The 141293-nt window shown below is 56.6% G+C and overlaps 1 protein-coding gene across 1 annotated transcript; it reads left to right on the top strand.

Moving 5' to 3' along the window:
* Window positions 1–29832: 29832 nt before the first annotated feature.
* On the top strand, window positions 29833–126643 carry AJAP1 (adherens junctions associated protein 1). Its single transcript, XM_066265187.1, has 6 exons — window positions 29833–30596; window positions 77241–78046; window positions 113842–113929; window positions 116129–116371; window positions 118085–118216; window positions 125455–126643. Exons 1-5 carry the CDS (start codon window positions 30568–30570, stop codon window positions 118155–118157), a joined length of 1239 nt encoding a protein of 412 aa, XP_066121284.1. The 5' UTR covers window positions 29833–30567; the 3' UTR covers window positions 118158–118216; window positions 125455–126643.
* The last annotated feature ends 14650 nt before the right edge of the window (window positions 126644–141293 follow it).

The raw sequence follows: 141293 nt of genomic DNA, 5'->3' as shown, positions 1-141293 counted from the left end.
GTGCAGGGCCTCGGGCTTCCTTCCATCTCAGAGCTTGTGACCGGTGATGACTGTGGCCAGCCCGCCACCCCCACCACTGGACGTCTACTGCCTGAGCTAGGCCCAGTTGCTCGAGGCGCATCTATCCTGACCAGTGCCCCCGGCTCAGAGGACGTGGGTGATGTGGGGTCCATGACACATGGTAGAAGGGAAACCTTGAATGGACCCAGATTTATGTGAAAGAGAAGGTGCCCCCTGGAGGTGTTCACTGGCCTTGCTGAGGAACTCGGAGCCGGTCCTCACAGCTCGTCCCGCGTGGCCTGGCTCCATGGCCTGAGCTCTGTAATTCACCCCTCACCATGCGCCAACTATGCAGGTCCCTTTGTGGCCCCTCGGCCAGTAGTAGTCCTGGCATTTCCCCTCCCAGAGGGGGGTGCTAGGTCCCCAGAGATGGGGTAGTGGGCACCCCGAGGCTCCCCCTTCTCGGGGGGGGTGTCAGTCTCCCAGGCCCAACTCCAGCCCGGGCAGATGGGCATGGAGCCGACTCCGAGAACATGGGCACACACGTGTGCTCAGTGCAGGCTTCCGAGGGCAGGATCACATTTCACACATAGACGTCACCTGGCGTCTCCCCAGTGGCTCACATACGTGTTCTCACCTCGCCCCAGATGGGTGTGGGAGCATGTGCATGCATGTGAATGCATGTGCGTCCATGTGTGGGCGTGCCACAGCCCCGCGGCGGGGACATGGCGAGTTGCCAGTGCCCCGCGTCTCTTTCCCTTTCACGGTGGGCGGGCGGGTGCCAGCCCCTCGGAGGAGAAGCTGGCTGTGCTCCAGAGCAGCCGGGACCCTGGGGAATTTGCGGAGACGCTCGTGGAGAGCCGCACTTCAGCTAACAGAGTCCTCAGGCTGCTTAATAGAATCACAGTGTTTGCAAATAAACTCCTATTCTAGTTGCCCCAGGAGACTATGTGTACAAAGAAACTTTGCAGTGCGTCTTTGCGGCTTCGGGAACGACGGCAACGTCTCCGTCTCTGCCAGGCGGTGGAGCACAGATCAGCCAGTGCCCACTTCCCGCTTCCGAGAGCCCACAGGCCGACACCCGGGGACACGCTGCAAGACCCCCCCCCCTCAGCCAGTGCCTGCACGTTGGCACACAGAATTTATGTTTTGCCTCACACCTTTGGATTTTCCAGCTGATCCCTGGTAATTTACTGAGTATTTACTTACAAAATAGTAGGTGTGAAATACCTACTATGTACATACTAGATGTAGCTAGTATTTAAACACATAAATTGTAACTACCTAGTATATATTTAAACTCCTAGACTTCAATGCCTAGTGTTGAAATTGTGCCTTTTTTACCCACCTGTCCATCAAACCGCATGTTACCCAGCAAGCTGCACACGACTAGGTGACACGTGAAAAGCAGGGCACAGGTGGGGGCCCGGCAAGCCGCTAGGCTCCTGAGAATGCCCTTCCTTCCCCGGGCAGTTACCTGAGCCGGGGCCCCAGACAGGAGCCAGGATGCATCATACAGAAGGCCCGGCCAGCTGTGCGGCCTTGAACTTGAACTTGGTACCTTCCCGACAAACCCCGCCTCCTCAGACTCTTCATTCTCCTGTGGGCATTGTCTCCGCTTTGTTCGTGTCTTTGCTCGCTTTTTTGTCACCCGGGCCCACCTCGCAGGGTCCCATTGTTTCCCGCAATCTCCTCTTCGCCAGAGTGGGGCGGCACCCGACCAGGTCTTAAAAGCCCACGTATCAGCCGGCAAAACACCGTTCCCTCCAAAGCCTGCGATGACGACTCTCTCTGCCTGGCTCATGGCAGACCCCACATGGAGCACTGCGCGCAGACAAGGGAGGCGGTCGGCGGAAGGAGAAAGACCACAGTGGGCACGGGGGAATGAGGTGGGTCGGGCTGTGGAACGGACACTAAACCTCGGGTGAAGAGAACGGACACCTTCCCTGTGAGCCCTCAGAAAAGAATGTTTCAATTTTAACAGCACCTGTGTGGCGACAGTCGTCTGAGGACTGCGTGGACCAGGTCTGTTCGCTTAGCAAATTTCACTTTTAAGGACCTCTTGCGTATGAGTTTCTTGGCCCGTTGTAGGGACCCAGACGACGTCGGGGGGAGCCCTTTCTCCCCACAACCCCCCCCCCCGGGGCCCCTGGTCTTTTCACTGCCTCTATAGTTTCGTCTTTTCCAGAATGTCACAACCCCAAAGCATGTGGCCTTTTCAGACTGGCTGCTGTCACTCAGCGATGCACATGGAAGTTCTCTCCGTGCCTATCCATGGCCTCACCGCTCATTTCTGTTTTAGAGCCGAGTAATAGATTCCATTGTCTGCCTGGGCCACCATTTATTCAACCCACTTACCTCCTGAAGGGCCTCTTGGTTGCAGCTAAGTATCAACAGTTATGACAAAAGCTGCTATCAACATCTGTGTGCAGGTTTTTGTGTGGACATAGTTTTCAGCCCATTTGCGTAAATGCCAAGGAGCGTGGCTGCTGGGTTGTATGGTGAGGGCACATTCAGTTTGGTGAGAAGCCGCGTGAGTGCCTTGCGGAGTGGCGGCACCATGCTGCATTCCCACTGGCCGCAGGTGACGTTTCTGCTGCTCTCTGTCCATGCCAGCACTTGGGGTTGTCAGAGTTCTGGAATGTGGCCGTTCTAACAGGTGTGCAGTGGTGTCTCCTTGTGTTCGTTTGCGTTTCCCTGACGGCGAAGGATGTGAGCATCGTCTTGTGAGCTTATTAGCTATCAGGGTGTCTGTCTTCTTTGATGAGGTGTCTGTCCAGGTCTTCGACCCATATGTGTATTGGGGTGTTTGTTTTCTTGTTGTTGAGTTCTAATAGTTTTTTGTGTATGTTGGGGTCACAGTCCTTTATCAGCTGTGTCACTGGGGGTATCTTCACAACATGAGGAGACCCTATGATGGAGAATCACAGATCTGAAAGGCCTCCGTCCTGGTCCAGGGGCTGAACAGGCCACTGGGAAGGAAGAAATGTGATGTTAATGATGTAGGTCCCCTGTGACTCAAGCGGGCGCCCAAGGACCGCTCAGTGAAATTGAGGACATATGTAGCTGGGGTAGGTCCTTGTGCACCTACCGGTCTTTACACAAGATCTCAAGGCTAGAGGAGCCCCAGGCATGATGAGGTAATAACTCACGCCCAGGAAGGGGCTGACGCGCAGGTGCCTTGCCAAGCTCTGGGTTAAGTGGGTTCCAGGAATTCTTCCTGCTTCTCATCAGCCGCAACCTGTCTGGCACCTGGTCAATTCCATCCTCGCCGCTAAAAACTAACCTTCTCAAGGTTGCCAAGGACTTCCGCTGGGCTGCGTGGAAGGCGCTCATCTGCCCACGTGAGAGCTCTCAGTGGCCGTGAGCACAGCCAGCCGGCCTCCCTTCCTCCTTGAGACTTCCTTCTCTGCCTGCCTGCCTTCCCCCTGGCGGGCTCCTCCGGCCCACAGCACCCATGCCTTCCTCTGATCTCAGTGACTTCCCTCCCAGAGGCCCCTTTCCTTTCATTACTGCCCCTCCAGGTCCAGCTGTGGTGGGCGCGGATTGTCCCTGGGGGAAAAGCCACATTAAAAATTAAAGTCTGTCTGTCCCACCGAGGCATGGGGAGGAACGGACCCTCGGCAACCCTGATGCGTTTCCGTTCCCCTCCTTGGAGCTCCGAGCTCCTGCAGAGAGAGGAAGTGAACAGTTACTTTGTTCTTCTCGCTGGAAAGGCAAGATGCAAACACGTCTCCTGAGCACCCGCTTCCCGCAGTAGGTTTTTGTGGGAAGTGTCAGCAAACTCAAGACGGGCGCGGGAGGCACAGACGCAGGGCGGGGAGGCACCCCACTCGGTCCTCCCCGTGTGCCGGCTCTGCCCAGACCTCCTGCCCACTGCACGGCCAGCCAGGCCAGGAGCGCAGGCACAGCAGGGAGGGGAGTGGCTCTTGGTTCTTCCTCCCCTCTAGGAATAAAGCGTGATCTGCTGGAAACAATGTTTTAGGAAAAGCAAGCGTGAGCGGTAGAACCAGACGGTGCTGCTGCGTGCAAGCTCCATCCAGCGCTGTCCCCTTGGGAAAGTGGTTTAACTGCTCGGAGTCACTTCCTGAGCTGAAACACGCGGGTAACGTGGTTCCCGTCGAGGTGTAAACATTGGATCCGAAGGTGACAGCCCGTGTGCTCACACAGACACACTCAACGATGTTGGCCTTGCCTCCTTTCCCAGGGGAGGCCAAGAAGCGGCCATCACGTCCAGCCGTACCCTCAGAGAAGGGGCCCGGGCTGTCTGCAGCAGGAAAGGAGCCACTTCCTTCTCCATCAATAGGAACTCCTGTTCATGCGCTTTGCTAATCTAAGTGGGAGGGACATATGGCATGTTAGTATCTTCCACAAAAATTATACATATATATTTATATTTTTCCCAATCAGTTCAGCTGAAGCATTGAAACATCTCTCTCATGTTAAATATTACTCTCAAAATACAGCCTTCGCGGGTCACGCTGGCCAGAGAGGGTCCAGCCGTCCGTGACTCTCTTCAGGGGTGTTTCCGCAGGGACCTGCGTTTCGGTTCTGTTGGCTGTGTCCCTGTCCTTCTCCTGGAGCCAGGAGCTCCTTGCAGGAGGGTCTCACTGGGTCACCGTTTGGGCCCAGGAGGGCGCCTGGGTGCGGGGTGTCCGGCTCTGGGCTCCTCGTGTTTCTGGGAAAACACACATGCTCCTCGCTCCTGCCCGGCCTGACGTGCGGCTTCCGTTATTTTGGAGACGGTGTCAATCAGGAATCCTTTAGTCACAAAACCACCGAAACCTCAGTTCAAACTGGCCAGCACCCCGCAGGGCAGCCACGAGCTGTCCTGACCCCACAGCCCCGAGGAGGGAAAACCTCAGCACACAGCATCTCGGGGACCCTTTCCAGCCAGCAGCCACTGCAGCAGAGCACCTGTACCCGGAGACTTAAAATAACAAAGGTTTACTGTTCCACAGTCCTGGCTGCGAGAGGCTCGGGATGGTCCGAAGTGGAGGTGTCACAGGGTCGCGCTCCCTCTGGTGGCCACACGGGCGAGGGTCCTGCCTGGTCTCTTCCGGCTTCCGGCGGACCCAGCAATCCTTGGCTCATGGCCACATCACTGCAGTCTCTGTGCGTCTCTGAGTGTCCCCTCCTCTCCTTATAGGGACACTAGCCGCATTGGACTTACTGGATTCCATCTGCAAAGACCTCCCATTCTGAGGTGCAGATGGGCCTGAATTTTGGGGAGGACACAGTCCCACCCACCACAGCCTCCCAGGCCTGATTTCACATAGTTGGTCCTCACTGCCTTCAGGAAGTTTCATTCTGAGGCTGACCATCCCCCTGGTGTATGGCCAGGAGCCACCATCGTGGTCATTCACATGCAGGTTCCCATTGGATTCGGACAGTCGGTAAAGAAACAACGGAGCCAAGAACTGGTGGACCATTACCTTTTTAATTCTAGCTCGCACCCAGTGGGCAAGAAAATACACACAGTGGGAAAACACTTTCCTTTCCATTCAGGGCTCCCAAAGCCACTGGCTCATCTGAGTTTCCTAGAATCAAAGGTTTCTACCTTACCAGCCTTATTTACCTCTGTTCCCCATCTCCTTCTCTCTGCACAAACTGGCTTCTCCTTCAGCACTCCACCATCTCGGCGGCTTCTCCTCTCCTCCAAGTGGCCTTTCTCTGCTCTCCTCCAGCGTGGGCTCCTCTGCCCCATTTTATAGTGTAGAAGTCAAAAGCTTTAATCCAATATACAAACAAGGAAGTCTCTGATACAAAGTCAGTTATCTGAGGCATAATGGGATTCCTCATGAGAGTGCACCACCCCACATCATGCGACAGTCAAGGGTGTGGGGGAAAGCTCAGTTTTGTAAAGATCTTAGTATAAATATTAAAAGGGTGGGAAAGGCTTAGTCTTAAATCTAAGCCTTAGGCTTTAAGGACCCTGCCTGCTTACAGCCTGTCCCCCACACCCGATTCAAACTATAAGCGAGCAAACATATACATCATATTTGTAAACTTATTTGACCAACAGTATTTCTCATCCGCTGGGTGCAAGCTAGAATTAAATGTAATGGCCCGTCAGTTCTTGGCTCCGTTGTTTCATTACCGTCTGTCCGAATCCAATGTGAACCAGCACAGGCCAGGCAGCTGTGATGGTGACCGTAGCTACTGGCCTTACACAAGTGGATGTCCTTGCTTAGCCCACCCCCTGGGAGACACCGGAGTCTGGCCCCCTTCCCACCTAGAAAATGGCCAGGCCACCGACATGGGCTGGCTTCAGCCCTGTGCACTCCCATGGTGGATCCGGTGGTCAAGGGGTGGGGGTGGCTGACTGGCTGGAGCCGGTCAACCACAGGGGGTAAGACTTCCTGCAGAAAATGTGGGTGCCCTCCACCTAAAGAGGGGAGTGGACTGTAGACGACACAATACAGGTGCCACTCAGACGAGGATGACAGCCCTCAGGAGTGGATGCTGAAGCCCTGTGGAGCACCCCCTCCCCACGCTGCAGACTGGCTTCAGCCCAGCGGTCATCAAACGGGCTGAAACACGCCCAAGAATTTACACTGCAATTCCAGAAGCCCAGACAAAAAAAAAAAAACCCACTTCAGACACCAGGGGGCCCCTCTCCTCACCCCCAGCGGCTAATCAGGGCGGCTTTGTCTTCAGATGGGCTTCCTGGTAGCTGTCTTATTATCCACTTGACTTTGTTCCCTCACGTCTGAACGGTCTTCCCTTTGTTTTCCAATAAAGGAAACACAAGGTGAGAGGCTGTCCTTGCACCAGCAGTCAATTAGAAGAGAAAGCCCTGGGGGTGGATGGTGGGGGCCAGCATAGACCTGGGGGGGGGGGAGGCCTGGGAGTGTGGGGAGGAGAGGCCTCAGGTCAGTGCTGATCCCTGTGACCAGGACCTGTGGGGGAGGACAGCGGCCAGCAGCCTATCAGGACCCAGAAGAACAGCCTAGCCTAAACCCTTGGGAGCAGGCAGCCCCTCCCCACCCACCCCCTCCCCCACCCGGCCTCCAGGTGGATTTGCCTCAGGCCCCTTTCTTGGCAATTTGGGGTGCAGCAGAGCCAGCAGGGTCCTGGGGCCCAAGATACACAGACGTATGTCAGCTCTACATGTGGGCTGCCTGTTTAGGACAGGGCCTACACATGTACACACTGGCCACTCTATAGTCATGCACTGAGCATGCACACACACACGTACACACCGGCCACTCTACTGCCACACCTACAGGCACCTGCAGAAGGACAGGGCCACAACCTGCTCCCCGTGTTCCTCCCTCATGGGATGAGGGGAGCAGAGCATGCCCAGGCCCTGTGGACTGCATTCCTTTAACTGGGTCCTGTGTGGGCTCAGCGTGGCCTGAGGAAGGCACCCCCCCCACCAACGTGCCCTGCAGGGAGGCACTTGCCAGTCTCACTCCCTGAGCACACGGGCAACAGGCCCAGGGGGAGAGGACCCCATGGGGGGCACAGGGGTGGTGAGGGGCCTTCACGCAGCCCAGATCCATGCACCAAGGCACCTGCCGTGGGAGCCCCTGGAGGGGCTGGGGTTGTGTCCGTAGGAGAAGAGGGGAAGGGGCCTGGAGGCACCAGCCCCAGAACAGGGTCTTCCACAATGGCTAGAATGTAGGGCAGTGGGGGCCTGTAGGGTGGGCAGGAAGCATGGGCATTGGGGATAGAGAGGACAGCGAGAGTAAAGGCCAAAGTAACAAACAACTTGGCACGTGGCCACATGGCGGGAACGCACGGTGGTGAAGCGGCAGGTCCGATGCACCGTGTGACGCTTGTGGAGGAAGGGAAGGGTGGACGTGGCCATGGCGGGCTCTGCATGCTGAAGAGGGGCTCGGCCTCCATTGCTCAGGCACTAGGGAGCCAGAGCAGAGCTAGAGAGAGAGCAGTGCCATGTTTAGACTGGGTCTGTGGGAGGCAGGGAGACCAGGCAGTGGTCAGGGAAGAGCTGATGAGCCCTGAGCCTGGGCCGGGGATAGAAGTGGGGACAAGGGAAACAGGACGGCATCCTCAGAGGAGCCACCGCACCTCGGGGGGCCAGCAGGGAAGGGGAGGAGATGGTGATACTATGCTGTGTAGAAGGTGTGGCTGTAGAGTGGCCGGTGTGTATGTGTGCGTGTGTGCACGCTCAGTGCATGACTATAGAGTGGCCAGTGTATACGTGTGTGTGTGCACGCTCAGTGCATGACTATAGAGTGGCCAGTGTGTACATGTGTGTGTGTGCACGCTCAGCACTGTGGCTCATTCATTCATCCCACACTCAGGCTCTGGGCACTTATTCTCAACTTCACACAGCTCCAGGCACCTGGGAAGCACGGACACGGGACATAGAGCCGAGAAGGTCTCTGTGCCAGCAGACCCAGCCATCGTGAGTTCTGGTCACACCCTGGGCTGGCCCCATCCAGATGCTAAAGAGGCACCTCTCCCTTCTGGGCAGGGGAGACGCCAGCCTGAGGAATGTTGGCATCTGTGCCAAGCCATGGAGCCAGGTGACAGAGGTTCAGCATGTTCCTGGCACAGGGGATGCTGGATTGCACCGGAGAAGTGGGTGGGGTGGGGATATGGGTTACGCTATCCTGAGAGGGGGAGGCTGAGCACCTTGGTGGGGTGGCGGACCCTCCCAGGGGGCTGGCCTCAAGTGTAGACTCGGACCTGGGTTGTCCCCAGATGATGGTGCAAACTCCCTGAGCCTCGTTCTGGGTCCCCCTGCTTGTCCTGCTCACCCAGGGCTGTGCCCAGGAGACAGGGCTGCTGGCCGAGGGGTCAGCTGTGTCCAGAAACAGAGCCACCCTAACCCCTGCCCGCCCAGACCCCCTGTCAGAAACTGAGGCCAACACATGTGGGTTAGGGAGGTTCATGTTCCCTTGGAAAGAGTGTTCCCCACCCCCCTGCCCGCCACACCTGGCTGCGCAGGAAGCCATCAGGAGGCTGTTTTGATTGGCTCATTTTAGTGGGCTCATTATTTTTACAGGGAACAATTTCTAACAATTTCCCTTGTCACTCAAGGTGGTTGCTACTCGCTGAGCTTCTCGGGCCGTTATAAATACATTGTCAGACACGTTCCAGCGCACATTCAGGTAAAAATAGCCTCTCACGTTTGCACTGTGGGGCACAGATGTTCACGGCTTCCCATCGTCCTTCCCTGTAGGGCTGAGGGTCGGGGGGCAGGAGGTGTGAGCCCTCATTCTCTGTCCCTGTGGTGGTCACGGAGGTTCACGCAAGAGTCGTGGGTTAGTGACGTCAAGCCACCGAGATGGGTGGGGTTCTGACGTGGCCAGCAGCACGGCGCTGACAGGCACCTGCATTAGAATCTCCTGGTGACTCCCCAACGGGCAATTCCCACAGGTCGGCCTGCTGGCTTTGGGCTCCGGGGATGGGGCCAGAGGAACATCCCCAGCTGGTTGAGAAGCCCAGTGAAGGCCGAGGCCTGAGCAGGAGGTGCCCAGGAGGCAGAGCCGGAAGAGCCACCCTCAAAAGTCCAGTTCTAGCACCTTCTAGCTGGCTGCTGTGGGCGGCCTCATTTTTCTGAGCCTCTGTTTTATTGTCTATAAAATGGACATAAATAAGGCTCACCATGAAGGATGGTTTCCCATTCCATTTGCCGAACAGCCCTTCATGGATGCTCCAAATCATGCAGTATTTCTAACTGATTACGGTGAGGGCAGCCCACCAACTTGGGTCTTTTCCAGCTGCGTGGCCGAAGGCAAGTTAGCCATTATGCTGAGGCTCCCTTCTCTGGCATGTTCCAGTTTGTGTCGAGTGCTGAGGTGAGTGCCTGGGACAACAGGGGTAGTGAACAAAGGGGGCACGGGGCTGACCTTCACAGGGTAACTAGTGCCTGTGTGCCAAGGGCCACAGGGAGGGGTTGGGGTGGGGACACATGCATGGGGGTGCGGACAAGGCTCCCTCTTGGATCGTCAGGGAAAAAGACAAAATTCCGGGAGGTGAGACAGCCCCAAGTCTTTGTCTGAAGAAGGGAGATCACAGGCAGTTTAAAGCAGACAGGGGAAGACAGGTCGAATGCCTGGCAGACAGATAGGGTACCTGGTACCTAGGTGGGACACCTGGCAGACAGATGAGACACCTAGTACCTAGGTGGGACACCTGGCAGACAGATAGGACACCTGGTACCTAGATAGAACACCTGGAAGACAGATAGGATACCTGGTACCTAGGTAGGATACCTGGAAGACAGACAGGACACCTGGTACCTAGGTAGGACACCTGGAAGACAGATAGGACACCTGGTACCTAGGTAGGACACCTGGAAGACAGATAGAACACCTGGTACCTAGGTAGGACACCTGGAAGACAGATAGGACACCTGGTACCTAGGTAAGACACCTGGCAGACAGATAGAACACCTGGTACCTAGGTTGGAGACCTGGTACCTAGGTAGGACACCTGGCAGACAGACAGGACACCTGGTACCTAGGTAAGACACCTGGAAGACAGACAGGACACCTGGTACCTAGGTAGGACACCTGGAAGACAGACAGGACACCTGGTACCTAGGTAAGACACCTGGAAGACAGACAGGACACCTGGTACCTAGGTAGGACACCTGGAAGACAGACAGGACACCTGGTACCTAGGTGGGACACCTGACAGACAAGACACCTGGTACCTAGGTGGGACACCTGGCAGACAGGACACCTGGTACCTAGGTAGGACACCTGGAAGACAGACAGGACACCTGGTACCTAGGTAGGACACCTGGAAGACAGACAGGACACCTGGTACCTAGGTAGGACACCTGGAAGACAGACAGGACACCTGGTACCTAGGTGGGACACCTGGCAGACAAGACACCTGGTACCTAGGTAGGACACCCGGTAAAGCAGAGCAAGTACTCCATGGGGATGGAATTCCACCCTGGGAGGAGCCTGTTTTCCCCACCCTCAAACATCCCTGACTGTGCTCTCCTTTAATAAGTGCCGCTGTATGCCCAACACAGTGTTGAGACCTTTCCAGCTCGTGACATCCCTCAACAGTGCTGGCACTCCATTCCACAGATGGATGGCCAGCATTCGGGATGTTGGAAGGCGGACCTCCCTCGTCACTGTGCGCAGCTCATCCCCGAGTGAGCTGGGGTCCGGACACAGGTCCCTCCAGTTCAGATGAGAAGAATGGCTACCTGTGGAGAGATGGCATTAACGACAAAGGGCAAAAGAACTTTCCAGAGTGAAGGCAAACATTCCATATGCACACGTCACAGCATATTGAATGGTCCACCCAAGATGTGTGCCTTCCACTGTGCTTTAAATGATGCCTTGATTAAAAAGGACAACAACGTCGACCTCGGGCTGCCCACCGCCAGGTTAAAATAAGCTTCCAGCCGACGGTAAGGGTTGAAAACCTCCGTGCAAGACGGGCTTGAAGGGTGTGCGGGCTGATCGTTCAATCTGTCATCCAAACTGGGACACGTTTCACCATGAAATAAGAGCACTAAAAATAAAGTGATAGTTTCCCAAGTACTTTGTGAGTGATAAGTAGGTTTTTTAATATATGGGTTAGACTCATTGGAATTTTTCTGAGGAGCTAGAATGTTTCTGAGGAATAAACGTCTTTCAACAGGAACCTTCACGTGTAAACTGTTCCGTGAACTTGCTAGTGCCCTCCTTCCAAGTTGCATTTGTTGCTGTTGTTGCTGTTGCTGCACTTGACACTGTGGACACCTTAGACACCGACTCCGCTCTCTTAGTTCCTAGCGTTTTTAATTGAGACAAGATGTTCTCCCTGCAGGTGCCGGGGGTCCCTGCTACGCTTGGAGCAGATTCCGCTCTGCAGATGATAAGTTCACAGTTATTTTCTTCCCCCACATCGAAAGATGTAAGTATTTCACCCCGAGTGCATTTACAGAGGCTGAGCTGTTGTCTCTGCTCTGAGAAGCTTTCTTTGACAAAGGCGCCTACAAAAGAAAACACACGAAATAAGTCGTCTTTATTTTGAAGCCGTTTCTGTGTGTGATGTTCTTGAGCGTTTCACTCTAAATTTAGATGGAGGCAAAGTGGTGGATCTTTTCACGGTGTTCCTTTTGAGCACAGGATAGAAATTTGTTTAATTAAATGCAGGGCTTCGTGAAAAGGTGCTTTCTGCTCGTTGAGGTACTCCAAAGCCCAAGATACAATTTCTAAACGAAGTCCTATGTGCCACCGGAACCAGCACCGTTCCGTTTGTCCCCTCCCTCCCTTGCTTGTCCTGGGACAGTATCTTCGTCTTTTTGCTTGCAAGCTTTGTCACCAATAATTGCCACTTTCTCAAAGTTCCCCCAAAGCTGAGGATGTTGGTTATTGTGGCTCGGAATAATTTGAGGCCACGGAAGTATTTGAGGCAATCAGAAGTCAGGAGATTTGTTTACAAAAGGGTTCAATGCCATTGTAGGACACTCGGATCGACATAGAAAGAAGCCTTTCAAAAGCACAAACATCACTGGCATCTTATTAAAGGTGAGCCACAGAGAAAGTGCGTGTTGCCGCGATGAAAGGGGTCTCTTCATTCAATAACTGCTTGTCACGAAATGTTGCAACACACTCTAATTGAATGACTACCAGGCATTTGTCAATTTTGACTACCATTTCTATGATTGGATGGTTAGATTGTCTCCATTGTTAGACACAGTTTTGAACAGGTGTGACCCCCACCTCCAACCCATTTTCTAATGTACTGGTATGTCTGCCTGCTCCGTAAGTTCCCTCCTGTAAGTACATCGTTTTTAACCTGGAACTTTTATCAACTACGCAGGCACATTACCACTGCAATGAAACAGGGAAAGTTTCTATTCTTCAATGTGGAACTTTTTTTCAACTAAATTTGCCATAATGCTCACAATCGTCCCAGGTGTTTTTGTCTCTGACAGAATGAAATGCTAACGCTATATTTTTAGTTCATCGGTTGGATTTTAAAAACATCGAGCTGTTCTTGGAATTCCCTGATTTCCTACCGTGAGGTCTCCGATGTTATCGTGTGACACTGGCTTCCTTTACCAGCTTGCAAAATCCTCTTCGGCTGGTGGTCCCTTGAGCATCCCAGGGCTGTCCCCTTCACACAGGCACAGGAAAACTTAGCATCTGAGTTGAGCAAACAGAGTTTGCATGCAGAGCAGCGACTCCAAATGAGAAAAACCATGCCTTGTTAGAACGACGGGCAGGAGCCCTCCTGCAGCCCCACGCAGTAAGTCCTTGTCTTGAGACAACATCTTCTTCCCATGAGGACGGGCGCTGGATGTAGATGCGTGGTCAGTGTCCTCTCTGGGGGCCGAGGGCTGGTGGACAACGTGAGCGAGCCCTGGGAGGAAACTACCACTCCAGCAGAATTCCAGTGACCAAGGGAAGTTCAGTAATAGCTTTTTAAAAATTATTATTAAATGTGTACTTTCATTATTTTAGCTCATTGCTTCCAGAAGGGTCTATTACAAAGTTCAAAGAAGCATTAACAAACCATGAAGTAAATACTCAGTTGCCCATTTGCCCCTACAGTAAGGCGAGGGTCACCCCGTGTCCGGAGCAAGCCAGCCGCTGCCAGTCTGTGTGTTCCTGGGCAGGGCTGCTCACCTCTGTCCCCACCAGGTTTCACGCATGAGGGCTTATTATGACCCACTGATCCCACCGATGGCCGCCTGGCGGCTTTGAGGTCTTCCAGGTAGTGGCATGGGCCACGGCACAGCTGGCTGTCCACTAAGGTTGGCTGGGGCCGATGTGGAGCAGTAACGTGGCCAGAGGAAGTAGCTTTCACTGCCAGCCCTGTCTGAGCCAGACCCACGGGTTGTCCTCAGTGGGAGGGAGGAGAGACGGACGCTGGCCGTGAACAGTGTGGAGATCGAGCCTACCTGGTCGTCACTGGGGCTCTTCCAGCTGAAACCGTGAGGCCAGTTAAGATAACTCACTCACGCATCTCCTACGTGGTGGGCACAGAAGCCAGGGGCCTGTCTTGATGTGAACGTCACCATAAGGATCAGTCTGACAACGAAAAAATCTGGTGCAAATGTTTGCTGAGGGGCCAGGACGATGGGGGTGGACTGGGACCAAGGTCATTGCTATAGACTGAATGTCCGTGTCCCCCAAATTCTTATGCCAAAACCCTAACCCCCAGTGGGATGGAACCAGGAGGTGGGGGCCCCTGGGAAGTGATTGGACCGTGAGCCCTCCTGAATGGGATTAGTACCCCGGGGAGCTCCCTTACCCCTTCCACCAGGTGAGGACTCAGCCAGAGGGCACTGTCCGTGGACCAGGAAGAGGGTCCTTAGCAGGCATCAGGCGCCTTGGTCTCAGACACCCCCTGCTCTCCCTGACGGATTCCTCAGCACTCGCCCAGGCCTGGGGCAGCTGCCACCCTCCACGTGTGGCCCTCGGTCCTCCCCTGCAACCAGTATCTCTGCCTGTCCCCTCATCTCTCTCGAGACCCGGCTCTGGTTGCCAGTGGGGCAGAACCCAGCGACAGGAAGATGTTGGCAGGTTCGGGCTGGGCTCCCTCCTGTGTTCCTGCCACCCAGCGAGCGCATAGCCAGCTGGCAGAGGCTGGAGCCCCACCTGGACCGGGATCCCTCTGCCACTCTGAGACAGGTCACTTTCCCGTCCTTGTCCCCAGAGTGCCACCCGCGGGCTCTCCCCCTCGCTCACCCTGGACCGGGATCAATACCTCCCCGAGCCGTCCACGCAGACATGGGCTGAGAGCATTCAGGGCAATTTGTCCGAATTATCAACAGGAAGCCGTCCAGACAGACCCATTGCAGTTAATGACGAGCTTGAATGCCAGGCGCTTCTGTGACAGAAAGTGGTACACAGGGGGCGAGCCCACAGCCCTCCCTCCGTGCTGTTGGGTCTGTAAGGGAGCTAATACCCTGCGCGTCTTCTGGGAACCTGCCACCCCCTCCCTGGCGCTCGCTGATCCTGCTGTTATTGAGCACCCACGATGCGCCCACCCGACCAAGCTGCTCAGGCAGTGTCCCCTGGGCCTGCTCACGGGGCCCGGGAGGGGCCACAGGGCTGGGACCGACCCCCGGTAACCAATCTGCTTTGGGCACTCTTTCAGTGAGTCTGGGGGACGGATGGCAGGGGTGGCTGGCCTGGACACAGCGTCTTCAACCTCACCTTTCCCTCGGGGCCGCAGGTCCTGGGCAGCCCCGCGCTGGTTTCCTCCAGGTGAGCTCGAGGCACCTGGAGCTTGCTCTGTGGGGACAGGAGGCGAGCAAGCCTGCAGACAAGTCAGAGTCCTTGGCTGGGCAGGGGTACTGGCCAGCTTGGAGGCCCGGACAGGCCGGACATGGAAAACGCTGCCCCCAGACAGCAGCTCTGACCTCTCTAATGAACTAATGCAGAGTCTGAGGCATCCCAGTGTAAGCAGAGCTGGGGGGGGGGGATTGGCCAGGCAAGAGTCGCTGTCTGGGGCCATGGCAGGCTCCGTAGAAACAGGGCCAGGCCAGAATGGACCTGCACCCCAACGCTGAGTGGGGAGCCTCCCTGTTTGCCGAGCGACCAACCCCCAGGGCCTCCTCAGAGCCTCCTTGCTGCACTTCACAGCAACAGACAGGGTTTTTTATTGTGCCACTCTAAATTAAAATCTCTTTATTTTGTGGAATTGTCAGCTCCTGGAGGAAATAAAACAGTTCATCGCTTCATCATTTAAATATAACATTTGAAGGCAGGCGGGGATGTGCAGAGGAGGGAAAGGGACCCCACTGGAAATGATTACCCCCCCACCCAGACTGCCAGCGTGGGTAAGTACCCTGGGCACAGGCAGGGCCACGGGCACAGGCAGGGCTCCCACGAGGGACTAGCGGTCTCTTAGCCAGTGGGGGCGGGGGTCCCAGTCATCTCGGGCACTGTGACAGCTACCTAGGACGGCAGCTCAAGCAGCAGACATGTACCGCTTGCTTACTGCCCTGCAGGATGGGCAGTCAAGGTCAAGGTGCCAGCAGGTTTGGTGTCTGGTGAGGCCCCTCCTACCTGCAGACGCTGTCTCCTCTCTGTCCTCACATGCCAGGGAGACATCATACCTCCCTTTTTTTTTTTTTTTTTTTTTTTTTTTTGCAAAACAGAGAGACAGAAACAGAGACAAGAAGGGGGAGAGATGAAAAGTATGAACTTGTGGTTGCAGCACTTTTGTTGTTCATTGATTGCTTCTCATATGCATGCCTTTGACAGGGGTCCTCCAGCCAAACCAGTGACCTCTTGCTCAAGCCAGCGACCTTGGACTCGAGCCAGTGACCTTGGGCTTCAAGCCAGTGACCTTTGGGCTTAAGCCAGAGACCATGGGGTCATGTCGATGACTCCATGCTCAAGCCAGCCACTCTGCACTCAAACTGGTGAGACCGCGCTCTAGCCAGCGACCTTGGGATTTAGAACCTGGGACCCCAGTGTCCCAGGTCAATGCCTTATCCATTGCGCCACCACCTGGTCAGGCTTTCTGTCTCTTCTTATAAGGGCACTAATCCCATTTATGAGTGCTCCACTCTCAGCACCTCCCAAAGACCTCACCTCCTGATGCCATCACCTTGGGGGTTAGGGCTTTAACTTAGGACTTTGGGGAACACATTCAGTCATAGCAGTTGGTCATCGGGGCAGCCATTGTAGGAATGTCATCCTGTAAACCACAACAGCAAGAAACTACTGTCTTGTCAGACTCGCCCGCAAACATTTGGCCCATGCCTCCAGGAGCCCAGGGCTGCTGCTGAGGGCCCCCTGGCAGGAGGAGCGGACCAGGTGACTGGTGCCGACAATGTCCATGTCCTCAAGCAGATTACAAGATTGCAGTCCAGAGGGACGGAGCCTGATGCTTAGCAAAATGCTTGTGCGTAACGTGCTTCCGGAACGAATCTGTCATGATTAACAACCTTCAGAGGGGCTGTCTGCTTGTTGGAGCATCCATAGAAGTGATGTCCTTTCATTTGTCCCAGGCTCCTAGGATGACCCAGGAGAGCAAGTCTGTTAGGTGACTCGGGGCGGGAAGGGTTTCCTTCTAGATAGAAACAGTCTTAGAAGCATGCTCCAGCCATCTCCCGAGTGCCCACGCTGCCCACCTGCCCACTTACCCAACCGTTTGTCTCCCAACCTCTCCATCTCCTCAATCCACAGCTACTCAGGGCCCTTGGTGAGTCAGGTGAGGAGTGGCCCCTCTATGTTGCCGCTGTGTGACCCCCTGAAATGCCCGGTGAAAGGGGAAAAGCTTCCCCAAGATGTGCGGACGTTGCTTTGTTCACAAGCACCAAGCCCAAGGGGTGGCTTGGGTGCTTCCGGCTGAGCCCGGATGGGCTTCCCAACGTGGTCCCTGGGTGCGGCCGGGACCAGTTACAAGGACGGCCCATTCCTGTTCTGCCCTATTCTGGAGGAAGCGACGGTCCTGCAGGAGGAGCCGAAGATGAGGGTGATGACGACGCGGGTGAGGATGAAGGGAGAAAACAGAGGAGGAAGGTGGGGAGGGATAGACGTGTGGGTGCCGTGGGCACACAGGTAGGATGTTTCATCCCACAGGGATGCTGGGAAAACTTCTTGGGGGGTGGGGAGGTGACACTGAACTACATCCTAAAGGGCCAGGGCAGGCCAGCCAAGGGGCAGGAATGCCAAGAGGAGGCTCTTCCCAAGAGGGACCACCAGTCAACGCAGAGGCCTGAGGACAAGGGGGACGGTGCAGAGCTCTGGGTGCTCAGGGCAAGGAGGCACTGCCGGGTGGGTAGCGGGGTGGTGCGTGCTGAGGGCCATGCCCGGAGGGGAATGCAGGCTCAGGCCCTAACCCGCCTTGCCAGCTGGGCCAAGGGTCTGTATCGTATTGGTGGCCGTTGTTGAATTTTAAGCCAGGAGGTGACATCACCGTGGCCGTCACTCACCGTGATTTACTGGATACCGACTACGCGCCAAACAGCATTCCAAGGGCTGGGCTCATGATGACTCAGAGAATACTTAGAACCCACCCCCCACCCCCAGAGGTGGAAACTATAATTACCATCCTTTGACAGGAGCTCAGAAAGGGTCAGTAACTTGCCTAAGGACACACAGCCAAAATTTCTGATGCAAAGCTAGGGTTTGAGCCCATGCAGTCTGGCCAGAGCCTGACTTTGGCCCCACTTCTCTGCTGGGCACAGATCTGGTTTATCCTTGTTTGCTGATGGAAGCCCGGGCTCCAGGGAAGGTGGTGGGTGCCAGGGGGTCAAAGTGGGCTGCCATGACTTTCAGAAGTGTTGACGCCGAAGGCTCCACTTCCTGCGGCGTGCAGAGATCGTTTGCCTCTGCTATCTGTGTCCAGACCCCCACTTAACAGACACATGCCTTCTCATGGACTTCCTTGCTCCATTAGTCATGCTCGGTAGCAACCAGAGGTTTTTCCATCAAGCGTCTGAAAGCTCCATTTTCAAAGGCTGCTGCTCCCTGGTACACATGAATAGCCAGTCTCCTTAGAAAGCATTCCGCTTTGAAGTTCTGGATCAAAGGACGCGCAGCCCGGTGACCAGAGGACGGTAATGACGGTAACAATGTCACAGTCCTCGTCCTGGGCAGCGCTTTTGTTTTTGAAGTTGGGGGAGGGCTAATTAGTCCTCTCTTCCTGGTGCTCAAACCCCAATCTGTGCCCTTCCTCAGGAAATGCTGCCAGGTGGAGGGAGGCGGCCCATGCAGACATCGGGCTCTGGCGAGGTCTACCTCCCTCTGTGGGCTTTCTCCTTCTGCCCTGGGCCTTCGGGAGGTCCAGAAGAAGTGCTTTAGTGCCACATGGTAGGGGCCCCTGAGACCACCATGGATTTCAACATGTTAAGAATCCAGGACACATTCCACAGCAGCTAGGGGATCACGTGTTCTTGCTGCTCCGCTGGCCCCGGGAGGTGGCCGCCTCTGCTCCACCCCAAATGAAGGGAAACCCCTGCCCATGGGCCAGGTCAGTAAGAGAGCCTCAGACGATGGTGTCACCAACGCCCGGGTGGAGGAAAGGGTCGGGAGGGGAGCGGAACGCCGTCCCCATCATGTAGGATGTCCTTCCTGCCCAGTTGTCCTCCGCCTTTAGCTAACTCTTCCTCCATGGCTCCCGGGAGCACGGGCGCTGCCAGGCAAGCTGTGCCGGTGAGGGCAGTCACAGGACGTGCGGCAGTGGTTGTCCTTGTCAGCTGCAGGGAGACGAGTCGTCCTGGAGAAGAGAAGGCACAGAGCCTTGGCGGCGTGACCTCCAGGCAAGAGATGCCCCGTGCATGCCCACCAGAGGAAGGACCCGGAAAGAACAGGAGTGTCCACACTACATCCCCCAAGGGTCGACCCGTCCTGGTCTGTGCCCATGGTGGGGGGCTAGGAGAGTCCCATGGGCCCCAAAGAAAATGATCCCAGGGGTTGCCCCACACCCTCACGGGTCAGAGGTGCTAAGTTAGGCAAGAAAAGACAGTCCAGTGCACTGGCTGTTTGGCTAAGTGGTAGAGCATCAGTCCAGCATGTGAGAGTCCTGGTTCGATTCCTGGCCAGGGCACACAGGAGAAGCGCCCATCTGCTTCTCCATCCCTCCCCCTCTCCTTCCTCTCTGTCTTTCTCTTTCCCTCCTGCAGCCAAGGCTCCATTGGAGCAAAGTTGGCCCGGGTGCTGAGGATGGCTCTGTGGCCTCCACCTCAGGTACTAGAATGACTCCAGCCGCCACCGAACAACACCCCAGATGGGCAGAGCATTGCCCCCTGGTGGGCATGCCGGGTGGATCCTAGTTGGGCGCATGCGGGAGTCTGTCTGACTGCCTTCCCGCTTTTAACTTCGGAAAAAAAAAAAAAAAGTCCAGTAGAGTCTACAGCGGGGCCATGCTGGGGAGCTGCGTTCACTGGCTTTTTTTGTGTGTCTGTTTTCATTAATAAGATGAGTGACTTTTATTTTTTAAATTGAAGTTATTAGGATGACACTGGTTAACAGAAATATAAGGTTTCAGGTGCCCAATCCGATGACACGTCTCTGTACGCGGTATTGTGTGTTCACCCCTCCGAGTCAAGTCCTTGTCCACCACCATTGACCCCCCCCATGTTCTCCTGACCCTGCGGGGAGCAGCAGTAGCAGAGTACGCCTGCCGTCTGAGGACTCGGTGAGCACCCAAGTGGTCAGTCCGGCCAAGTGGGTGGCCAGAGGCTGCAGAGGTGCTGGGCTTCTGATTTCTAGAGGCTCAGGCAAGGCTCCCGGCCGGGTCTCTTCTGAAATGCTCCATCCTTATCGACGGGGCCGCACTGGGGACCTCCATGTGAGCAAGGGGCCAGGGCCCCACCTGCAGATGAGGCTCCTGTGGGCGGTGTCACTCTTACCCAGAACTTGATGAACGCTGAGTCTCCCCTCGTGACCCGCCACCCCCACAGGGCCTCCTCCCTTTATTTATGACCATGGTGGTTGCTGTCCTTGGTCATTTGTATTCTTTCTTTATTGTCATCAATGTCAGAAACTCACACGAGTCCGCCCCTCCCCACCCCGAGCACTGGAACGAGAAGGATGACTTCGCATGCCCAGACTCCTCCGGGGTCGTAGCCTGCCATTCCTCCCCTGGAGGCAGTCGCAGCCTACATACGTGCACACGTGAGAACGCAGTGTTTGTAATCCCAAACGCGATGCTTTAGCTTCGTGGGGACTCTCATGTCGTGTGTCCTCTTCTGGCATTTCCCGTTCTCCACGAGCCCTGATGCCCGAGGAGGTTGGTTCTTCAAATATTTATTGGCCGCATGCATTTCTTCTTCTCTGAAGTGTCTTTTCTTGTATCTCTGTTCGTGCTCCACACGTCATCGACCCTGGCAGCTGCTGGTGAGAACTTTCACGAGTGCACACGTGCTGACCCTGAAGCGCTTTCAGCCATACATGATGGGGGTGTCTTCTCCCCATTCCCGTGAGGATCTTCTGAGGAACGGAAGTCTTCAGTTGTAATGAAGGCACACGTGTCGGTCTTCGCTTTTCTGTGAGAGCTGCGTGTGTCTTGTCTGAGACGCTTTGCCTTTCTCCACAACAGGACCGCAGGGTCTATCCGGTGTGGCCATGTTTGCATTTGGTGTTTCTGCTTTGGCGCCTCTGGCCCATTGCCGTCCCAGCTCTGACCAGTGGCTCCCTCTCCTTCCCTCTGTGCCTGGCAGGCTGGACCCTGGTCTGTTCTGTCTGTCTTCAGCCCTGAACAGAAGTTCGTACATGGGAAAGGGTTAAGCCAATGCTCATTTTTGAGTCCCTGACTACCAGGGCTTCCAGAGGAACAGACAGGGACAGACAGACAGACAGACAGGAAGGGAAAGAGATAAGCTTCAACTCATGATTGTGGCACCTCAGTTGTTCATTGATTGCTTTCTCATATGTGCCCTGACTAGGGGAGCTCCAGCCAAGCCAGTGACTGTTTGCTAAAGCCAGTGACCTTGGGCTCAAGCTGGATGAGCCCACGCTCAGCTTGATGACCTTGGGGTTTCAAACCTGGGTCCCCAACACCCCAGGTTGACACTCGATCCATTGCGCCACAACCTGGTCAAGCTGATTTTTCTTCTTCCTCTTCTCCTTCTCCTTCTTCTTTTTAGGTGAGAGGAGGGGAAATAGTGAGACAAACCCCCGCATGCACTCCAACTTGAATCCACCTGGCAACCCCATCTGAGGATGATACTCAAATACTGAGTTATTTTTAGCACCTGAGGCTGACACTAGAACCAATCAAGCCACTGGCTGGGGGAGGGGAAGAGGGAGAGAAGGGGGAGAGGGAGGGAAGGAAGGAGAGGGTGCCCTGACCAGAAATTGAACCTGGGACATCTATATGCCAGGTCAATGCTATTCACTGAGCCACCGGCCAGGGATAGCATTGGGATTACTTTTAAAAAGAATAAAAGAAAAAGAAAAAAGAAAACCAACAAAAACGTGCCCCTCTGACTCCCATAAGCCTCCTTTTGTGGGCTGCAAATGTCCATGCTGATTTGGGGGCTGTCTTCCTGGGTGAGTAGGAGGGGCAGGGAGGAGGGTCTCATGCTGGTGCACCTCAGAAAGCACCCTGGATGGGTCTCTGTGTCCTGTCTCTTGGAGGAAAGGAGCTCCTGCTGCCCGTCTGGGACGCCGTGGGCTGGACGGAGCTTGTGAGCACCTGCTGTGGCCACCACCAATCCCCACCCAGTCTCCCGACAGCCTCCCCGTTGGCTCCGGCAACAAAGGAGAACTCGGAGCATCAGACAGCAAGCCCGAAGCCAGCAGTGCCTGTCTCCCGGGAAACTCGTGTCACCTCCTCACTCAGTGACATTTCCTACAACACTGGAACCACAAAGGGACGACAAGTTTCCTGGAGCTCCCCCTCCCCCACCCCCTACCAAGGCAGAAGGCACACAGCTTGAGGGGTGACGCTGCCCCTTGGTGAGGAAGGCTTAGGTCGGGATGTACCTGCAGTGCAGGACGGGAAGACTTCATTTAAAACCGTCGGCTCCGCTGCCGTTGAACGCTTCAATTCCAGATTGATCTTGGCCTTCTCTTCAATTATAACAGCCTAGCGGAGGTAGGAAAACTCCTCCCTAGAAGGTTGAGACCCCTGTGGAAACCGAGGCCTGCACCTGAGTCTTTCCAGCCTGGCAGGGGAGTGCTTGGCCACTCTGTCAAGTTCATTCACAGTTGGCTGAGAATTATAGAACACTGCCATCCAGTGTAGCTTGCCCCAGTGAGAGATTTACGTTCCTTGCCTAACGGGGAGTCCGCAGGTAGGCAGGTGAGTCGTGGTCCGCATGGACGTCCACGTTGTCTTCAGGGGCCCTGACAGCTCCTGTACTTTGCCCTGGTGTTCACCTTCCTGCCTCACACTCATCACCTCATGGTTACAATATGGCTGCTCCAACCCCTGCATCCTGCCTGCATTCCAGGCAAGGAATAAGGCCAACAACGAAGGTGAAAGGTATGTGCTGAAGGGTCAACCCTGCCTGAAGAACTTGCTGGAAGTCCCATCCACCCATTTCTGCTCCCGTCTCCTTGGCCAGAACTGAGTCACGGGCCGGCCACCCTAGGTACAAGGGACGCTGGAACGTATGAACTTTGGGCGGGGCACAGTTGTCACCCCCTCCACCACCGAAGTTCTGTGAGTAAAGAAGAAAGGAAGGCTGGATAGGAGGTGGAACTTCAGCCACATTCCCTAGTTTCCTAGAGGACTCAGTAAAAAACGGACGCTTCATAGAAGCGCAATTGCGAAGGTAAAATGAAGGGCCCGCGTTGATGAGCAGAGACAGGCTATCCTGTATGTGGATCAACGTGGCCCAGGACAACCACGGGCAGAGTCTGCACACTGCTGCTCTGAACCCATGCTGCCTGCCAGGGGCTGTGCTTTCAACACACTCAGGGGGCGGGGGGCGAAATGGGGTGAGCAGGGGCTTTCTCTGGCGTCCTCCGTGTGCTACACTAAAGAAAGCTGAGGCGTTGGCCAGGCCCGGGCTGGATCAGCCAGGCATCCCTTCCCCTCTGTGACGGATCCCGGACATGGCCTTGAACCCTGTACACAAATGCAGTGGTCAGGCCTGAGTCCCAGCAGCCTGCTGAATGTGACAATATTGAAATCCCTTCACACCAGCTGGAACCAGTGCCCGCCACTGCCCACCTGGCTTCAGGTCCTCGCCCAGAAGCCTGGCCTGGCTCTGCGGCTGTGGCCACACTCCGTCTTGGTGCCCGAACTGCCATGGTAATCAAGAGTCTATGCATTAAGTTCGGGTAGGATGACATCGCCCGCCTCTCTGCGTTGTTTCCAGGGATTCAGCGAGATCGCAGATGTCTAGGAACACACCAGGTGGTGGATGCTTACAGACCAGGGTGGATTTCAGACCACACTGGATGAGCCAGCTGGGTATCTGCCCTGCTCCAGGGGCACTAGACCAGTGACATGTCTTCCTCTCTCCGTGGTGTGTTCCGGAAGCCTCTTCAAGCTCGGGGATAACAGCTCAGAGAAGACATTGTTAGAGGAAGTGGCTTTTCTGCTCAATTACTCTCTAGATTGGCTGTGAGCAGTCAAGATGCCACCTAAGCGGCTGTTTGAGGAAGATGGGCTCTGACAATTCCTGGCTGAGAAAGGAGGCCAGGGAAGGATCTGCTGGTTTTTTATTTCGGTTTGTTAAGAATGGATTTCTCAGTAGATCCTGAGCACCAACAGAACTTCTAAAAATGATGGGGATGGGGATGGGGATGATTGTGGTGTTGATGGTGATGACGGTGAAAATGACAATGATGGTGGTGATGATGGTTCCTGTGATAATGACAATGATGGTGGTGGTGATGATGGAGATGGTGGTGATGATGATGATGTGATGATAGTGATGATGGTGATGATGTGATGATGGTGATGCTCATGATGATGACGGTGATAATTTATTTTGACTAATCACAGCTCTCCCCTCCAGAGAGAAATACAACCCTCAAAGATACATTATCTGACCATCTTTCTTGTTAGCGTTAAGCCAATTCCCTCCACCACCCGGTTGCTGTTGAGAGGTAAGAAAGTGGAGAGATCAGAATCATACTGACCTTGATATTCAAGGATCCACCTAGAGCTCAGAGGCAGCAATAGGTATGGAAACTCAGCATGCTTGGCAGACAACATACTTCCTTCATGGGGTTTTGATATGGTCAAGTTTAGAGGCTCAGTGAGAGCCAGGTACAAACAATCTTCTTGAATTGTTGATACCTACAGGTAAGTAAAGAAGATTATGTGGGTGTTCAAAGTGTCTCCTGCCCTTCCTTGTGTGAGGTTTATACTTTCCACCCCACTGATGTCAGCCTGACCCTGTCACTTGCTTTGGATGGTTGAAATGGGCATTAAAGTGACATGTGCTCCTTCCCAGCAGAACTCTAAGGGCCGTGGGAGGTCTTATCAAAACTCCTTGCCTTGTGCTATGTGATGGGGATGTCCACCTAAGAGCGGCTCTGTCAGGTGGGGTCCCAGAATGCAATGGCGTGCCGCAGGGCGGGGGGCAGCTACTGGTGGTTAAGAGCACAAGCGAGAATTCAAGCTGCGCTGGAGTCGGCCACCCAGCCCTGGGGGCTATCTGTTGATACAATGTAATCCTGCCTTTGCTGACCGATGTGGTTTATAAATTGATTGGGAAGAGACATCCATAGTGGAAACTCACTGGTGTCCAACTTTGTCTTTTCTGCCTGGAGCCAAGGGTCTCTGGATCAGCCGATAGCAGCAACTACTCCCGGGTCAGACCCTTCCCTGAGCTCCTCCCGGGAGATACTGGTCCCCAGGGAGCCTCATCCACTCACTGCACATGCTCGGGGCTCAGTCGGCAAGCTGGGCCATCCTCTCCCTTCTCCCACTCAGCCGGAGTCAGGCCTTCTGGTGTCAGCGGGCCTGTTCCTCATCCCTAGCATTATTTGTACGACTACTTCCTGCCCCCTCTTGCCTTCCTCGCCCCTAATACCCAGATAATCAGCCTAGAGCCCCACGTGAGGCCTGCGTGCCGGCTGGCCCCCGTTCCTGCACCTTCTCCTCTCCCGAGGCGGAGTTTTCAGGACTCTGAGGGAGGAAATCTTCTTTCCAAGTCAGTCACCTTGTCCCAGCTCTTTGCCTGGGCTCCCCCACCAGTGGTCTTCCTTCCTTCTACCTGCCCCACAACAGAGACAAGCCTGTTCATCGCTCGCTGAGTGACCTTTAACGCAACCACCACACTGCCTCGTACCGGAACCACTCACAGCACTAGATAGTCCCGGCCATAGTCACGGGAAGATGGAAGGACTCACCTGGGCCCCGCAGCCAGCCCACCCCCGGGTCAGTCACCCAGCCCCTGACCTCCCTCTGGCTCCATGCCTGGACCTCCTGACCCCACCGTGCCGAGGAAGGGCTGCCTTCAAACGGTGTCACTTTACCGTGCAAAGCAAGTGAGTCCTTCTCCATGGGAATAGAAGAGGAAGAGCTGCGGGAACAGAGAATCCCTACAGGCCCCGAGACGTGGGATTTTCTCCATGCCAGGCCGGGTCACGTTGTCAGCCAGCTTCTAGAGAGAGACGGCGCTGCCCACAGCCAGCCTGGGACTCCCTTCTTCTCTCTCTGAATCACTCCTGTATTTGAGTGAGACTTGACATGTTCTCTTCCCAGCCCTGGGCTGAGGGTCATGGTCCTGTGAGTCCGTGTGCGTGTGCGTGTGTGCGTGTGCGTGTGCGCGTGTGCGTGTGTGCGTGTGCGCGTGTGCGTGTGCGCGTGTGCGTGTGCGCGTGTGCGTGTGCGCGTGTGCGTGTGTGCGTGTGTGTGTGCATGTGTGCGTGTGCGTGTGTGCGTGTGTGTGTGTGCGTGTGTGCGTGTGCGTGTGTGCGTGTGTGTGTGCGTGTGCGTGTGTGCGTGTGCGTGTGTGCGTGTGTGTGTGCATGTGTGTTTGGGGGGAGTGGTCTAAGCGGCTCTCTGCGGCCTCTGCCCCTGATGCCTGGCCCTTGCACCCAGCCGGGGTGGCTGCTGGGCTGCCTCACCCAGGGCCGCCTCCGGTGCAGGGGAGAAACTACAAGATCTGAGCACCTAACCTGCTGGGAGAAGGAAGGAAAAGGGGCCTGGAGTTCCCACCTTCCCCACCTCCCATCACTTCATGCAAGTATTAGTGTGTGTGTGGGGGGAAGCTAGCCAGACCAGGGGACAGGGAAGATCAGAGGGCGACTGACCACTTTAAAGAGACGTACAATAATTTCAATCAGCATTTTCCCTTTTATTTAAAATCACAAACTTAGCTACTTAATCAAATGTCATGCTTAAGACACACTTGCCTCCACGGGAGAAGAATGAACAATGGCAGTTCAATTTGGCTTTGGCTGGGATTTAAAAATAGTCAGGTCTGAGAAGGCCATTAGGTAAATGGTCTAGAGAGCCTCAAAGTGGGTGGACCTCCTGCAGGAGTCAGACCACCGCTTGGTTGGGAATACAGGGCAGGGCCCGGGTGAGGGTGTTCCTGGGGGGCCAGGGCACAGATTTCTCCCAGTGAGGGGTAACAGGGCCGGGCACGAGGTGGTGGGGACATCTGAAAACTTCTCTTTTTCACCCGCTGTTGACATGTGTGTGTGTGTGTGTATGTGTGTGCAACAGAGATAGAGAGAGAGTGTGAGTTGTGTGTGCTGTGTTCTGGATGACATGCTCACCCTCCCAATTCTGGCCCCAAATTCGAGATGCTTGTCAAGGCACAGGGAAAGCAGTTACACTAACAGTGAAATATAAGCCGGGCTTCATTATTTTCCAGCAGGTAAAAAAAAAAAAAGACAATGTTTCCATCAAGACAAAAAATAAGAACAAAATAACAAGAGGAGGGCGGTCTCTGGTCTCTGTGGACGGATTGGACAGGAGCTATCCACGCTCCAGAGCAGGAAGACAGGAGTGTGCCCCAGCTGGAACCACGCTTGGCCCGCAGGCCGCCTGGGTGTGGGAGGGGCCTCCTTAAGAAGCCAGCTGTGTGCACACACTTGGGGGCGCATCTGCTATTGTCCTTTTGTCGACTGTCACAGCTTAGCTCCAGCTGTGTTTTCAGAGGATGCTCCTTTTGGCTGTGTCCTGAGCCCCAGCTTCCTACCTGGGGTCTTGGGACCCCCACGGCAGGTGGATAGAACTCAAGGGTGTTCTTTACACTTGGCTGGGGGTCAAAATCACATCTTTAGTTTTGCAAACTGTAACGGAAACCTAACATTCCCTTCTACTAGAACATGGAGGGGACAGGCAGCAGTGGCCGACAGGACCTCTGACTGTCAGCTGTCATCTTGTCACATCCCTGAGATGGAGGGTGTCGCAAAATAGGACCGCTGCCCATCTCAACACTCACGTTATGATGTTTTTTTGTTTGTTTGTTTGTTTTGGTTTGCCGAGTCATTAATGTAGTAATAAAATAAAAAGCATGTATTGCTATCTCAAAAATCAGTTTTATTAACATTTTAATCATGCATTGGCTTCCTAATAATTCTGTGCACTTTAGTGCATGCATTAGGAAGAGTTCTGAGATGGTGTCCGCAGGGGGGCACAAGGCGACCCCAGGGGGTCCGTGGAACAGAGAGGGTCAGGAAGCCCTGGGCCATGTGGCCCTGCGGCCTCCTCCAGGGTTATTCTGGCGGCTGTGGGAGGGCCTCCCTGCTGCAGCACTCCCGCTCGGTCCCGCTAGGTGGCAGCCGCGTGGGCATCCTACTCTCCTGGGCCCTGCCTGTTGTTCCAGGACCTCCCTGTTTTCCTAAGAGGGAACTGTCCTCCAGCTGGTCAGTGAGAGGCCTCCAGGGGATGATGACCCAGGACTAACCAGGGGCAGGTGAGGTGCCGACTCAGACGGGTGCTTCTTTGGACCACAACAGTGGCACGATGTGAGAGCCCCTCTCATTTCGTCCCCGTTAGAATCTCCGTGTGGAAGGGAAAACAAACCAAGCCAAGCCAAGCACGTTTTTTATAGAAAATGAAAGTGAGAGTCAGAGAGGTTACATAATACGCCCAGGACCCCAAGGTTAGCAACCAGGGGCTTCTGGCCTGTCCGTGTGGACACTTGGGTCCTTCCCACCGCACATCCCTGTCTCCGGCCTCTCTCCTCTGGTGTCTTCCCAGGAGACTCGCTGCCCGTTCGTCCCCCAGGGTGGGCACAGCAGACTCCTGTAGGCCTCAAAGTCCTGGAGGTCCAGGGGTGAAGGGCCTGCCTGGGCGGCCACAGTGCCAGCCATGCTGGGCTGGCACCCTCAGGTCCCAGCTGCCCCTCCCAGTGTGTGTGTGGGGGATTCCAGAGCATAGCTGGGTGGTGCACAGGCAGAGATCAAGCCACCTGTTAGTTAACCCCACCTCCCCTTCTCTGACCCCAAGTCCACACCTGCCTGGTAAGAGCTTCCCTGGAACAGGTTTTAAGGCCCAGGTTTGCACTCCCCCACCCCTGCACGGAGGTTTGAAAGCGGGACTTTGAGGATTTTCAAGGAGTCAGCAGGTCAGCCATCAGGGTGAGTTTTGTCCCTTCTCTTGGGGAACTGGGGTTCCCCATCAGGAGTCTTTCCTCTACTGGTCACTGTCTTGCAAATACAGCCTGACCAGGTTGGCTAGGGGAAGTATTGGGATGAGGAAAGGGCCCAGCCAGTGGTGCCTGGTGGAGAATCTGGAGGCCAAGTCCTGGAACTAACTGCTGAAATCCCTCCCGAGTCTGGGCCTCTGGCCTCGGGCAGTTGGGCAGGGGCTGCCCTGCACTCAGCCCAGGACTGTTGATGCTTCGGGATTCCTGGCTGGACTGGATTGGGGCAAAAGGTGCTCTGCTCTGAGCAGGAATGTAAGCAGTGCCTTCTTCCCTCGGTGCCTGGGGCGGGGGTCTAGGCGGCAGGAAAAGAAAGAATCCTGGTCGCGGACCCCCCCCCCCCCAGACCGGTGCGTGGCCCCTTCGCGCAGCTCCACCTGGAGGAAACTTTTCCCGCAGCCCCTCTCCATGCGCCCCCGAGTGCTCCCTTCGAAACGCCCCCTCCCCAAATCAGCTTTCTGGGTCTACTGGACGCACCCGTAACCGGGTCGGAACCTCGAACTGCTTCGCATGCCATCCAGTTACCGTGGCAACACCATCTCGGCGGTCCAATCGGAGCCCACGGCCTGTCTCGGGCCTTTCCCAAGGTGGGGACCCGGACGAGCTGGGGATAAGGAGGGGCCTGCCTGGGCTCCGCCTGGGGTCGCCTGGGCTAGGCACAGCCCTGCGCGGGGAGTCGAGCCCCCGCGAGGCGGGGCGGAGAACGCAGCCGGGCCCGGACAGGGGGCTCGGGCTCCAGTTCGAGGGGCGGGGAAGCGGGTGACGTGAGCCCGGCCAGGCAGGCGGAGTTGGGACCCGTTCGGGGAGGCGGAGGACAGTGCGCGGAGAGGCAGACGAGCAGAGGGAGGCAACCCTGCGGTGGGCGCGGTGGGCGCGGGCGGCGGGGCCTCGGGATCCCCGCGCGCCTCCTCGGCGCCGCGCCGCCGCCGCGCGTCCCCACGCCCCGCGCTCCACGGCGCCCTCGCCCCGCGCGCCTCCCGTGCCCGCCTCCTGCCCGCCTCCGGCGCCGCGACCGTCTGCAGAACGAGCGCTCAGACGGAGCCCCCGGCCAACTTGAGCGCTGCCGACCGGCGAAGGAGCCCCCAGCAGAGCCCCCTGACTTGGGAGCGCGCGGAGACGACCCGCGTCCTCCCGCATCACCGCTCCCCCCCCCCCCCATCCCGGGACTGCGCCGCCCCCTCGGCGCGTGGCTCCGACTGGAGGCTAGAGACACGCACTGTTCGCGGCGGCGCTGCCTGGCCTCCGTCCTCTCTGCCCCGGAGGGCGAAGCCGCTGCTCCTCCGACCCTCGCTGCGCGGCCGCAGCACGGAAGTGTGCCCCTCCCGGGCGGCCGCCCCCTTCTCCGCGGGCTCGCCGCTGCCTTCGCCGAGTCTCTCCCAGAGGGGCCGTGAGCCCCGCACCCCGGCCGGAGGATGTGCGCCCCCGCGGGCCGCCCAGCCTGAGCCATGCTCCCCAACGGCGGCGGCGCGCCGGCCGGCATGGAGCCCCGCGCGGCCGCGCTCTGACTCGCTCTGCGCCCCGCGGCCGGCGGCAGGCGGCCGGCGGCGGACCGAGAGCCGGAGACAGGCTCCGCGGGACGGAAGCGAGCGGGATCGGGCGCCGCGCAGATGGCCAGGGCGAGCAAGGTCTGAGGCTTCGCTCCCCGAAACGTGACCATGTGGATTCAACAGCTTTTAGGACTCAGGTGAGCGACCCGGCCAGCGCCCGGGGTCGGGTGGGTGCGTGGGTGCCGGGCTGAGCGGAAGGGCGCTCTCCTCAGTGTTGCAAATAAAGAGACCCCTTCCCCGCTCTCCGTGAGCGGACTACGGGGTGCACCCGGAGCCGGGTCGGGGCGCCAGTCCGGAGCTCCTAGCCCAGCGGCTCGGCAGGGAGCGGCCCGCTCTTCTCTCCGTGCGTCCGGGGTCTGGGCAGGGTAGCCCGCGGCTCACGGCGTCAGCAGCGCAGTGTCCTGGCTGGCCGCCTCGGCGCGCCTCCTCCCCGGGGCCTGGAGCGAAGCGCCGGCCGCTGGGCGCGGCGGGCCGTGAACCCGGCGGGCCGTGGACCCGGGGAGGGGGCCGGAGCTGCTGGGGAAAGCCAGAGCTCCCCGCTCCGGGCGAGAGCTTGGCAGGCGGAGTTGAGTAAAGCAAAAACCAAACAGCTTCTCAACGCGTCTCTCCTCTTCCTCCGTGCTCCGTGGTCGAGCAGGCGCCTCCTGGGCTTCCAGCTGCCTATCCAGCTGTTTGCCGGTGACCTCCAGGCCCGACGGGTGCACGCAGCTGGCGGGCAGATGGGGCTGGAGACGCTGGGGTTCTGGGGGAGCGCGAGCGGGCCCCTGCCCCCATCCACATACTGAAACACCCACGGGAGCGCTCCGGGCCATGTCTGTGTCTCGGACTTCAGGGCGAACTGGAACGAGGTTTCCAGCCTGGAGCCCGTGATTTTTGGGGGTGGGTACCTAGGAAGACCTTTTTCCGCAAACTTTGCCCGTCTAGGCTGGCGCTCGGGCTTCAACCCCTGCCTAGGGCGGCTTAGGGCTCAGCACGGACACAGTTGTCCCCTTGAGGGGCAGAGTGCCTCAGAGCCGTCACCCTCCTGCTTGGGGCTGGGGCTGGGGGCTCCGCGGAGCTGGGCGTTTGGGTCCCAGGTTGCCACCGAGAGCCGGGAGGAGGTAGGCGGAGGTGGAGAGAGCCGGCGTGCGGTTCCTGAGTCCGTCCACTGGGATGCACTGCGCTCCCGCGTTGGGGAGGAAAGGGCCGGTGAAGCCCAGCCGGCTGCCTGAGCCGCCCCCACCGCCACCCGGTCAAAGGGGGCGGGGCGGAGTGAGCCCCAGGGAGGATCAAGTGCGCGTCCTGATTTTGAGAAATCCGGACGGGCGGAGCTCTGCAAGCATTTTCCAGCTACCCTTGATAGATGAGATGGTTCTCCACTCCTGGGGTAAAGACTGTTTACAACATCTAGAGGAAATTGTCCAATGTTATGATTGACCTTTTTTCTTTTTTTTTTTTTTCTGGAAAGCGACATTCCCTCTCCCAGAGGCTGGGTCTTTGCCGGCGTGGGCTTCCAAAGGTTAATGGCGAGGCGGCTGGGGTTTGTGGGCACTGGCCCGGGCCTGCATCTACCTATACGTGTGCTTGGACTAGATGAGGTTCTGGACGCAGACAAAATGGAGCAGAAGGCTTTGCCCGTGACCCTTCCAGGCACCTTACCCTCTGCCTTCGGGTCTCAGCCAGAACCCAGGGCCTTGGGAACGATCCGGTGCCCCCCCACAAGACCTCTGAGCACCTCCGGAACTGCTAGCTGCTAGGCCCTTGATTACTGACTGCTGGCAAGTTATATGAACCGACATTTTTTTTTCCTTTTGGTAACTAAGTTGCTAGATTGAGAGATGAGCACATTTTGACAAGGGGAGAGGAGAGTAAATACCAGGGCAAGAAGGCTCTCTGTGGGCTCAGAATCCACTAGTGCACTTCCTATAGAGTGCCCCTCCCCCCAGTGAGCTCTGCTTGGGGTTAGGAAATAGTTCGGCTGGTGATTTTGAAGTCTGACCTTTTGTTTTTTTCCCTTCTGTTAGCACAGGAGATTTTCTGCCAGTGGGTCTCTAAGGATGAACTGTCACCTGCTGGGGAGGAAGGCAGATAGGAGAGAGTCCTGTTGTGTGTTAGAGCAGTGGCCCGGGCCAGGAGAAGGGTCCTGTGTTCGAAGGGTCTGCGTGCCCTGCCTTATGCCGGGCACCAGTGGGCACAAGAGAGCCCTGCAGGGACTGGATGTTGGAGACCTGAAATGCACTTCTTTCTTGAAGTCAGGCCGTCACCTCTGCTTGGTCTGTGGCTCTCAGGTGAGCCCTGGGCCTCCTGCTGGCTGGCGTGCAGCCTGACTGTGACTGTGACTGTGACTGTGACGTGATGGGTAGACACCCGTCTGGGAGCCTAAGTAATGCAAGAGGACTCTGACTGTTACCTGAGTGAGGGGCTCTCAGCTCCGGCTTCTGAGACAAAGTCTGGGCTTGCTGTTCTGCTTCTGTTTTTGAGAGGAGATATGTTAAGGAGCCTCCTCTTCCTAGGAGGGGAAACATGCAGTCTTTTTTTAAAAAAAATTTTTTGAGCTGTTTTTGTGCCTTTTTTTGGTGGGGGTGGTTGTGGCCAAGCTCTGGCGACCCTTCCTTCCATCACCACAGATCCAGGTATCTCCTGAGGGTGGCCAGCTGCCGCCCCGCTGCCCTGATTGGAGCTGGACCTCACTGAGCACCAGGAGCAGCTGGGGTAGGGGGTGGGGGGTGCTTGCTCAGCAGGCAGCCCAGCTCTGAGTTAGGTTCCCTGGTGAGGCTGCACGTCCCTGTCTCCGCTGCTTTGGCCGGGGCTCTGCATGAGCCGGGCTTTCGTGGGGCGTCCTCAGTGGCTAGCCAAAGTTGTGGCTGCTTCCTAGGCCCTGTCCCCTTGAGTCGCTGTGTCTGTTCTCTTACCCTAAGGTTCCGCGTTGGCCCCTTCGGTCTGGGAGGCCCTGGGGTGTGGCTGTGATGGGGGGGGGCAGGGTGTGTGACCACATGATGTCACACGCTCTCCTTCCACGGGGGCACTTCGCAGTTCCCAGAGCACGCTGTGCCACATTTCAGCCTCGCCGCATGGACCCAGCGGGGCAGCTATCACCAGCCTTGCCCGTGATGTCCTCCAGCCGCTGGGGTTGTACGTGGGCATTAGAGGACAGCCAGATGCTCTGTCAACAGACCTGGCCCTCCTGGTGAATCCTGCTCACGCCTGTGTCCAGCGGCTGCTTCCGAATGTATTGCAGCTGGAATCCATGGAGCATCGTGGATGTGATTCTCATCAGGGGCAATGAGGCGGGGACGTGTCGCCATTTTAGGAGGCAGCTCAAATCCTTCTCCCACGTGGGCGCACCCCCTAACTCTCACACCGCCCCCAGCCCTGGGGGATCCACGGTCCGTGTGGAGGAGGGGGTGGCAGGATCCTCCCAGGCTGTTCCTTCTGTGGATTTATTTTAATCACCTGCTTCCTTTTCCTTCCGTGCATCCAGCTCACATACTGAGACAGCTCTGGGTCTCCCAGAGACTTCTGTCCGTCTTCTGGTCCCTAGGCAGGGGCCAGCTTGTTTCCTGCTGCTTCCTGCCTCCTCCTGGCTGCGTTCACCCTGTCCTGGCCCTGATGACCTGGGCACCGTCAAGGTGTTTGGCGGAAGTGGGCTGAGGACAGTGTGTCTCCATCCTTACCTGCCTCGGGCTCCTTGTGGGCAGACCACAGCGTGCCCGGAGCACGTGGATGAAGCCGCGCCTGGGGTCACGATGACCTGGGTGAATGCCAGACCCTGGCCGGACACGCCGGCACTGTGGAGCCTCCCAGAGCCCGGAGCCTCTATCTGGGGTTATGTAAGAGTCATCTGCCTTCCGTGTGCACCTGCCCAGTTTTCTTCAAAGGGTTACAAGTCAGTAGAGACCAAACTGATGTAAAGATTAGCTTGCGAAGCCAAATATATCCTTGATCTAGATTCTCCTGTCTGTAGTCTGGCTCGAGAGGGTTTCTCCTGCCTGATGCCAGTCAGACATGAGGGGGGAGAAAGGAGCAGGGCCTTGCTGGAGCCCACAGACCACATGGCCCCGACTGGACTCACTGCCTCTCAGACCCCTTCTAGGAATTCTAGAGCAGGTGAGTCAGGAGGCCGGGCGTGGGGACTGGCAGTTATGTAACTCAGAGGAGCTCTCGGTTAATAGAAAGTCAGAGGCTGCGGCATGCCTGTCAGAGGAGCTCTGGGGTCCCTCAGGTGGGGGCTCTGGCCCCCCTACTGTTCGTCCATGTCTGGGCTGGATCAGATCTGCCATCCGGAGAAGATCTGGCTGCTCCAACCCACTGGTTGGGGACAGCTCTCTGTACCCCAGCACTCAGCTGGGGACAGTACTGCTTCAGTGCCAGCCCTAGAGCCCCATACAGGAGAATGCAATGAGGTCTCTATCCCCGACCACTGCTGGAGGGGGTGGCAGGGATGAGGCAGCTGCCAAACTGCCTCCCAGAAGCCTTTGGGTGCGCTGAGGTAATTGGGACACCGAGGCCCTGGGACGTGGCTCCGGGATCTGTGCCTGGATCCAGGTTCTCTCTGTTTGGAAAGAGCCCTAGGAACAGTGAGAAGCCGGAAACCCACCACCCACCTGCGGGGTCCTCATAGTTGATAGACATTTCTAATAGGACCCAGAAAGAGCCGGGCTTGGAGGGCTGATTTGTTAGCACAGGACAGGGTCCTGCCGTGGGACCAACAGGGGACCAGGGGCAGGGGGTAGGGCTCGTGCTTCTATTTCCACTCAGTGTGTGCACTCTCCAAAAGGTATCACTTCATTGCTTTACCTCCTCCTGCCCAGAGAAAGGCTGGTGGCAGCCACGCTGGGTCCATCTGCGCTGTGACCTCCCCAGCCTGCCATTCCCTCTGCTTGTTCTGTCCACTCACTGGGACGTCCGCCAATTGTGGCACTTTCTCTCAGTGGCCAGCCAAGGAGGGTTGTCCTGGCAAGGCATGCTGCCTCTCTGCCCTCCCATTCCCCCCCTTCTCCAGCCCCGAGTGGGCAGTTGTCTGGGCTGTGCGGTTGCTGAGGAAAGTCATGCTCAGCCATGTGTGACCTCGGGGACAGTAGTGCCAGGACATTGGAGCTGGCCGTGTGTGTGTTTGCTGGGGGGTCTCAGGACCCTGCATGTAGGTATCAGCTTTGCAGTGGAGAGAAGCCCTGGTCCCTGAGCGGGGACTGCATCTCACACTTCACCCCCCCCCCCACTTATGAAGAGTACCTGGGGCGTAGTGGACACCCACGATATGTCTGTGATGAGTACGTGTGTCTGCATGGCCCTGTGCCCTTGCTTTACCAAGTCTTGTCCTTGTGGTCACTCGTCCCTCGTTTCATGCTGAGACGTAGGGAAGGAATGCCCAGCTAGGGCTAGTCTTAAGCAGAGGCCCTGTTCAGACTCAGATAGATAGATCACTTCTTCAACCTGGTGGTTTTCCTGGTACTCACAATTCCACCATTAGAGATTCATTCCTTTGGCTTGAGGGTTATCATTGGAACGCAGACATGTTCAGGAAAAATGATGCAGTTGAACCCTTTGAGTCGTTATGAGTTCAGTAGGAGCTAGAGCACCCAATGTTTAAGTGTCTTGAAGGAAAGGTGGGCGTAACTGGGGAGAGAACGTGAAGGCAGGAGGCACACGTCTGTCAGTGGGATGGGGGGAGCCAGGATACCACCAGGGGAGAACAGGCACACTTGGGGGGGGGGCTTGGGGCCAATGGTAGACTTACTGGCCTTACAGTGACGCTGAGATCTCCCCTCCTCCTTGGCTTTCTTGGGGATTGAGACTTAATGAGGACCAGGTCACGGTTAGCTAGAGACAAAGCCCACGTATTTGAAAGAGGAGAGTAAAGGATTTGTAGTGTGGGATGATTCCACAGTTGGGGAGTTCTGTCTAAGTTGCGTGGTGACCGCTTTGAGCTCTGAGAAAGCTCCCACTCTACCTCCCCTGACTCAGGTCGGCCAGGCTCCATCGGTTCCTTCTCAGACCCCGAGAGGAGGCAGACTGACGGGTGTGGGGGCGACTGAATCGCAAGCAGACCACGTGGCTCCTCTTGGCCCAGACAGTCCATTGGCGCAACTTCCTCCCGTGGACGTGTGCCGGCTGTGCTGCAAGTTCCAGTGGACAGACGGGGAAGGGGTCATTTAAACGCCAGGGGCTTCAGGAGCAAGCGCTCAGTGGTGGACCTCCAGCGTCTGGGGCCCCGCAGGGCATTTTCGGGACCCCTTTCCTGGGATCCGCGGTTTAGGTTGCAGGAAGGGAAGGTCCCAGTGGGGACGTTCCGGCGGCCCCAGGGAAGCGCGGTGGAGAAACCAACGCTCTCAGATCGGTTTATGAAGCTGACATCACCCTGAAGTCAAAACCAAACCAAGATCGTCCGAAGAGAGAAACCTGGAAGCCAGTATCACTTGTGAAAATGGACCCCCCGACCAAATCCTTAAAAATAATCTTTTCCCCATTGATTTGAGAGAGAGCAAGAGAGGAAGGGAGAGAGAGAGAGAGAGAGAGAGAGAGAGAGAGAAAAGAAGAAAGAGAGACAGACAGACAGAGAGAGAGAGAGAGAAGCATCTACTCGTTGTTCCATTGGGTTGTCCCATTTAGTTGTGCACTCATTGGTTGCTTCTCTTATGTGCCCTGACCGGATTCACACCTGTGTGTGACCTCTGTGTGCTGGATGACACTTTATTCACTGAGTCACCTGGCCAGCCCCCCCCCCCCAAATTCTTAAGAAAATATTAGCGAGTACACTTCGGCTGTATGTAAAAAGAAGCATATGCCGTGGTCGAGTGGGCTTTCTTCTACGAAGGCAAAAATGATACACTATTTGAAAATCAGTCAACGCCATCTACCATAGCAAAAGGCTGCCGGTGAAAAAGCACACGACTGTGCGTGTCTGGTAAATTCAACACCCATCCGTGAGGACTCTCAGAAATATCGGAATGGAGGTGCCACCTACTCAACTTTGAAAAGGATGTCCACCGAAGCCTTCGACCGACCCAGATGTTGTGCTGAGAAACTGGAAGCTCTCTTCTGAGACCGGGCACGGGGCCAGGATGGGCCCTCGGACTCACTGCGGTCACTCAGGACCCTCCTGTCATTTTCAACCACTGAGATAACAGGCAGGAAAGGAAAGGAAAGACCTGAGAAAGGAAGAGAAAACCTGTCTGGGTTTGCTGACATGGGCCCGTGATATGACTATTCACATGGAACATCTCACGTTATCTGTATAAAGCCCCAGAACTACTAACCCGTGAGTTCAACAAGGTCGCAGGATACAAGATAAATGTACAAGGATACATTTTATTTATTTATTTATATTTGTGTGTCTCTACCAACAATGAACACATGGAGGCCGCAAGGAAACATTTTGGTATAAATGTAACAAAATACGTTATGCCGACAATGTGTATGGTGAGGATTTTGAAATCAAGGCAACAAAACACTTTATGCTCACAATGTATGGTGAGGATTTTGGAATAAATGCAAACAAAACACGTTATGCCGACAACGTGTGTGGTGAGGATACCCAGACCGATGAGAGACATCTAGGCGGTCGGAATAAAGTGAGCAGCCAGCTGTACCTTGTTCACAGAGGAGAAGGTTCAACGCAGTTAAGGTTGCCGGTTCTCCTCAAACTGATGGAGCGGTTTGACACTTTTTAAAAGTCCCAGCGATGTATTTGCGCCCATAGATGAGATTATTTTTAAAATTGATATAAAAAGAAACTAGAATGGCTAAAAACAGCTTAAAAAAAAAGAAAAAGAAAGAATTCTCACAGGAGAGGCATCAGTCTCTCTCAGCACAAGACTTATTCTATAGCTATGGTAATTAAGATGGGATGGTGTCCACGTAAGGACGGACGCGTAGATCAATGACATGGAACAGAGAATCCAGAAATCGTCTCCCACAAATATGCCCCGCAGAGTTTTGGCAGAGGTGCCAATTCAGGGGAGGACAGATAGCCTTCTCGAAAAACGGTCTTGGAAAGACGGGAGATCCAAATTCACAGCGAAGAAAAAAAGAGGAACTTCAACCTAAGTCTCGCACCTGATAGAAAATTAACTCAAACTGCATTACAGAATGAAATGTACAATGTCAAACAGTCACACTCTTAGGAGAAAAAAAATAAGAGGAACGTTTTCAAGATACGAGACGAGGCAAAGAATTCTTACACGTGACAGTCAAATGAGAATTCTTTGAAAGAAAAAAACCCATAAAGTCGACCTCATCGAAAATTTAAAATTTGCTCTTTGAAAGACTTTTTTTTTTTTTTTAAAGAGAATAGAAAGACAAGCTACAGGGTGAGAGAGCATGTTTGCAGAATACCTGTTGGACATTGAGCTCGTATCTAAAATGCATAAAGACCTCTCCAAGCTCAACAGTCAAAACGAGGTAGTCAACCCTCCATATTAGCTTTAAAAAAAAATTGAGCAGTCTAGTTAGAAACAGGTAAAAGCCTCGAAGGGACATTTCACCAAAGAGGATATTTAGACGAAAAAACAAAAGGCATGTGGAGAGGTGTTGAACGCCAGGAACTATTAAAGAAATGCAGGTTCAGACCACAGTGAGACGTGACTCTCCACCCATCTGAATGGCGGAAATATTCAGTACAAAACAACGACAACACCCGGTGCCTGCCAGGATGTGCCGGAGCTGGCGCGCACACGGCTGGCGGCGGGAGAGACGCTCCCGCCGACCTGGACAGCAGTTGGGGAGTTCCTCATGACACGGAAAGGGCAGCTGCCACGCTGTGGACGGTTTTCTTTTTGGGCGTTTATTCCAGAGATAGGAAACTTATGTCCACATGCAGACCTGTCCGCGAATGTTTATGGCAGAACCTTCTTTGTCATGGTCCCACGTTGGAAGCAACCCAGCTGCCCTTCAGGGGGTTGAGTGGTGGGACACAGGGCACAGTCACACCGTGGGACACTCAGTGCCCAGCAGCAGTGTCCTGCTGGTGTCATCATGAGCATGTGTGCAAGATGTCACGCATCCTGGGGTTGGCGGGTGAAGGGTGCATAAGACCCTTCTGGGTTACAGTTCCTAGCACTTGTGAATCTACAATAAAAAAAATTTAACCTTAAGAAAACAAACTAATATTTTTAGTTCTTTGACAGAGAATAGCACCTGGTTGTGTTTTGAGTGCGTGCGTGTGTGTGTTTGTGTGTGCATCCTCTCTAGGGACCGTGCACTGGGGATTAATGGCCATGACGAGGGATGTGGGAATGGGGAGGGGGCTGTAACAAGAGCTCGACGAGCTTTGCCATGTTGGGATTCTGCCCCGTTTAGGATGCAACATACCGCAAGCCTCCGAATGCGCGTGGCGCTGCTAATGTTGTGAAATCCATCATCGGTGACAGTAATAAACGACCCAGAGCATAATTATTGGATAAGAAGAGCTGTCCAGATCCTCACATAAATCAGGTCAGCTCTGAAAATAGAGCAGCCTTTTTTTTTGGGACCAGCCCCACTTTCCTCCCCTGGCACGTTGGGCGGCTTCCGGACCACGCTCTGAGGATGCCGGGTCAGACAGAGAAACGGTGGGCTTCCCTCTTCTGCATCAGGAAGACAGGGGCTCCACATTTGTGAAGCAGGATGTTAGTTTGTGGTCTCTGCTGTTTTCATTTCGGTCTTTGTGACCAGAGGGCGTGTGCGTGTGTGTGCTGTGTGTGAGCGTCCACATGCACACACGCCATCCAAATGCTTGCTGGATGAAGCTGGGCGATGATGAGTTGGGAAGCTCTGTGTTGGGTTTGGCTCTGAGCGTCTGAGACTCCGTGAACTAGACCCATTCATTCCTCCTCTTTCCCCTCCCTCTGATGTCCAGTGAGGAGGCACTGGAGTCCACTGGACCTTTCTGCAGTGTAGACTGTGCTAAGTGACCCTACCCATGTACATCTTCTCAGTTCATCCCCAGGGTTGTCATTGCAACCCTGCAAAGTGGGTGTCGTTGCTCTCATTTGACAAAAGAGCATGCTGAAGCTCAGAGAGGTGAAGTCATTTGTTTGAGGTCACACAGCTAGTTAGTGGGTGAGCTGGGATTTGGACCCAGGTTTCATGGACTGCAAGGTCCATTCATACTGTTTTCACTGTCCCTTGTGGCTCCTGTCCTTTATGTAAACTTTCCATCTCACTCCCTTAAGTTACATACTGCCTTTTTGGGATTAAAAGGAAAAAAAAACAGAACAAAACAAAACTCGAAGGACCCAGAGGCTGTGACGTCAGGTCAGCACTTTGTACCCCCTCCCCCATATCCAGCAGATGCTGAATCTGTAGGTCCTTCAGACATCTGCGGTTTTAAAGTAAAGGGTTGATCGCCTCAACGAGAGATGATTTGGCAGCCAAGAATTAACGCAACGTCACAAAGGGAGGAAAACATCCTTGTGACACAGATACTGTTATTCAGTCTATTTAATAATTAAAAATAGATATGTCACTAATTCCAAGGGGCCCTCTGGGGCGCTCCTGTGAAATTAAACGGTGGGAATGAATGAATGGTCACATTGAGAAAGTCGGGGTTGGCAGAGCTTAGACGTCTGGGTGAAAGGGACACCCACCACGTGTGAGTGTGAGCTATCGTGCGTGTTTATTGAGCTAGCATGCATCTACTGTCGTGCTCACCCATTTTCAGTGTGCAATTCGGTGACATTTGGCGGCTGTACTACTGTCCACACTTAGGACATATCCATCACCCCGGTGAGAGCCCTCGTGGGGCGGACGGTCAGCCCCCATGTCTGCGCGCAGCCTCCTGCAGCCACTAAGCTGGGCTCTGTCTCATTGCCTTGCCTCTTTGGGCATTTCCTGTCGCTCACACGTGATGTTGTTTTTCGGTCTGGTTTGCCTCACGGAGCGTGCTGTCCTTGAGGACCACCTACGTCACAGTGAGGTCCTTTTTTCCAAATCCTTTCCTGGACGTGCCACCGCCAGCGTGTCCACCCACCTGTTGAGGGAGGGGCATGCGGCTGCTTTTTCCATTGCAGCTCGTATGAGTCAGGGTGCCGTCTGTGAACATTCAGGCACGAGGTGTGTTGTGGGCACGTCATTTGCGTATCTCTCGCTGCAGGTGTCAGTGCTCTGGGGTCACCAGAAGCCCCTGGGTTATGAGCTCCAGGTTTGGTTGGGTTCCTTCTCTTCATGGCAGAGAGGTGAGCTGACTCTGCATAGCTTTGTCTACCTGTGCATTTGTCAGGTGATAAACATTCGTGGAAGGTCAAGTGGGTCCCCCACAGCGTGCTCCTCTCGTGAGATGAATCCAGTTAGGTTGCTCCACATTCTGCCTTGGCATGGGGGGGTGCTGGAGGGGAGTGTGTGGACCCAGGAGAGGACAGAGGACAGGCTCCTCGCTGGCCTGGGTGTGGTTCCCACTCTGGAGGACGGAGCGTGCGGGCTGGGGCTGCGAGCAGGGGGTTGGCAGTGGTCCTGCGATACCCCCCGCCACCCAGCCGTCTGGAGTTACTAGGCAGCTGTGCTGACCTCAGAGCGAGTGTTTTCTTCCAGCGGGACAGCAGTGCCACTTCAGGGATGTCCACCCATGCAGCCAAGAGCTGCAGGGCATCATTTTAGGGAGAGGGACAGAGCTGGGTCCATAGGCACAGGGCAGTGCTTGCAGGAAGCTTCCTGGGAGAGAGGTTTTCTGTGTGTTGGACGCCGCAGCGCAAGGGGCTGTTTCCTCCACTGCGCTGTGTTGTTTCCAGGTGGGGGCGGTGCCTCAGAGAGCTGGGGACTCGGAAGAACCTGATCACATCCTTCTAGGCTGGCCCCATGTGTGTGGACGAGAGGCACAGCCCAACCGGCCTTTGGGGGGGCCTTGGCTCTCAGATGCAACCTTATCCTTTGGTGTCAGGAGCAGGGCTCCCCAGACCTCGGGGCAGGGAAGTGTCTCCTCTCTGGGGCCCTGTGCTGGCTCTGTGGTACTTCCTGCCTTGAGCTCTGTGTTGAGAAGGATTCCGAGTTCTCCCTGTGACTGAGACAGGGAACACTGCCTAAAGGTGGTTCGTTACACCTGCCGTGGGCATAGGATGGGAGAACACGGTTACCCGAGTGTCACAGATGTCCCTTCCTCCTGAGAGGACTGAAGGTGGAGCTTGTCGGCAGTCGGGTTGCACAACCTCATGAGGTGTATACGTCACATGTCCATGCTCACTCTATCCCAGGCTCCATTCTAAGCACTTGACAGATCTTAACTCGTCGTTACAATATTGCTGTGATGTAGGCATTTAATTATCTCCTGTTTCCAGGGGAGGCACAGAGAGGTTGAGTGGCTTGCCCAAGGTCACACAGCAAGGAAATGGCAGAGCTGAAACTCATACCCAGGCACTGTGGCTCCAGTGTCTGTCTCCTGAGCACCCCTCCTGTTCTTCCCAGTCTAGGAACAGGTGAGTTCGGGATGTACTTAAGAGATGCCACGTCCACCAGGCCTAGGCAGGCAGCAAAACATGGAGTCAGAGGCTGGCATCTGGGCTAGCTTCCTTCCTACCTGGCCCATGTGGGATACTCGTGGATGCCCCCCAGTACGGAGGTAGAAAGGGCGCTTCCCGGTTTTCAGGGGGTTCCAAGCCTGCTAGGAGAGCGATGACCGTGGAGTGTCCATGTGACCACAGAAGCCTGTCCATGTGGTTGGAGCCCCGCCTGAGGACCAGCCGGGCAGCCGCAGAGGAAGAACGGCACCCAGGGTCAGAGGCAGGACCCTCCTGCAGGGGTGGGCCGAGACAGCTCCAGGGTATCCCCGGGAGGTAACCGGAAGTTTTGGAGACAGGCCAGGCCAAGTTCACGGCTGTCTGGGTGACGTTCCACTTGGCTCCGGCATCTAAATGATCTAGCTCACCTCTGGCTTGGGTCCCATGACCGCCCTCCCGGACTGATGGCCACTGTGATCAAAAGTCAGTGTTCTGGCCCTGGCCAGTTGGCTCAGCAGTAGAGCATCGGCCTGGCGTGCGGGGGACCCGGGTTTGATTCCCGGCCAGGGCACATAGGAGAAGCGCCCATTTGCTTCTCCACCCCCCCTTCCTCTCTGTCTCTCTCTTCCCCTCCCGCAGCCAAGGCTCCATTGGAGCAAAGATGGCCCGGGCGCTGGGGATGGCTCCTTGGCCTCTGCCCCAGGCGCTGGAGTGGCTCTGGTTGCGCAGAGCGACGCCCCGGAGGGGCAGAGCATCGCCCCCTGGAGGGCAGAGCATCGCCCCTGGTGGGCGTGCCGGGTGGATCCCGTTTGGGCGCATGCGGGAGTCTGTCTAACTGTCTCTCCCCATTTCCAGCTTCAGAAAAAAAAAAAAGAAAGTCAGTGTTCTACCATGGAATCAGTCTCCCAAACTGTCAGCCAGCCTGGGTGAGGGGGGAGGCAGTTCCCCGGGCACCCCGTGGACTTTGTTAGCGTGTGGGCACTGTTTGTGGAAGGTGATGTTTCTGTAAAAGAGCCAGTTCCCAGGCAGGGGCATTCTGTTTTGTGTTTTGCCATGAACCTGCCGGAACCGTGGGGTCCACCGCCCATGACAAAGGCCTCAACATCAGCCTTGGTCCCGCTGAGTTCCAACCACACTCTGGGACTCGCCAGGGGGTCCCTTACAATCCGGAGGGAAGGACCCCCCTCGGGGCCCGCCTCCCTCATGGTGCCCGCCCCCTCCTTTTTCTAAAGAGAACATTCAGGGCCATGCCCACATGCTGAAGGAAGCTATGCTTCCCGCCCCCCACCTCTGCGGGCTTTCTTGGAAGGCACTGGTTCCTTAGGGAGCCCGTTCTGCCAGACAAGAGTCAGCACATTTGTTTGTGTGACCCGCGTTGCACAGTCCCAAGAAATGTGGATGGAGCGTTCCCCTGAAGCTCCAGGCTCAGGTGCCGTGGCCTCACGCCCCTCGTGGGTTTGCAGGCGCTTGCGGTCTCTTACCCGGAGCCCAGCACTGGGCCAGTTTACTGCCCGTTCCTCCCCAGTGGTCTCAGTGCTCATGCTCCGGTCTCCTCCTTCACTCAGCGTTTTCAGGCTAATTTGATTCTCTTCGCCGAGGCATGATGCCCCAGAAAACCTGAGAGGTGGCTCACGTGCGGCCATCTGCTGTCCAGGTTCTCCCGCCTGGGGTCCCTGGCTGGGTCCGGGATGCAGTTGGGTGGCACTGACCACCCGGGTGGTGCCCCAAGGGACAGCTGATCCAGGACCGCAGCTCTTGGCCTTCGGGCCAAGGAAGAGTCCCCACTGCGGGCTCCCATCAGCAGGCATGTTGGTGTACCTACTGCGCGCGGGCGCTGAGCTCCGTGTGGACACAGGGGAAGCCTCCCCGGTTCTGCAGAAACCTTTATGCGGAGCCGTAGCCGAGGCCCGGATGGCATTGCAGGAGCCGAGGGGAAGAAGCCGGCAGCCATACCTGGTGCAGTTGGGAAGGCTTTCTGGAGGAAGGGGCAGCAACCCCCATCTGGTGGGACCCATGGGAGGAAGGCAGGTGTGCCCAAGAAGGAAGGTGCATTTGGGCTGAGGCAGCAGGGGCCTGCCGCTTACTAGCACTGACGGTGTACCCGCTTCACAGAAGGGGACGCGGAGGCACCTAGCACTTCGATCACTTGCTGAAGACCCCTCCCCCAGGCCTCTGTCCCTGGGAGGAGCCGGGTGTGAGGAGTGGGCAGAGCAGGTCCATGGGACCCCTTTCTCCCTTGTGGGAGAGGAAGGCGTGGGGGTAGCAGGAGAGAGGAGCCTGGAAAGGTCAGCAGGACCAGCGTGTGGGGGCCTCGGACGCCAAGTCCTGGCTGAGAAACGCTGCCGGTTCTGGGGAAGCCCTGAGACCTCCTCCTGCGTGTTCAGCTACAACATGGACCCTGGGCACTGCGGTGGGGAGAGGAGGGGGCTGCTGAGAGTCGGGGCAGCCAGCAGACCTGGCGGAGCCACCCGGGGCAGAGCCTGTAAGCTGACAGGTCAGGCAGTCGGGTGCTGGCCCCGTGGAGGACGGTCAGACAGACAGGCAGGCAGGCAGGAGGAGGTCTGGGCGGAAACCCTGGGAAACCCCAGGTGTCAGGAGGAGCTCAGGAGCGTGCCCGCAGTTGGCTGTCCTGCGGCCGTCTGGTCTGTTTTCACTCACCATTCCTCCTGGGAGAACGATGGCCCAGGACCACGCGGGGACAGCGCACAGCCTGTTCCGCCACCTCGACTCTCTTTGTGTCCCCTTTCTACCTCTTCTCAGCCCTCAGAGCCCCGCCCCCACCAGGTCCCCGAGCCCCTCTGAGCCCTTAGAGAAGCCCCCCCCGGAAGATGCTCCTCACCTGCCCACGTGACACATTTATATTTGGGGATAAGCCCCTGGAGATGAGAGGCAATAATCCAACAGCACCGAAATTCCCAGTGGCTGGGGGCGGGGGAGGGGAGGCGACTTTAGGGGACTTGATTTTCTCTCCAAAGAATGTCATTATGGTCGCTGCCCCCTTTGTCCACGTATGGCTCCAAACCTGCGTGGCTGTAAAGCTAATATCCCTTTAAAGTTGCAGAGAGAGAGAACTGTTGCTCGTGCATGTGTCTGTGTGTGTGCGTGTGTCTGTGTGTCTGCATGTGTCTGTGTGCCGTGGGGGTAGGGGGCAGTGGGTGTAAGGCATCAGTGGTCTTGAAAATCAGCAATTAATAAATTTTGGCCCTGACATCCATCATCTGTCAAGCAGTTCAAACACTTTAATTAACAGACTCTTAACAGCTCTTCCAGGTCAGGAAATATCGTTAGCCTTATTTCACAGATGGGTAAACTGAGGCAGGGCCGGGTGAAGCAATTTGTCGGAGGTCATGCCAAGTCAGCGGCGTGGCCCCCGCGGACTCCTAGAGGAACGTCCCGAGACTTGGGCAGCCGCGCCGTCCTGCCCCAGCCCCGGGCGGGCGGGGGGCCCCCAGAGAGCCCGGCTGCCTCCTTTCCTTGTTCTGCCTGTTGTGTGACCCTGGACCGGGGGCTCCCGCCCGGGAGTGTGACCCAGGCTGATGTCCACAGGCAGAGCCTTTTTTAATTGTCTCCCACTCGTTTTTGGTGAGAGGCCGACGTCAAGGAGGCTCCGAGGGACGCTGGGAAGGGTGGGCTCCGCAGCGCCCGCCCCCCACAGTCTCCCTCGGGCCCTGGCATCCTTCGGGACCCTGTCTCATACAGGAGTCCTGGGATCTTATAGAGTCACAGGCCGGTAAGATTTATGGGAGTGGCCCCAGGACCCATCTGGGTTTCATAGGAGGGACCCTGACTCGATCAAAAAAACTGTCCCGTGGAGGTACAACGCACCAAACATAAAATGAACCTGAGCGGAGCGTCCACCTCAGCGGCGTTTAGCAGGTACGTGCTGTGCAGGCTCTCTCCACGAGCTAGTCCCGTGACATTTTTATCTTTCAGAAGGAAACCGGGTCTGTCAGCCGTCACTCTCCATCCCTGCCCCTTCTCATCCCCCTGGCAACCACCCGTCCGCCTTCCGTCTCCATGGAGTTGCTTATCCTGAGGAGTTCACACGGATGAAACCCGTGCAGTGTGACCTCTCCTGCCTGGCCCCTCCCACTCAGCGGCGTGTGCTCCGAGGGTCGTCCCCGCTGTGGCACGCATCGGTGCTCTGTTCCTCTTTATGGCCAAATAATATTCCACCACACGTCCATTGGGGGACACGTACGGGGGGCTTTCCCTGCTGGCTGTTGTGCACAGTCCCGGAAGTGTCTCTTCCGCTCTCCGTGTCCGGATCGTTAGGGCACCTGCCTCAGGGCCAGCGCTTCGGAACATGGGCTTTGTCTGTGGCTCCCTGGGCAGGATGCGGCCAGGCCCCTGTGGGGCCATGGGCAGTGCCCACAGTCCCTCTAAGCCTCACGTGAAGGGTGGGGATATCACCGTGCGTATGGCCGGGAGGAGGTGACGGCATGAGAAGCACACCCCTACGCCAGCGTGCACCAGGCTGCCCAGTGACAGCCACCCTGGCCCCGTCCTATCACAGACGGGCCTCTGCTGCTCGTGGGCGGGAGGCGAGAGTGCTGGACGCAGAGCAGCTGTCCTGCCTGCCCTCCCAGCACATCCCCCGGCGAGGAGGCCCGACGGAGGAGCAGCCCTTTTACCAGCTCCATGCTAAAGAGCGATTATGAGCCATTCTGGGAGTGGATTAAAGCAATCGCCCCTGGGATGCATCTTATTCCCGGTGACTTCTGCTTCCCCTCTGCCTGGACCTCAGAGCCGAGCCCTGGGGTCTGTTGAAAAACGACTCGGTCGACGTTTATCCCTTTAGTGAGATGCCACGGTAACCTGGGGATCTCGACGGCACAGTGCGTGCCCTGAACTTGAGCTTGCCCTGCGATGACCTGGGCTTGTTGGGCCTGTCGCTTGTTCCCTGAGAGCCGCGTCTGGCTGGCACGGAAGCGTGGTGCTCGCTCGGCCGCTGCCTCCTGGGACACTGCTGTCACCTCACGAGTCACCGGGCAGCGGCATGGCAGCGGCCTCACCACCCGGCCTCATCCCTCTGAGCTTTCCTATCTCAGGAACCCACCAGGCAATGCGGTCAGGAAAACGTGTCAAAGCAGGAGCAAACCCGAGTTAGCTGGAATGGTTTTCTGGAATGTTCTTTTGACCCCTTACTTTTTTTGTTTGTTTGTTTGTTAGGAGAAGAGGACAAAGCCAATGACAAACTTAAGTTGAAGTTGGGGGTTTACATTTTTGGAAAACATTTAGAAAGGGATGTCTTGGGGAGCGGGTCATTGGAGAAGATCTGAGAGAACCTTGTCCTGTGTTACTTCTCTGTGGAGGTCATGGGAGTGGTGACCGCTTGTGTTGTAGACATTCGTCACGTGTCTGTCCCCTGCGCAGCTTCCGCTGTCCTTCACAGCGGTGAGTAGACGTGGGTGATTTGGCTCATTTTCTTGTAGGAAATACTGAGGTCCAAGGTATAGTAAGGGCACGATTGACATGATGATTATCTTCATAAAAATCACAACAGTAGCTCACTGTTAGGAGGACCTGAGGAAGCGTCCCATGGGGTAGGTACGTCATCTTCTTTGATCCTCACATCCCACCTTCCCAGAGCCTGGGAACCTGGACCATTCTGCCCATCAGGTGTGGGTGGCGAGCCTCAACCCTCTCCATTTTCCCATCCGGCTCCAGACGCCCCTTCTACCCTCTGCCCCTTGCCATCTACCTGTTCATCAGGGGACCCTGGCACAATGGCATGGAAACCTTGTTAGCTGTGCTTCTCATCTAAAAGATATTGGCCCATTATTTCTCCTGCTTTTGTGAGTCTGGAGACTGAGCAAAATTGAATCCCTGGGTGACCAGAAAATGTGATTAATGGCACAGGGAGTTTCCCAGGAAACTGCCGCAGACTGTTTTCATGGTAATGGTCTGACCGGGGCCCGCTGTGCAGAACCCACCTTCGCTCAGGCCCCGTGGTGAGAGCGGGGACTTCGGAAACAAGTGCCGACATGAGCTACCACCCTCCTTCCCCATGAGGTAGAGTCCTCATGGGACCCTCAGCCGCTACCCCTGGGTTCGGTGCAGCTGGTGTGAGCCCCACGGAGCTGCTTGTGAATCACATTATGGTGTGTACGTTTAAGCCCAGGATCCGGGCATCTCACGGGGTGTGGATTATTATGGGGTGGGGGGTATTGTGGAGCTTGTGACAGCCACACTGGGTGGAAGGAGCAGTTGGGGTCACGCCAGCCTGCCACAGCTGAACGTTATGGCTGCCGAATGTCACTGAGGTTACTGGACCCGATCACTGGGACATTAAGGAGTTCCAGGCACATCAGATGAAAACTAAACAGCCCAGCCACCAGCGCCTGGAAGGGCCACACGCAGTCAGGGTTTTCGTCTGTGATGTTGGGTTATAGTATATTTCTGTTCTTCTGTTCCAGACCTTGCCCTGTGCTTGCTTTCTTATTTATTTACTTATTTTATCTTGTTATTATTACCTTTTTTTTTTTAGGAGAGGAAGGGAGAGAGAGACACAGAGACAGGGACGCTGTTCCTGGATGTGCCCTGACCAGGGATCGAATTGGCAACCTCTGCATGCTCTGTGCTTTCAAATGCTGATAACCCTCTACCAGGGGTCTTCAAACTTTTTATAAAAACCGCCCACTTTTGCAGTGCTGGTCAACCTGGTCCCTACCTCGCAACCAAACAGCGCTGCGATTGGCCCACCATGAAAGCTGGACCGCCCACTAGTGGGCGGTAGGGACCAGGTTGACCAGCACTGCAAAAGTGGGCGGTTTTTATAAAAAGTTTGACTACCCCTGCCAGGGGTCTGGGAACAGACTTGTTTGCCATGAACTTCTCAGCTCAGTGGACCCCAAAGCAGCACTGACTGGGGGCCAGAACCCACGGTAGAAGCGTTTCCGCAGCAGAGGCCAGCCGTGTCTGTCTGTCTGTCTGTAGCACTGCTGGGGCCCCAGCGGTGTGTGTGCCTGTCTTGTGGGTGATGTGGGGGTGAGAATCATGGTCCCCGAGCGGGTTCTACCCCTATGATGTGGTACCACGCCCTGCATATGTCACCTGACACTCCGTGGGGGATGTTGCAGAAGCAATTAAGGTTGCTAATGAGTTTGTTCTGAAAAACAAAACAAAACAAAACATGGTCCTAGGTTATCCAGGTGGGTTCAGGGTGACCACAGGTGCCTTTCTTTTTTTTTATTTTTTTTTATTTTTTTTATTTTTTTGCATTTTTCTGAAGCTGGAAACAGGGAGAGACAGTCAGACAGACTCCCGCATGCGCCCGACCGGGATCCACCCGGCACGCCCACCATGGGGCGACGCTCTGCCCACCAGGGGGCGATGCTCTGCCCATCCTGGGCGTCGCCATGTTGCGACCAGAGCCACTCTAGCGCCTGAGGCAGAGGCCACAGAGCCATCCCCAGCGCCCGGGCCATCCTTGCTCCAATGGAGCCTTGGCTACGGGAGGGGAAGGGAGAGACAGAGAGGAAGGCGCGGCGGAGGGGTGGAGAAGCAAATGGGCGCTTCTCCTATGTGCCCTGGCCGGGAATCGAACCCGGGTCCTCCGCACGCTAGGCCGACGCTCTACCGCTGAGCCAACCGGCCAGGGCCTCACAGGTGCCTTTCAACACAAAGACAAAGATGAAGAGATGCAGCTGGGACCTTCCGGGGCTGTGGCTCTGGGAGATGCTCTCAGGGGTCCAGTTCTGATTTTTCGGGGCAGGTAGACCAGCGGAGTAAGCGGGCTGCACCCTCCTTTGCCCCCCCGTCCCTGTATTTTGGGGTCTCTGGCAGAAAGTTCTGTGCACACAAAGGCCTAATTTCATCTGCCTGCGCCTATTTCTGTCCCAGCGCGTCTGCGCTTCCTTCTCCGCATTCAGCATTTTCAAGCACAGATCCTTCTCGGGGGCATGAATCACGTTGCCATGTGGCCATGGAGACGCCTTGGGCACCGGCTCCGGCATCTTCCTGCAGGCAGGACAACGCTGCCTCCTCACCGTGAGACCCGGCTGTCAGAGCACCAGGGCTACTGGGAGGGCGCAGGACCCAGAGCTGAACCTGTCCCCTCCTCTCCTGGGCCACCATACCCCTCCTGAGTCCCCTCAAGGGCCGGCGGTGTGAGGTTGGAGAGAGCTGTCCCCAGGACTACCCTCACTTCTGACACCGACTGCAGGGTCTGTGGGTCCCCCAGGGCCACTCCCACTTCTGATACCATCTGTGGTGTTTGAAGGTCCAGGGCCACCCTGAGGTTCCAAAACTTGCGAGAAGGACTCACAGGGCTCAGGAAAGCCCTCCTACTTGTGGTGAAGGGGTATTACACAGAGAGGTGCCAGGTGGAAATCGGCGGAGGGAAGAGGTCCATGGGGCAGAGAGCACGGGCAGGAACCAAGCACCGAATCCAGCATCCGCTCCCCTGGAACTCAGGACGCCTTACTTTCTTGGTGACAGGGCACACATGGAGTGTTGCCCACCAGGCAGCTCGCCTGAGTCTTGGGGTCCTAAGGAGTAGCTGGGACTCAGACACATAGACCTGGTTGACTTCCCACATAGTTGACCTCGGTCTCCAGCCCCACGGCAGTCAAGCAGACCCCACACGACCCAAAGCCCCCACTTTATACACCATGCCGTGAGACGGCGTGGTGGCCCAGACCCCTACGGAAACACAGGCGCTCACATCAGGTGGGGCACTTCTAGGTCCTGAAGACACACCGCCCGCTAGCCAAGGGCAGAGGCCGGGCTTCTCTCACAGGTTCAGTCCTTTATTACCCAGCATGCTTTGCACCAGGGTCTGGGGCTCTTGCCCGGTCTCACCGTTGTCATCGTGTAGCCAAAGCCACTTAACATGACCCCAAGGCACGGTGGGCAGACAAGCGGGGAATGGTAGACAGTGGTTTCTCCATCAGTCAGGACGTCCTGGGGCCTCCAGGGAAGTTTCTGTGAGCAGCAATGGCAGGGCCCCCGCATGTCCTGCACTGGAGGGGATGCCCGCCCGGCGGGCTCCGGCTCCATGTCCTTGGGCAGGGACGGCCAGCTCTGTCGGCCACTCCCTGCGGCTCCTCCTCTGTGGCTGAGGGCTCCTGGTGTTTCAGAATGGCTGTTTCTAGTTCATTCTCGCCGCTGCCGAGATCAGTGGGCCCGTGGGCAGCCTCCTCCTTTCATTTGCAGTGCCTGTGAATTAGTCACGCGCCTCCGACTTCCTTCTCTGCACTCGCTCGTTCTTTCTTTCTCTTTCTTTCTTTTTTAACCTGTTCCCAAAAAAAGACAATTTATGTGAAGGGAGTAAAAATGGAATTTGTTTACGACGAGTCCAAACTTTGGGACAGAATTCTGAGAGAGGCCACTGGCTTAGGAGAGCCGTGTCTGGTGGCAGCACCTTCTGGGCAGTTGTAGCCCAGCTGACCAGATTAGCGTCTGCCCCTTGCTCCTGTCCCCGTGGGTCCCCCAAGTCTACTTCCTGCACCTCCCCGTCTCAGAGATAGTGCGGCCCACGCTCTCCGAGGGACTCTGTGATGTCAGCTTTCCAGTGACGCACACATCAGAGAGGAGGAAGGCGGGAGACAGGCCCTGGGGACTCCAGCCCACGGAGCCCCTGGACGCTCATCTGGGGGCCGGAGCAGGGCGGGCCGAGTGAGGAGGACAGAGGATCATTGGGTCCCCCACTCATCTGTCATTCAGGCTTTGGGGTTGACATGGCACTGAAGAGGGCAGGCAACAAAATAAGTTAACTTGAGGGTTCCGACCTCTTAGACACCAAGTCGTGTTGCGTTACTGAGTCTACTAAGAGCAGGGACAAAACGTGCGATGGTGCTGTCTACAGGAGTTAGGAAAAAGTCCCCCAAAGGCAGTGATGTGCTGCTGTCAGGGGGGTATGGTGGGAGTGTGGGCCTTCCCCTAGCCCTGGGAGAGGGGGAGAGGAAGGTGAAGGCGATTTCTCCCATGGGCATACAGACAAGCTCATAGTTTCATTCTTAAGTCATCCCGGCTTCCTCAGACGGACATCGGCCCACGCCCGGCTTTGCATGGTCTGCACAGCAGCTCTGCTGGTTGCTGTGTCCATGCCCAGCCAGTGCTGAGCTTGTAGAAGTCCCCAGGACCAGCTCAGCAATGGCCATGGACATTCTGACCCATGCCCATGACGGTCCTGTTCCCTGGCCTAGACGAGCCAGGCCAAGCCCATCCAGTGGGAGCCATGAAGAGAACATTCCAGAAGCAGGAACAATGGCCTGGAGTGTGCCGGTGCCCAGTACTTTCCTGGGCTCATGTGTTCTCACCCCCACTGTCTATTCTGGCGTGTATCCCTGGCCGTCCGGTGTCAGGCAGCTTCCCTGAGACTCTGTCACACCCCTTTTTGCTTGTAAGACATTGGGACCATCTCCGATGGCCTTGTTGACCTTCTGGTTGCTTTCGCTGGGAAAGATGGTCCAGAAGAGTGGGGGCCCCTGTGGGTCCCAGGTCCCAGCACATTTCCAGTCGGCATCTGGACAGTGTGTGCTAACCCCATGGATGGGGTGGGGGGGATGAGATGTGTGCACGTCAGAACTCTCTGTTCATCCAGGAGGGGAAACGGCTTGGAGAGTCAGAGGGGACCAAGGCCATGTCAGCTGAGCTCTCAGTGACGTTACATGTGTGGACCCCACGACAGAACGGGAAGCCATGGGCAGGAGTCTTGGCATGGCTGGGTTTAGCTCAAGGCAAATAGTGATGCTGTCATTGCAGGAGGTGTCCAGGGATGAGATGAGCTACCTGTGGTGAGCATGAGTTTCATGCCACTAGCGTTGTGTCTGCCCGAGTTGAGTGACAGGTGGCAGGATGCTATGGAGGGGGACCCCCGGCAGACAGACAGTCAGGGTGGGCTGCGTACGTTCCAGCGAGGGCCGAGGACTCCGACCTCCCCCACCCGCTTCCACTAATAGAGAGGCTGCCCGGTGCGCGCCGCCGCCCGCCGAGCGTGCTGCTCGGATTAATTGCTTTTATTTGTAGTAAATGAACTGTTCAGACAGCCAAGCACCTCGACGGGAACTGGCCAGCAGCGTGTCTGTTGTCTTCCCAGAGGGGGTCCCAGCCACTCCCGGCGCCTTCTGCTGTGCCAGCGGAGGACAGAGAGGGGATTAAGGAGGGAGTGAAGGATTAGAAAAATAGAACAACAACAGCAACTAACATCTGAGACAGAGCTTGCTGCGCAGTGGGCGTGAAGCTGCGGTCTGCAGGAGGAGCCCTTTGAAAGTCAGTCGGCGGATATCCACGGGCATGGAGATTTGCCTCCGAATGCCGGTGACTCGCAACTCCAGAAAATAAACAGGCGTGTGTGCGAGAGAGTGTGCGCAGGTCTTTGAGAATCAGTGACTACATACATATATCCTGTACATGATGAAAGTGAGACGCTTTCTTTCTCTGCCCATAGTGGCCTGGGAGCTAGGAATGGTGCTTGGTTCCAATCGGAATGCCGACTTAGCCGCTTTTATAAGAAATATGAATAGCACATGGCGTGGAGAGCTTGTTACTCACAGGAGTTGTGTGATTTTTCCCTGTCAGTGGCTTGGTGAGGGTGAATCAGCTCGGTGGTGGGTGGGTCATGGGTCTGGCAGCCCCCAGAGGGGCAGATTGAAACACCTGCTTGCTGTAGGTACAGCCCTGCCTGCAAACGTAATGGGACATCCCTCTTCTGGTACCGAGGGGCCACACTGAGTTACTAATCTCTGTGAATCTTCCCTGTGGCCTGAGACTCACAGGATTCTTATGGCTCCCAGTGTGCAGAACATGTGTTTGTGAGTCACCGGTAACAGTGTCTTGTGCAGAAAGCATATCACAGACATCAGGGAATCTGGCCCAGCCCTGTGCGCCACAGTGTTCCGCCTGCTTTTAAAGATGAAGAGTGTTTGTGTTAGTGAGCTACTGCTGTGTAACAAATCGCCACAAACTCAGAGGCTTAAAACAACACACGTTTGTTATCTCATACTTCCTGTGAGTCGGAGGCCCAGGCCTGGTGCAGCTGGGTATGGTAGGGTGCATGGCTACGATCAGAATGTCGGATGGGCTATGGTCTCATCCGAGGCTGGACTGGGGAAGGACCCACGTCCGGGCTCAGGGCTGTTCTAGTAATGTAGTTGCCTGGAGGCTGCCTGACCCAGGGCTCGGTTCCTGCTGGCCTTTAGCTTCCCGGCCTATGTCCCTCTCTGAAGGGTAGCACACAGCATGGCAGCCTGCTTCTTCCAAGCCAGCGGAAGAGAGAGTCCCCTGACAGGAGGGCTGTTAGGATCTTCTTTAACATTCTCCCTGAAGTGACTTCACCCCCTCTGCTGTTTTCTGTTGGTTAGAAGTGAGTGGTGGTTCTGCCTGCTCTCAGGAGAGTGGACAATACAAGGCGTGAACTCTGGGAGGCAGGGACCACTGTGACTGTCCACCACTGTGGTAAATTTCTTTATCTGGGGGGGCTCCAAATAACAGCTAACACAGACACAGCAGGACCGTGGGCTGGTGCATCTACCTTGAAACCTGTCTTCTGGTCCTCACAACAATTGGGCGAGCTCAACCCTGTCACTACCCCCAATGGACAGCTGGGAAAATGGACTCACAATTGGGTGAGCTCAACCCTGTCACTACCCCCAATGGACAGCTGGGAAAATGGACTCACAATCGGGTGAGCTCAACCCTGTCACTACTCCCACCGGACAGCTGGGAAAATGGACTCACAATCGGGTGAGCTCAACCCTGTCACTACCCCCAATGGACAGTTGGGAAAATGGACTCACAATTGGGTGAGCTCAACCCTGTCACTACCCCCAATGGACAGCTGGGAAAATAGACTCACAATCGGGTGAGCTCAACCCTGTCACTACCCCCACCGGACAGCTGGGAAAATGGACTCACAATTGGGTGAGCTCAACCCTGTCACTACCCCCAATGGACAGCTGGGAAAATGGACTCACAATTGGGTGAGCTCAACCCTGTCACTACCCCCACCGGACAGCTGGGAAAATGGACTCACAATCGGGTGAGCTCAACCCTGTCACTACCCCCAATGGACAGCTGGGAAAATGGACTCACAATCGGGTGAGCTCAACCCTGTCACTACCCCCACTGGACAGCTGAGAAAATGGACTCAGGGAGGTTCAGTGCCTCACCCAAGCCCACACAGTGAGCCTCTGAACCACACAATGAGGTGTGCATGTTTCACACCTGAAGGCAAGGGTCAAGCCGCTGATGAGGACCTGGGCTGGGGAAGACAGCCCTATACCGCGTACCCTCCACTTTTCCCGGTCTTGAAAGTACTGCCCTATTTCAAAGGCTGCGAATCCTGTGTCCTGGTGTAGCCGCTCCTCTGGAGAACACCCATGGCTATCTGACTGACTCTGCCTTCTACCTGATTTGCGTCTTGCCTGTCTCCTCCCCCTAGAATATAAACTCGGTGAGTGCCAACCGTTGTCCCCTCTGTCTCTAGATCCTGGAACAGAGACTGTCAAATAGTAAGCGTTCAATAAATATCTGACGGATCAAAGAATGAAGAAATGAATGAATGCGTGACCCTCAAGTCTTGATCTCTTTGGTCGAAGCCTCGGATTCTGAGTAACCCAGCTGATCAATTTCCTGAGGCTGCCACCAGCCAGGGACCAAAACAACAGAAATGATTCTCTGGCACTGCTGGAGGGCAGACATCCAAGGTCAAGGTGTCTGTGGGCTGTGCCGGCTCTGGAGGCTCTAGGGAGGTGTCTTTCCTCGCCTTGTCCCGCTCCTGGTGACTGCTGGCTGTCTCTGGCATTCCGTGGCATGTGGTTGCGTCCCTCTAATTTCTTCCTGTGCCTTACAGGGTTACCTCTGTCTGTGTGTCCATCTGTCTGTGTGTCCATGTGTCCCCTTCTCATTACGAAGACACCAGTTGTGTTGGGGTTCTCAGAGAAGCAGACCCAGGAAGAGGTGTGCATGTACATGTGTGCTTGCATGTGTGTTGCATGCACACGAGTGTATATATACCGCCAGGAGGTGCCAGGGCTGGGCTCAGCACAGGGAGTCCGGCTGAGCCGTCCATTGCTGACACCAGTGCCTGTCGACACTAAAATACTGTGATTGGCAACACGTCCTGATCCTTGGAGATGCCAAGTGTGCAGCGAGCAGCGAGTGTCTCGGGATCCGTACACACACGAGTGTGCACAGACATGTGTACGCATGTCTGTGCACATAGTGTGCATGTATGAGTAAATAAGTAAATAAAGAGGGGTTTGTTATGAGGAATTGGGTCGTGTGAGTATGGAAGTGGCACATCCCGGGACCTGTAGTCAGGAGGCTAAAGATCCAGGAGAGCCAATGGTGTGAAGCCCAGTCTTCACAGAAGAACTGGCATTTTGGTTAGTCCCCAAAGGCCAGGAAAGAGCCATGTCCTAGCCCAACCCAGGCAGGTGGAGAAGTTCTCTCTTAAAACCTTTGTTCTGTTCAGATTGCCACCAATTGGGTGAGGCCCACCCACAGCAGGAGGGAACACCTGGTTGGGTAAGGCCCACCCACAGCGGGGGGGGGGGCACACATGATTGGCTGAGGCCCACCCACAATGGGGAGAGCACACCTGATTGGGTGAGGCCAATCTACTGTGGGTGGCCACTGCTTTACTCAGTCTTCTGACTCCTGTGTTACTCTTGCCCAGAAACACCCTCACAGATGCACACACACACTTGATCCAATGTCTGGGTGCCCTCTTGGGCCTGTCAAGTCAACGCATAAGTTACCCATCACACCACCACCATAATCTGAATGACCTCATTCACCTTAATTACATCTTCAAAGACCCTATTTCCAAATATGGTCACATTCTGGACATGAGCTTTGTGGGGGACACTATGCACCCCACTATAGCCTCCTGTAGGAGTTAGAAGCTGAGAAGAAGCTGGGTTGTGGGTTTGTGGGTTTTGCCTGCCTTAGTCCCCATGCCACTTCACCTCTGTGGTCACTTGCGAATGAATGACCATCACAGGACTGCCCAGAAACCCCTCCTGCTGGTCCCCTTCTCCGGCCATCATCCAGGCCACTGTTGTCCATGTTGCCACCTCGCAAAGCCACCCCAGAGCTCTGTACAGATGCCTGGCAGAGATGGCTGCGGGTTGGGATAACGGCTGTTGTATTTTCAGGTGCACGGCAGTTTTAGTATCTACAGACACAAGAAGCTGTTCCCCTTACGGGAGGGATGTGAAGTACAGTGTGGCATTGGCCACTTAGGAGCTGGAGCTACAGCACCAATATCTCCCCGGCAGTGTTTTTATATGGACTTTTGGCTGAAGGGGAACGGAAATGGGCCATTTCTCTGCGGGATTACAGTTTAGTATCTTATAACCTACGCAATATATGAGCTAAATAATAGGTCTTTGACTTCAGAATTGGGGCGGATTTGGAGATATCGCGAAGATAAACTTCTGAGCGAGTGCTGTATGAGATGGCGTGCTTTCTAGCACCCGATATTGGCTTAAAATCCTGAGGGGAAGAGTTAAATAAATCAAAGAGACAGGTGCAGTTCTTCGATTAAACAGCCAAACGCATACAAAATCCCTTTGTCTAGACTGGACAAACACCGAGTGTTATTTCAGACGGTTTGAAGAAACGCCCCCCTGTCCGCCTACCGCTCGCTAAATGCCCGCACTGTTTGGCGAAGCCCTTTGGAAGTCCGTGTTTTCAGGCCGCACAGACAGCGTGCAAAATTGCCACAGACTGCCGCTGAGAGGGGTGTCAACTGGGCCACGCTGTCAGCATCCCCATCTGCCAGCCACCGGCCCAGGGAAGGAGGCCAACTGTCTGCCAGAGCCGGGCCAGGCTGCCAGCCACACCCCGCCCGGGACAGGAGTGGGGGGGGGGGGACCCACAGGAGGGGGCCAGGGCGCTGGGGGACAGTCTGTGTTCGTGGTCTTGGAGTCTGGCCTGACTCGGGGCCTGGGTTCGTCTATCTAGGCATGTCTGCTCCGTGGCCAGACCCCAGCTGGGGCGGAGGGACACGGTTAGACGGCGGCTGGAGCAGATGCATTCTGCCTCCAGCTCCGACAAATCCCGGAGCTCCGAGTTGGGGCGGAGGAAGACAGGCTTCTCCAAGGGCGGGTCCTGAACTTGCACCTCCCACCGAGGAGACGCAGGCCACGTGCAGGAAGGCCACGTGCTCAGGCTCCGACAGCCCTGATTGGGGGGGGGGGTGTTCAGTCAGTTCTGTGACCTCGGGCAGGTGGGTCAAGATTTCTGCCTTGGTCTCCCCCTCTGCAGAACAAGGGGGATGGAGGCAGCAGCTGGGCTACAGCATCTCTCCTCCCGCCGTTCGTGGCGGGTGCTGCTCTGAGTGTTGGACGCAGTGCCGTCGTCTTTTCTCAGCAAGCCCGCGAAAGTCCCATTTCACAGAGGAGTAAATTGAGGCATGCACAGCCCGGAGGCATCCAGGGAGACTGGTGGAGAGCCCATAGATGACGCCGTGGTCCCCCGGCGCTAAGTCGCATCTCGCTCTCCCAATTTTGGAGATGCTGCACGTGTACGCCTTGAATCCCACGTAGCACAGAGCGGACTGTGGCAGAGGTCCCTGGTTTTTTTACTACCTGGTGACTGCGATCCCAGTGCTGGTCGGCATCGCTAGGATAGAATCTCTGCTCAGGGGCACTCCGTCTACCCCCCAACCCATCTAGTCTGGCCACCTGTCTAGTGTTCACCTTCCTCTGTGTGGCCCCCTCCTTCCAACCCCACCCTGGCCCACCTGCACCTGTGCCCCCACCTGGACCTCTTTTCCCACTCCCTCCCCCACCTCTTGAGACCACATCAGCCCCTAGGGGCCCGCTGAGTCTCAGCTGCCCCTGGGTTTCCAGGGCTCCTTCTGAGTTCCCCCTTCCCAGGTGGCTCTGTGGCACCTTCACTGGGGCGGCCTGTTTTTGTATGGTCTCAAAAGTCAAGACTGCCTGTGTGCCCCTAGCCCCACGGTACCCAGAGCCGTGCAGAGGCTTCCTGGGATTTTGGACGTGGGTGTGATGATGGTGATGGTGATGATGATGATGTTGATTTGGTAGAGAGGCAGCCTGCATCTTGTTGAGCCCCCTGCATCGCCCAGGCCCCAAAGTTCCCCCCACTCTCTCCCTGTGCCCCTCGGAGCCCAGCCGGCAGTATGCAAGGTCTGACTGCACCACCCACCACAGTCCCAACCCTAAGTCAGAGTTGAGTGAGAGTCAGATGGCCGGGATTCCAATCTGGGCTCTTACCTGTTGTGTGACCTTGGGTGTATTGGTCACCTTCTCTGTACTTCTTTCCCAGTATCTGCAGAATGATAGTGCATCCAGTGGCTGAGGGAGGATTAAACTGATTGACACAGTAAAGCTCCTTCCACGACGCTGGTCTGGAGCATGTGCTCAGTGAAAGTCAGCCAGCATTCCCCATTGGCCTGCAGAGCTTGGATTCGCTGCCTTGCCCATGGAGGGCTGGTAGGAGTGCAGATTCCTGGGCCCGCTGTCTTTGAGGTGACGTGGTGCTGGGGCACCCCTGAGAGCCTGTGAGCCTTCCTTCCATCTCCATGACCTTGAGCCTTCCCCCTCCATGACCTTGATGTGACGTGACATCACCGACCTCGGAGAGCAGGTTGATGTGGGACGTGCCCTTCCAGGGCGTCGCAGGGCGGGCAGCAGTGTTCTTCTCTGTGGGCCTGTCGTCCCCGCTCCTCCGGGAACGCTTGCTCTGACGCTGGCCTCGGAGCTCGGCGGATCAGCACGTGGCTCACCTGGCTGAGGTGACGTTTCTGCGTGCCCTTTCTCTCATTCCTGCCACGGCCGTGGGAGGTCACTGCTTATGTGACAGCTCCTGAGGGGATGCAGAGAGCCTTGGAGAAGGGCATGGAGCCTGGACAGGTGCCCAGAGAGAAGGGTCAGGAGAGCTGCATCCGCGGGGACCGGAAGGAAGAAGACAGAGGTGTAGGGAGTGGGCAGAACCATGGGGAACAGCTCATAACAGGCCTGGACGGGCTGGGCCCGGGTGTGTGTGTGTGTGTGTGTGTGTGTGATGGTGCGGCCCCATGGATTTAGTGTCTTGTTGACGTGAGCTCCAGGGCGCAGGGACTGTGGCCGCTCTCTCTGTTCCTGAGTGGGGGCGGATTGCATCCAGCTGCTTGGGGGGCAGCTTTTCACCAGCTGATCACTTTCCTCTGCGAGCGGCATTCTCCGTCCCATTGGCTCTGAGCTCAGCACGTCTTGCAGGTTGAAGAGTTCGCAGGGCAGACGGGAAGGAGGAGCCCAGAGACTCCCCGCTTGTCGGGGATGAGGGAGCCACAGGCCACCTTTAGGCGTGAGCTTCCGCTTTGCCAGCTGGCAGCTTAATGAGGGGGGGTGTTCAGGGGCCTGCCTGGTGCAGTGTGGGAGGCCCAGGGAGGGGGGCGTGGAGGGGAGAGCAGCCGGGAGGGGAGAACATGAACAGCATCTCGGCTCTCCCGTCCCAGACGCTCTGTTGCTCAGATTTCTTAGATGCTCCACACCCGCTGCCTTTCCCGGGAGACGCCGAGGCTGAGAAGGGTTCTCCAGGTGGCTCTGTCTCACCACGTGCTCCCAAGTAGAGCTGTGTGTGTGTGTGTGTGCGTGTGACCCACTGAGGACAGTGGGCGCCTCTCCATTTCACAGACGGAAACACTGAGGTGCGGGCAAACCGCCGTGTCCAAGGGCGGCGAGTCAAAGCCAGAGCGGTTACAGCGACTGGCCGGAGGCAGGATCAGAGGCTCGGGGGAGCTCACCTCCCCCGGGCTGCTCGGAGCACAGGCTGAGTTCTTCGTTCAGGTGGCAGGGCCCGCGGGTGCCCTCAGAGTGTGGAGACAGACCTGGTCCTGAACGATTGTCTTCTGCCTTTTGTCATCCTAAGTCATCATGGCAGGAGGAACAAAGACTGAGGGCCAAGCCAGCCTTCAGCTGCAAGAAGTTTCCCTTCTTAGCAAGGCTTCTCTGGACCGTGTGTTGATGGCCTAGCACTGTCCGGGGGCTTTCCTATGTGTGTGTGATGGCCAGCCTTCCTGGACACTGGGGGCTCACGTTAGAGTGACTGTGCCCAGAACCAGGAGCTGGGAAACGCTCCTGGCCCATCAATCAGGAACACAAGGACGTGACCTTGCCTCTTCCTGCACCAGCGAGGCGTTGCCCCTTTGACCATGAAGTGGGAGCTAGGTTTGTTTTTTTTGTTTGTTTGTTTTTTGTATTTTTCTGAAGCTGGAAACGGGGAGAGACAGACAGACTCCTGCATGCGCCCGACCGGGATCCACCCAGCATGCCCACCAGGGGCGAAGCTCTGCCCACCAGGAGGTGATGCTCTGCCTCTCCAGGGCATCACTCTGCTGCGACCAGAGCCACTCTAGCGCCTGGGGCAGAGGCCAAGGAGCCATCCCCAGCGCCCGGGCCATCTTTGCTCCAATGGAGCCTTGGCTGCGGGAGGGGAAGAGAGAGACAGAGAGGAAGGAGAGAGGGGGGGTGGAGAAGCAAATGGGCGCTTCTCCTCTGTGCCCTGGCTGGGAATCGAACCAGGGTCCCCCACACGCCAGGCCGACGCTCTACCGCTGAGCCAACTGTCCAGGACGGGAGCTGGGTTTTGTGTGTACAATTCCACATGAGAACTCGGCAGGTCTGCAGCGGTGAGTGCTGCCCACACAGCTTCTCCACTGGGCCGGGCGAGGCCTCCAGGTGATGAAACCCCGTGTCCTGGAGCAGAAAGGATGTAAACAAGCTCCTGCCGATCACTCCCTTCTACGCGGAGGCTTATTCAGGCAGGGGAGTGTCTTTGAACACCTCGCTGTGCTGGTTTATTTGAAAATGGTCTGCAAGTTGCTGATGATTAGCATCTCGCAGTTTGTGGGAGCCGCAGTCCTAACCAATAATACTGACAGATGAGCAGACACAGCCTCTCTCTTCAGGCTGTTGTTGGCTGGAGCCTCTTCTGACACCAGGGACAAGATCCCACTTTGGGGCAGTAGCTCCCTCCCTCAGGCAGGGGACAGACAGGCTTGGTGTACTATCTTGGGGGTGCACTGTGAGGTCTCCCCTCTCTGCCCCAGTGCACACCCCACGGTAGGGCAGGTGCCGGTGGTGACCTGCAATCAGCCATCTGGTCAACCTGAGGCCTCAGGGTGGAAGGTCTGATTGCTTGGGTATCACAGCCTCTGCCAGACTGGGGAAGGGGCAGGTGTCAGGTGACAGACAGAGGGACCCAGGTAGCCCTTGAACGACCTAACTTTGGCAGGGCCCCTTCTTGTAGGGACCACCTCCTGTTTTCCCTTGACCCAAACCATAGCCCAGATGGCGGGGCCTCTCTTTCCAGGATCACCTCCAACAAGCAGGCACCAGGCACCTGGCGGATGCTGGTGAGAGCTGCTGAGCTAATTGAGTGATTTTTCTCATCTTCACTCCCTTCTTAAAGCCGGCAGGCAGGGTCTCCTGCGCTCAGCGACCCCTCATCAAATGGTCGCGAGGGTGCGCGTTTCCCGGGGCCGCCGTGACAGCGGACCGCAGACGGGGAGATGCGTGGGGGCTCAGGACGAGAGACAGGAAGGCGTCCATCCCCTGGCTTGTGGCCGCACTGCGCCAGCCTCTGCCTCTGCCCTCACGTGGCCTTCCTCACTGTCTCCGGAATCTCCCCCGCTTTTCTCTCATGAGGGCACCCTTGTGTTAAGGCCCCACACAGGCAATTCAAGATGAGGTCAAGATCTTTAACTTAATTACCTCTGCAATGGTCCTTTGTCCAAGTAACCCCCCATGCTCGGGGTGGGGTGGGGGTGTTAGGACATGGCTGTCTCTCTGGGAGCTGCCATTCACAAACTCCAGGGATGCTGCTACCGTGACCACATGCTAGGGACTTCATGTCTGCCATGCCTACTCTTTCTGGAACACCCACGGGCAGCTACTGTCATGCACGGTGCCGCTGACGATGCCAGGGCTCACGGGTCCAGACGCAGGGGCAGCCAGGGCATGGGCGGTTGAGCGGATCTCAACCCAGGACTGTTGGGCTTGAGGGTCCAGACCCCCAAGATTGACCATGTGCCTCCTTCCTCCTCCACCTGGGGCCTTGGGGGGATGGGGTCCACATTTTCATTTTTCCCTGAACATGTGGATGAGAGAACCCACCTGGCCTCCAGGTGCAGAGACGGGCAGGTGGGCGACAGTGAGTCCAGGCAGGCGCCTGCTGGCGCCCGGCCCTGCGGGTTGTGCGGGACTGGAGAGGGTGGGGCGTGTCTCCCCATCACTAGGACTTCAGCCCCCATCGTTGCGGTGGCTAATGGGTGTGGGGTCATTGGATAAAAATAAAAGTTAAGGAGCACAGTTAACATTCGCATTAAAGTGTAATTAATATTAAATAACGATTAAACTTAATAAGAACCCATCTCAGGCTGCAATTTGGTTTTCTGGGTGCCAGCCCTCCCCCACCGCAGCCCTGGAGCTTGGGGGCAGGTTCCTCCCCGGTTTTGTGTGGAGAGAGCTTCTGAGCGAGCCCGGGAAGCCTCTGTGATGCCGCCAGGATGCAAAGGCCGCCAGACAGCGGTGGGGTCGGGGGTAGAGGTGCCGACCATTGGTCACAGGATGTCACAGGCGGGCACTGGTGGAGGTGGATTCCGAGCTTCAGGGGAACCCCTGTGGTGTCTGGGAGAAAGTAAAATGGGGGATAGATAGTCATGGAGGGCTTCTGGGAGGTGGTGTGGGGGAGAGGGGGAAGGGTTGGAGAATACCTAAAGAAGGACAAGGAGGGCTTCCTGGAGGTGGTGAAGGTGGGGGTAGGAGCTCTAACCCCGATTGGCTGCAGTGGCTTTTCCTTCCCCAAGTGAGGGTGGCCACACGTGTGCTAAGCATCATGGGTTTGGGGAGCGAGACTAGCCATGTCAGGTCAGCAGTGACAATTGCTGGAGGAGAGTGAGGCTTGAGGCTCGTTCCCTGATGTGAGGGAAGGGTGGGGAGGGGGTAAAGAGACCGGGATGGTTGTGGGAAGGGGATTCACCATGCGAGCTTTAGGATGCTCCTCCCTGGAGCTGCTCCCTGTCTCCAAGTGACCTCTGCCCCTAGAGCTGGTAGACCGGGGGAGGTCCCTGTGCCAGAATCCTCCTCACAGTCCTCCCGGGGGATGCCAGGAGCTCCATGCACGGGGCTGCAGCGTCCTCTGCTGGCACTGGGGGAGGTGGTCCTAGCCCATCAGAGACCGTGATGGTCAGGGCCCCTCCAGGGATGGCAGTGGAGACTGGCCCAGCACTGATGCCTCCCACAGACCTGTCCAGCGGGCGCTGTTTCCTATCTCTGACAGATGGGGGAAACTGAGGCTTAGGGGGCCAAGTGACTTAAATGTATTCACTCACTTATTCATTTCCTCAACAGATAGGTGTGGGGTCTCGGTGACAGCAGAGGCCTGTCCCCTGGGTTTGGGAAGGGAAGGTTGTAGGTGGGGGTGGGAGGTGCAGAAGTTTCCAGAGAATCATATGAACCCCTCCCTCTCTTGAGTGAGGAAGGCAGGGAACGTGTCCACAACCCAAGTCCTCTCGGTAGTAGCCAACAGCTGGTGAGGACTTGTGCACAACACCACCCGCGCTGGAAGCCAGGTGTTCAGGGGGCAGGCGGAGGCTGGGGCCTCCTTGTCCCCTCTTAGCCACCCTCAACATTCCGGCCAGAACCCTGTGACACCTGCCGCTCCGGACATGGTCAGGATGTCAGGATCGCACCAGGAAGAAGCTCTGAGTTCCAGCCCCCTGGGAAGCCCCTGCCTGAGCCGCCTGGCTGGCCAGGCTCCACTGGGTTCTTTGGGGAAGAATTTCCCCAAGTGACAGCATTGTGTCCCCACACCTGTGGTCACGATGCCGGTTTTTTGCTTTTTGCATTTGTGGCCCAGCTCTGGGCACTCCCCTTGGAGGCTCAGGCCAGAGGGTGTGTGTCTGGTGGCGGGGCCGGGAGGGTGGGGCGTGGCAGCTGTGCCGCTGGGGCAGACATCGGGAGAGCTGGAAAGGGGTCACTGGGAACCTGTGCACGTGTGCAAGTGTGTGTGCTCACGTGAGCATGCATGTATGCCCATGTGTGTCCGTGTGAGTCTGTGGGGAGTAGTGGTAGTGCGGCTCAGGAGATAGATTACCCCTGAGTCCCCGCCCCAGATAGAAACCATGCATTGTTCACCCTGGAAGACTATTCTAACTGAACCACTGCCCCACATTCCGCTCAGGGTTCTTTTGAGGTAGTGAGCTCCCCGCTTCCACTGGTGTTCAAACAGAGGCCGGGAAACCCGTGATGGCGGTGGTTAGAGCAGAAATCTTCACGTCAGGCAGAAACTCCTCACCTCCCTCTGACTCTGCAGAGCTGGCTGGCAGCTTGCCCCCCACCCAAGGCCCCTGGGCAGGTGCCAGGTCCTTGCAGCAGTATCCACTGGCTGGTGTCCTTGGGCAGGTGCGCTGACTCCTGTGAGCCGTCCAAGCCCTTGCTGGTGTCGTGGGGGAGTGGGCCGTCCCTCTCGGAGGCCTTGGGTGGGGCACAGGGGACGACCCAACGAGGACCTAGAAGGGAGCCTGCCCAGGTGAGCCCTCAGCATGTGACTGTTCTCGTGGCCCCTGGGGCGTTGGGGGTGAGCCCCTCACTCCCTGGGCCCTCCCCCAGGGCAGCGTCTCCGTGACCTCACCCCCCACGCCAGCTTTGGGATGTGTGTCTGGTTCTCTTTCCTCACGGGCTGGCATTGGGCAGGGGTGGGTGTGGGGTCGGATGGGCCAGTGGAGCCTGTCTCCCTGCCAGCTCTGTCCTGTCAGGAACATGGAAGAGGAGACAGAACTTGACCTACATTGAAGGATCTGCATGGGTGATTTCTTGGACTTCTGGCAGTTACGGCCTGTTTCCAAGTGACTGTCCTCTGCTTTCGCTGTCCGTGGATGGGGAGATAGGAGGAGGGCCCTGGAGGAAGGAGCCCCCAAGAGCCCCTGCCCTCCCCGCCTGAGTGGAGTCCGTGGGTCCCCTGCAAAGGTCCCGTTCCATCTCTGCCTCATTCACACTCGGGTGTGAAGGACTGACTGTGATGTGTGTTCAGCAGAGAATGGACCAAGTCTCCTTAGGTGGGCTGAGTCCTGACTGTGTTAGACTACGCCCCCCCCCTTAATCATGCTGCCCAAAATCTGTCTGTCACAGACTCAGAAAGACCCTCAAGGTCACCGTCCCTCCCCTCAAGCTCAGCTGGCTGCTGCAAGGACCCCTCCCTAGCAGCCTGGCGTCCTTGGTCTGTGTGATGATCCCGGGCCAACAGCCGCGCCCCCACCAGGCCCTTCCCCTCCTTCATAAGCCCACTCTGAGCTCTTCAACCACTGGTTTGCCCTGCCTTGGTTTATCTTCCGATGTGTGGGGACCCACGATGCTGCAGCCACACTGAACCCATCTAAGCAGTCACCCCCAGGAAGAAACGCATCACCCCAGCTTTACCCGAGGGGTGGTCCCAGGATCCTGGAGGCCAGAAACGGGCAGCTTGGGCAGGGGCAGCTGGAGCCCTTCACCGGTGCCCTGGAGCTCTTGGTTGCTGGACACACAGCTGCTGTGCATTAAGGTCCTGTGCCTGGAGCCCGGAGCCCAGACCTCCTTTCTGTTCCCAACCAGGGTCGCTGAGCCCTTTGCCGAGCTATGCCAGTGTCTTGCGTCGTCACACCCCCTTGCACGAGGCGGGCACATGGCTGTCACAGGAGCTGGTGCCCAGGGGACATGTGGGACCTGTCCCGGGGCCGTGCTGTGGCTGGGCCGGTGATCTGACCCCAGCTCGCCCCCTCGGCGACCTTGCCCTCCGTGCCCACCAGTGCCGTCCCCTCCTGTCTCTGCCAGTCCTAGCAATGCCAGCACGGGGCAGCCCCGCCCGTCCTTCCGAGCCGGAGGCAGCCCCTGCCCCGCTGCTCTTCCCCTTTCTCTCGGTTGGCTTGAAAAGGCCTGGCACACCGACCAAGTTTCATAAATACCAACGGAACGATAGCAACCGAACCAAAATAGACGTTTTCCGTGAAGCCGTGGGGACTTCAGCGGGTCTGGAGCTTCGGAAGTGGGCGGCATTCGTCCTCCTGAGCCCACGTTTTCAGGGGACAAGGCCCTCGATAGCGAGCCACCTCCCGCCAGGGAGAGATGGGGTCAGAAACGCTGAGAATGTTCTCCAGGAGAAACGCACATCTCTCCACACCGCCACCACCACCACCACCCGCTCGGAGACGGCCAGACGGTCTGCACAACCTGAAACCTGGGAGGGACGCGCCCGTCTTGGAACCTTCTCCTCCACATGGCTGCGGGGCCCCCTGCGCCCGCGTTTTTGGCATTGGTTGTCATCGTTTTGTGAGACCTCCGTTGCAGGGAAGAAAGCAGCTACTACGTTGTGCATTTCTGTCTTCCGCGAGTGAGCTGAGAGTAACAGCCGCTCCCCTCCGAGGGCTGGAGCTGCTGTGCGAACAGCAGGAGACGAAGCAAAGCGTGTGAAACACGGAGCCGTGTGCCTGGTGGGCAGGGGGTGGAGGAGGGAGCACCGCTCCACCCGCATGGGTTGCAGGCTCGTCGCTGCATGCGTGTGGGGAGCGGTGTGGGCCCGTGTCCCGCTTTCTCTCCTGGCGGGTGTCCCGCGAAGGAATGTTTCTGCAATGGTTCTTGTCTTTCCCTATGACTGTGTGAGAACTTCCCCGTGAGCCTCCTTCCAGCCTGACTGCCCGGCCCAGTGTGCCATGATACAGAAGAAGCCACAACCACGAGGCTGCACCCAGGACCCCTGTTCTGAAGGGTCACCCGGCACCAGTCCTGCCCACAGCTCCCCTCCTCCTCCGGTTATCTCTGGTTAAAAACGGACGGACGGATGCTCGGATTAAACTGAGTCTGAGTGAGGAGCAGGCAACGTTCCTTGGCTCCTGACTCCGGATGGCCCTGGGCAGCCTCTGAAATCACGGCTGGTGCTGGGCTTGGTCCCCAGCAGAGCCGGTTGGTGAGTCTGAGGTGGGGCCTGAGTCTCAGCATTTGTGGTTGCCCTCTCCCCAGCTGGGCGATCCTCCCGTGAGACCCAGGCTGAGAGCCCTGCGGGCCGCGGAACTGACTCGGCCCGGCCGGGCCCTTCTGAGCGCACACGCTGTGGCGTGAATTCGGTGCAGGTCAGGTTACTGGACACCAGCCTCTCATCTAGCTCCCATGAATGTTGGGCTTTGCTAAGTCTGTTCTTCTGCTCAGAGTGGGGTGAAGAGGGGACAGGGCTTGGCCCCAGGATGGGCCAGCTTGTGCAAGGGGCTCATCCTGGACTTTCATTTCCACCTGCAGCAGGGGCATGGGAGGTATGGCCCAGGGTACCCGGCTGGGCAACTGTGGGGCAGCCAGCTGCTAATCACACCTCGGGCACTGCTCAGAGAGGGCACAGACACGATGGTGGGGGCAGCAGCTGGGCCCAGGGCGCTCCATGGGGTCCTGGATGGCCCACCCGCCATTCCAGGCAGGAAGGCTGCAGGAGGGCACGGAGGCTCGGCCACAGTGGCGGGCACTGCGGTGTCAGACGCATAGAAGAACCTTGGCCGACTCCCCGCTCCTGGGGAGAGAACATTCCTGCCCACAGGGCTACCCACCCTCCACTTGTCACCACCTCCCTCCTCCAGAATGCTCGCGGGCACGTTGCCCAGGCAACCAGAAGCCAGCACCAGCCCGCTCGCTCTCCTTCAGTCTCCTCCCAGCACCTGCGGAACCTGTGGAGGAGCAGCCTCGCTCCTCTGAGTTCTGCCTGTGATGTGGGGCTCCGAGCTCCAGCGGATGGGCTCTCAGCCTCAGCCACAGCACTGAGGGCCACGGGGATGCTCGGGAGTGCTCACACGTGCCACGTCTAACATACCCGCTCCCCGTGGAGTCCCGTGGCACCTCAGGGCGTGGGTACTTGTGTTCACCCCATTTCACAGGTGGGGAAACCGAGGCAGAGGGAGTTTATGTGGATTTCCGGGTCACGCAGCACCAAGACTGGAAGTTGGGCCGTGTCCCCGAGCCCCTGGGCCACCCACCACACCAGTGCTTTTTCTGGGACAGTCACCTCCGAGCCTCTTTCTCTTGGGGATAAAAATGGTGGATTCCACCACCTTGGCACGTATGAGCAGACCGTCGGTGAGCCAGAGGGTGTCTCGACACAGCCCTGTGGATGCTTGGGGCTGCCTGAGTCATTGTGGGGGGGGGGGTGTCTGGTGCCAAGTCCCTGGCCCAGCAGCAGAGCCCCCCTTCCCAGTTCCCTATAACCAGAAGTGTGTGCGGACACTGTTAAATGCACCCCCTCTCCCCCTACGGGCATCACCAGCCTAGGTGCATTGTGAGGTGTCCCTGGGGTGCCAGATTACTATCTTCTGCTCTGAGACCACAGGGCCCTGACCGCTGTATAAGGTGGGGAGGGCCCAATGCCCAGCCCAGCACCCCTCGTCCAGGGCAGGGCCACCGCACGGGTTGTCAGGGGGCTGGAGTAACCTTCGTTTCTGGTTAGGGAGGTTTCGTGTTTGCTCCTCTTTTTCTAGTATCATCCGTCTGCAGTCCGGCGCACAGAGACCTCAGGTCCCTGAACCCTGGATTCTGTCCGTGTCCGACGCTGGCTCACTGTGCCCCCAGCCTGGCCCCTCCATTGGCGGTTCTCGTGTTGCCGTTGTCCGGGCCACGAGGGTCTGGGATGAGACTACCCGGCCACAGGTAGGGCAGGGGACGAGTCAGTCAGAGTCCGGCGGCACGTGGCTTTGCCTGATATTTCTCACACAAACTTGACCACAGCTCATACCGAGGTGAAGCTGGTAATTCCACTCGGCCCCAGTGGATTGAGGAGCCCACTTACGGGTGATCTGGACCAGATGGCTGTCACTGTCCTTCCAGCCTGGACACCCTGTGACTCCTGGCGAGGCCGGCATGAGCCCCAGCGAGATGGTTTGGTGACGCACATGTGGGCGTGCTCAGGGTCTTCTCATTCTCCCCTGTGATGACCCGCTCTGCCGGGTGCTGAGCCCACTGCCCGGGAGTGAGCAGGAGCCGCTATCCCTGGTCCACTTGGGCATCAGCATTTCCCAGGCTCAGATCCAGGCATGAGACCTGTTCTCATGGATGCCAAGAGGCCCTCCACATTCCCTGGAAGGACAGTCGCCGGAGAAGTCTTGTTGTTCCAGAGGATTCTATCCAATATGCAAACGAATAGTGCCTGTGCTGGTCCCTCTCCGTGAGTCCACTAGGACATGTGTGCCTGGTGTCCCCTCCAGCCTTTGAGGAAGGAAGCCTGCCAGGTACCCTGAGCACTTTCTTGAAGGGCGGGTGCTCTGGATGGTGGCCGCTCCCGAGGGGAAGTGAGAAGCGGCTCCAACCGGACATCACATGGACGTCAGATGTGAACAGCAGGCAGCTGCCTCTCAGCTCCGTTTTCTCATGAGGAACCTGGATCAGAGCCCGCCTCTCTGAAGAACCTGTGCTCGCCCTTGAGCCAAGCAGGGGAGGTCTCCGCTCCTGAGGCCCAGGGAACGCCCCCTGGTGGTCGGGCACACAGGCTGAGGCTGGTGCCAGAGGTTATTGGGAAGGAGGTAGCTGGCCTTGGGGACTGCACCCTCCCCCCGAGGCAGCGGTGCCGGAGAGCTCCGACCAGCGAGGAGGCGGAAGGGTCTGAGTGTCTGGCTTCACCGTGCCAGGCCCCTAGCGCGCCCCCTGCCTCCCCACCTCCGAAGGTCGGTGTCTCCTGATGGAGCGCACACACGTTGATCGCGAGGAGAGCAGGGCAGTGAGGAAAAGGCCTTCCCCACCTGGAGTTTCACCCTGCCCCAAGGTCAGGGGTTAAACCAAGGCATTCTTGTCCCCCCAGCCGCTGCTTTGGGGTCTGGGGTTTATTCCCAGAAAGCCCTCGATCTCCTGTCTTTGCAACGAGGAAAGCAATGCTGTCATGTTCTAGAAGGTGGTTCTGAGCCCAAACAGATCTCCACGTCGTCTTCCACCCCAGGCTTCCCTCCAGGTCCCCCGGGAAGAGACCCCTTGGGGGCTGGGTGCCCCGGCTACTTCCCGCCAGCCCGCTCCCGGGCGCACTGCACACACAGGGTTTAAAGCAGTGGTCCCCAACCTTTTTTGGGCCATGGACCAGTTTAATGTCAGAAAATATTTTCACGGACCGGCCTTTAGTGTGGGATGGATAAACGTATCACGTGACCGAGACAAGCATCATGTGTGAGTCTTAGATGGATGTAACAGAGGAATCTGGTCGTTTTTTAAAAATAAAACCTCGTTCAGACTTAAATATAAATAAAACGGAAATAATGTAAGTTATTTATTCTTTCTCTGCGGACTGGTACCAAATGGCCCATAGACTGCTACTGGTCCGTGGCCCTGGGGTTGGGGACCACTGGTTTAAAGGAAAAGGAAGTAGTGCTTCACATCCTTACCTTTGTGCCAGGCCATTTCTTCTGACCTCTGGCTTGTTCTGTCCATCAAACAGATGAGCTTGGAAGAGTTTTTAAAAAGTGGTGGGTGCCCCCCACCCACTTTTAGTGATCTGCTCCCAACATTAGCCTCTGGAAATGGGGAGGGCAGTCGATCACTGGAGACAGCTGGCAGACAGGACCTCCGCCAGGTGACCAAGGTCAGGTGAACTGTGAAGAGTCACACCGACAGCAGGAGCCCCTGGTGTGAGGTGATGAGGGCATGGCAGCCTGGGGTTCCTCCTCAGAGCCCACCGCCCAGTCTCACTGTGAGAGCACAGCTGACAACCCCGGGGGAGGGGCATCTGCCGACTACCCGACCAGCCTCCCGGAACTGTCAGCTCATCAGAAACGGGAGGTCGGAGCCCCTGTCACCAAGAGGAGCTGCAGGAGATGTGACACGTTGCCCCGGCTGGGGTCCCGGAAGGCAAGGAGGACGTCAGGGGGAAGCCAGTGAAAGCCAGGTACACTCTAGAGTTCCGTGGATAGAAGCGTGTTTCCGCTTGGGGACGGCAGGCACAGCGTGGGGACGTCGGATGCTGACCCCGGGGCATTGGGACAACCGCACAGGCACTCTGCTCTTGATCCATCTCTGCAACTCGAAAGCTGTTCTAAAATGACAAGTTTATTTAGGCAAATGAACCAACAGACGTGGGCGGGACAGGAAGCGTCAGGACCTGGGGTCCTGCTGAGGAGGTGCTGGGAGAGTCGGCAGGGGCTCCTGGGTCCCCTGAGCCCCAGGTGCAGGGACGTCCCGGTCTGTAGTGGTGGGGGGAGGGGGTACATCCAGAGAGGAGCATGGGCCACGAGAGTCAGCCATCTGCTGGAGAAGCGGCTCTGTCTCTGCCATTTGAGCCCCCAGAGTCATCCCTGCTGTGCCTGTCAGTTAACATCCCACGCGCGTGACATCGTCTGAGAAGGTGAGAAGAGCTCAGGGCCCGCCAGCTGCAACCATCTCGTGTGAAGGCTACAAAACCTGGGCTAGCAGAGTGAGAGCAATCAGCCCGCGGCCCCTCTGTCACACGGCATCATTCCCATGGTGGCTTGTGTCCTGAGCCAACGGAAGACAAGCCCAGGAGCAGACACTCTGGGGACAGGGGTTTTTCCCAGTCATCTGGTGCTAGGGTTGTATATGGGGCACTCGTCACTGCCCCTGGCAGGACCAGGGTGGATGGGCCCCTGGCTGGACAACTCTGAGGTCCCGGGTCGTCCTGGAGATTCCGGGATGGCCTCTGTATGCAGCCCCAGGGCTCCTGCGTGAGCTCTGGACTCCAGCCCGGACTCGCACCTGGGGCTCCAGCAAGTGGATACAGCTGCCCCCTCGGGTACACAGTGCCGCCGGAGGTGGGAGAGATGTCTTTGTCTTTCTTAATTGACAGTGACTCTCTTTGGTGACAGAAATATACAAAAGGTATCAGATTGAATCTCAATTCACGGAATCTTATTAAGCCGTCCTCAGGAAAAGAGACTTCAATAAAAATTTAAAAGGAGAGCAGGCAGAGAGCTTGCAAGCTAGAAAATGAGGTGAGATGGAGCCCGAGTTCTCTGTTTGTTTGGAAGCAATCGGTGGGTGGGGCAGGGGGCAGGCTGGGGGAGCTTGGTCTTCATTTGAAAGTCTGTGCTGGGACCTTGCTGAGCAGGATCCTCAGGGCGGTGACCTCGAGAACAGCGCACATGGATGCATCTCAGGTCTCTGCTGTGGGTACATTGCAGCTCAGAGGGGCCGGCTCTGGCCTGGGCGTCCCCTGCAATGCATGCTGGGTCGGTTTCTCCATGACCTTTGCACAACGTCTGCTTCTTGAGGTATAACTTACATATTCTGACATTTGCCTTTTAAATGTGTGCTACCAGTCAAAGTACGTTAGAAGGTTGTGCAACTGTTTCCCCTATGAATTCCAGAACAGTGCACCGCCCCTAAAGACACCCTGACTCCTTGCTTCCAGCTCCTGGCACCCTCTCATCCGCTTCCTGTTTCTGTGGATTGGCCAGTTCTGTGACTGGCTTCTGTCCCCTCTCATCCTGTTTTCCAGGGGTCAGCAGTTCTTGACCCACAAGTGGGACGGATCCTCTTCTCTTTACCCACTGATGGGCGCTGGGGTGTTCCTACTTTCCACGATCAGGGATAATGCTTCCGGAACTCCCACGGATGCCTTTCTGTGTGGACTTGGGCTTATGCTCGAGAGTGGAGTTGCCGGGTTTGCCAGCCACGACATCTCTGAGGAGCCACCAGCTGTCTTCTATTGTGGCTGCAACATCCTGTGTTCCCCTCGCCACGTGTGAGAGTTCTCGTGTCCCCACACCCCTTCCCCCAGCACGTGGAAGAGCCCGTCTTCCCACCTGTAGCCATTTTGTGGGTATGAAATAAGGGCTTGTTTTTAAGGGTTCTGGGCGTGCCCAGAGTGTGAGGGAGCCGGCACTGTCTGCTCTGTGACCCAGCCCATTTGGTGTGTGCACACGGGCTTGGACGGTTAGCGGTGTCACCATTGTGGCTGAGAGGCTTCCATGACAATGTGTGAGGTCCTCTGCTCACTCGAGGGGTGGCTGACCACACTGGGGTGCCTTCCCGGGTGCCAACCCTGTGTGTCCCAGCTGCTGGGGATGGGGGGCAGCCTCTGCCCGGACTTGTCACCTGCCCCGCCTTGCTCCCTCTGTCGAAGCGAGTCTACCACTTTTGGAAGTACAGAACCAGACTCGAGGAGGAAAACAAACCAAGCTCTCCAGCCCTTGCTGTTGGCTGGCTTTTCTGCCAAAGAGCTAGGCGGCTGGGTGGAAATGAGGGGGTTTCTATGGTAACCAATGACAGCTCACGGTTGGTGGGAAGTGACAGAAATATCTTGTGTGTGAAGTTATGCGGGGCAGGCAGGCAAGCACAGGCTTAGGTGCCACTGTTTAATTTCCTGGGGCCATATTTCCCCAAGAGCTGACGGTGGGCAGGCTTACTGTGGCTGCTCTTCCTCAGCCAGCCTGGGGGGGCCTGGTGGGTCCTGTTGGCTCCTGGAGAGGACTGATGAGGTCTGGTGAAGCCTGGGGGAGCCTGCCAGTTGCCACTGTGCCCTCTGGGCCGAGGCACCACACCTGCTTGAAGCAGTGTCTCGTTCCCCTGAGGGCCAGGCTTCTGTCTGAATCGAATGTGCGGAGTGCTGGGAGAACCAGAGGCCCCAAACCCTCGTCCTCACAGAGTCGGCTGCGGCCGCACTGGAGCAGCCCTGAGTGTGCACACGGGGGATCCGCACCAACCTGAATCCCTGTGCGTGGAGACTGGGCCACGGTCCCTGCACCGGGCCTGGCCTGCTGTGCAGAGGAACTGTGTGCTGGCAGAAGTGGGTACGGGGCCATTAGCATAATGAGCTGTTCCTAATTTCTGCAGCTAAGCACTTTTGTGCTGATGGCAAAACTGGGGCCTTATTATTTGGGGATTAGTCTTTTTTTTGGTAATTAGCACTCCTGAATACAACTTGTTTCTTCCTTTGAACCTCCAGATGACCTGCAGAGACTAGCACTTGCCTAAGTGTCCAGGAGAGAAGGGTCAGCCCTGGGGGGCGGGGTCAGTGTGGAATGAGGGGGACACACCCATGGCCACCCGCACACAAACAGGCACACTCTCCTACTAGCGCACACGCAGCCGGCACCCACACGCACCCACTCATTCACACTCAGTGATGCACTCCACCTCGTTTGTACACTCAGTTTCACACTCTGACATATACACCAAGCCAGTCTCACACACTCACACAGACATGCAAGCCCGAGACACGCTCCCGTGCACACACAGGCAGTGACTCACACTCGCTCACTGATACAGTTCCTCTTAAAGCCACGCTGCACCTTGTAAAGGGAAACTGCCCAACTCCACTTCCCCGGACCGGTTCGGAGCAACCGTTCCAGCTGGTGGCTTCACGCACCCCACAGCCTCACCCACCCCCACCCACGACCGTCACTAATGTTCTGTCAGTTCTGCCGGGTGAGGCTGGTGATGTGTGCTGACATGGAACGGCACCTGGAACCGGTTCTCAGTTATCTAAGCAGGTGGGTGAGGGTGCGTGGGCCGGGTCCCCACACCCTTCTGCGGGGCGGTCCCTGAGCTCTGGATTTCAGGTGACACTCGGTGAGCGCACCTGGAAGCTCATGTCACCCTGAGAGGTGGCCAGGCTATGTGGGGTCGGCCCTTCTCGGGCCTCCAGGACCTCAGGGGTGGAGAGGAGGGTTTCGAGGGAGTCCCAGATGGCTCACCCGGGCAGGGCTGGCGCCTCTGTGAACTTCCCACAGGTCGCCAGCAGCTCGCATGTTCCTGAGCCAAGTCCAGAGAAGGCCTGGAATAAGAAGCCTCCCCAGTGTAGATATCTGAGGCCGCAGCCTGCTCTACCGCGTGCGCGTTCGGCTGAGATACGAGGGGGAGGTGCAGGTTTGCAAAACACAGAGCCAGGCTGGTGGCGGCTCGACACGTGCCTGGCCTTGTGCCACATGAGGTCCGGTGGCCCATCGCACTGAGAGTGGCCAGCTGTCCCTCCAGACCCCAGCAGAGGCGGCTGCGTGGGGAGGGTCTCCACCTTGGGTGGGTGGCCTTGGTGACCTAGAGGAAAGCCTACTCAGGGACGGCCCTGCCGTCCCCTCCCCACACATCCCGGTTGCCTCTGTTTCATTCTGGGCGTTTTTAACTAAGTGGGGTCTTTGAGGCCAGCCTCTCAGCTGCCAGCTGGGGGCTCGGGACTCGGGTTCTATCTGTGCCGTGGACGGTGGTGACGCACTCGTCCAGCGCAGCGCCGGCTCCTTGGAGCGATGTGATGGGTGACGGCGCAGGCTGGGAAGCTGCTCTCGTGCGCACACGCGTGGCCGGGACTATTCTTTTTAAAAAGCTGATTAACAGATCATGCTGAATAGGCCTTTGAAGTAAACTAATGAAGGGTTTCGGTTTCCCCTTTGAAGTGAGAATTAATGCTCCCTGCCTGGTGGTGGGCGGGGCAGCGGGGGTGGAGAGACGCCCCCGCAGCGCCAAGCACCCGCTGCATTGACCCTCCTCTCTCTCTTCCACGCAGTTTCATGTCCATCCGCTGGCCGGGCTGCCCCCTGGGAAGCCATGCTTGGATACTGATAGCCATGTTTCAGCTCGCCTTGGACCTGCCTACGTGTGAAGCCCTGGGCCCCGGCCCCGAGTTCCGGTTGCTACCCCGCCCATCGCACCGGCCGCCCCGCTTGTGGAGTTTTAAGAGTGGACAGCCGGCTCGGATCCCGGCACCCGTGTGGAGCCCCCGCCCGGCCCGCATGGAGCGCAGTCACGGGCAGATGCAAAGTCCTCGTGCCAAACGGGCGCAGAGACCCCGGGACCAGGTGGCCGTCCTGGTGCCCAAAGGGGGGCTTGCCAAACCCCCAGCTGCTGCCAAATCTGGCCCTTCCCTGGGCACCTCCTCCTCGTCGTCCCCCACGGTGGGCAGCGGCGGGGCTGCCTCGGACCAGCAGGCCCTGCTGAGGAGAGGGAGGAGGCAGCTGCAGGCGGCGGGGTTCGACAGCTTCGACTTCCGCGGGGGCCGGCCCACCACAGAGACAGAGTTCATCGCCTGGGGGCCCACGGGCGAGGAGGACGCCCTGGGGTCCAACACGTTTCCCAACGGCCCCACCACTGTCTTCAGCTTCCCGACGCGGAAGACGACGGTGGCCACGGCCACCACCACCACCACCACCATGGCTACCACGTCCATGATGCTGCAGACTCGGGGGGTCACTGTGCCCCTGGACCCCAGGAATAAGATCCCGGTTGGGGTTAGCACAACGGAGCCTTCCACCGGTCCCAGCAAAGGCAGTGGCAAAGACACCAAACCCCCACGGATTCTGGGGGAGACCTCAGGTAGGCCCCCTCTTTTCTGGTTGGGGTTTGTTGGGCTGTGGCGTTTCCTAGGGGCGTGCGTGGCCTGAGAAGGGGACTGCTGAGCTGTGCTCAGGTGAGGTGACGTTTGGTGGGACGGTGAGTCCCTGTGGCAGAACCTAAAACAAAGGCCAAAAGGGCCAGGGGCTGGGTGTGGGACCGCTGGAGAGGCAGACACTGTGTGTCCATGAACTTGCCCTCGCGGGTCTGCTGGCAGATGACGTGGAGGCAGAGAAGGAAGAGCCACAGCCACCTTGGCGAGTGGGAGCTACAGGCCTGGACGTGGCGTCTGTGCCCGCTGGGCTGTGCGAGGGGCTGTCTCGTTAGAGCCCCGTGTCCCAGGGTCCGCTCGGGAGCCAGATGTGGGCGCATCTCCCTGAGTCGAGGGCCGTGGGTAGTCTTCAGGGTCCTTCCAGGCTGTGGCTCTGTGGATGCCACCTTGCCAGGCGGGCCCGGAGTTCGAAATTACGTTAGACAGAAGGGGAGACTGAGGCCGGAAGGGAGGAAGGGCTTCCCGTTGGGTAGGCTGAGGCTTCACCAGAGGAACTCGGGTTGGGGAGTGTCATTTCCTTGGAGGGGTTTGGAGGATGGAGATTGGAACCAGTGGCTCCGGGTGCTCTGCCTCTGCTGCTCCGGGTGTGTGAGGGCCGTGTCCGTGCCTTGGCTGTGTGCTGTCTCCTGGGGTGTGCTTTGCTTTTGCTTCTCCGCCTGCACCCTGTCCTCCCCTTGCTGCAAAAGGAGGAGCTCTTAGAAACCTCCCAGACAGGGGAGGGGGATGCATTTGGGGCAACACTAGAATCTATGTAAACATAATAAATTAAAATCAATAAAAAAATAAAAAGAAAAGAAAAGAAACCTCCCGGGCCCAAGCCTGTCCCTCCAACCAGACCCACCAGCAGGTGCCCCACCTCATGACCGGAGGAGACAAGGTCAGAGGAGGGGACCTCTGTGTCCCCACCCGCCTCAAGCTTCCTTTGTGTCTCTGCACAGGCCATGGACCATGCCCCACTGTGACTCAAGTTCATAGGTTGAGTCTGTGCATGCGACAAGCAGCTGTACTTGTTAACTTGGGGAGAGGAGGTCACATGATGTGCAGGCCTGGAGCATAGAGGGAGGGGGACCCCAGGCAGCCCCCTCCACCCCCCGGTTGGCTTCTGCACTTCCTAAGGGTTTGGGCTCTGCAGGTCCAGGGCAGTCCTCTTCAGAACCCAGGGGAAGGAGAACATCGCTCCTTTGGGGGTCTGTCTGCGGCACACTTGCCACGATTTCCTTTGCACTTGACCCCTGTACTAGTGCCTGCGCCCTGGCTGGCCGACCAGCTGGCCAACCTCAGCCAGTCGTTGGACAGGTTTTCGTAGAGTGGGTGGCTTTGTTCCGTGGCCTACTTTCTCCATTCACCGGGACGGGAGAGCAGCGCTTCACCTCCTGAGCTCCTCTTCCCTAGAGAGCAGCATCTCAATGAAAGCGAAACCCAGCCCTCTTCTCAGTGCTGAGGACAGGACGGGACCGGGCCAGGCCGGGAGCTTGGGTGCACCACAGGAGCGGGTCTGCAGGGCCGACCAAGCACAGCCCCCACCCCAACCCCCACCCTGGGGGGCCCCCGTCCGGAACCTGCGGCTTCACGGGCCTATAATCCATCGTCTCTGAGCCCAGTGCTGAGAGCAGTTGACAAAGCATTCGTTTCACCCTCAATAAAACTCGTGAGCCATCCTGGTGATGGAACCGAGTGCTTCGTGCAGTTCCTGTTGTCTCCTCCGCACACATCACGTAGGATGTAGACACAGACGAGCAAACAAGCTCTCGTTTGTTCCGAATTACATTTGTTACCCCTGAGGTTAAATGCCGGAGGACAGCGTCGCAAGGCCGCACGAATTAATTCGCGGTGCCCGGGATGTTGGTAATCCAGCTCGACAGACGATTTTCTTGGAAAAGATGTATGGTTCTTCGTCCTATAATCTGGTGTGACATTAATTTGTTTAGCAAAGCAGATTTTAAAGGGGGGGGTGGTGGCGGTGGTGAGGGACAGGAAGACGTGTGTTCTCGCGCAGAGAAATGTTATTCTGGGAAGTGAGGCCGGATGCTGTGAAGGGACAGCCCGTGGTCCTCAGCCACCAGGGCCAAGCGAGGAAAGACAAGAAATGCTGAAATGATTCCTCCAAATGGGGAACCATCCAAGGCCAGCTGGTCCAACATAAGTGCCACAAGCTCTCCCCACCCTAGGACACTGAGAGGCCAAGCAGGCACTCTGGGAATCCCCACTGCCTTGACAATCATCAGATGGAGACCTGGGCCCCACACTCGTTGTGGAGCGTGACTGCTATGCACACATCTCAGGCAGAATTCCAGGTGGCTAGGGAGCTGGCAGGGAGGCGTCCAGGGATCCCAGGGCTGTGCGTGCACAGTTAGTGGTACATGTGAATCTGGGCTCCGCTGCGTGGAGCTGTGTGACCCTGGGAGGGTTCTCACCTCCTTTGCTGCATTTTCTTCATCGGCAAAAATTAAATACACACTTTTCCCAAGTGTTTGCTTTGAGGGCTCCATGAATGAGCCAAAACAATGATGTTGAGCGTGGAGCCTAAGAACCCCCGGATACGTGCCAGTTGTTTTTATACCCAGCAGGAGTGACTCAGAGAGGACTGCTGCAGGTATTGAGGGCACACAGGGTGCCCGGGACGCGGGAGTCTCCTCATCTCAGCACCCTCACGGATGCTCACGTACTGCCGGGAGCCCCCCAAAGTCTGGGATTTGGGTTTTGGGAAGTGGTAGAAGGAATTCGTGAAGTCAGTTCTGCTGGCCAAAGAGGGATGTTTGGAATCAGATCTTGGAAGTTGTAAGTTTTATTTTTGCTTCTGTAGAGAAATGTTGAAGAGGGGCATGTTACGTTCTCTTGTCTGTCAGTAGTGTAGGCATTGGTGGGCACAGAACAGGCAGGGGTCTGGTGATGTGGGGCGCTCGGCAATCCCTCAGGAGCTGACATGACGTGGACTTGGACTGCCAGTTGGAATTGTGAAAGGGTGCCCCTCGCAGAATCCCCCAGTAAGCAAAGTGGTTGGGAGTCTTTCCTAGTTTAGTGTACTCTACGGCCCACTGCCTGCCTTCACATTCCTGGCATCATCTCCTTGTATTAGCTGTGTGAACTTGGGCAACTCACTTGTCCTCTCTGGGTCTTAGTGGAAAGTACAGAATTAACTACTCCATAGAGTTGTAAAGATTTAAGCAAGATAGTACGTATCAGGGGCTCAGTGTTTGGCACATAATAGCATCTCAGTACATGTTCGCTGCTCTAAACGTGATGATGATGGTGGTGGTCATGGCAATGGTGGTGATGATGATGATGGATACGATGATGCTGATGATGGTGATGGTGGTGATAGGGATGATAGTAATGATGGTGATGATGGTGATGGGCAGATTATGATGGAGATAGTAGTGATGATGGTGATGATGATGATGGTGATGGTGATGGTGATGGTGGTGATGATGGTAATGATGGTGGTGATAATGATGGTGGTGATGGTGATGATGGTGGTGATGGTGGTGATGATGGTCCTGGTGATGGTGATGATGATGATGGTGATGATGGTCATGGTGATGATGATGGTGGTGATGATGGTGACAGTGGTGACGGTGTTGATGATGACAGTTATTATCTTTGTGATGCTTTGCTGCCGTCAGCTTGCTGCTCCACTTGCTGCTCTGTTATGGAGTCATCTGATGATGAGGTCACTTGACGAGGTTCCATGTCCTCGCCCCTGACCTTGGTGTTTCATGCAGAGGTATAGATGGCACTAGTGAGGAACCGCTTGGGATGGAAAATCACCTAGATCAGGTTCTCGAAGGCACTGAGCTGCGGCCTCCCAGGGCGCTGGCAGAGGGCGAGTGTCAGACGGGTTAGAAGTTCACCTGAGGTCGAGAGAGGAGGAGGGCTCCCCAGAACGAAGTGCTCTCGTCCTGTGACAGCTCTCTTGCTGATCATGTTCTCAGTTTGGAATCACAATGTCTCTCGGGAGGAAAATAGAAAGTCATTTCCTGGGCTTTAATCTCATAACAGGAGCGGTGGGGAATTCAAGCCAGCTGATTTCCCTTTCTCCTTTGTCCCCTGGGCCGTGGCTGTCGGGCGTACTGCGAGCGCTGGGCTCGGGTTTCCTGGCCCTGGTGTTCTTAGACCCTGCCTGCTGGCACCCGGGCCCCGAGACTCTCCCACCTGCTCAGACACATCTGGCCTCTACCTCAGCTGTCCATCTTCACAGCTGTGGGCAGGTGCACCACCCAGGAGGGGCCAGAAGCCCTGTCGATCTCCACTGTCATTCAGGGTTTGCTCCGTGAAGGATCCATCACGTACTTGTGACACCCAAGCTGCTCAAGGATGAGATGGCTCGGATGTCATCTCAGTCCTGCCCGGTAATTTTTACACTGGGATTTGCTCGTGCATTTCCAAGGGTGATCTTCAAGTTGCTTTGTCCTTGTCACCAGGGGACCTTCGGTGTCCTTTAGTTGCACCCCTCTGAAGCATGAGGGACAGGCTGGTGTCATCTCCTCTTGTCCCTGTGGCCACCCGACTTAGACAGCAAAAACAACACCGGCAGCAAGTCTTGTGATGACGAAACTCTTTTTTATTAAGCGCCAGGACTGGGCCTGGGGATGGGGTGGGGGTGGGGGGGCGGCGAGAAGGGTCCCTCCCGCTGTGTGGTTGAGATGCTGAACCCCCTTTTTAATTAACTTGCTGGGTGTTCGCTCCCAGGGAAGTAAAGCTGTCCTCAATGTAAAGCTGTTTGAAGCAAATGACTCATGAACTTCAAAAAGTTTGGAGTGGCTTAATTGGGATGAGAGCGTCCACGTGCAAGGAGGCAGGCAGCGGACGTCCTGCAAAGCGTCCTCAACTCTTGGTTGGTGGCGAGGCTGGCCCGGAGGGAGGGTCTCACCCGGGGCTTTCCGAATGAACGGAGGCCATGCGTGCGGGCAGCGCCTCCTGCTGGCTGTGGTTTCCGTGGGGACCCTTCCTGGCCCCAGGCGGGATTGCGGCACCTGCCACAGCTCTCCGGCCCGTCCGGCCTCCCAGGGCACCCCTTTGCTTCTGCTGAGCGAAGCTGTGTTCACAGCAAATGGATAAATGAGCCCCGACTCATTACAGCAGCCTCCTCAGATGCTTCTCCTGACGACTCCATCCTGGCTCTCTCTCATTTCCCTTCCGCACGCTGCCTGCTCCAACTTATTACGTTTAGTGCTTCCAAAGCTTCTGTTTCCCCCGGGGGCCTCATTCTCCTTCTAAGAGCAGTTAGGGACCTGAAGCTTCTTTAATTCTTACAGATCCCCAGTGCCTACCCTAAGGCACTTTCTCCCTGGGCCCCGCCTGGCTCCACTCCCCGGTCCTTTCCTCTCTCAGGTCCTCCAGTGCTGTAGGAAGAGGCCTAAATGGACGGTCCCTCTCTACCTGGCACTGGGTCCCCTCCCAGGGAGGGTGCCAGGCTGGGGGGTGCAAGCGACACAGCCCTGCAGAGCATGTCTTCCCCACACCCCCTACCCCGCCCCCCACACTTCACCAAGTACTGGATTGATGGCAGGCCCGTTGGGCATCCATTCGGGGCATGGGATTTATGAATTTCCTCCGTGTACAGATGAACGATTCCGAGCGTGGAGATTGAATACTAGACAGAACATCATTTTTAGAAATTTGTATCTGCCTCTGTTCAGAGGGCCGGTTGGAGAGCACCGAGCCCCGGCTGGCTCCCTCGTGCAGCGAACCGTCCGCTCTGTCCATGCCTCGCTGACATGAAAAGCTGAGTCAGCCGACGGGTGGAGGACGGGGTGGGAAACTGGCCCCTCGCCCTCTTTTCAGGGAGGTGAGAGGTCGGTTTGGGGGTGTGAGATGGGTTCAGGACGCCGGCTTCCACAAGGGAGAAATGCAGCTGAGAACTGGGATGAAAATGACACAAAGCCATGGATGGGGCTGTGGCATCCTTGTTGTTCTGTAAACATGGCTTGGCGGAGGAGGGGTCAGTCCAGCCAATCCTATCTGGGCAGGGAGGGCGGGCCACGGCCCAGTCCGACTGACAGAGAGGGTGAGCAGGGGTGCTGAGGACCAGAGGTCAGGGTGGGAGATGGGGGAGGTCACGGCTGGGTGGGGAGGCCAGAGCTCTGGTCAGTCCAGACGCCAAGAGGGCAGAGAGAGCCAGGCAGACCCAGGACTTGGTCTCACCGCCTTTAGCACAGACGCAGGGAGGGAAAACCCTGGAGCCCCTCCTCCAGCCCCAACGTGATTTAAGAACACGCAGGGCCCTGCCTCCCTTCTGCAGATAGCTAGGAAAATGGCCTTGGCCTGCCTGCCCTCCCCACGCGTCACCTGTGCAAGGTGAACCCTTGGGGATCTCCTCCCCCTTCCCTGCATCCCTGCTTCAGCCTCTTATCATCCCGGGGACCATTGGGGCGACGACTCTGGGTGGATCCCAGAGCTGCCGTCTGGGGTGAGAAGTGGCCCTCCCCGTGAGCTGGGTGCAGCCCTTCCCACCCTAGTCAGTCCGGGCGTCTTAATGTGGAAGGGTCCCGGGCGAGTACACCTGGTAGAAGCAGCATCAGCCTCACCTCGGCAGCCGATGGGTTCCAAGAGAAAGCTCCAGCGCTGCCCGGTGGTCCCCGTCCGGTGGTTCTGGACGCGCAGCCAAGATCCTGGCAGACACGTGACTCACGTGCCATATGGTCGGACGGGCCATGGGGCTTTGCTTTCCGTGTGGTTCAGTGAGTCTCCACCTCTCAGTCTGTTACAGGAGCTGATGGTCAGCAATAAGAGAGGAGTGAGTTCCCTTTCCAGAAGTTTCCTGGAGCAGCAGGGCTCAAAGCCTCCCTGCTGAGGTGGCATAGGGACGGGGCACGTGGGCCGTGAAGCTGAGGCCTGTCAGGAGAGCGCCTGTCTTGACCCAGGCCTGACCCAGGCCCAGATGGCCCGCATGGCATCGGGCGGGGCGGGGCTGGGGGAGGGGCTTCTTTGCCTGCAGACCTGGGTAATGTTTTCTACCGTGCAAGGTTATTCTGAGACTCAGCTGTGTTAATCCGGGGGAGAGCTGAGCTCACAGTGGGTTGGGGCGGCACGATGGACTCAGGTGGCCTGTGAAATACTCCTCGCTGTGTGGCTGAGTTGGGGGGACAGGGTGGCTGTGCTGGGATGTGTTTTGTCCTTCTAAGCAGCCTCCTCTGAAGGAATTAGGCCTAGAACTAGGAGGGCAGACATTGCAGGCATGTGGACCCCAAGCCCTGCATCCAGACCACGGCCAGCGGTCAGCTGCCTGTTCTCAGCAGGGCCTGGGAGCCTCTGGTCGGTGATGGGCTGACACGCCATGGAGGTGAGGCTGGGAGTCCATGTCCGAAGGTTGAGCAGGCGGTGAGCGAGGCCAACCTCAGTCCTGCTAACTTCGCTGTCTCGGCCTGTGACTGAGGACCGGTCAGGGCCTCAGGCCATTATCCCGAAAGTTGAAGCTTTCCGTTTGACCATGTGGGTTGCTTGCTTCTCAATGGAGAACAGATGTGATCCAGCTGGATGGGGCCCCCGCCTTCCCCTGGGGCAGAGGCCACGGGGGCAGAGCCAGAACGGGGGGGGGGCACAGGGGGCAGAGCCGGAACCAGGGGGGGGAGGCCATGGGGGCAGAGCCAGGACCGGGGGGAGAGGGGGAGGGGAGGCAGGGACGGCATTTCTCAACGTGCCGTTAGTTCTCAGCCTCTACCGTCCTGGTCACGTCCCCAGCTGTTCGTCTCCCCCACCCCGGTTTATCCGTCGGACCCTCGGTCACTATCAGGACACATAAAGTCTCCCTTCGCTCCCTGGCAGAGAGGCACCTGTCCAGCTCTGTGACGAAGGACCTGGCAGCCTAGCGGTGGGAAGGGGAGGGGACCTCAGGAGGGCTTCCCTGCGGCCAGGCCCCGCATCCTCCCTCCGCTGGGGAAGTGTCGCCTCCTCCTCCATACCCCACCTGTCCTTGACACCCTCCCCTTGGGGAGCCTCGGGGTTCCCTGTCCAGCCACCTGGCCTGTACCACGGCCTCTCTTAGGTGATAGCCAATTGTCTGGCCGCCCTGCCACCCCCCATAGCGGTAACAGAGAATGTCGCCTGAGCTCCAGCGTGGTAATTCAGAGGGACAACACACACCTCTGGCCCCGGGCCCCGCGTCCCCTGCCCCTGGCTCCTGGCACAGCACCCAGCTGACACTCATTTTCTGGTCAGTGTGAAGAATGCCACCCTGAGGGTCTGGAGGTCATGGGGGGGTGGAGTAGACTCCATCCTTGAGATGGACATGGCTCTTCCCACGTTGTTCCCGTGTTACTAGTCCTGCTCAGCTCGGTTCCCTGCTTCCCCGCTCAGCCCCTCCTGTATCCCCCCAGCGCTGTTGCCGAGGTGGCTGTGGGGGTCACTTGAGAGCATAGGAAGGACCCTCCCCCCTTCAGGAAGCCCTGCGCTAGAGCAGAGATGGACATGTGGAGTGTGTGCAGAGCAGTGTGACGCAGGACCGGCAGTCTGAGGTGGAGATGGCCTGGTTGCAGCCCAGGATGGAGGGGGGGGGGACATACTGTGCTGGTGGGGGCAGGGCCAAGGCTGGGGAGAAGAGGGTGACTTCGTGTGGGGAACGGTGGGGGCTGGCTGTCAGACTGAGTGAACACCTGGTGGTCATGGGTGATGGAGGAGTCCGGCTGGGCTGTCAGGCACCATGACCATTCTTTTTGCCTCAGCCGGTTTGGACAGCAGCATCAAGCCCTGGAAACGTCCACTGTGGGCCACAGATAATTGGACCTCATGCCCTTGTTCAGTTTTTGTCTTCACCTTGGACCTGGGACCCGGTCCTCCTCCGCCCACCCTCCTGTCCGTCTCTCTGTCACCAGCTCTTTGGGGGGCCAGCTTCGCTGAGTCTCTGGCCCAAAACACATGGGTCCCCAGGGGTGTCCACCAGCCCCAGCCTTGGCTGCAGGACCCTGCTGCTGTTGGTCTCCCCATTGCTCGCATTGCTCAAAGGGCCCGTGGACCCTGAGGGCAATGCGCCTGCCCCTCCCTTCCGGCCCTGGCTCGCTCCGGGCTCACTGTTCTTCTGCGTCTTGGAGAAAAATCACTGAAATGAATTATACATCAACACTCAGAGATGGGTCATTAATTAATGAACTTGGCCATCTCGACTTCCTGCCCGTAAATAGCACCTTCAGTGAATGAATAAGCGGCCGGCTTCTGGCCAAGGTACTGACAAGTTCCCCCTGTACTTGTGGGGGGTTCCAGTCAGCCGGGGAGGGACACTCAGCAGGGTCTGTGTCCCTGTGGTGTCACTGCATCAATCCAGATGCTTGGGCGGTTCAGCTGCAGGGTGGGGGTAGGGGCAGGGACTGGGGGCGAGAAAGCCACTTGTCTACACGCTCCACGTTCAGACCCCACAGAGAGCTGCGTTTGGGCTCCTGGGCTCTGAGCTCCGGGGTCACGATGACCCACTTGCCCTGTCCACTTGCCTGGTTGCCCCATTCCAACGTGGTGCCGATGAGTCATCTCAGCCTCAGCTGGAGCCAAACAGAAGTCCAACCTCAGGGGATGAGGCGGGTCTTCCTGCCACGGGGACCTCCATTGGTTGGCCCAAGTCGCCATAGGCCATGCAGCTAACACAGCAGACCTTTTCTCTGGAGGCTGGAAGTCCAAGGTCAAGGTGTAGGCGGGGCTGGTCCTCCACAGGGTGGCCAAGGACATTCTGCCCCGGCCTCTCTCTGTAGCCTGCTGGTGGCCACCTTCCCTTTGTGTGCATCTGTCTCTGTGCAAATTCCTCTTTCCATAGGACAGCGGTCACAATGGATTAGGGTTCTCCCTGATGACCCCATTTGAACCTGATCACTTTTTTAAAGACCCTATTTCTACAAGGTCACATTCCCACATATGGAGGGCCGGGGGTTAGGACCGTCCTTTTTGGGGACACAGTTCAACCCATAAATGTACCCCTTGGATCCTCTTCCTTATCACCAACCAAATGCAGCTCTTCTCTCTCTTCTCTGGGGAGATGTGGCGTCAGCAGAGGGCCCCACGAGAACAGATGTTTCTGGAACTCTCTCTTGAACACTCGTGGCTTTTTTCACGTCCCGTGAGAGCAGGCGGCCGGGGGGAGGGAGGGGAGAGAAGCGACCAGCCGCTGCGTTCGGAAGAGGATTCTTGTGAAGCTTGCCTTGCTTGTTAACTTCGGCTTCGGGGTGGAACTCACTTGGACACGCTGGACAGGAAATCTTGCGGAGTGGCTCACGCAGCTATCCCAGAAGCCGGGATGCATGGGCGGCTCCCCTAGCCCACACTGGTGAGGCTGTGGGTGATGGAGAGGCCCTTAACTTCCTCTAGGTCTCATCTCGTTTTACAAATTCCAAAGGAACGCAGAAACGCAAGCCACTGTGTCTTCCTGCTGGACGTGTTGTTCACGCAGATCGATTCCTGGAAGGCGTGTGGCATCTCCCACAGACCCAGGTAACGGCAGCCTTGTAGGACCCCCTGCTCTGCTGTGGGAGATGGCTTGCCTTTAAGCCGGAGCCCAAGGGTGGACACGACTCCCCAGGGAGGACAGCACAGCCACGGCTGTCCTCCGGCCCTGAGTCCACCCACACCTGCTGGATGAGGACAGCCCTGTTCCCCACAGAGACGAGCGGGCTGGAGCACCTGCCAGGTGCAGCTTGGAGGTGGGCAACTCTGAAGTGCGCAGGGAGGTGTGGACAGTCCTAGCGACAGGGGACACTGGCCCGGCCCCTCGCACACTCAGTGCTGGAGCGGTTTCTGTCGCCGCCCGGCTGGATCAAACTCCACCTGCACACCTGCTTTTTCCCCAAAGCAGAAAACGTGTCGCCTCTCCCCTTGGGTGTCTCCTCGTGGAGTCAAGTCCATGCACTAACAGGAGATCGCACGTACTCGCTCACGAGACCACGTGATTGTTGCTGCTCCTTTCAAGTGATGAGGAGCTGGCGTCCACGCGGACGCCGTCAGACGGTGGCCGTCTCTGGGCGGACGCAGCCCTCTTCTTTGCAGCCCTCACTGCCCCTAAGAAAGCTTAAGGAAAAGTTGGGATACCTAAGCATGCTGTGGCACACTTTAAATACATACATTTTAGTGTGTCAGCAGTGCCTAAATAAAGCTGAGGGAGGGGACAGCGCAGGTTGGGACAGGTCAGGCAGGCTAAGAGGCCGTGGGGAAGGGCTGGCACAGGGGACAGGGCCCCTCTTGGCATCATCTCAAGTCTAAGTTGCAGGGACAGCTTGAGAAGGAGGAGGAAGCAGGTGCCTAAAGGTATATATCCCTAAAGCTTAGCAGGTCACATGTGGGGGCCACCCTCAGTGAGCTCGTGGCGATGCAGGTAGCTGGTGCTCACAGGGGCCAGTCCCACCGGCTTCCGCCTGCCCAGGGCAAAGGCAGAGACGCTCACACGAGGCTCCCAGGAGACTTACCCCCGCCCCCTCTGCCCTGGGAGGCTGGGGCTTCCGCCAACATCCATCTGGAGGGGCCTCAGTCAGGCACTGTCACCAGCACTGTTCCTGTCACTGCTGCCCATCCCCCAAGACCCTGCCCTAGAGGTCCCGGTGCCCCCTTCTGATCTCCACCATGACAGTGACGGAAGTTGGATGGGGTTGGGGTGGGAGAGGCACCTGTCTCTGTCTCCGGGTGTCTTTGTGAGCCCACAGAGCCCTCTGGATGTCATCAGCAGGGAATATCCTCTGGGCAGAGTGGCTCCAAGGTGAGCAGATAGATGTAAGTGTCCCTTCCCCTGGGGTCAATGTCACACATTTCCATGGGTCTCCAAGGGTACAAGAACAAGCCTTTCGGCCAGACCCCAGAGTGGAGAGCCCCTAACTGTCCTCCTCCTGTCCCCAGAGAGCCTGAAAAGGCAGCTGGATGGTGGTGGGACGCACAGGGTCGAGGCGCACTGAGGAGGCCCTGCAGATCCAGGGGACCCAAATGCCGTCTCGATAGGACCTTTTATTGCTGGGGCGTCACCTGGGCCAGCCTGGGCCAATGGCAAAGCCTGGGCTCCTCAGGGGAACCCCTCAGAATTGTACTCTGTCTGCAGACTGCCTTGTGGGTGCCGGCACTCGCTGTAAGGGAGTGTCACTCCGTCCTGGGGCCCCATGCTGCCCGGGGACCCTGGTGCACAGCAACTGAGCAGGAGCACAGGAGGGGGCTAGTGCGCTCCCCGGGAGACCTCAGTGAGCTCCCCTGTGAAGTGGGGTGCCCCCCCCCTTGTCCAGACGTCCCTTCATACATGGTAACGTGTGACAGCTCTCGGTGAGTTGGAACAGACAGCTTCCTTCATTCCCTGCCGACCCCAGGAGACCCTCGGGGACCTTTCTTCCGGAGACAGGCGTCTCGGCCCGAACGGCTCCCTGTGACCTCATCCTGTGCAAATTCCCTGCAGATGACCTAAAATAGGATTCCGGACTCTTCTCTGCCCGCCGGGGTCTCTCTGGGCCTGTGAGCATGGTGAACAATTAAGAAACTGTTAGAACACTTATTTTCACCTTGGCATCTTCGTGGGACCTCCTGGCCCTGCGGGCGGGCTGCGGGCCGCCCATTTATTCCTCTCCTGCCCCTGCAGAGTTGAGCCCGGGAGGGCCACAGGCCTCCTCCCCCCCACCCCGGGTCTGGCTCAGGGTGTCACCTGGTTTATTTTTACAAAACTGCGTTGCTTTCAAAATGCCTGTCCATGCTGAGACTCGAGGGAAATGTGGGTTTGGACTTGCCCGTGGCCTGAACGTCCCTGGGGATGGTCATTTCCGAGTGCAGGGTTGGGAAGCAGGTTATGCAGTCAGGGGGAGATACCCAGGAGAATGTGGTTGGCTCAGTCGTTCACTCACCTAACCGCTCGTATTCAGTGCCCGTCTCTGTGTGAGGAGCCGGGGCCTTAGCCATCAGTGGGGCAGCCCCGGTCTGTCCTCAGGAAACATGCAGGCCTGTGGGAACCAGAGGCACGGAACAGCCACTCCTGCGTCCCAGGACGCCTTCTGTCATTGTTCTGGAAGAACACAGCAGCGTGGAGAACGGATTCCTGCTCCCCAGTCCAGGGAACCCCAATGGACCTGACTTGGGGAACTGCCCAGTGTGCCTTGACCTACTGTCGGTGGGCCGCAGGGAGTCCCCGTCCAGCCTGGGGACAGGGACAGGGACAAGGGCAGGGGCAGAAGCCCACTGTGACTTGCACCGTCTCTCAGAGACCGAAGAAACTTCTGGAGTTCTGCTCCACCCACACACGTCGTCTGTGTCAGAGCCAGAAATAGGACGCGGAAGATTCTTGCTCTGATTTCTGTGCCCGTGATTCTAGGGCAAGATGCCCCTACGAAATGTGGATCAAAGGAGCTGAGGGCAGAGGGAGCAGGCGGCACGTGGCGGGGCTGCCACGCTGACGGCACACCCACGCGGGGCCTCGCCGCAGCACTGGGGGCCTGCCTGTGTCTGCCCCCGCGTTCCGGGTATGGACTTGGCTCCGCTGGGAGAAACCCGGGAGCAGCTTACAAAAGGCCCATGTCCATCGTGACAATGAAAATCCAGAGACTGACCCACAGCTCTCCTGAGCCCTGGGTCCCTGTTTTGGGTGGATGGAGAGGGGCCAGGCTCCAATGCTGACGCCACCCCTTACGAGAAAGCAGCATGCCATCCGAGCCCTGGAAAACGGAGGTGGGAGGGTGTGGCCAGGCTGTGACTCTGGCCACAGGGTCGGAGTGCTCGATGTGAATTAAACCCTGTGAGGTACTCAGCAGGGCTGGGGGACGGACACGGCTCACAACGTCCCAGCAGCAGAGGCAGAAACGGGAGTACAGAGAGGTGAAGGGACTTGCCCAAAGTCACACAGCATCTAAGGGGTGGAGTGGGGGTCAGCGCTGGTCTGCAGGGTTATGGTGATGTACTGCACTAGCCCGGGGCCTTATCCCCTTCAATCCCGTCAGCAGCTCTTTGGGGTGTATGGTATTGTTTAAAGGTACTATGCAGTACGCACAACGGAGACTAGAGGGCCCAGCCCCCTTGATGAGTGATGTGAGGTGTCACGATGAAGATGACCTGGATCTCGGATGATTGCCCCGGAGCAGAGGAAGGCTGAGGCCAGCAGGGAACGTGGGGTGCTCTCCCTCGGGGCATTGGTCCTTACTGACTTACTATGTGCCGGCTACGGTGACAGGCCCCGGAAATACCTTGGTGAACACAGTGGGGCCCTGTTCTCACGGGCCGAGGCGAGGGAGGTAGCGAGGGAGGTAGACAGGCAGGGTGGAAGCAGGTGAGGTCACCTGGACATTTGGACACTTTCAGGTGCAGAGGTGGGACATGGGAGGCAGCAGAGATGTCCTTTCTCCTCCCCCAGGAGACCGGAATTTCCGTCATCTACTGGGTGAGACCCCTGGCACTGACCAGGAGCTGAGTGACCCGGGGTCTGCCAGCTTTGGAGAGCTGGTCTGTCCCCAACACAGACACTTCCCCTCTGCCGACCCCGATGCCCGGGTAGAGGCCCCAGGGCGGTGTTGGAAATGCCCCTGTGACACGGTTCCCCGGCGCTCCAAGTTTCCCTGGTGACGGCGTTCATCTGCGGTCGCTGCTGCCTTCCAGGCTTTCGGGGGAAATCAGCCCACACGTTAATTTGATTTTTCCCAGATTCCCAGGTCTGTTTCCAAGAGGCAGGGTCCAGTCTGCACTCATCTCTCCTTACTTAGTCATCTTGGCCGGCATTTTCCATGTTCTCACACTGACCTGCAGAGCATATATACATATGTAAATAAGAAAAAATGTATATGTATATATATATTTTTTTTCATATAAATAAAAATATATATAAATAAAAAATATATAAATAAAAAATATATAAAAATATACTGTATATATAAAATATATATTTTATATAAATATATAAATAAGTAAATAAATATATATTATTTATTTATTTTAATGACAGCCATCTGAAGAAGGGGAGGGAGCCGCAAGTTCTGGTTCTACTTTCTTCTTCTTCTTCTCCCTTGTACTCGGGTTTCCATTCTCCGGGGCAGGGCATGACCGCAGTTCACTCCCCTCTGACTTCAAGTTGTCTCTTAGGTCAGGTGCACATTTCCTTTCGCTTCCCTACCAGAGTCCCTTCCTATGTCCTTGGCATAGGAGTGTCCTCTGAGGGGGGGGGGTAGGTAGGGACCCCACCCCCCCATGCACACAATGCCCCAGGCTCTCTCTCTCTCACCCTCTGTCCCCTAAGAGGGTGCTCTGGACCGCCCCTCCCCACTGGGCACCCTCATGCAGCTCAGGGCTCCTCTGGTCTCGGGGGGTGACCGCATGTGGCAGGGCTTATCTCCAGAAGAATGGAAACAGGGACTCAAAGAGGCATTTGCACACCTACACTCACAGCAGTGCTATTCACAGTCACCAAATGGCTGAAGTGACCCAAGTGCCCGTGGATGGAGGACCCGGTAAACAGAATGTAGCCCATCCACCCTCTGCGGAATAGTAGTCGGCCTTGAAAGAAGGAAGGGGAGTCTGACCCGTGCTGCCGGCCGGACGGGTGGATGCTGAGAACCTCACGCTCGGGGGTAGTCTGACCCGTGCTGCCGGACGGGGGGATGCTGAGAACCTCACGCTCGGGGAAGCAAGCCAGGCACACAAGGGCACGTGCTGTGTGTTTCCACTGATCCGGGGCTCCCAGTGTCGTCAGACTGGGACAGGAGAGTAGATGGGTGGGTGTCAGGTTCTGGGGCTGCCGCGTTACTGTGGGGTGGGGACGGTTTTTGTTTTTCAAGATGAACTTCCGGAGAGAGTCGCCCAGCAGTGGGAATATACTCAACATGACTGACCTGTGCTCTTAAAATGGTTAGTGTTCTATGTTCTGTGTATTTCTTTTATTAATATCTTTTAAAATTAAAAAAAAAAGAGGATCTAAGAGAGCTTTGGACAGTGCGAGCCCAGGCATCTTGCCTCTGTCACTGGCCTTTGTCCTCAGGAAGCATCTAAGGCAGAGATACTTTCTGGAGGTTTTAGCCATGGAAGAGCCGCCAGACCTCGTACCCGGAAAGACAGGGTTGTCTCGGCTGGAAGCAGGGAGCCCAGTGGCCGTTCTGGGAGGACAGTGGCCAGCAGGGTAGAGGGACCCGCCTAGGACAGGGGACTGAGCGAGCAGATGAGCAGACACAGATCAGACCCGGTGTCTCAGAAGGAGGAGGAGGCACAGACAGGGTAGAGGGGGATAGAATGGTGCGATGGGGTTAGGTTGGATTTGGAAGTTGTATTGGTTTCTGGGGGGATGGCATGTAAAAATGCGTCACACACAACCCGAGGGGCTTGAAACAGCAGAAATGTATTACCTCTTACTTGTGGAGGCCACAAATCCAAAATCAAGGTGTTGGGAGAGCTGAGCTCTCGCTGGAGGCTCCAGGGAGGGTTCCTTCCGGTCTCTTCCGGCTTCTAGTGGCTGCCGGCACCCCTCGGCTTGTGGCCACATTCCTCCATTCCCCACCTCTGTCTCCACGTCTCCCCATGTCTGTGTGGCCTCCCCTCTTTGTACAAAGAGACAGCCATTGAATTTAAGGCCCACATGAACCCGGTCTGACCTCATCATCACTTCATCCCAACTTCAAAGACCCTATTCCAAATAAGGTCACCCTCCGAGGTTTTGGATAGATGTGAATTTTGAGGGGAGACACGATTCAACCCACTGCAGATGTATTGGTACAGACGCATGGCTTTCCATAGAAGTATTCATACAGACACGTCCCGGCCAAAGTGTCCGGCCCCAGGAGCAGTAGCACCCAGGAGCGATGAGCGTGCCTCGGTTTCCGGCATTCTGCATTAGAGGACCATTTCTCCTCAAAGGAATGGCTAGTGCTGGAACTGGGCCAGGGAAGGGACAAGTTGGTCCTGGGATGCCTTGTTATCCCAGAAAGTAAGCAGGTGACGACAGAACTCTGGGGCCATGTCAGAAAGACACTTAGATGCCAGCTTGAAGGGAGGCTCCGCTGGCCAAACCTGAGAGTTTCTGATACAAAATAAGAAATGCTGGAATGAGCCTTTGAATGACGTGGCGACCCCCAAGCAAATAAAGAAACAAAAGGAGAAAGCTCCTTCTGACAGTGGAACGGCAGCCAGTAAATGCAGAAAAACGCTGAAATTAGCACCGGTTGCCACCATCACAGGAACAATTCAGGTCAGAAACACCAGCTGACGATAAAAGGGGGGGGGGGGTAGTGAAAATTGTCTGAGGAATAGGACTTCACACCTTGAATTATCACCCAGAAAATTCTTATTCCCACAAACAGGGGTGGGGGGAGAGTGACTTCGCAGGGACGAAACTTGGCAGACGCCCACTGCCCGCCTGGGGGGTCCAGGCTGCCCCAAGAGGGAGGGGTTGAGCCAACCTCCAGTTCCCGCCGAGGAGGAGGAGTCACCGGGAGCAGCACGGCTCCAATTTGCAATTTTTCTCCCCAAATCCATAGCCCGTGAGGAAACACTGCACAAATCAAAGTCCAGGGACATTCTACAAAATGACTGGTTATCGGTCATCTTCAAAAATGCCAAGGTCGTGAGAGTCTAGGGAAAGACTGGGACATTAATCCCGATTTCAGGAGATTAGTGAAGAGCCGAAACAAAATTTAATACCCGGTCAGAAATCGGAAAATGCTGGGACCCTGGGTGACACCGGGAAGGGGACCCCTGGGGCAGGGATGAGGGTGTCTCTGTCCTGTCCCTCTGAGTTTGACATTCTTTTCAGATACAAATGAAAATGAGTTCAAGAATACTGCTCACAAAAATTAGGGAATATTTCAAAATGAATATGAAGCGATAAAATATCCCCTAATTTTTGTGAGCAGTATAAACCTAAAAGCTCATCACATTTTTTAATTTCTCCCTGAACTTCTGCCAGCGCATGTGCGTGCACGTTACTGCCTTTGTGAATCACCAACACAAGTCACCACAAGAATATTGTCACCCCACTGGCAGTTAGAAACGTCGTTTGGAGACAATACTCTGGCTTTCCCTCACGAAATCCCTCCTATTCAGTGGTCTTTGCTACCTGAAGGCGCTTTAGATCCTTACTTTGGTAGCGGCGTCCTGTAGGGACATGGATGTGTGTGGCCATGACTGACCCACCAGACTGCATTCCGATTTCCAGGTGCCTGGTAGGTAGACCCAGGTGTGAGATGCCCTCAGGTCCCTGTGCCCGCACTCAGACCTGTGCTGGTTCCACAGCTGCCTCCAGGATGTGACCAGGGGGTCGGGAAGCTTGGCGTGTGTGTCCACACGTTTGCCCCACGGTGGCTGTATGCCACCGCCACAGGTGGCTACATTTGGGGGATGAATGAAGGTTCTTATTAGAGGGGGGGTGTGTCCTTTTAGCAGGGAGGGGAACCCCACGAGGTCGCTCTGGCAACCTTCTTGTCGGGTGATCAGAACTTCACCAGAGTCCCCGAGGGACCAGGACATGGGACAGAACTTGTAACAGCAAAGCTCTGGACACTGGTCACTGCTTACAGGGGCACCCCCGTGTGGTGGGGGTGAGGGGGCAGAGGCAGGGCTGGGGGAGGTGGACGGTTATGGGGCCACAAGACACGCTGTGGGGAATTAAAGGGGCAAGAAAGGGCTCAGCATGGACAGAGTAACACAGAAAACAAACTTGGTAGCAACTGTAGGTGAGGTTTGTACCTGCTTTTCCTCACGCCCCCTTATCCAGGTGTCTACTCTCCATTCATTCATTCACTCACGTATCCACTCAGTCATTCAGTATCCACTCAGTCATTCACTGATTCGCTCATTCATCCACAGGAAGCCACGAGGTAACCGTGAAGCCCTTTCCAAGCGCTCACAGCCAGCTGGGCCTGAATGGTTCCCTGATGTCTCCCCCTTTCTTGTCCCTCCACGGAAGGGTTTGTCTTTTACATTTTTGACCTGAACCCTTAAGTGCTCTGTGCCTCTGGGGCGGATTATCAAAGTGAAGGTCAGCTTGGATCCACCCTGTTTGCGGGAGGTCTTGCCAGGAGACAATCCCCGCCTCTCCCCACTCAGAACTGGCCGCGGAATCATCAGCCTGCCAACTCCGACGGGGCTCGCCTGCTGATCTCAGTCTGGGTGGTACGTGCGTGGGAGAAGGCGTGCCCTGGGGTGATGCCCGCACAGCCAGCAAGCGCCCCTGAGACCGCCATGGTGGCAGTGCGGGGTCGGGGGTGATGCAGTGCGGTGTTTCTCTCTGAGGGAGCAGTGGGGTCTACACAGATAGACTGAGGATGGAGAAAAGGGTTTAGGGGAGGAGAGGCGAGTGCAGAGAGGACATTCAGAGATGCACAGGCTTCCGGTCAATGTCACAGTGACCTTCAGGGACATCTGAGCATGCAGACCGAATTGGCCCTTGGAGGGCCTGAGTCATTTGGTCAGGGGCCGTGGAGCCAGCCGGAGCTTCCCGGCGCGTGCCCTGGCGCTGGCCTGCAGGTTCCGGGCCGGCGGGAGCCTCGGCCCCCCAAGTGCCGGTCCGGCGAGGCGTGCCTCTCGTGCCTGGCCTTCCACTTAATCCTCCCGTTTGTGCAGTGCTTCCTGATTTGTAAAGGACGCTCACGTATTTTTTCTTTTTCCCTTTGGCAGATGAGTAGGCAGAGCATTTAAGTGATTTGTCCAAGGTCAATGAATCAATCAACAGAGCAGTTATTGAGCTCTATCAGAGAGCACGGTGCCGAGAGTCATGGGAGGCTCCATGGAGGAAGAGAGAGGCCTGGCCAAGCTGGACCGGAGAGAGGGCAGTCTGCATACGGATGCAGCCATGTGTGTGCACACCCCCACATGCATGCTGCACACTCAGCCAGATGCATGCAGCACACACAGGCACCTGTGCCCCCATGCACACACAAAATAGGTGCACACATGTGTATGCACTCCCGAAACCCAACCATATGTGTGCAGCACACACAGACACACGTGCCCTCATGCACACACAAAACCTATGCACACACATGTGCACACTGAAACACACATTTGTACATGCTCAGCCGTAGGCATGCAGCCCATGCAGGCACACACGCCCTGCGCACACAGAGACACCCGTGGCTTCAGGCCCGGCAGGATGGTTTGCCCGGGGGCGGTGCGACGGGAATGCCTCCCTGGAGAGAATTTGCAATAATCAAATCCTTGTGTGCAATCACGCTAAATGACAACATGTAACAGTAACAAACGGTCATCTGAGACACCCGCCAGGCCTGGAGTTGTTGGCGAGTCTGGGGTGACAATTTCCTAAATGAATTACTCGATGCCCCCGGCTGGGCCCTGGCGCGCGGCTGCGTGTGCTGAGCAACCACAGGCTGCCTTCTCCTCAGGGGGGACAGGTGTTTGGCTCCTCTACTTGCTCTTCCCATTTCCGGTCCTTGACTCCTCTCCCTGCCTTTGGGAGCAATGCCACCCCCCACACACACACACACCCACGCCTTCCACCCGGCACAGCAGGGCAGGTGTGGGGGCTTTGGTTAGGAAATAATAAGCTCTGCGTAGCCTTGAGAAGGGGTCCGAGGGGTCACTCCTGGGGGTCCCCAGCTCCTGCTGGACTCACACTGCCCCCTCCAGCCAGCTGCTGATATTCTGCTGGAAGGAAGCTGTCCCCCAGAATGAATTATGCAGGGCTTAGAGCTCTGGGAGGGGAGCGAGTGCCCTGGGGGAGCGTGGAGGACCAGAGATGAAGGCCTGCCTCCTCCTCCTCCTCCTCCTCTTCCTCCTTCTCTTCCTCTTCCTCCTCTTCCGGAGCTGGGAGGCAGCCCTTTGCCCTTGGCTTTGAGTCCAGAGTAGGTGGATGGCGTCCCAGGGACATCGACTTCTGACATCTGCAGGTGGAGGTTTCTTCCTGTGGGTCTGGTGGCTCCAGCTGTTCTTGGCTTGTGGCTGTACACCCCCCCCCCCATCGTTTCCTCTGTCACCATGTGGATTTCTGTCCCGCGTTTCTGTGTGTCATTGGAGGTAGGACCTGCCCTAAGCCCAGGCTAATGGCATTCATTAACTACTTGCCTCTGGAAGACTCTATTCTGAGGTCCCGGGAAGGACGTTGGCAGTTTGGTCCAGACACCGCTACAGAGCTGGGAAGGCGAGTGGCCACCTGGCACATCACAGGTGCTGGACAACAGGGCTGTTGTATTGTGGAGTCTGAATCTGGTAAGTAGGGGGCCTGGTGTGGTTTCCGGTGTGGAGTCCTGGCCGGGTCTGCTCCCCCCGACACCCCTCCCCAACATCACCACTTGCATCAGAACTCGGGTTTCCCTTTTCTCTGAGTCCCTTCTGACACTAAGAAATGACCCTGACTGCCCTCCCCAGTGCTCCCCCGCCTCCATTACACTGTCACCTGAGTGACTTATTCTTCTGAGGAAAGTTTGCTTCTCATGAGATATCTGTAAGACCGGGATCCACATGTGGAATTCAAGGAACGAGACAAAGGCCGGGTGCTCTGGGGAGAGGGAGGCCACACAAGCCCGCAAGGACGTGGCCTGCCGCAGACCTGGCCTCGGGTCCCCATCTGCTCAGGCCTCCTCCTGCGCTTCGCCCAGACTTCCCGCCAGCTGTTACCTGGGGGGCTCCTCGGCCCCTTGGTCTGGCCACTCAGCAGATCCGGGGGCCTCTCCTGATTATCCCGTCTCTGCCTCTGATGACGCTGGTGGGAGCCTATCTGGCATCTCCTCCTTACACCGAATCTTGTAACGTTGTTGCTGACAAGGCCTGGTGAACTCATCAATCCGAAGGCTCTCAAAGCTCCTTTTACTGAAATATTGTATCTCCCGTGTGGAAGACAGGTTGAAGGGGGACCACACAGTGAGGAGAGAGAGTGGAGACCCTGGGATCTGCTCCCCAGTTCTTCTCCAGCCCCTGGAAGGGGGAACAGTTTGAGGACCACCGATGTGAGCCCAATTCCTCGTTGCACAGATGGAGAATCCAGGACCCACCCCCATGAGAAACAAGGACTGTCTAAGGCTAATCACACAGGAGTTAGCAGCAATAGTGTCTGTTGTTTATATGTAAATATATAAAATATTCATATGCACGATTGGTATTTGATTAGGGTCGCAGTTGTCTCTAGAAACGCTTCATCCTGTAATCTGTTTCCTTTATTGTATCAGTTGCCATCATTTTAAAGTCACCTGATAATTCCCCTACTGGGATATTCTACCAGACTATTTCTTTTGTCTCGTTCTCTCTTTCTCTCTCTCTCTCTCTCTCTCTTTCCTCTTAGTGTTTGTACATTTGGTCCTGTCTCCTGGGTCTGGTAATCTTGTGTTTCATGCTAGACATTGTACAGGAAAAGTTGCATGGAGAATTTCAGACTCTAGACCAGAGGTTGACAAACTGTGGCCCAGGGGCCAAAATCCTGTCTGTTTCTTGTTTTTCTACATTCTGAGAGCTATCAATGGCTTCCCCCCCAACACACACACACTTTTAAATGGTTGGAGAAAAAAAATCAAAAGTAATATTTCATAACACTGGAAAGTTATTTATTTATTTTTTAAGTGAGAAGAGGGGAGACAGAGAAACAGACTCCTGCATGCACCTCGACCAGGATCTACCCAGCAGCCCCCCCCCACCCCGTTTTGGGCTGATGCTCGCAACCAAGCTATTTTTAGCACCTGAGGCAAAAGGCTCAACAGAGCCATCCTCAGTGCCCAGGGCTGATGCATTCAAACCAATCAAGCCATGGCTGCAGAAGAGGAAGAGAGAAAGAGAGAGAAGGGGGAGGGGGAAAGGTGGAGAAGCAGATAGTCACTTCTTCTGTGTGCCCTGACTGGGGATCGAACCCAGGATGTCCACACACAGGGTCTGTGCTCTACCACTGAGCCAGCTGGCCAGGGCTGGGGAAGTTATTTGAAACAGGGATGTCAGTGTTCACGAGCAATCTTACTGGCTACAACTGCAGAGGCCAGTGGTCGCCACGGAGACTGTGGGACATGGAGCCTAAATGTGTATCCGGCTGGCCCTTCATAAGTGGTATCGGCAGACTCCACCGTCGGCTGCTCTGCAGCAGCTGGGTGGGGTGGTGCAGACAGAAACCGGTTCCCACGTCTCTGGAGGGCCCGCCCTCCTCCATGGGGTTCAGCCCCCGATGCCATCTCTGCAGCCCACGGACGCCTTCTTGACTCCAGAGAGCTGTCATTTTGGGGGAGGGCGAACAATGCCTGCCTGTTCTCTGAGCTCCTGACTTCACAGCCTGCGCTTGCACGTGTCTCTGTTCGTGGCTGTTTGTTCTCCCTGAAGAAGTCTCTCAGCCTTGCGCTTTGAAAGAGGCCGTCTTGCAGACACGGATTCGAACACATCAGGGGCCCCACAACAAAGCAGAAGGGCAGCTGTTTTCCTGTCAGCAGGCGCCCTTCCCTGCTCTCCTAGTATCACAGGGACGGTGCCCAAGGCCACCCCTGCCTGGCCCTTTCTTGTCCTGACCTTGCAGCGAACACAGGGGCAAGATGCACAGAGAGGACCGGTCCTATGTGGTCTTGGTCCAGTCCTTGGTCCATGGCCCAACGGGTGGGCTCTGCTTCGGAGCTGGGATGGGTGAGAGCAGCAGAGAGTCTCATCAAGTGTCCCAGCCTGGTGGGTCCCCGAGGGTAACAGGAGGGCCAAGCAGGACTTCTGTCTGAGGCTGAGGTCTGGGCGTGTTGGGGCCTTTTAAATGCATCTATGTATCTGTTGTTTTTAATGGAATGGCAGCAGCATAAAGACAGAGGCTATTAGATTTAATGATATTCCACACCAGGAAGCTTTTCAAATGTGCCGAGAGCCCCTTTGGGAAGCTGGTGCTGGGAGCACCCCTGCTTCCCTCGCCATCGATGCCGCACTGCGGTCCCCCAACCTCCCAGCTGCCCGGTGATTGCACTGGAATGTGGGGGTGGCTGCGTCCCTCCCGCTGGCTGTGTGGATGCTGTTGGGGGGTTTCAAAGGCAGAGCTGACAGCCAGCAGTGCCTTGGGGCTCCGTTTGCAAGATTTGCAAGGTGCTCCCTGGAGACGAGGCCGGACCTTCCCACCCTGCCTCTCGGACCCAGCTCAGCCCGAAAGGTTTGACTCAGAACTCACTGGAAGGTACACTCCTGGTGAATTCTGTCACTTTGTCCCTGACGGAGCGTCTCTCACTGTGGACATGGTGGTGGCCACCCCAGGTCCCCATCTGGAGGAAGCCAGCCCTGGTTGGGACTCAGAGCTGCAGGGAGCCATACAGTGCGGCTGTGGGATGCCTGTCCATACACAGTGGTCGCCGGCTTGCAACCCAGGGCCAACGCCACTCCAAGTGTTCCTGGTGATATTTGTCTTGGACGTGTGTTGCAGACAGCCCTGCTCTGACTCCTCGTGCTCCAAGGCCGGAGCTCATCGCAATTGTGACGCTGGTCCCAGCATCCTTCCCGGCCTGGGTTTCCAAAGGGAGAGCCTGAGACAGGCTTCCTGTGCACAGTTGTACAGGGACATGGTAGCAGTGAGTGAGGCTGGGTGGCTTACATGTGGTGCTTGGCGCTGTCTGACACTCTGAGCTCTCTGGCCTGGGCATCACCATGCCCTTTGGGGAGCGGTAACCCCCTATAGCATTATGCCCATGAGGCCTCCCAAGCAGTCCCACTCTGACCTTCCTCTGTGAACTTTCTTCTCTTTGCCGGGAAGACTGTCCTCTTCCTATCTCACCTGGTATATCAGTCAGCTATGGCCCTGGAACTGCCGTGTAACAAACAGTACCATGTCTCAGGCATACATTGTAAAGGTGGGTTTGTAAGGATTGCTTGCATGGCTGGGGTTGCTGTCTGTCAGATCGGGGCTGAACTTAGTCCTGGTGATTAAGGCTGTGAGATTGGCTCTACGGGTCCTGCACCCCCCAGCAGCTGTCCTGGGCACACTCTCATGGTGGCAGCAAGTGCAACAGAGCCAGCTCCATGCTCAAGGCCATGTCTGGTCTCTGCTTCCATCACCAGCCTGGCCCAGAGATCAGTACTGGGTGTGTGTGTGGGGGGTCACCTCTTATGAGGAGGGGGCATCACTGCAATGTGACACAGGAAAGACCATGTCAGGAGGGAGGGGTGAAGATGTGGGGCCACCGTGGTGACATATTGCTCCTGGGGTGCCAGTTTCACACTTTCAGGGACCCTCTCCAGACTTCCTGGGCTGTCTCCACGATAGGCCTTCTCATCGCTGAAACCCTGTCACAGATACATTCATTTCTGAGTGTGATTGGTATGTTCCTGGTTCCTCAGCTTTCTGACTGTGGCCTGGTCAGTGTGGGGATTCCCCTGCATTTGTTCCTAGATGTAACTCGGTGTCTAGCCCAGTTCCAGCACATAGTAGGTCCTCAAAAACAATGGCTGAATGCACTTCCCTCGGTACCGGGGACCTTCTGGACGCGTGGTGTGTCACCCTTCAATCCTGTCTCGTCGGGGGACTGTCAGGCCTGCATGGGATGAAGGGGGAGAAAGGGTGGGAGGCTGTGTGACGTCCTGCAGGCACAGCATGGAGACGAGTCCCCGTGCCACTGCGCTTAGCAGGAGGGCACACGGTCCGTGCCCCTGCTCGAGACAGCTCGGCCCCTCCGGGCAGCCCGAGCACAGGAGGCGTTTTCATGAGCCCGTGGATTCGGAATCGGGGCAGCTTTCATGTGAACGCAGGTTCTCCAGACTGAGTCCCAGACGCTGCTCCTTTCTGCCACTGAGACCCCAGGACAGGAGCCCCGGTGCTGGGACAGCACCCTCCCCCTTTGGGGCAATTCCACCCGCAGGTGGCCTGAGGTGGCCGAGCTGAGGTCAGAACGCAAGTCGAATCAGCTGCAGAACCTGGTCAGGTTCCTTGTTATACTTGTCTCTGTCCCAGGAGTCTTTATCTGTGACACAGCGATGGGTGAGGGCTCTTCTTGTTGGAATCAGGCCCCCTCCCTACCCCGGGACTCAGCTGGCCGCCCTGCCTGCGGACTGGAGGCCATGATCCACCAGACCTGTTCCCTCCCTCCAGATGGGTGAGTCTGTCCAGGCCGCAGTCAACACGCTGAGAAGTCACCAAAAACAAGTAGGGGATGAGGGCACAGGCCCCAGGGAGGTGACATGCATGCCTTGGGCTCTCGTCTGTTGGTTTTGGATAGACGCCTGGGGCACAGGGAGCGTATTTGTAACAAGAGCCTCAAGGAAAGATTGGTGGGAGCCAGGCCCTAGGACTGGACCCTGGGAGGGAGAGGGCCGTGCAGTGTGTGGAGCGTCCTGGGGCGCTCTACTGGAGACCCGGCACTGGTCCTCGCGGTGCGTCCGCAGAGTCTGCTCTGGGCCCTGCACAGAGGCCGCACGCCCCGCCCCGGCTGTCCTGTCCCAGGAAGGGGCTTGAGCCTCTGCCCAGGCTTCCCTGTGGTGACAGCACACTGAGGGCCACCTACTGTGTGCCGGCTTCGATCCATGGGTCGGGAGCCCTGAGCAGCACCAGGCTCATGGTCCACAGGACAGGAGTATCCGGGCTGCGTGGGACGGGATGGCAGCCAGGCTTTGTGGGGAGAGCCTGAGCATTCTCTTAGATGTTTGATCCATTCACCGTTTTCTGGGCTAAATATAGACACGCCTTTTTGACGGTGAGTAATCCGGTCACAGACTCCGCAGCCGGCATGTGGGGCCAGAGTCCCAGCTGCCAGGCCCTGGCCGGTGCTGCCTCCTCCACCGCAGAAGGCCCACTGTTCCCTGAAGCTGTGGCTGATGAGTGCCGGGCAGGTGACCCTCCATGGGGACCCCACTGGCTCCTGTTAGCACCCAGCACGCAGCTGCCCCCCCCCTCCAGCCCCGCAGTCCTCCCTCCCCCACTCCCCTTCCGGCCTGTCGTGCTTTGTTGAAATATTCCAGCACTGTTGGGAGCTAAGTGAAGGAAATAGGTCATTTCCATATTGAACAAAAACAGCCTGGTGTCAGCTGCTGGTGTTCTTACGTGAGATGAGCAAGAAGTTCAGCATGCATGTGTATGTGTGTGTGCACCTGTGTGGGTGCACGTGTGTGTGTGTGCGCGCGCGCGTGCGGGCGTGCATGTGTGCATGCGGGTGCCCGAGAGTCCTGGGAGGAGTCTGCAAACCTCCCCGGGAGAGGCAGGGACGGTGACACGCAGAAGAAGCTGACGCTTAAGGCTCTGAAAGGTCTGTCCTCAGTTCTGCATTTCCCTCCGTGAGGGCCTTTCTGCTGAGGAAGGTGCTGACCGTGGAGGGGCTCCCCAAGCTCCCCCCATGCCACCACCCCTCCCCGCAGAGCCCAGGTCTGAAAGGGCAGGGGCCGTCCTGAGGCGCAGCAGTGATACAGGCTGAGGTTTTGCCGAGGAGACGGTGCTGAGTGGGCATAGACCTGCGCGTCCCCTGGGGTCTGGACTGGGCTGCCCTGTGATCTTTTTGTCCCAGGCCCCCTCTGTCCCTTCCTCACCTGTGCCACCAAGTGCTGAGGCTCAGAGAATCTTTGAAAAATGTTCCCCTTGTGCGAGAAGCTTTCTCGTGGATGTGGCCATCCGGAGATTGGGCAGCTTTAGTTGAACCTGATGTCAGGGGACATGTGTCCAATGTCAACAAGTCCTTTTCAGAGCCCCCAGCCAGCACAGGATGTGCGGTGACACCCCCCCCCCCCCATGTGCTCTCTGGGCCGTGGCCTGACCCTTCCCCTGGGAGAAATGTTCTCCAGTGGGCTGTGTGGTAGACCAGCGACACACGGGCTTGGAGCACGCATGCCGGGCTTGAGTCCCGCGTTGGGTGGGTCTTAGCCGCGTGTACAGTGAGGGCTTGACCTTGCCCAGAGACATGTCCTTGGCCCCAGCTCCTGGGAGGCTTCCCTGAGCCCTAACAGTACGTTCCACCTTGTTAGAGCATCTCTGTTAACCTGGGGGCTGGGGCTGCGGTGTCAGCGTCACTCTTGGAGGGGTCGGAGTCTAGACCAGCCCATGGTGGTCAGCTATGACTCCATGACCAACTGAGCCCAACCGAAGGCCAACGGACCCCCAATGGCACTGTGCAACCCTGGAGTAAACCTTTCAACCTCCCTGTGGAGATGCAGAACATCCTAGCGCCCACCTCGGGGGTGGCAGTGAGCTGGGCATGACCTCGGTGTGACCTAGGTCCGCTGGGCTCGTGTACAGCGTCCTGGACCAGTGAGACAGGCACTACTTTATTACATGGCTTGACTGTCCAGCCACTGTCGGGGGGTCAGCCCCCCCAGCCTTGCCTTTGCTATTAGACGGGGCTGGACAGAGAAGAGGGGACGTGACGGGAAAAGGACGCCAGTTTGCCCTTTCAGGACACCTGGTGGTGACCAGGACCTGTCGACCACACAGTGCCCTGCTGACAGAATCATGGTGACCGTGTGTGACATGGGTTTGGAATGTGGATACCCACTTCTTAATATTGTTCACACATTTCTCCCGTGAGCCGACAACCTTAGTGCTATTGGCAACCTGGGCCCGATCCTGCTCATGGGGCCGCCTCGTGCAGCATAGGGTGTCTGCCAGCCTCTTCACCCTCTGCCCACCATATGCCGGTAGAAACACCTCCACCTGTATGACAAGCAAGAATGTCTGCAGATGTGGCTAGATGTCCCCCATGGGGGATCACAGCTGCGCCCTGAATCGGAGGTCCCTTTGGTGATCCCTTGGGGACCGGCTATCACTATGCTGTCGGAGGAAGCCGCGTCCCGTGTGACGTCCGCTGGGCCATTTCCCTGGCAGGGGCTCTGTTGTCTCTGCCTTATGCTGGAGCAACTTCTGTTCTGATGACAGGAGGCTTCATCCTGACGCTCTTGTCTCGAGGCTCTTCCATCACTCACCCCCGTGGACGGCTCTGCGGGGTCACTCAGAAAATGGCACACTTCTTTGGGTCCCCACTGCAAAAGCTGGTGGCCTTGTTTTTGAGTGAACACCCCGATTTTAGAAAGCATACCCCCCACACACCCTAAGAGATAGCCAAGTGCCTCCAAATGAGCATCAACCTTGTAGTGCCTTGTCCTCCGGAAAATGGGGCTGGCCTCCTGCCTGTCCTGCAGTGGACGCTCCAAGATTTACCATGTTCCCAGAGGCTGCCAAGGACGTCCTCTGCAGTTGACATTTTACAGTCTTGGTGGAAAGAATAATGGTTTCTTTGCAGTGGAACTGGCACCTTGGACACCCAATGTCACCCCCCAACTGTCAAGCCCATGAAGACATCCTTGACCCATTGGCCACAGGGTCTCTGCCCCCATAACACAGGATTCCTGCACTGGAACGTGAGCCAGTAGACATGGAGAAGTGTCATCCCTTTGCCTCGGTGAATTCTAAGGCCATTGTCCTTGCCTTCCCCAAGGGTGCGAGTCAAGAGTGCCACACACACACATATACACACCCAAATGATAGAAAAGATGGCGCTGGATGGGTTCCCTTTTGCAGTGGACAATGGCCCTTGTTGGATCCTGCTTCATTTAATAAGACACTCGCCTGGACCCAAAGATGGATTGTTAATTTCCCCCAACAATCTTTGGGGCCTGATCTTATTACAAACCTCCACAAATGTAACCATAAAAGCTCTATTGATTGATGCAGAGCTGGGTAATCCATCTGTCCCCATCCATTATTCTGGGTCTAATTTTTTATTATCCTGGTGGCAGCTGATTCTAGCGCATTAGTATACAATGGCAATCACCAGGAGCAGAAAGAGCCCCTAAATTAGCAGGAACAATAACACCTGTCAGGGAAGGGATGTGAGGAGTCCCGCACGGCACACGCTCCGTGCCCGGGGACCAGGTCTGAAGAGCAAACAGTGTGTAGATGGATTCAGAGTGTTGACCTTGGATGTGAAGAGGACAAAAGTTGTCGTATTTTTCCTTTCTTGGAGGGGGGAGGGTATAGCGTTTACACGTTCGTAAGGTGACACCCTTGTCAACCCAAACGCCGGACTCCTGGCAGTTGGCATAGAGCTGCTCGAGGACCACCCTGCCCAGGCTCAGTAGGATGGATGGGACAGATGTCTTTGCCTGCATTATTAATGGCCTACCAGAGACTTGACTGGAGGGGCCGGTATTTAAAGTGTGAGTGTTGAGAGAAAGGAGTAAGGACAGAGAGAAGCTGGGAGGCGGCCCTCTTGAGAGCAGGGCCATTTGGTTGGGGGCGGGACAACCCTGTCCATAGACCGGTAGGGAAAGGGCCCCTCCAGACAGCAATCTCGTCGAGCCGAATGTTCTTGTCTTCTGGAAGTTGCAGGCGTTTTTGTATTCCCCCTTCCCCAGCCTTAATAGAGGCAAGCCAAGAGGCCCATGGCTAAAATATTTCTGAGGGTCACTGGATGGACCGAACTGGTAAACATCCCCAAGGTTTGGTGTCCAAAAGTCAAGAATCCTGTCTAATCAAGGGGCCACAGGAAACAGTCACACCAGGTGATCTGTCCTCAAGCCAGCTTCACGGGGACGAGCCCAGTTGGGCGAAGCTGCCCGCTGCTGGTGGTCATGGCCTGGCTTGATACGATAGAGTCCTGTGGCTGTTTTTGAAATGACCTTGGCAGGGGCCAGGGGACACCTCCACCAGACAGCCAACCTTTGATGACGGGCGGCCAAGGTTCTAGCTTTTAGAATCAAAGGATTATACTTCGGGTCCTGGCTTGGACAAAGTGTGCAGAACAGATACACACCTCGAGGTAATCCATAAGCCACACCACCCCCTTCCCCGAAACCAGGGGCAGCAGCGTGACAGGCCACGCGTCAGACATGGCTGCCGTCCGTCTCTGTCTCTGTGTTTGGGACACAGCCGTGCCCGTCGCGTGCGTGCATTCCCCAGCTGCCCTTCTCCGTCTGTCTGTCTCTGTGTTTGGGACTCAGTTGTGCCCGTCGCGTGCTTACATTCCCCAGCTGCCTTTCTCCGTCAGGGCAGAGTTGAGAAGTGATGATGGCGGGCGTTCTGCCCTCAGAGCCTAAAACACTGTAGTTGCTACCTGTCCTTCCAGGGCAAGGTTTGCCTACCCAGGGTCCACGCGAAGTGTGAACGGACATACCCACGTGAGAAAAAGGACTCGTGGGGTTTGGGGAGGCCCCAGTGATCAGACAGGTGTCCCCTTCTGAGGAAGCTCTGTGCAACTGCCCACTTGCTGCCCTGTCCTCCCCTTCATGGCCGACCTCCCGGAGACAGGAAGTGACGCGGCATGCCTACGATTGTTCCTCTTCCAGCCTGCCTCCTACAAATACCATGCTTACCGCACGCCAAGGGCCAGGGCCTTGTTCAACTGTCACGACCACAGGGTTGGCGGGGATGCCTTGTAGCCCTTGATTTATTCATGAGCCCAGTGGCCCATCAGAGCCCATGGCCTGGCCTGGCGTTAAAGCAAAAAGCTGTTCGGGGTCCTGGCCGGGTGATTCAGTGGATAAAGTGTCACCCCAACATGCCAGAGTTCGTGTGTTTGATCTCCAGTGAAGGCATATATGAGAACAATCGCTGAGTGCATAGCTCGATAGAACAACTAAGTGAAACAATGAGTTGTTGCTTCTCTTTCTCTCTCCCTCCCATTCTCCCCCCCCCCCCCCCCCCCACACACACTCTCTTTCTGCCTCTCAAACCGATGAGGAAAAAAAACCATTTTATTAAAAAGCTGTTTGGAAACATAGGAGTCCTCCCTTGTCTGCAGTTTTGCTTTCTGAGTTCTCTGTTAAGGGTCAGAGCTTCGGTTCAAGGCTATTTAAATGAAAATTTTCAGAAATGAACAATTCCTAAGTTTTAAATTGTGTGCAGATCTGAGCAGCATCACGACACCTCGAGCCATCCTGTTTTGTCCTGCCTGGACGCGACTCGTCCCTTTGTCCAGCGTGTCTACGCACTGTTTGGCCCTCATCAGTTTTTACCACCAGAATGTGGACAGGCGTGGGTTGGGTTTGGAGTCAGACGTTGGGTTTGTCACTGGGACCCCCAAACAGAGAGAGAGTGGCCTTGCATCCTGGTTCTGCCGAATGACCTCGGGAAATTTCGTTTCACTTTGCTGGTCGGGCTCCTCACGGGTCCGGCAGGGTGCACGGCACAGGCTGGGTGAGGGGTAGAGAGCGGGCACGTGGGCAAAGGCGGGTGTGCAGAGAAGTCTTTCCAGAGAGCATAGCCGTTGCAGCATCGTTGCGTTTCCAGCCTGCTGACCTCCGCTGGCGGCTGGCCTGTGTACCCTTTCCTCCCGGTTTTAACCTAGTGTGTCCCCTGGAGGCATTCCACGCTGGGGGACAGGAGAAAGGCCTCCTGCGCGAGGTGGCACTGGGGTCACGTCGGCACCTTTCTTCCTGCTCCCCAGTTTCTACTTCCTGCTTTTCAGTGATAGGTCCAGTGCTCATCAATAATCCAGGAACGTCACGCAGCTACGGTCATAGGGCCCCGTGTTGGGTGGCATGGGGGCCAGGTGGGTGTAAAAACAGTGAAGATTCGGCCCTTTTCTGAAAGGGCTCAGAGGCGCATGAAGACTTTTGTTCTTAGAGTCATAAGTTCGGAGTGGGGGGGGGTCCCTTGAGCCCACAGTTTCCCGTCTGGACCTCAGTTTCCCCACATCCACCAGGAGAAGAGAATGAACACTGTCCTGTCCTTGCCCACAGGGGGGTCTGCAGGGGGGAGGGGAGACTGAACAACTGAGCTTCAGCTGCTTAGGGGGACTCTTCCTTCCAAGGACTTTGGCCGTTACAGATACTCAACCCAATGGAAGGAATCCCGTGGTAACAAGATGAGGGGTCAACATCTGGCAGTGGCCTGGGCCTCCACTGGCCCCGGGGGACACTGGGGAATGGATGACAGGGTGCTCTGGTCTTGTTCAGGGACCCTCAGTGGCTCCAGTGGGGCTGGCCTCACACTGCCAGCTCGCTTCCACTCAGTGTGACCTTGTATGTCACGTACCTTCATCAGCATCAAATTCTGCTGACCCAGAAGAGGTCAGGGTTAGCCCAAGATATAAGACTCAGCTCTTAGGCCAAGGGTATGGGTGAGACCTGCCCAGAAATGGCCCAGAGGCTTTGGCCTGGGCCTGGAGCACTCGTAAAGGGTCTGTCGGTAGACGAGGTGGTGAGGCCAAAGCACTTGCGCCTGTGATATAGAAGCTTGTCCTCTCCCAGGAATTGGGGGTGGGGTGGGGTGCTGGTTCCTCCATGGGAATAAGTGAGGCTGCCAGGTCAAAGCCAAAACTGAGAGTGACAAAGTCTGAGACTACTTAGTAAGGACTTGGGAGCCAGCAGATACTATGGGACCCAGTAAACTCACACAAACGTGCCCAAATAGCTATTACTTCCATTTGTGATGAGACTACCTACCTTTGAGAGTCACTGCCAAGATTAAATGGTATAATACACACCTAATAATTGCTATCCCTTGTTGAGTGTTCAGGGATCATTGTCACCATCATCACCATCATCATCACCATCACCATCACCACCACCATCACCACCACCATCATCACCACCACCACCACCACCATCATCACCATCATCATCACCATCACCACCATCATCATCACCATCATCAGCACCACCATCACCACTACCACCACCATCACCACCATCATCATCATCACCATCACCACCACCACCACCATTACCACCACCATCATCACCATCATCACCACCACCACCACCATCATCATCATCACCATCACCACTACCACCACCACCACCACCACCATCATCACCACCACCACCACCATCATCATCATCACCATCACCACCACCACCACCATCACCACTACCATCATCCCCATCATCACCACCATCACCATCATCACCATCATCACCACCATCACCACCGTCACCATCACCATCACCATTATCACCAGCATCATCATCGTCACCAGCTTACTTCTCATCACAGGAAGCACAGACACAGAATGATGAGCTCACCATTTCCAAGACAGCATGGTGGTCTCCTGACTGGGCCCGAGGGTATGTGTGGATGGAGGGTGAGCAGCCATTCTTCCTCATTGTCCATTAAACTAGGCATTGTTGTCAACCCCCTCTGCCAACAATGTCTCAGTTGAGTCTCAAGGAGGTTGATGAATAGACAGGGATTACTGAGGCTGGTGGGCACTCTGTTGCTGCTGAGACTAAGGGTGGTCCATGTGGCATAAAGCTTGGCCCAGTCAGCAAGTGGATTTGGCCGTCGTACAGGAGAAGCCAAGCTGTCTCATAGGCTTACCCAGATGCCGCAGATTGGGCACTGGTGTGTCGGAAGCCGTGGGCCAGAACTAGCAGTGAATGCTGCCACTATAAACAAATAATGGGCACCTGCGACAGAGAATGAGCGGCTGTTCCTGAGGGTTGGTGCTGCAGGGGAGTTGGTTAAAACTGGCACTGCCTGGAACACAGGAGATGTTTCACACCCGGTTCTTGAGTTAATGGACAAACAAGTGAATGAGGGAGGCCCATGGCATTCATGTCTTCTCTCCAGTTTTCCTAGTCAGGCTTAGGACAGGAATGTCCCCACCTCTGTCCCCAAGAAATGGAAGAGGGGCTGACAGGAAGAGAAGGCTGTTTTCTGGTCATGACAACTTGGACTCATTTATTAATGATCCTCCCCCTCCCCCTCCACGAAGCTCACTTCCAGCAGAGAGTTAACACCTGCTTGCGAGACTGGGCCCTTGGGACACCACCAGAGAACTCTTACACTCGGATACCCTCCACATTGGGACCCGCGCACACATTCATCTCATCACGGGACCCACCAGCCTCCTCGGGTGTGATGGGTGGGCTTCTGCTAATGGACGTCAGGATTGGGAGCCAGGGGAGTGGAGAGAGCAGCTGCTCAGACATCTCGGGAAAGAACACGGGGAATCGGCACCCTCATGGGGGGGATTGTGCCACCACCTGCAGGGGTCTCTGCAGGGCCCCTCAAGGCCTTTCTTACCTGGCTCCCAGGTAAGGCTCTAGCTGGCAGCAGGGATAGTCCACTGGAGCCTCGTACCATCCAGGCATCCCTAACTGAGCAGTGGGGTCTGCCAGGGGTGTCCTTTATGGCCATGTCCCCAGAAGGATGTGACAGACGTGTCGTCAGGAGGAGGAAGGCCAGGTGGGGACCGAGGAAGAGGATGAGAGAGATTTCCATCCTCGGTCATCTGCACGCGAGGTGAGCAGACGGTTCCTGGCTGGGACTCGGGCTGCCCTGCTTCTGGAGTGGCAGCCGTCCTTCTGTCCCTGCTGACCCCACCACCATGCGCACACACAGAGCAGGGCCAGACCACAGAGCCTCCGCTGGGCCGGGAACTTCATCAGGCGGTGAACTTGTTGGTGAGCACCCTGGAAAGCAGAAGACATTTCTCACTGATGCAGGTGCCCCTGAGCCTGGAAGGCGACCTCCCTCCCCAACTTCCCAGGAAGTCCTGGGCCATCCCGGCTCCTCCTAGTCAGGCCAAGCCCTGCCCTCAGAATCAAGGAGCAGAATCACCCAGGGTGGGAGAGAGAGAGAGAGGAGGGAGGCAGGTCCACAGACAGCTTCAGCCGGGGCTTACCGGCACCAGGTGAGTGGCTCCACAGGTACGAGGAAGGACACAGCTGCCCACAGGCCAGGTCATGTCTTGGAGACAGGACAAGCTCTGGGAAGGAGAGAGGCCAGGGCTGGGGCTTCCCTCCCTGGACTCCGTCCAGGTGAGGGGCAGACCCGGTGGCCACAGCACCTGCCAACCCCTGGTGTGGTGAAGGAGGGGTCTTCGGGCCTGTGCTGTCCCATGCAGGCATCCCCTGTGGGCCCCGGCCTGGGCGTGGGCAGGCTGCTCGCAGACCGGTGCTGGCGCTCCTGCTCCTGGCCCGGTTAACAGGACACGTCCACGCGCCTCCTTCCTGGATCCTTCCGTCTCGTGACCCCGGTTTCACGCCTCCCCTCTCCTCCCCTCTTCTCTGCCTCCAGGTCTGGCTGTCCATCAGATTGTCACCATCACCGTCTCCCTGATCATGGTCATCGCTGCCCTGATTACAACTCTTGTCTTAAAAAACTGGTAAGGAACCTCGGCCCTTCTGGTCCAGAAACGGAGGCTGTGTGTGTGTGGGGGGCGTCCCCTGGGGAGGTCCACATGGAAACCTGGACCATGGCCACAGCCCAGGGGATTGCTTTTCTATCGTCTGGCCACAGGTGCCTGGAAGCGAAGCCCTCTCACCGAGGCGCTCGCTGCAGAATGCTGAAGAGCCCGACATCCTGGCTTAGGCGGCAGGTGCTCTCGCGCTCTGAGTCCTTTTCCCTGGTCCGAGTGCCCTTGGATGTCGCCCACCCAGGGCACCAGCCTTTTAGTTTACTTCCTAGCAGCAGCCTGGGGGGGGGGGGACCGCGCCGGCCCCCTCGCCCCTCGCTGTCCCGGCCGGGCCCAGCCTCCTCCTCTCTCTCTTCCACAAGCCGCTCCGTGTCCGCTTGCTGAATTAGGTTACCATGTTGCTCCGGGCAGCCTGTCTTTGCCTAGTTCCTCCTGGAAATTGGCCTATTTTGAGGTCAGCCTTGTTGGGTGTAGGCACCTGCTGCACCCCTGGGAAGAGTGGGGAGCAGCTGCTGACACACACACACACACACACACACACACCCTCCCCCGCCTGCCTGCAGCCACTCCTGCAGCGAGTGTGGCTCCTTTTAGCATCAAAGCTGAGGCTCACTCGTGGAGTCACTTGCCCAAATGACCCCCCCTGCCGGCAGACACGGGCAGGAAGTCAGGTGGACCGATGGGGCCGCTCCAGCTGCCACAGGACGGGATGTGGCAGGCAGAGAGCTAGTCTCCGGGATCAGCGGAGATGGCCGGGGAGGGGCCATGCTGGCACAGATCTGGCACCGACCAGCAAGGCCTCGCAGCCACCCCCGATGGCCAGCCTGCCTAGGTCCCGGGGCATTTTCTAGGACAGACGACAGGGACAGCATTTAGCGTGCAGCGGGCTTTCTGGGTAGGGGCCGGACCACGTGGATGCGTGGCCCACGGATCCTGCTGACCCTCCCTGAGGAGGCAGCGGACTTGTGACCCGCTGGGTGACAGGCTGCCACCTTCCTCTTGGTTTCCCCACACCTCTAGTTTTGCAGCAAAGCCTCCAAAAGCCCTGCAGGGAAGAAGACCCAGCAGGCAGGGTGGGTTCTGTGATCTGGGGTGGGGGGGCTTCCAGATCAGCAGTCTTGGGAGAGTGAGGCAGGGGAACACCACGACTTAGGGGGAGGCAGTCTTACGAAGTCCCTCCACCATCAGATGTGAGCACAGAAGGAAGGAGGGGTTTGGTGTCCTGATGAGGCCCCCCCAAAGTGGGGCTCCCCAAATTTCATCCTAGTCGCTCTTCCCCATGGGGATGGGACTTCCACCCCTCCTGCTAGTGAACTTTCCAGAGTGACATCAGGAATGGGGAGGGGTCTCCAACAGTTACTTCTTCAGATCCCTCTACCCACAAGGGTTAGATTCCCATGTCCATCTAGGTGACATCTGGAAGCCCCTGGGTGTCCAGAAGAACCAGGAAATGAGGCTGTGTCCCCGGGGCACAGGGGACAGTTCTCTCCACAGACCTGCCTGGGGTGAAGGAAGGATAGTCCAGTCTCCTTTCCAACTCCTGGGTGTGACTGGGGAGGGCGGGGTCCCCCACACCCACTTCTCCCTCCCCAAAGGTAATTTTGGAGTCCCCTCCAAAATGAAAAGTCGGGCCGCCCCAGACTGTGCTCAGAAGTTTCCCCAGGAGTTCCCATCCATTTTTATCCTGCCGCGGCGTTCCTGAGTCAACACCAGGGTCCGGTGCTGACATTCTTTGGCCACACAAGGCCTCTGCTCTGGGATGAGACAGCCCAACCACTCACCTCATGTCCTATGGCCCATAGCCTATGGCCTGTGTCCTGCCCTGTAATAGCAGACACATTGAAAATTCAGACTGTATATACATATAGGTAGACACACACACACACACACACAGGGGCTGACTGCGTGATTGTGGTTGATCCTTCCAAAGCAGCTGGGTATGACCATATACAGTACTAGTTCATGGGGTACCGTGAACACTGGGGGTGCAGGTTGTGTGACCGTTTACTATTCATGGAGTACCATGAACGCCTGCAGCGCAGGTTGTGAGGTGGCAGCACAGTAGCCGTGGTGGCGGCTGTGGCCCCACCCTCCCCTCTCCCCCCTCTCCCCGCCTCCCTCCCCCCTCCCCATCTCTCACCCCTCCCAACATCTGTCTCCCTCTTCCAGCTGTGCCCAGAGCGGGAACACTCGGAGGAACAGCCACCAGCGGAAGATCAACCAGCAGGAGGAGAGCTGTCAGAACCTGACGGACTTCACCCCCGCCCGGGTGCCCAGCAGCCTGGACATATTCACGGCCTATAACGAGACCCTGCAGTGCTCGCACGAGTGCGTCCGGGCGTCCGTGCCCGTGTACACCGACGAGACGCTGCACTCCGTGGGGGAGTACAAGTCCACATTCAACGGGAACCGGTAAGCTCGGGCCTGGAGTCAGGCCCGCTGTGGCAGCCCCCCGGGTGGGACAACGTCGTCACGAGAGGTGGGTGTGGACAGCGGGGAAGCATCCTTCCCGTGCGTCTGAGGGTCCAAGTGAATGCAAGGGTCGACGGGCGTCCCCCACTTCCCCAGAGAGAGGTCAGGGCAGCAGCCGGAATCCCCATCCAGACCGGCCCTGGGTCGTGGACCTAATGCCTTCCCACCCCGCTGCCCCCCCGGCAGGTGTCATCAGCCAGAGTTCAAAGCCAGCTGTGCAGGCCTGTCGTCCTAAAGGCCCGCTCTCCTGAGTGGTCCCTTCCCGGCCAGTCTCCCCGAACCCCATCGATACAATGTCCACAGTGCATCGAGCGAAACTACCAAATACTGGCCAGACTCCGGATCACTAAACAGTTTTCTTTTTTAATGAGTCGCACGAGACCCTGTAGGGACACCACGACCCTGAAACCCTTCCGGGGAAGACTCCAGAACCCCTGAGTCAGCCACTGACGACTTATCCGGAGTTAGATTAAAACATCAATAAACTATTCTTTTTCTTTCTTTAAAGCGGGCATGCCCTCATGCCCCATTTTATAAATTAAAAAGAAAAAAATCTGCAACAACTTAATCGTAGGAGGAAGCAGGTTAGGGCAGCAGGCTGATGTGAGGGCCCACGGTCAGAGCAGGACGGGCCGCTGGGGGTGCTCGCTGCCCCAGGTGCCCGCCACGGGCTTCTCCCAGGACCATGTTGGGGAAACTCAGGGGACGACTCTTTGCTAGAGTGCCCGTAGTTAATGCGGCCCCATCCTGTCCGTGAGAACGGGCGGGTGCTCCCTAAATCCCTCGTGTCTCCCCGTTGGACTTCCACACTGTGCCCCAGAGAGGGAAGGACAGTGGGGACAGGAACCTCAGAACTGTCCCTGCGAGTGGGACTTCGCTTTCACAGGAGGACACGGGGATGGGGAGCCCCTCGGTTGCCCCCCAGCCCTGCAGAAGGCTGAGCTCACGAAGAGTTGGCAGAAGGGTTAGTCCAGCCATTTCAGTGAATGGGCCCGTTGGCTTGGATAGGAATCCTGACCAAACAGTGCTTCATCCTCTGGGGGGATGGGAGGGGTGGCTGTGGGTTGGTCATTGTTATACTTTGTCCCCTGCTCTGCCCCTGTGTTCTGTGGGCACAGCCAGCATTCCTACGCCCCAGCCAGGAAGCTTTTGGATGGAAAAGCTTCTTGCTTTTCGGCCTCAGGTAAAGCTCGGCTGACGCGTCCCGGCCTCAGGCAGTGGAAGCTCAGTCTCAAAGGTGACAGAATACGGGGTTGCCACTTTAGGAGCCTATGCTGCCCTCCCTGTCGCGTGTGACAACGCAGGCAGACACCCTCAGCGTTGTGCTTGTCCCACGACTGAAATACTAGAATCTGGAGACGGTTCACTTCGCAGGAACGCTGGTCCCCCTGGCCTCTGCATCGGAGCCCCCCTTGTGATGGGTCTCAGGCTCTGTGTCCCCCAGGGCTGTCCAGGGTGGAAAGGGGGCGTTAGCCAGCCGGAAGGGGAGGGAGGGTCCCTTCTTGCCGGCGGCCAGTAGGGCCTGGCTGAGAGTCACCTTCCAGGGGGTTCTTTGAGGCTCAGGTAGCCAGATTCCTGGAGCAGGCCCGACCTGCCCGCCTGTCGGTTCTGGACCGGCGCGTACAAGCCCGTTTTTCTTCTGCTTGGCTGCAGACCCTCTTCTTCCGATCGGCACCTTATTCCTGTGGCCTTCGTGTCTGAGAAATGGTTTGAAATCTCCTGCTGACTGGCCGAAGTCTTTTTTACCTCCTGGGGGCAGGGCAGACGCCATGTGTCTATATCACGGTAGGTACCTCCTCCTGCATCATGAACCGGGCCCTTTTCCCCCCTTGGTCTCGCCTTCCTCGCCCGCCCGTCCATCCTCACTCTGGGATAGCCGGCTGAGGGGCCCTTCCCGTGTGGCAGCTCCGAGGGCAGGATCCTGATGGGATTGCTCTTCTGAACAAACTGTGGAAGGCTGGGCTGCGGGCCCCCTGCCTGCTGGAAATGCCCCCACCACCCCAAGGTGGCAGCGGATGGGGTGACCGACACTCAGGCACCCTGACTCGGCACCAGGGCTGTTTCTGCACGTGTCCCTCCGTCCCCGAGGATGGCCACCGTGGGCACGGCTTGTCGGGCCGGAGTCAGTTAGGGCTCTCCTTCCCTGAACAGGAAGTGATCCAGGCAAGCAGGGCTGGGGGGGGGGGGAGGCGGCAAGGGGGCTGGGGGGGGCTGGGGGGGGCTGGGGGGGGCGTCCTACCCTTACACGCCCTTATGCGGGAGGGGGGCGGTGGGCAGAATTAAAATACCAATTAAAAAAAAAAGGGGGGAATGAAGAGATAAGAAGGGAGACGAGAAAGAAAGAAAGAGGAGAGTTGAGACATCTACTAATTTGAAGCCGGGAGACCGGCACCAAAACAGGATGAATTTTCCACGCTCTGCTGGCTGGGAACATTCGCTTTGCTTTCAACGATATTAACTTTAATGCTAATGTCAAATTGCTTTCTTCTGCGCTGGTCTCTCCGACGCTCAGCGGCTGGGGCGGGGGGCTGGGGGGAGAGCACAGCGCCCCGGGACTGCACATTTCACAGCTCGGTCAGTGGGTGCAACCCCAGGCTTGGGTGCTTTTTGTTTTGTTTTTTAATTTGTTTTTCTTTGGGATGCTCGATGTTTCTAAGGATGCCCATTTTGGTCATCCACCAAGAGAGCATCTTCCTTTTCCCTCCAGGTATTCCTTCTAAAAATGACATCAGATTCCCTTCCCTGAGTAGGGAACCCAGTTTCTAGGATGGTTACTGATAGTTGAATATTTTTTCTTTCTTTCTCTCCTCACTTTCTGCTGTGGGGACATGAACGGCAAAGCCCGTTGTCAGAGGAGGGTGAAGGGCCTGAGGCTGGGAATTATTTTTCTGGGGGCCTCAGGGGACCCTCCGCGGACGCAGCTCGTAGGTAGCATTCGGTGGGCAGGGGGGTGGGGGGAGGGCTCGAGGAGCCATCTGCTTCTGGTAGCTGGAAGGCATCAGTTAGTTCCCAGTCCCGGTCCTCGTGAGTCACAGTCACAGTCACATGCTTGCCCCAGATTAAATCTGCAGCCCCTCCCTCCCTGTCCCGAAGCCAGAATGACCTGTTTAGCGTTCTGTTCAGCCAACGGGCAAATAAATGTAATTAGATTGGAATGAAGCGAGTCCCCCGCGCCATGGCCGACGCTGTGCGGTGAGCAGGTAGGGTGGCCCTGTCTCCACATCCAAAAGCCAGATGTGTTCATGAACAGAGGAGGTCCCGCCCCGTCCCGTGAGCCCCCGCAGGCCGGCCCGGTGATGGCGAGCATCTCTGTGAGGGTTTTTAAAATGCAATGAGAGCCTAAGACGTCGACCGGGGAGGTGCTAGCCCTGCGTCCCCGAGACCTCTGCTCCCATCCTCCAGAGCGATGGGCCCACGGGCCTGCAGGCAGACCCACCTTTGGCTTCAGGTAGCCTCCACCGAGGTGGGTGGGGTCAACTCCCCACAGCAGACGTTCAACTGACAGCTCGTTGGAATACTTCATGTCTGGGAACTTGGTCCTCCTGGCAATGCTGTTCCCAGCTGGGGAAAGTGAGGCACGGATTGGTGACGGGGCCTGCTCGGAGAGGTCAGTCAGGTTGTCCGAGGTGGGGTAGATGCCCCCAGGCTGCTTGGTCCCCTCAGGCATCAAGGCGTCTGGATGTCCCTCTCCAACTGTGCCTGAGGGGCTATTTGGGGACCACCCCCTGTACAGGACACCTCTGTGTCCAAAGACCTTGACTCACTCGCTGTGGGTCACAGGTAGGTGGCGAAGAGGAGAGAAGAGCCCACAGGAGTTACTGGGCACCGGCCATGCTTGGCCCCCCACGCCTGTGGACACAAAGTGTCCCAGCCACCTCCCTGCCCACAGGCGAGGACCAGGAGGGCGCCCGGTTAGCCCTTGATAAATGCTTCAAGATTCCACGGCCGTGTGTCAGACCCACCATCCATCACTCGCTGGGAGGAAAACGTTCGGATTCCGCGTGTCCCTGATTCCCGTAATTAATGCCTGGACATGCGCGTCGAGCGCAGCCTGAGCAGGGAGATCTCTCAGATTTACTAGGGCACTTATTACCCCTTAAATAAATAGCAATTAATACTAAAACATTTAATTAAGGTTTAAGAGCCAGCGGAGATATTTATCTTTGGCATCAGGGTGGCTCAGCCTCTCCAAATGCATTTTTAATGACAAGGTAGCGGTTTGTTACCACAGTGTTCTGGTGTGCTCACTACTAAGCCACTGGGCACTCATCTTCGGGACCCAGATGTGGCCACGTTCTCTTCCCCGCAGGTGGGGGGAGGAGGTGGGCGACTCTGGGCTGGTGCATACGGAACGGATGCCCCGGCCGGGGTAGCGTTCACTCTGTCCCCGGACTCAGCCCGTGAGATGGATTCCAGCAAAACCTCGCCTCATGCCACCTCCACTGTGCAGCCCGCCTGAACGCTCTGGACAAGACAAGGTGAAACCGCCAGCGGCCCTTCCAGCTCCAAGGAAGGCGAGCTCAGACACATGCCTGCCGCGGGCTCTTAGGCTAATTTCCTGCCATTATTTTCCCCCTTCAGATAACGAGTAAACTTCAGAAAACCTCCTCAGTGCCCAGGTCTTTCCAAACAGAGCCTGGGACATTAGGAAGGCCCTTACATCAGAAACGCATGAGACAGCCAAACAGGCCGAAGACACAGCTCATAAAAAAATAAAATAAGAGAAGCTCCTGAACCTGGGGCGCTTTGTTCTAAAAAACAAACAAACAAAAAAAGAAAAAAAACATAGAACAGCCGGCATGGGTCCATCGAAGGGACCCATTTTCTTTCTTTTCTTTCTTCGTGTGTGTGTGTGTGACAGAGACTGAGAGATGAGAGAGGGACAGACAGGAAGGGAGAGAGATGAGAAGCTTCAATTTATAGTTGCAGCATCTTAGTTGTTCATTGATTGCTTTCTCATATGTGCCTTGACCGCGGGCCTTCAGCAGACCGAGTGACCCCTTGTTTGAGCCAGCGACCTTGGGCTCAAGCTGGTGAGCTTTGCTCAAACCAGATGAGCCCGCGCTCAAGGTGGCGACCTCAGGGTCTTGAACCTGGGTCTTCTGCATCCCAGTCCGCCGCTCTATCCGCTGCACCACCGCCTGCTCAGGCAAAGGGACCCATTTTCAAAGCAGCATTCAGACCCCTCAGGAAGCCACACACTCGAAGCTGAGAACCTGGGAGAACTGACTGCTCTGAGAACTCTGTGGGGAGGCAGCCCTTTCCTCGTGTGGGGACGTTAACCAGCAGCTGTGGGCTCTGAAGGGACCTCTGTCTTCCTGCTTCTGCCAAAGCCGGCTCCGGTCACTGAACCCCACGACCTGCCGAGGGGCTGGTAACCAGCAGGGCTGGGTGAGCCGAGAACCCCTGCCAGGCAGCATAGGGCACTGATTTCTCCACAGTACCAGCTACCCATCTCAGACCACTCGACCAGGAACCTTGAGTGGACACCTTCCCAGGTGTCCTCCGGCTGGGGTGTCCAGGGCTCACCACGTCTGACTTTCCAGCCAGTCTGGGCCGGGTGTCCCTCTCAAGTCCCCCTCGGGGTGCGTGCCCAGCGGAGAGGCTCATGCGCTGAGGCTTTGGAGAAGGGGAGCTAGAGTCCGCCCCGTGAGCCGAGTCCAAGTGGTGGGTTTTGAAGGGTCGTAGGCAGGCCTGGAAGGTGGGGAAGCTAACCTGAGACCCCTCCTCTTGGCTTGCAGGGGTCTGCAGGGGACCCCTTCGCCCAGGAGGAAGCCGGCCCTGCTCTCCAAGTGGCAAGTCAAGGCTCAGGGTCAGAGCGCTCTCTCTCTCTCTCTCTCTCTCTGTCTTTCTCTCTCTCTCTCTCTGTCTTTCTCTCTGAGACACTGGGAAGAGATAGATGCCTGTTCCCCCATGGCTGTCTGTCAGTCCTCCAAGAGGCCGTCCGCCCGTTGCTCCTGGATGCCTGCCCCCTCAGTCAGCACATGCCTGCGGGCAGGTGCAGGTCATTTCAAGTTTCAGTCACAGGGGCTGGGAACAATGCTGCTGTCCCCCAGTGTCGAACTCCCTCTCTGGGCTGGACACAGAGCTGGAACTGGGCTGACCAAAGGTGGACCTGGCAGGCACCACATGACGGCTGGGGTGATGTGTGTCACTCACCCAGATAAACACCAGCGCAGCTCGTCCTGTTGCAGAGAAGCTGTAGAACCGGACACTCTTTAACACAGTGGTCCCCAACCTCCGGGTCGCGGATCGGTACCGGTCCGTGGGCCTTTTGGTACCGGTCCGCAGAGAAAGAATAAATAACTTACATTATTTCCGTTTTATTTATATTTAAGTCTGAATGATGTTTTATTTTTAAAAAATGACCAGATTCCCTCTGTTACATTCGTCTAAGACTCACTCCTGACGCTTGTCTCGGTCACGTGATACGCTTTATCTGTCCCACCCTAAAGGCCGGTCTGTGAAAATATTTTCTGACATTAAACCGGTTCGTGGCCCAAAAGAGGTTGGGGACCACTGCTCTAACTGACAGAAGTGATATAGAGCAGACGTTTAGGGACAAAGGGGTGTGTCCACAAAGGACCGGCACCGCTGGCGCTGGAGGTCTGTGGTTCGGGGAGGAACGTGAGGAGGAAGTGGAAGAGGGAGGCTGGGCAGAAGCACATCTAGAAGGATCCAGGAACCGGCACCTGAAGCTCTGAAGATTTTTAAGCAGGAAAGTATGCGACAGCTGTACCCCCCTCGCCCCCACCCCCCAGAGACAGCTGGCCGTGGGAAGGCGTGGCAGCAGCACGTGTCACCTGGTCCAGGTCAGAATAAAAGAAATAAAAGACCAGAAACCAGCCCGGGCAGAGGTTCTTGCGGGAAGCTTCCTGCTTAGGGCCGGCAGCCGTGTGACTCCTGGTCCAACTCTGGGCCGTCTGGGAGTGAGGGGGTGGGGGCAGCCACTGGTCACCACGCTGGGACAACAGATAGCTGCCCGAGACCAGAGACGATCCCAGGTCGCTGGAACCGGGTGGATGGTCATCAGGACCAGCTTTTCATGTCCTGTGTTTAAAAATTATTTTTCCAAGTTTTAAAAACTGTGGTAAAATACACATAACGTACAATGGACCGTCCTGAGCATTTTAAGCGCACCGCTCAGGGACATGAGCACATCCACAGCGTCTGGCAGCCGTCACTGCCCCCTGAAAGCCTTCCCTCTGTCACCACCATCTACCCTGTCCCTTTGGCTCTGACGCCTCCAGGCACCTCGCTGAAATGGGATTGCACAGTATTTATCTCCATATTTGTAACATCCAGAAAATCAGAGTGAAGACTGACAACGCAAAATGAGCATTTCTCTCTGTTTTCATTACTTCGCTTAACGACTCCTCCCCCCATCCTACACATTGGAGGCAGTGGGTAGGGGCAGGGCAGAGTCAGAGTGAAGGTGCTGGGGGGGCCAGGGGTGGTCTGGCCCCCGTTGGAGGGGACGTCCCCTTTCTCTGCACCAGGTGACACCCCCACCCTCAGCAGAGAGGCTGAGACCGCAGAGGTCAGTGGGTGCTCCATGGGGGCCTCCTGGAGCCGCCCACACAGGGGACATTTGAGGTAGATGGCCAGGTGCGGTGATGAGCAGTGGCCCGACCTCCCCTCCTCCAAGCCAGGAGGGGGGCTGGGGAGGGGAGGACCACCCTCACTCAAACCTGGACCCCAGGTGGGACACGTTTGGACGTGCGGAGGGAGGCTCCAGGCAGAGACGGGGAAGGCGGTGCTTAGCAGGGTACCATCCTCTGCCCGGACCCATGTCCACTCCTACCCCCCCTCCCACCACCTGGGTGCCCTTCAGCACTAGTCCTGATGAAGATCCCCCGGGACCTTATTTAATTCAGGAGAAAGAACCCATCCCTAGTCAGTTGAGAAGAACGGAGGGACGGTCTGAACTTGCAGACACCCATATTCTCAGGCCCCGCCCAGAAGAACTGACTCTGGCCCCTAGAGCTGGGCCCAGGAATCTGTATTTCTGAACTGCTCCAAAGACAGCCAGGACGGGTCAGCCTGGCGGCTGTGTGGGGACCCCTGGGAGCCTGCCAGACCCCAGCAGAGTGCCTTCCCGACGTCATCTGGACTCATCAGACCCCCCCCACTTTCTCACTCGCGTCCCCTGCAGGGACGAGGGCACAGTGCCCTTGCTTTGTACCCCACTTGAGGGTTGCGGTTCCTTGTTGTAGTTGCAGGGAACGGGTGGGGACTCTGAGTGACCGCCGGAAGAGACAACATCCCATACTGGTGGGAACTGCCCCCAGGCTGTGCTAGGGTGCTTCCAACCCCCACCCCCACCCCCACCCCGCTGGCTACACCCAGAGTGGCTGTAGCTCGCTGGCTCTCTGGGGGACACTGAGCTTTAGGGTTTGTCCCAGGCGGGATGACTTTGGAGTCCTGGTTTTCCAAGGCCCTCACCCCTTCTGGGTGAGAGTCAATGCATCTTTGCGGCCCACTGACCCTGCCTGCATGCACCCGGGAGTCACCTTCCTCCTTTCTCCTGCAAGATCACCTCCTTGAGAGAACCAGGTGGTGCTTCTTCTGATGCAATATGTCACTGTCTCCCGAGTCCTGGCCTCAGCGGGCCGGCTCCCAGCTGAGCAGTGGACAGAAACGGAGTCCAGTGCTTCCCTCAGTCGAGGACTGCAGCCTACAGCAGTTCGGCCCTTGGAGGGTAGGAGCTGGGAAAGGTCTGAGCAGTGGGCCCTGGTCGCTTTCAGTCACCTGCACACATGGTGACCCCTCTTCAGAAGCCTAGGTCCTCTCTGGTGCGGGAGCGGACACAGCGTCTCCCTCGATCACCGTGATCAGACCACAAGGTCCCGGGCCCCCTCCCTGCCCTGGGACTCCGGGGGGTGTGTCCTGGTTCGTGGCGCCAGCTTGCTGGGCAGCACGATGACCGGGGCTTCACTTTTCTGGGGCTCAGAGCGCCGCACGGACTCACCCTCCCCTCACCCTACTGCCATCTAATCTTTTCTTGTTCTCTTTCCTCACAGGATTCCATTGGTGAACCTGTAAAAAAAAAAAAAATTAAATTAAATTAAAAAAAACCCTAAAACTAAACTCTCTAAGGGGGCAGAGGGTCCCCCCACACCTACCACTTCTGTTTGCCGGTGGGGAACTCGGAGCAGGACGCTGTAGGCCAAATATATTTTTATAAAGATGCTCGCGCCTATGGGGGCCTGCCTTCTCCCGGTTTTCTTTGGAAGGATGGAAAGAGGACACGCAAGGAGGGACCTGGCGACGCGGGGAGGACGCGCGGACAGAGCGGAGAGGACAGGGAGCAGCCGCACGGAGCCTGGGATTTGTACCACGATTCTGAACCTGTGCCAACAATACCATTATGTGCCATGTACGGACCCGAGAGACTTGGTGCCAAAGCCGATGCCAAGCGGACCTTGTAGAAATTTCAGTGGGAATCTCTTCCGGTAGAGTCGCTATTTCTGGTTACGATATCTGTATATAAACTATATAAAGACACACAGCAGACACAGACAGACAGACACACACACACGTTTTTGTACTGTAGCGATTTTTTGAATATCTTCGACGTTCCTTTTTAAAAAAAAAAAAATCAATGTGTTATTGGTTCCAACACCTGATTTATTTACCGCGCTTAGTATGAACAGAATAAACCGGTGTTTTCTACTTTGCACACTCCTCGGGCACGCGTGCGCACGCCCCAGACACGGGCACCCGTGCGCACGCGCGCGCGTGCACACACACACACACACATACACACCCGGACATGCAAACATATACGCGCATATATATATGCATATACTGGAAATGCAGTCCTACGAGTGAGCGTTTTTCCTTCTGGTGACCTGGTATCCCATCACCGTCCATCCTGGGGCCCGGCCACGACCGGCACTGAGAGACTCTCAGGTGCCCACGCCCTGCATTGGCTCCATATTTGGTGAGTGGTACCACCAGACGTGCGATTTGTCACCTCGGGCTATCATGAAGAATGCCGTGGTTTTATATATAAATATGTGTACACACACACAAACATATATGTACACACACATCCATACTATCTTGTTTTTAAATTCGGTTGTTTGGAGATGCTGCCGAAACGCCACGTGCATATTTTGCGGAGCAGCCAGCAGCTTTACAAACGAACGGGCCCGAGTGTCAGAACGGGGGCAGGGAGGCGGTGGATTCCTGGCCATCTTTGTGTTATATAAGCGTAGCTCGAATTAAAGAAATTTTCCAGTTCCAAAAATTAAAGGAGTGTATCCTCATCATGTGCGTGCATGCAATGCGTGCGTGTGTCAGAGCGGAGCTCAGAAATTGATGAGCCCCCTCCCCCCCCCCCCCCCCGGTGTTTGAAAATGAGAAGTGATTGGGCGTGTCAGAGAGGAGCCCCCGCAGCCCCCGCCGTACTGTTTCTTGCCTGCATGCTCATGGACGGAGGTTGCCTGCTCTCTCTTTCCTGAGCCCAAAAGTGACTTTGCATCTAGAGGGACAGATAGCAAACACACTGTCTCTTGGGGGATCCTGCGGGCCTACATTTCTGTGTTTGCCGTCAACAGTTCCCCTGTGGAGCCTCCTAGTGGAACTAGAACCCTACACCAGAGTCTCATCACACAGCCCAACTGCACACAGTCCACTGAAGGCCATGCCCTGTCCCAGGTGGGCGACACCCTCACAGACCCCACCTTATAAAGGTGCCCCAGTGCCTGGCATGCTGCCTGTAGGGGGCGCTGTGAGAGATGGAGGAGAACAGGTCCTCTTTGGGGGGGGGGAGTGCCCCAAACCTGTGCAAGAACTTTGTCTCTTATAAATGACCCGCATGCAACTTAGATGTCACCAGTAGAGCGCTGGGACCCATCTGGTTGAAAGGTCAAAGGTCTGGCAGACAGCATACCCCATACCCCACTTACAGGCTGGTGGGCTGGTGACATTCTGACTCATCCGCCAGGCTCAGTCTCCCTCTGAAGCACCTTGGACTGGTGCTTGGAAAGTTCACTTTTACCTGTCTCAAAATAGGGGAGAGTGAGCACCCCCGGGGGAGGGAAAGGAGACTGTCCATCTGTCTGATGCCACGGCGCCCGGCTCTGCGCCGGGGGTGGTGCTGAAGAAACCGGAAGCCGTCTTTTTGTTGTTCATTTACTTTTGCTCTTGGCTTCTTTTTCTCCCCGAAGCTCGTGCTCTGCCCCACACGTCTCCTTGGAGGTTGGCCCTGGCCTCCCTGACTCAGGTGAGCCCAGCGTGGCGTGAGCGCGAGGCCAGGGCTGGCAGCCACGTCCCCAGGGCTGTGGAGGCTGCTGCTCTGCTCTTTGGCACTGAGCTCCAGGGAGCCCCGCTGGGAAGGAGGCCGCGGCTCGGGGACCCTTGTCTGCTGACGGCGGAAACCCAGGGTTCCAAAGGGGCTACGAGTGAGGGTCCAACCTGTCACCTCTGACCTCAGACCACAGGCTGCTTGCTCTCTGGATGTCGCAACTCTTTCTGGAGTGGCCATTGGACCCCGAGCCTTCGAAGGAAACCTGAAATGATCGCCCCTCATGCCCGCACACACAGCCCCTTGGCCCATGCTCAGGGCAGGGCCCAGGGGCACACACACACACAAACAGGTACCAGCTGAGGACAAGCAAACGCCAGTGTGTCCCAGTTAGGAAGCCTAGGCCCACACTCAGATCTGTCAGGACCAGTCACCTAGGGGAAGGCTACCTACCATGTCATGACACGCTGATGGAGGGTGTGTGTGTGTGTAGAGATGTCTCATTTTTCTTGGAAACGTCTGGAAGCCTCACCTCCATAGAGAAGTCAATGAATGAAATGAGCAGGTCCACCCTCCCACCCCCACCCCCACCCCCACCCCCACAGTAAAGTCTGCAACACAGAAGGAAGCTCGGGACTCTTGCCTCTGGTCCTGCAGATGCAAAGCCCGGTGTGTTCCATATTGTGGTCAGGCCTGAGCTTGGCCAGGCCGAGGTAATGCTCAGGGTGGTCGGTGTTCTCTCTCCTCAACTTTCTGGATTTCAGGGTCCATTAGCATCTCCCTCCTCAGTGTTCCTGCACATAGTCACATCTCAGCATCCAGGGCCCAGGCCTTCCGTTTGCTTTAGTGCCCTCCCCTGTCCCAAACCTCTCAGGAAAGGTGGTCGAAGGAAGGGCGATATGGTTCAGTAAAATCCCCACATTTCTATCCACCTCCATCTCATCCCTCCAGTGACTCTGAAACCCCCCCACCACGGGCCCTCCGGGCGGCGCACTGACCACCACGCGTTGTTCACCCGTAGACTCTTAGAACTTTCAGAACAACTGGGCGTGGCTCGGGGGAACTCCTTGCTCTCTTGTCAAGTCCATTTCTAGGCTTAATCCCTTCTAATCTTCATGAACTTGATGTCATGTTGATTTGGTTGAAACAATGGGTGTAATTCCTGTCATGTTGATTTGGTTGAAACAATGGATGTAATTCCTTTTGTTGACACATTTTGAGTGCCATGGGGCAGGGGGCGCTTCCTGACCACCTGCTGCTGGGCTCAGGCTCCAGAGTGTCCAAGCCCGAGCCCACCTGTCGTTCTTTCACCCCCTCACCTCTCCCCCTCCCCCGGAAGTGCAGGGAGCCCGGTCATATGGCCAAGTTCGTCATTGTTCACAGTTAGTGTCCTTCTTGCGTTGAATGGAAAGACCACGTAGGATGCTCTATTTTCTCCCAGTGTTTCTGGTCCTGCCCAGCCCTGCGTTTGGGTGGCTGTCTCAGGTTGCCTTCGGCTCCCAGCCGGTCCCCACAGTCCTTCAGGTTAGATGCAGGAACTGGTCTTCGCTGACCCCACCAGCTCTCTGATGAGCCGGCGATGACGGTGACCCCGCGGTCCTCGGGCCCTCTTTCTCCTCGCGGATACGCTGCCCTTCCTCAGACACACGCCAGAGCCGGGTGGGACGGCCTTGACGTGGCTGGTCTTCGGAAATGTTGTGCCCGGACATCGGCTCACACCTGGTCGCGTCAGGAAACGAACACACCCTTTTGCCTTGTGCACTCTGTTGGACTCTGTTGCCCAAGCAGACAGCCGCTTGGTTTTGACTCTTCTCTCATTTGGTCCGGTCTCATCTGTCGGTCAGGAAGCTGGCCGATCCCAGTCTCTTGGGAGATAAGACGGGGAGCCAGGGCTGAGGTTCGGGGCTGGGACCCGCCACCCTTCCGGTCGGGCTGGGTCTCCCCACGACTCTCATCTCATGGCGACCTCAACACCTCCTGTCACCTTGTCCACATTGAGTCACCTCTTTCATAAGTGGGTCTTGACACCCACAGGGCTGTCTTCCACCATCTGCCCACATGCCATGGCGGGAGAAGATACGGAGACCCCCCAAGGGCTGTGGACATCCTTCGGGGCTTCACCACACGAGGTCTCTTTAAGAAGACATCACGTATCCGTGCAATCGGGAGAGAAACAGCACCCTGTGGCACCATCCTTAGCTGGTCCTGCCTCCACCGCTCAGACTTCAGACTTGAACTTCTCCACGTTGGGCGAGACGGCGAGTAGCTAGATAAACAACTAAAAACCTGCCCTCGTGGGTTTTTACCTCCCGCTCTGGGGAGGGGCAGATAGGAACGCAGAAGCAAACGAAATGGCTTCCCGAGGGAGAAGTGACGGGGAGGGAATGGGGCTGGTGAAGGAAGACAGAGGGAAGAAATGGGATTGTCTGTGATTGGCTGTGATTCTCGTCCACATCCTCTCCAACTGCTGACCTCGGGTGGATTCTGGGGCCAAAGGCAGCAAGACAGCCTTACCCCCACCTCCTGGGTGAAAATGCACACCAGTGCCATAGATAAGATGCCTTCATCATTCCATACTCCTACCTGGTTTTCCACGTCATCCATCAGTCATTCTAGGGAGGCGTGGTCCCAGAGGGGGCACACGGAGAGGTGGACCCTGATGAGGAACTCACCCTCTTCTTGAGCTCTGTCCCTCCCCCTGGGCCCCTCCCCAGGCACATCTCTAAACACTGTCAAGTCACTGTTAGGCCAACCAGGCCTCCAGGAGGACAATGAGTCCAAGGACAGAGACGTAGCCCCCGGGGGACCCCGGCGGGGGGGGGGCCCAGGGAGAGCCGCCACCCTCCTCCTCCTAGGAGAGGCAGCTGCCTCTGCGGAAGTTACCCACAACACCGATCATGCCGCTGCTCAAACAACATCTGCCTTGAAGTGAGCAGCGAATTCCACGACTCGCTGTGACTCATGTCATTTCCGAGCGGTTGGTTGCTATGGTCCGTCTGTTTGCTGCACCGTATTGTTTTCGGATCGTTTGTTTGTCTCTCGGTGTAAACAGCACAGCCCACATAAACGAGCCAAGCTCACCATCTGAGAGTCTTTGATTATTTTTCCTGACTTGTTTTCCGCTGTTGTGCTTCCCGTTATGAAAACGAGAGCTTCTCTCTTCCCTCTCCCGCCTCCCGCCCACCCTGAGCCAAGATGTGAGTGTGAGGGACTACCCATGGGGTGCCCGATGAAGTCTTGGGGTAATATATCACCTGCCTTTCCTCCCCGACTGGGGTGGGGGAGGGAGCGTGGTTGTGCAGCATTTGCATTTCAGGGTTGAGAGTTTGCATTTGAGCATAAGGGGTCGGGTACACAGAGGTTTATTAGGCGGGGGATCATCCTGTTTCTGATCACCCCAAAACCGTGAACTGAAGAGACACATGTCATGACCTCAAACAATTCTGGAAGGGTCTCAGCCAGCAGGCACGCCCTTGCCAGTCCCCGGGGTCCCATTCGGCTACCGTGGGAACAGCCGGTCCCCTGGGTGCGGAACTTCACTCTGTGTGTCATCGTCTTTACACCGAAAGGTCAGGAATGGCCCTTGCACCTTCGCAGAGGAGCGGCCCCACCAGAAGGGGACAGCCGACTCCGACTTGCTCCACATGCCCTCCCTCCCACACACACACCTTCAGTTTCATTTGGCGTGGGGGAGGTGTAGCTCTAAACGGGAAGCTGTGGACACCCTGGCCCGAGACCACAGGGAGATGCAGAGCTGAGGTGCTCGTCTCAGGCCTCTAGGGCAGTTGTGCGTGGACTGCACAGGCATCGGGGGATGGGGAGAGAGAAGGGTTGTCTCCATGGTTTCGCAGACACCACACCTGCCACAGGACCACACTCCACGTATGTAAATGTACTGCCCACGCCCATTGTGAAAGGCAAGTGACGAGAACAGGCCACCCGATTACCGTAGGTGTCACTTGTAGCCGAAGCACCAAAACACATCCTCCAGGGAGTCCCGTCGCCTGTCCCACTTGATGGGTCCCCTGCTCGGTGCTCCCAGGGTGACTGTGCAGAAGATCAACAGACTAGCTTTGAAGGAATCTGTGAATCTTTTTTTTTTAAAGATTTTATTTATTCATTTTTAAGGAGAGAGAGAGAGAAGGGGGGAGGAGCAGGAAGCATCAACTCCCACGTGTGTTTCCTGTGTTTCGAACTGGCGACCTCAGTGTTCCAGGTCAATGCTTTATCCACTGCGCCACCGTGAATCCAAGTCCTGTGTGGACCAGCCGCAGCCTAAGAGGCATGATGTCAACTGGGCGAGGCTTTGTCCTCCTGGGACTCATAGGTCTGTAAGCACGTGGGATCGGGGCAGTTTAAACAGCTAGTGAGTCGTGGGGGAAGGGTCAGTAAATGAACACACGGCCTCGTTCTCTCTCCCATGTAGGTTGGCATCAGAGCACACACATGTCATGAATGGTATTCATCAAATGGCTTGATGCTGTCAGCCAAGAGAGTTGCCTTGTCATCCTCGGGACTGACTCCACTCTTACCAGAACCTGGCATCTTGCGGTAAAAACATCTGCTGAGTAACAGTCGGCAGGAAGGGCTGCAGAGAGGTTCGGGTTGGAGGCAACTCTCCCTTAGGAAAGCTCATTGTTTTCATCCCAGGTAGTCTCTCTCTTGAAATAGAATCCTCTGGAGACCTGAAATTTCATGCGAAAATCCACACCCGAGTGTTTGAAACACCCCACAGCCTTCTAGGAGTTTTGTGGTTTTGTGGACACCGAGCCAGCCAAGCTCCCCGTCTGGCGTCTGAGGGGTTCCTGAGATTCCGCAAGGCGGTCTTTCATGAGGGATGCCGGGCAGACTGTCCATGAACGCCGGTCTCTCTGAATTTGCCAAGTTACCGCTTCCAGAGGACCAGGGAGAATGTGGCCACAGGAGACACAAGGACACAATGTGGTCCTACCTTCTTCTACCCTTGGGCTCCCTTATGTGCCGTTAAGACTTGTAGTCACTAAAAGCTTGGGCAGGGACACGTGGAGGACCCCCCGATAATTGTTTCAAGTTGTGACCCAGAGAACTGCCCAGGCAGCACCCCGGTCCCAACCTCCTGGGCCACCGTCCCGTTTCCCAAGAGAACCATCCCCGCCCTTTCTACTCTTCGATCATCCCAAGAACCAAAGGGACACTTGCAAAGCCATTGTGACACCAAGACCCAATTTCCAACCTTTCGGGGACTCATTGGAGTAGGAGGGAAGGGGTTTGCCGCAGTCTTAGGCTGCTGAAGTCCATCCATATAATAGAGGGTAGCAGCAAGCCAGTAGCATTGTCCTTGACCAGGCTGAGTGTGACCACCTCTGCCACCAGAGGGAACCCTCTCCCTCTGCCCCTCAAGTCTGTTCTGGGCTGGGAACGCTGCCTGTGTTACCTCTCTCTCATGCGTATGGGTTTCCAATATCAAATTAGGTGAGTGCCTGCAGCTTAAGGTCAAAGCAGCATGAGCCCGTTTTCTTGATGAGTTCCTAACACTTAGGAACCTAAGTGAACATGAACTCACAGGAAATTCTGAAGGGGGGGACCCCCTACAGTGCTCAGACCTATCCTGCCACATCTGCATACAAGCACAACTGTCCTCCCAGTGACAGGCCGTAACCATGGGGATGGGCAGCTGTTTGGAGAGGTCCGCGGGGCATTACAGGCTCCACGTGTGGCCACACGCTCCTTGACCCGAACTGTCACGCCTCCACGGCACATTCTGTTTGTTTGGGTGGCTTGCTCTGAAGCCAGAGGGCGAATGGATCTTGGGAAAAGTTGGTTCTCAGTCAGCGGGCCACGGATTTCATCCTTAAAGATGGAAGGGCAGCCCAGGAAGGCACGGAATGGCTCAAGCTTCAGGCAGTGGTCTGAGCCCTTCCCGCGTTGTGCTGCCCGGTGGGAGGACAGAACGTTGCCCGGGGCACCCACCAGCGGTGGGGAGGGGGCAATGTGGGGACTTGGAAAGTTTTGGAGTGAAACATTGTGGTTTGGGAAAAACGAGTGAACAGTTTGGAGCTCTGGGAAATTGTTTTCTTTAAACGTAGAGGGTTTTTCCCCCCTTTCTCTTCTTCTGACAACTCCATGGGGGTCATTTCCTGCTCCTACCTTCCCCGGAGAGACGAGATGGTGGGGCCGGAGCCCAGACCACCGTCATCCTTCAGTTGAAATTGTTTCAGTGAAAAGCTGGACGACAACAAAGCCTCATGCGACCTTTAACGACCTTGCTGATCAGGTTTAGTTAACTTGGCGTGCATGGACCCAGAGATCGACAGCAACGGAACACCCGTGTCAGCCTCCGCCGGTGCCGCAGAGCGGGAGTCCCCTTGGATAGGAACTGGATCCGGAAGGTGTGAAACCGGACATCAGAGGAGGACACACCAGGCTGTCTTTGTAATTCTACGCTTTCATAAAGGAATAAGTGTTTACCACAACACATGGAGAAAATACCAATAACCGAACAAAAAGAAAAACATCAGAAACCCTTTAATTATTGTTTAATTTGGTGGAAACTGCTCATTAAATGCTGACCCAGCAAAGACAAGTTGTAGAGATCGCCCCATGTGGTTAGCGCAGTTGACAGATCTGGCTGCAACGTATATTTTATACCAAACTCCTCTCCCCCTCCCCAAAAAAACCCCCCAAAGATCTAATTAGCTTTTGTGAGCATCTTTTCCAGTTGAAGTTGTCATTCGCTGAACTCATCGCGGATCGTTAGAGTGTCTCTTTGATTGAGTGGAAAAGGCAGTCAACCTCCTGTGCGTGTCGCCTCCCCGTTGGCAGACGCGGGCCGCTGGGCACTTCCAGGTGTTGGGGTGGCGTGAACAGAGGACCCGAAGAAGCATCCAGATTATGGGCTGGGTTTTTCACCGGGGGCCTCTATCCGAGCGTCACGGGTCTCAGACACGGAAGGAGTCGCTGCCATTTAGATATTCCCAGCGTCTCAGAGCGAGACGGAATTTGCCACGCCTCGTCACATGAATTTAAAGAGGGGGCCCACTTCTCCCTCCTTCCCCCACCCCCGGCTCACCTGCAGAATGGGGAAACTCAAGACCATGAACCTGACAAATGGGATAGGACATTAAGTGGCCGGGGGGCCTCTGTTTTCACATATTTATACATAAAGCACCCCCTCCCCCCCGACTTATGTATAGTGACCCTGGGCTTATTTTGATTTTCCCTAAATTATTTTTGGATGCAATGAACTGTTAACTTCTTATTTACACTTGTACACGGAGCGCCTGTGGTTTTTCAACAGAAACATGGAAGTCTGTCTGAGTGTTCTATCGAACGCCGCAGCTGTCCTTACAGATGCATTTGTAGATCACCCTCTTGAAGGAGGTAAACTGCGGTCATTTAGCTTCCCTTTGAATGCATATCATAATCATGTTTAATAAAGGGAGATGACGCACTCTATTGGGGTGGGGGTAAGGCGGGGGCCGGGGGTGATTTCTGCCCAGGTGATCTCTTTACTTCAGGTTTTTTTTAAAGTTGTTTCTGTATTTCAAAGCCATGTATTTGGGAAACATTGTAAATGCAACCCTTCTATCAATGTTCCTGTCTATTTAGTACTCTGATGTTGCTATTAAAAAAAACCAACAACATAATATGAAAAAAAAAAAAAGAAAAGGAGAAAAGGCTTGCTATGGGTTGAAGCCATGACCTCCAAAGGACGTCTTTGGAATGTTCTTTGTTTACTTGTTTGTTTGTTTACTTATTTTTTGAACAGTGGTATCTGCGACCTGCTCGAAGGATGTGGGCATGGCATTGTTGAGCCGTGTGGTCCACACTGTCCGAGGCTCCCATCCCAGTCTCCATCATTTCTGCCTAAGGCCCGCCCGGGTTAACAGCTAGGGAGACATTCCCAGGTCCCCGTCTGCAGGTCCTGGGGTTGCTTGTTTTCAGATGGGCTAGTGGGGATGGTCCAGAAAGTTGTATTTGAGACCACAGCTACCCCCGATGGCAGGCGTGGGGGAGCTCCCAGTGCATCTTCAGGGACAGACGGGGTCTATCTGCAGAGATGCTGCTGGGGGGGGGACCACAGCCTGGGGAGAAGATGCCCCCAAAGCTTCTGGCTTGTGCCGATGTGGAGCAAGAGAGTCCGCAGGGCCCCCGCGCTGGAGCCAAGGGAATACGTGGAAGGCCTGGAATTCACGGAGAGCAAAGACGGGCTCAGGTCAGGCTAATTATATAATATGTGCTCAGGCTTCCCCGGGGGTGGGGTGGGGTTTGCCCCCAGAAAACACCTGGCAATTCTGGAGACATCTTTGGCTGTCCCACTGGGGGAAGGGTACGACTAGCACCTGTTGGGTAGAAGATGCGGATGATGTTAAACATTTTGCTGTGCACGGGTGGCCCCCACTGAAACTAGAACAGCCTGGCCCCCACATCAGTAGTAACAAGGCTGAGGAAGCCTGTTTCTCCCCGTGGGGAATAGACAGAATTCTGCTTCCGGTGGGAGACGCCCGGCCTCAGTCGCTGAGGTCTCCCTGCCCCTGGGTGGGGCTCAGAGGCTCCGCCCCCGGGGAGGACTCAGCGGCTCAGTCTAAGACAGCAGGAACGACAGGACAGTTCTCTTTTCAGGAAAGCCCTGCTCAGCACTGCGGTGCCCCATCAGCTGAGCCCCTATCAACGTGTCCAAATGCCCTACGTGTTTGGAATCAGTGGAGCGTACCATCACAGTCATGCTCATCATCAGCTGCCCCAGTGAACGAGTGGGACAGACCAAGTCACCACCAGGGCACCTGAAGGCTTGTGAAGGGCCCCGAGCCCCAGGTCAGAGAGGCCAAGCTGGACCCAGCACCCTATCCATCCCTCCCCCCACCTGTACCGGCTCAATCACAGCCTCCATCACCTCCAGGACCGTCTTCACAGCGTGACTAAACTGCTGCTGAGTTGACTGGTCTTAAGTGCAGCCACTGCCAAGGAGGCCAGGGACCAGCATCTGAAGGACAGGAGGGAAGGGGTCAGGAAGCCGTGGTCCCAGGGGTCAGCCACCACAAGAGAGCTGACCTGCCCATCGGGACCCCGACCGAAGGTCTGCAGAGTGGGAGAAGCGAGGTCTCAGCCGGCTTTCCTAAGAAAGATGCCCTTGTGTCGACCCCTGAGAGCTGGGGTGGGGCATTCCCTGCAGATTTCAATAAGCGTCACCCCACCACCCCCAGTGAGCTCAGGAGGGGACATGGCGTTCTGCCACCTCCCTCAACCCAGTGCCACCGCAGGGGCCACTGACAATTTACTTGTCGTCTCTCCCAGCACACAGGACCTGCGGCGACACGCGAGTGTCCATCCTGTCCCAGCTTGGGGCGGTGTCTTCTCGTGCCCCTGGGAGCTTCCATTTGTTTCTGAGGCTGTGGGCCGGGCCGGCAGACAGCAGAAGTGAAGAGATGACCGCCTCTCCCAAACCAGGGGCAGGTTCAATGTCCTGACACCGAGGCGAGCGGGCGACGTAGCCATCTTTAACAAGCAGGGAAACACAATGCCCCTTTGGCTGTTTAACTAATTTAAACAATCAGCAGCCAGGATACCATGAAAGGAAACTCAATTTGCTCACCAGTGAGACGGAGACATTGGGGTTCCAGTGTCCCCTTGCTTCTGCTTTGAGCTCTTTGGCGTAGGACTGAAGCCAAGAAAAAAAAATAGGGGGTCCCCATGTGGCTGGATAGAGTCAGCTTCCCGCCAGGTACATTAAAGATGGGCTGAGTATGAGGGAGTCCCCTTAGCAAGTGTCCCCACCAACTGTAGGGGCAGTGAAGAAGGCAGGGACATTTATTTTCAGGGAGATGGGGGTGTGGAGGGTCCACATCTGTGTCCTCAAGAGATGGGCAGTTCAGTCCTGGTGGATTGGCTCGGTGAATAGAGCATCAGCCTGGATTCGATTCCTGGTCACGGCACACAGGAGAAGCGACTATCTGCTTCTTTCCCCCTCTCTCTTCCCCTTCTCTCCCTCTTCCCCTCTCACAGGAAGTAGCTTAACTAGTTTGAGCATTGGTCTCAGGCACTAAAAATAGCTCAGGTTATTTGAGCATCAGCCCCAGACAGGGATTGCAGGGTAGATCCTGACTGGGGCACATGCAGGAGTCTGTTTCTCTATCTCTCCTCTTCTCACTTAAAAAAAAAAGAGAGCATGAGAGAGACAGACAGGCAGTTCAGGTGTCTAGCTGTCAGAGGTGCTCATTGAGTCATCTACAAAACAACTGAACAACCAACCCGGGCTGGGAGGGATCGCAGGATTCTCGAGGCTGCGAGTCTACAGGACTCCTGCAGTGCCAGCATTTGCTTTGTCTCCTAAGAAGAGCTTTTGACATACATAGGAGCACACAATGCATTCTAGCAGTTCACACGCAGTAGAGAGGTTCACCCTACTGTATTGACCAATGTCACTCCATTACATTTCATCTCTAAATAATAATAATAATAATAATAGATGTGACTCCTGTCCTTCACAGCTGGGCATTTCTGCAGAAGCAAGAACGCAGACCCTACACGAGAAAACACCATGGCTTCCTTCCACCATGGAACCCCCAGAATCTCACCTGGGGGATTCTGCTCCTCCCCGCCACGGCCCCTAAGGACAGGGACACGCTACTGTCAACTGACTGGCATGTAGAGGCCAGGATGCTGTGACCCCTCTCTCGTGTGCAGGATGCACAGCAAAGAGCAATCTGGTTACTGACCCTGGTGTGGTCAGTGCCCGATCGAGAGAGCCTGCTCTGGGGGGCTCACAGTGGACTTGCTCTCTGCCGAGGGGACTCGCGAATAGACTGGGTGTTGACCATCCAGGACATCGCGCCACCACAGGCTGGCACCCAGGACTGACCACAGAGAGTCCCCCGAATCGGCTGCTCCGTCCAGAGACAGTGTAGCTCCAGGGAGGGAAGGGGGGGACTCCCTTTTCCTTCTGGGCTTTTTTCCCCCCTGGTTTTGTTTCTAACGTGAGTCACTGGTTTGCCGCAGCTGCTGGAACAAAGCACCACAAACTGGGTGGCCTGGGACTGTGGACGTTTATGGTCTCTCGTCTGGAGACCGGAAGTCCAAGATCACAGGGCTGTTCTCCCTCTGAAGGTGCCGGGAAAGGTTCATCTAGACCTCTCTCCAGCTTCCGCCGGTTCCTTGGCTTGGGACAGCATCACCCCAGTCCTCACATGACGTTCCCACTGTGTGGACGTCTGTGTCTACACTTGCCCTTTGTATAAGGACTCAAGTCCGATGGGGTTGGGACCCAGCCTGCTCTGGCCTGACCTCACCTTTGCTTATTACATTTGTGACGACTCTACTTCCAAATAAGGTCCCATTCTGTGGTCCTGGGAGTGAGGGTTTCAACAGGTGGATCTGAAAGACAGATTCAGCCCAGAACCCCGGGAATCAGAGGTGCCATCCCTAGTATTAAATACCTGCCCCCTTTGCCTTGTTTTGTATCTGCCCAAAGAAAGAGTGAGGGGAGTGCTGAGGACAGGTGAACCCAGAGAGGAGGTTCGTGTCTATTCTCCTCCCTGCGCAGAAGCCAGGGGGTCGGTCAGGAAGTGACGGGGACAGAGGTGGCGTCACCTGCGGGTTCTGCGGCCGCTGGACGTCTCGTGGGAGGCCCAGCTGGGCTTTGAAAGGAGCTGCAGCTTCCTTTCGAAGTGACGGTCCCCAGAATAGAATTGGTATTGGCTTCAGGTTCAGGATAGAGGTGGAGCGGCTGCCGTGGTCATGTGCGGCAATAAGACCTAGGAAAGGGGGCTCTGACCTCAGAATGCCCGGCACCCAGAGCAGCCGCAAATGTACACACGCATTCATTTCTTTTTGTCTTTTTCTGAATCTGTGAATCCTTCCCTCTGCTCCACTTCTTCCCCAGGGTTCCGAACTCCCTGTCCACCTCTGGTACCACCTCCTACAACATTATCTTGTCCCCATCTGTGGGACAGGCTGTGTGGATACAGGGAAGGAGGTCGCTGGGAGAGATGCTTGTGCCGACTGTGCTTGTGGTCCCCCGGGCTCTTCCTGGCATGCTCCCCACGCTCACCGTTGGAGAGAGGATCTGGACTTCAGAAGCTGCCCTGTGCCCTGTTCACCCCCAAGGCTGCACAGTCCCTCTTCTCCACGGCTCTCTCAGCGTGTCTTGATGACTCAGAATTGAACTTCTGCAGAGAAGGTACAGGAAGATCTCCAACCTTTGAGGCAGGAGCTCTCCAGGCTGGTGAGGTCTCTACAAGGGGGGGTTGAGGTCTCTGCTGCAGGTGGCAGGGGTGAGGTGACACGGAGAAGCCGCACCTTCAAGGTCAGAGATGCCCAGAGAGCCTACAGGTCACCCTGCTCTGGGGCTTTGCCACTCAGCTCCTATGTCCATCTGGGAAGGTGCCTGGAGCTCTCCGTGGTGCTGAATGCTCCGGGGTGCGCTCACTGGATCTCTTTGACTTGTCGACCCATCTTGCTTGAGAAGAACCAGCATCTAGACCTCCTGCTGACGGTTTTAGCGACAGCCACCCAGTGTGCGGTCACCGAGATGCTTCTACAAAAACAAGAGCTCCCCGGGAAACTGCAAGGTAACGAGTCTTCGATAGTGACACTGAGGGAGCCTTGGGCAGAGTACGGACACAGGTTAGCTGTCCCCAAGGACTGCAGGTCACTCTGGTTGGTCTCATGGATACCAGCAGGCTGGTGATGCTGTCATCACCACAGCAGCTGAGTTTGGAGAGTGCTCAAGGGTTCTGAGAACCTTTTCCTTTCATCCTATAGAAGTCCCACATCATTCTGTGACCTGGGTTCTCTCGTAGCCTCCCCGCACCCATCAGGGACCACCCCCTGTGATGCCAGCTCACCTTGGGGTGTGGGGAAGAATCCTAACAATGCCCTGGCATGGGTGTCTGGCTGAGCTCTACCCTCCCGTGAGAAAAGGAATCGTGCCACAGCTGCTCCAGGAGTGAGGCAGACACCCGACTGGCCAGCCTGGGCCCTCGCCGGCCTTCGAGAGCAGGCACCGTGTGTGAGTAATGGCCGGGGTGTGCGCGTCCCTCAGCCCAGGTCCTTATATACCATGACATTATGCAGGAAAATAATGAGAAGCATTGAAAGCGGCGGCTCCCTTTGGGGTTGAATCACCGCTTCAATCAAAGTGACAGTGGGCAGGGGGCCTACGGAATGAGGCTGGGATGAAGCTGCATCCCCATGGGGATGCCCTGGGGGCTTCGCAGGAGCAGGAGCATGGTATGGGGGGCGCGGGGAAGGCGTCTCTAAGTGACATGCAGCCCTGAGCTCCTGTCCCCACTGCTGTGATTTACCTGAGCCAAGGAGGCTCTGTTTGAACGGTTCCGAGTGTTGTTTTCAAAGAGCAAATCAACATCTCATTCTGGAATCAATGACGCGGGAAACGGGCTTGGAAGGGTGGGACGCTGGGGGAGAGCACGGGAGGTGACGAGGACTGCTGCTGTCGTCACACTGAAACCCCGGTGTGTCTGCGTGTGGGGGGTAAGGTGGGGGGGACGTGTGGAGGGGCAAGTGTGATGCCTGGGGCTACCCCTCGGAAGGTCAGCAGGCACCAGACTTGTCCCCTGTGGGCAGTGTGTGTGTGGTGCATGCACCCGGGGCTGGTGGCAAAGCTGAACCCGC

This window comes from Saccopteryx bilineata, chromosome 3 (genome assembly GCF_036850765.1).
Source record: "Saccopteryx bilineata isolate mSacBil1 chromosome 3, mSacBil1_pri_phased_curated, whole genome shotgun sequence".
Lineage (NCBI taxonomy): Eukaryota > Metazoa > Chordata > Mammalia > Chiroptera > Emballonuridae > Saccopteryx > Saccopteryx bilineata.
Note: the sequence above shows the minus strand (reverse complement) of the source record. Positions and strands in the feature narration are given on the sequence as shown.

Coding starts and splice junctions, on each gene's coding strand:
- AJAP1 (XM_066265187.1), top strand. CDS start 30,568: ATGTGGATTCAACAGCTTTTAGGACTCAG. Junction 30,597..77,240: donor CAACAGCTTTTAGGACTCAG/GTGAGCGACCCG, acceptor TCTTCCACGCAG/TTTCATGTCCATCCGCTGGC. Junction 113,930..116,128: donor ACTCTTGTCTTAAAAAACTG/GTAAGGAACCTC, acceptor TCCCTCTTCCAG/CTGTGCCCAGAGCGGGAACA.